Source organism: Oncorhynchus mykiss, chromosome 15, assembly GCF_057628025.1.
Source record: "Oncorhynchus mykiss isolate SJ-2025 chromosome 15, ASM5762802v1, whole genome shotgun sequence".
Taxonomy (NCBI): Eukaryota; Metazoa; Chordata; class Actinopteri; order Salmoniformes; family Salmonidae; genus Oncorhynchus; species Oncorhynchus mykiss.
The window spans coordinates 26548457-26692635 of NC_143036.1; the positions used below are offsets into that span (position 1 = coordinate 26548457).

At 41.3% G+C, this 144179-nt stretch overlaps 1 protein-coding gene across 1 annotated transcript; it reads left to right on the top strand.

Moving 5' to 3' along the window:
• Nucleotides 1–1177: 1177 nt before the first annotated feature.
• LOC110489881 (cadherin-7) lies at nucleotides 1178–116064 on the top strand. The gene is made up of 12 exons (XM_036944147.2): nucleotides 1178–1609; nucleotides 9911–10511; nucleotides 44722–45016; nucleotides 52711–52830; nucleotides 67808–67975; nucleotides 69576–69760; nucleotides 70403–70656; nucleotides 71861–71997; nucleotides 78699–78820; nucleotides 102246–102363; nucleotides 109916–110167; nucleotides 113781–116064. Exons 2-12 carry the CDS (start codon nucleotides 10266–10268, stop codon nucleotides 114293–114295), a joined length of 2412 nt encoding a protein of 803 aa, XP_036800042.2. The 5' UTR covers nucleotides 1178–1609; nucleotides 9911–10265; the 3' UTR covers nucleotides 114296–116064.
• The last annotated feature ends 28115 nt before the right edge of the window (nucleotides 116065–144179 follow it).

Consider the following 144179-nt stretch of genomic DNA (forward strand, 5'->3'; position numbering starts at 1 on the left):
ACACCAAATATCAGTTAGTATACTGTAATGTATAATTACATATTTACTATTTGCAATTGCTGACTTGTTTTTTCCCCATTACAATTCAACAATGAGGTACTCTTTTGCTGCATATTCACTGCAGCATACTGCAAATTGTAGAAATTGTGGTATCAATGGCTCATAAACATTTACAAATGAAATGTATATAGGAAACATCTCAGATTGGTAGCAGGTCTTAAACCTTTAATTGTTGAATATTTAACCATGTCCATTTAATCAGATTTCTCCTGTAATCACGGACAGTTTGGAAGCTTTTGTTTAGGCCTCTAGAAGTACAAGTGATATAAAAATACCTAGTATTCATTAATAATCTGTTATGTACACATGCCTAGCAGCCAATCCCTTGTAAAAACAAACTATTACTGCTTAATAGTCACTTTTACAGTCTTGTACTGTGCTTCATTGCATTTCAATTATTGTAATTTATTGGAAGCTGTCATCAAAATACTGGGGATATCTCAGTAAGGTACTGGCATTATCCAGAGATAGTCAGAGATACAGTATATCATAAGATATCTTGTTGTAATTAGAATTGTTTTGAAGACCAGTGTACAACAACATGTTCAGCAGGCTAATGGGTACAGAAACGTTTTACTTGCTATGGCTGTTTTTTTTAATCAAACTTGGTTGAATGCATCAACTAGTAAGTTGCACCCTCTAAATAACACAAATGTAGGCCTAAATGTAAATATCAAAATTAAAACTTGCAAAGAACACTAAGTAATATGTCACTGGATAATTAAAGTTAAATGCTGCAATTGTAATTGGTACAGTAAATTAGGTTACACTAACTGACTTGGTACTGTATATAAGACTACAGTAACAGTTCGGTACCATGACATGATTACAGTCGCTGTACTGTAAATCATTTTGTTTGGTCTGGTAGTCTTGCCCCAGTTCACGCCTGTCATTGTACCTTGCGCCTGTTTGTGGGAGTACCCCAAACCCTACGCAGCTGGCTGGGGAATCTCCAACTGAGCCAGCTCTGGTGCAGCCAGAGAGAAGGAGAGGACCATCTGAATAATTTTCAGTCAGCGAAGGCACATTCGTCTGTTTGCACGTGTGTGTGTGTGTGTGTGTGTGTGAGAGTGTGTGAGAGAGAGAGAGAGAGAGAGAGAGAGAGAGAGAGAGAGAGAGAGAGAGAGAGAGAGAGAGAGAGAGAGAGAGAGAGGGGGGAGGGAGAGAGAGAGAGGGGGGGGGGAGAGGGAAAGAGAGAGGGGGAGGGAGAGGAGAGGGAAAGAGAGAGATAGGGATGGAGAGGAGAGGGAAAGAGAGAGAGAGGGAGGGAGAGGAGAGGGAAAGAGAGAGAGGGAGGGAGAGGAGCGGGAAAGAGAGAGAGGGAGACGGAGATGGAAAGGGAGGGGATTCGGGGATCGGAGTTCCTGCGCTGCATCTCTTCTACGGTTCACCAATGCGCGTTGTGGTAGAGTTATTCTATTCACCTGTGCACGATCAGGAATACGTTTGTATTACAAACTTTTCATATATTTTTTGTCATCATCACCTCTAGTGGTAGCCAACACGGAAAGAGCTAAACTTTTATAACTTACGACCTAACCAATACGAGGTAAGTTTTATCGAATAATTGAAGTGAGTAAATTCAAACCTATGTTTCGTGCATTTCCACCAGAGTTGTTGCTTGCAGCAGTTGAGAACGATTCCACTGGGACACGAAGTTGGCGTATGGTTAATTCATGACATTAAATTATATTTCGCTAATTCTGTCATCAGTATGCAGTGGACACAGCTTTCCTGCAGCGGCTGTTCATTGATATGTTTGTTGACCAAGGGTTTTGTGGTGAATGGTGCGTCATGGACATTTTAATGCCAAACATTTTTAACATTCGATTGAGATATCTCGCTTCCCCCGTTGCTGTCTCATTTCTCTCAACACAGTTGGAGGTGAGCGCTATAAGTGTCAGACCTATTTATGATATGCTATGGGATGTTCTTAGTCTCTAGCCTTCAGTTTAATGTTGGCTTAATGTAGCTATGAATGATGCGACGCTCCATTTTGGCACCGATTTTGGAACATGCATGCGCGTTGTTGTTTCAAAATAACTTTATTTGTGAAGACTATTGTATGTGCACATTTAGCAGATTCATGTTAGGATTTGTTTTGTGAACGTATGGTCTTTGAATATGAATAGCATGCCAGGAACTACAGTATGTATACCGTGGTCACTTATGGGGTATTTGACGGAATGTACATTATAATAGAAAAGATAATAACAAAGTTCTAACAATTAAAGCTATCAACCTGCTTTTCGTGGCAGTGTCTGGAATGAGAAATAAACACGTGAACATTAAAACTTATCAAGCATGAAATGCATCCTACTAATTCATCAAATGAAAAGTTATGATTGGCATGCAGACCATGATGACAACAACGTATTGGTCGTTTGTCACTGCACAGTCGATACACCGACGTACACCGTATGGTACTTTATAATATGGTAGATGGGATACGCAGAGCAAACTGCATAACGCACGGACGATTCTGCCAGACTTCTCCTAGACCTTGCTAAGGTGGGGACTGATTAGGGTTATTTTTATGGTGTGTGTTCCACATGATATTCATACTTTAGATGTCATATTCATCTATATTCTTTTCAGGTTCTCCACACTGTAATTTAGGAAATTCTCATTCAATACAGGAGCGAATTAATAAGCAATGCTTTCATCATTTGAAAAATGAATTTCAATTATTAATGTTGCTTGAGATTGGATTTGTTTTATTGCTATGAATCAGCCATTTTCTTGCACAACACAAATCAATCAGCTAATTTTAATTGGAGTGATGCAATTAATCAATTTGTTCTCTAATCAAATTGACTTTAGAAAAGTTTGTCTGTTTTTGCAGGTTGATACATTTTGCTATTCAGAAGACTGATTCATTCATTCCAGCCTCTAATTAGGTCTGCCGAGATAGTTTTCACAAAACAAGCCTATGCTTTCTTAGGTTTGTGGCCCCTCCCCATCTCACACAGTAATACTAATTTGGACTCCTTACAGTGTGTCTACCCCACTATGGAGAAGTACTCTTACACTCTCCTTCTGTGATGGTACATATTACAAACCTATAACCCACCCCATTAGATGGATTGCTTTGGCTATACTAAGGCTAAGAGGTGTGGAGCGAAGCAATTGGAGGCTGATGCTTCGTAAAACCCATAGAGATTTGAAAGGCTATCTGCTCTCAGCCACTGGCAGGCTTACATCAATGAAAAGTCCTTACATTTCCTAGAAAAACACTTTTATGTGACCAAGTCACTGAATCACCTACATACAGTATCACGATTGTCCCATATGAGACCTATATTATGGGTATTTTTTAGGTACAGCCTCCTTTACTACTAATGTTGACAACTATCCTGTATTAAATCAAAGATAGTTGGGAACAGATTTTCAATGTTTCAATACCATGGCATAGGGTTTATGAACTGATATACAAAACAACAATTGATGCATCAAATCATTCTTTACAATTTAAGCTATTATATGAAATTCTCGCTACAAAAATAGTGCTCAGTGTTTGGGGTATTGAACAGTCAGACCGGTGCAGACTCTGCCACGAGGAAACAGAATCATTAGAGGATCTCTTATGGTACTGTCCATTAGTGGATTGTTTTTGGAGTCAAGTCCAGGAATGGTTGATATGCTATAATATCAGGGTGTGGTTGGACCAGCAAACAGTATTGCTGGGGGATTTGAAGGACCACGGTCATTCAATAGTAAATATCATTGTACTCTTGGGTTAACATTTTATTTTCCAGGCAATTTCGGCAGAAATGTTGCAGATGGGGAGGTTCAAGTCCTTAGTGAGACACCATGGGAGAATGGAAGGATGTATTGTGAGAGGAAATTGTAGAATGATTATTTACTGGGAAGATGGAAGATCTGTGGCTGTCTGAAGTAAATATATACACAAACGTACAGTATAAATGTTTGAGGTCCTCCAATCAGGGGTGAGGGTGGGGATAGGATTATTGTATGTTTTGCGTTTCGCTATTCATACTGAACCAAAATATAAAAGCAACATGCAACAATTTCAAAGATTTTACTGAGTTACAGGTCATATGAGGAAATCAGTAAATTGAAAAAAATTAATTCAGCCTTAATCTATGCATTTCACATGACTGGGAATACAGATATGCATCTTTTTGTCACAGATACCTTAAATATAATGAGCCTCACAATGGGCCTCAGGATCTTGTCACGGTATTTTTGTGCATTCAAATTGCTATCGATAAAATGCAGTTGTGTTCGTTGTCCGTAGCCGATGCCTGCCCATACCGCAATCCCACCGCCACCATGGGGTATTCTGTTTACAACGATGACATCAGCAAACCGCTCACTCACAAGACGCCAGGCACATGGTCTGCTGTTGCGAGGCCGGTTGGATGTTCTGTCAAATTCTCTAAAACCCCATTGGAGGCAGCTTATGGTAGAGAAATTAACATTGAATTGACAGGAAACAGCTCTGGTGGATATTCTTGCAGTCAACATGCCAATTGCACGCTCCATCAAAACCTTTCACATCTGTGTCATTGTGTTATGTGACAGAACGCTACATTTTAGAGTGGCCTTTTATTGTCCCCAGCGCAAGGTGTACCTGTGTAATGATCATGCTGTTGAATCAGCTTCTTGATATGCCACACCTGTTAGGTGGATGGATTATCTTGGCAGACAAATGCTTACTAATAGGGCTGTAAACAAATTTGTACACTAAATGTAAGAGAAATAAGCTTTACATGTTGTGTTTATATTTGTGTTCAGTGTATGTTTTGGTTTCATGCTGTGAGCAGGGTGTGTGCTGGACCTGGTAGTTATGGGTGAGCTCGCTTCCATAGGGGCTTGGTTCTTCCCGCCCTTGGAAAATCGCTTTGGCCCAGGGCATTGCCAGCGTCTCGGGGCCTGTAATCAAACCCACAAATGCTGATGCTCCAGGTACTCAAATAGTTGAAAGAAAGCCAGTTTTATTGCTTCTTTAATCAGAACACAGTTTTCAGCTGTGCTAACATAATTGCAAAATAGTTTTCTAATGATCAATTAGCCTTATAAAATGATAAACTTGAATTAGCTAACACAACGTGCCAATGGAACACAGGAGTGATGGTTGCTGATAACGGGCCTCTGTACGCCTATGTAGCTATTCCATAAAAAATCTGCCATTTCCAGCTACAATAGTCATTTACAACATTAACAATGTCTACACTGTATTTTTGATAAATGTTATGTTATTTTGATGGACAACATTTTTTGCTTTTCTTTCATAAACAAGGACATTTCTAAGTGACCCCAAACTTTTGAACAGTAGTATATATAGACGCTCCAAATGGTCCTCCACACTGAACCCTTTCTGTGGGTTGTCTCACTTGGTTACACTCTTAGAAAAAAATATTAATATAGGAGGGGTAGGATTCTACCAAGAACCTATAGATGGGTCTGTTATGCAGTGTTTATCACTAGACCCTTACAGTCCATTCTATGATAATTGGTGATTGTGATTTGCCATTGTGTGATCGGAGTGCTGCAGTGCCACTTGTTCCCTCAAAATTCACAGTGACTTGGTTGAATATTGCTCCAAATCAGCTATAGAAAAACAAGCATCTCTACTGTATCAGGATTATAAGATTCTGTTATTCCGTGAATAGGGATTTGTCTCAGTGGTTTCTTTGAACCCCCTCTCTCTGTTTGCATATCAGAAAGCCAGTGCCCATACTAACCTTACTGAGCTTATACGAGCCCATAGCAATCAGACAAGAGGTCCAAGACAGAGTAGTGAAATGCAAGTGTTTACAGATTAGAACTAACACAGACAACTGGCCAGTATTGACTTTTCAGTGTTACATTTCTAGTGTTGATTCACCATGGTGTTTACACTTGCATGTGTTGGTGTTAATGAGCATAGTTATTGTTTTACACTGTGGTGAGTAAAACAGTCCCATCAAAACCACGAGCATCATTATCATGTTTCCCAGAATGCTCTACTGCGGATAGGTTATTTTTCTAAACTAATCCAATCAGTTAGTTCGATTTATTGCAACCTGTTACCGAAATTGTTGTTCCAGATTAAGTGGTTTAGGTAGTCTCCATTTTCAATTTCCATTGTCCTGGCAGTCATTCTGAATGCAGATGAATAAAAATACAAACTGTTGGCAATCCTAAATCTGTCTGGATTCCAATCGGAATTATGCATTCATTTTGCAAGTCAGCATAATGTGACATTCAGGTCGGATGTGGTCTATAAACCAGGAGATTCCTGACACCGCTGTGTTAGGGGACACCAAAATAAGACCTTGTAATATGTAACGTATATTGTCATAGTTTAAAAAAAGTATAACATTTGCCTAAGGACTCGCTTGGTGAAGTACAGTCATGGTTGGTAACTCTATTATGGTCAGTGCAATCCAGATCCATGGGACGTCCCTACTCTTAACCCCAACCCAACCTTGTTACCCTTAAAGTTACCTTAACCATAACCTTAACCATTTTACATTTTAACTTCAATGGGGTAGGGAAGTCCCAAGGATCCCGGATAGCACGGACCACTCTAAAAGTCACAAACATTTTTAAAGGACCCTGGGAAATATGCAAATGAGAATTTACCCCATACACCATTTCATTATATTTCACTCCTTTGTAGATGGAAATTGTGTGATTTTTTTACCCCACAGTAGAGCAAGTGCATTTTATATTTAATTCCAGATCAGAGTGAAATACTAATTAGTTCACTCCAGTGCATAGTGAAATGCCTATTGCTGTACTCCAGTTTATAGTGAAATCCTTAATATTTCACTCCTGTGTATTGTGAATTTCGCACAGCCAGTGTACATTTTCTACTCAGTATAGGGTTACAGAAACACTGTCTAAATGTTAACATTTTAACACTTTTGAAAGTGTTAAATTCACTCTGTTAAGAGCGGATGCATACTGCATACACACAGCAAACGTGTTATAATTAACACTACAGGGAGTAAGTTTAACACTTCCAATTTTGCTGTGTATTTGTTGTGCCCCGGTAGACACTGTGAAATCTACAAGCTATACGAAAGGGTGGAAATTAGTGATTGGTTACTAAGCGCTCTTAATCCCATTGTGAGGCGGGCAAATGGGATTAGAGACCTCAGAGAGAGAGAGAAAGAGAGAGAGAGACCGAGACCCTTGGTACATGATGCAGATGAAAATGTACTTCTCACTGTATCTCCAAAACTCTAATTTCTCCCTTATACTACTGGTATTTTAAACCAGCTGAACACCTTCCAAGTCAGCGATATGTAAGGTGATGCTTTTTGTTATATCCTTTTGTTAAATCCTCAAGTGCAAATGGTGGAAGGACAACTTCATTCTTCAAGCAAAACAAAACAGATATTTCTCCTGTACACTGAAGGTTGTAAACATCTGCTCTTCCTCTCTCCATCCCTCTCTCTCTTGCTCCTTCTGTTTCTTATTGATGCATATAGCATCAGTGAGCTCTTGACTCTCACTACAATTCATTCCCAGTTCCGTTCTGTGGGGCTCTGGGTTAAGCACAATAAGAAGCATTAATTTGTCTGCTCGCCTCAGCCTGACCCTGCACTGGGCAGATCCTCTCCAACACAATGCCACAGTCTCAACCTGCCTGCCTCTGCCTCTACGGCTCTCTTGGTTCTCTCTGCCCTCCAGCCAGATCTGTTCCACTTTCTACCACTACCTGCCATTAAATCGGATGCAGGAACTTTGCATTTACTTTCTCCCTGTGTGTGTGTGTGTGCGTGTGTGTGTGTGTGTGTGTGTGTGTGTGTGTGTGTGTGTGTGTGTGTGTGTGTGTGTGTGTGCGTGTGTGTGTGTATTCCATTCCGTACATCATTAGGCTTTTCACATTCAGGACACAAACAGGTCACCTTGAGATGTTTGTCTGTTGGCGGGTCAAGTGGGACCCAGGGGATCCTGAGTGGCGCAGCAGTCTAAGGCACTGCATCGCAGTGCTAGAGGTGTCACAACAGACCTGGGTTCAATCCCAGGCTGTATCACGACCAGCTGTGACCAGGAGTCCCATAGGGCAGTACACAATTGGCCCAGTGTTGTCTGGGGTAGGCTGTCATTGTAAATAAGAATTTGTACTTAACTTACTTAAAAAAGTGGTTCTTGGGAGTTTCTTAGAAGTGAGCAATGGTTCTATGGAGCACCATTTCTACTCAAAGATTCCTTTCTCTTGGAAAGGGTTCTTTGCAGTCTGAATGGTTGCAAAGAACCTTCTTGCTAGAGGATGTCTCCACTGAAACAAACATTGATGTCGCTAAATAAGAGTTGGCAGCAATTTCATCTAATTAATCTTCTCCTTCTATTCTTTATCTCAGTTTATACCAGGTTTGCGCAGGACTAGCATAACCGTGTGAAGGTGGAAACAGGCTGATTTAAATTCTGTGAAGTATAACTGCTCTTTTTGCCTCCTGAAATAAAGCCGCAGCTATGTAATGAAAACACTTCTGAAGCAGTGCATGATACCATCATTTATCTCTATGTGTTAATTACCAGCACTTGATAATGACTTCGTTAAGGCACGAGTGGAGCGGAGCAAATGACTTCCAACAGGATGTGGTGTTAGCTGTTTTTATTTAGCTCCCGGGGAGGAAGAGGAGAAAACACAATGAGTGCTAGAGACTGTGTGGGAAGAGAGAGGACATTGCATGCCAAGGTAATTATCTCCATTGGCCAAGGCATCTGCCTATAGTCTATAGGAGGAGAGAAAAAGACAGGTCAGAGAGGAAACAGATGTATGCATGGTCAAGAGTCTCGGTTTCTGTTTCTTAAGAGCTTGCTTTCAGTTTCAGTAGTCCTCTTGGGATTTTTGTGAGTTTTCTTCTGGCTGACTTGAATTGGTAAGTCAAGTGATATTTGGTCATGTACCTAGTGAATGGATTGACTTTTGAGTGTTTTCACACTGTCATTACATTATTTGATGGCTAAGCCTGCTCAGCTCTCAACTAGATAACAAGTCACAGCATACTGCTCAGGTAATTTTCCAATGGTGGTGTCGCTGGGATGTGGTGTGATATATGCTTAGACAACAGTCGATCATAATAAGCCTATTTCACTACTTCCACTAGTTCCTAATGGCATGACTGGTCGTTGGTAGTCAATCCCATGCAGCAGCATGATGGTGACTGAGTGACTGAGGCAGAGATCGCGTTGCATGCTCATACGGCGCTCCGTAGTCCTCACACACACAAACTGCTGGGAGTAGAGGTCAGAACACGAACCGGTCCGTCATGTTGCTGACAGCTCAGATTTATTTTTAATCTTGTGGATGAGGGCTTGCCAAACAGATCAGGTGCCTTGTTAGTGTTGTGTGGAGAGCCATAGCGGTATTACTTTGTGCCCTTCTACAAAGAAAATGTGACAAAATAACGACCTTGGAAAAGGTAAATCTGCAGTAATGTGAATTCAGCACGAAAGAAGGCTGAACGACACTTAATTGTTATTCCTACCGCCCACATTTTTTATCCCTGTATGTGGAAATCACTTTTCTTGTGTACATAGATAAGCCAGGTCATTTTGCTCCAATATTCTTGTTAACATTTGACCTCTCTCAATCTGGGTTTAGTTGGGAATGGGATTATACAGTGTAGGTTAGTACGTAGAACTTTATGGGCCCTTGAAGGATACTATGTTAATTGTATTTACCATATTTACTGTCTATTCATTTTTGTTCGATTTCTTTATCAGTGGTTGAAAAATGTAATTATCATTGCATCAGCAAGCACATTACTTAGTGTCTAAAGTGACTGCGGTCACTGAGGCAATTTCGCTGATGGCAGTTTCTCTCTCTCTCTCTCTCTCTCTCTCTCTCTCTCTCTCTCTCCTCATCCCTTTGTTCTGATAGGTGCCAATTACTCCACCCCTGTGGTGAAGAAGCAAGCTTCCCCGTCGCCATTGACCCTCAATCTACCCCCAATGTCAACCCTCTATCTCCAAAGTGGAGGGAATTACCACAGCTTTTGTCTACAATCAAGACCAATGAACAGCAGCACCACTCCAATACCCAGAGCTTGACTTTTTCCTTTTTCTTCAATCCAAGTACTCTCTTCTTCAGGGTTGTATCCACGGTCTTCTTCTTTTTCTTTCTGGCAAAACATTGGGTCAGGAGGACAGTGGGATTAGGCCCTGAGGGTTTTATCATTTCTCTGCTGTGTGATTTTTCTCTCTCCTGGGCTTGTTGCTTGTTGGAGGGGGCCTAAATGAGGTGGTGTGGCTCAGGAAGTGTGTGGAGAGCAGGTGCTCTCCTGGCTCTGCTGCTTCCCCTCTGGGAGCTGGGCTGCTGGGGGTTGATCTCCGCCTCTGGGGCCTCTGGGACACAGAACCAGGCCCAGCACACTGCTGGAGGCCCATGGGAGCTGCTTCGCAGGCACAAACGCAGCTGGGTATGGAACCAATTCTTTGTCCTGGAGGAGTACACAGGTGAAGAACCGCTGTATGTTGGCAAGGTAAGTGTTTGCAGTTCATGTGTATTTATATAGCAGTTTGAATGAGAAACAAACAATATATATTGTTTAACTGTACCATATTTTTAGAGAATAAGAATTTACAAGATTTCATCACTCTGATCACTAGGAAAACATGTATAATACATCAAAATAAGTCACTCTAATTGCTTATATGTTTTGTTAAACACATCCATATCTATTTATAGAATTTGTCATTTTAAGCTCATGTTTCAGTCATGTGTTGCTTGTCTCTCAAGTTTATTGCATTCCACACAGGTTGAAAAAAATAAACATAATTTTTTCAATAATTAGAGTAAGTGATCATTTGAACCATTAATCACACAATGCTGTTTTTTAAACGTTTTAATTATATATTCACTCTCTCTTTTAAACTGTATTAGAGTATCAGCAACTCACAACAGTTGCCAGTAACCACAGCTCATTTCAGCACCACATTTAAGCAGACAGCTCCCTCTCAGTGACGGCCTGAGCTCAAATTGGGCAGATGGGCCTCATTTGCATTTCCTGGATTTCTGTTTTCTTGAGGAATTTCGTGGTCTTATAATCAAATCAGGTTTCAGCTTTCCGCTCATCTGCAGGATAATTGCTCAGGTCTGCATGTGTTTGCAGGCTCTGCACTCACAAACACACTTCCTGACAGTCTCTGAACTAGATAAGTGGTTCCAGCAGCAGGAATTAGGATAGTTGTGACTCTCCCATTATCTCCCATTGAGTGCTGGAGTAATGTTATGGATAGGAAGCCAAATCACAATGTGTATCCTTAGTGTCAGTGAAACCTTTATGTAGTACACTGCATATACTGGCCTCAGTGATTATGTGTATTTACTATGGTTGTGTTATGCATTTTATTGTTCTTTATTTGTAGTCTTTGTTAGTCATTTTATTGTTTTCTTTGCACAATGTTGACCTTTTAAAGTTGGAATGAGAGCGGTGCAGAAGGTCAATCTGGGCCACTGAGTTGAACCTGAGATTTGTGTATGTGAAGTCAAAGTTCCTTCTCTGACTCGTACAACTCCAGTACGATAAAGTTAAGTGGATAAAAGCACCTTTTTCATTGCCCTCCAAGCACTCGGTCAGGCTTGTACACTGTAGAAATAGTAGCATCAAAACACAAATAAATAAACTAAACACACTAAATAATGATTGAGGATAAGGGCCTATGGAGAATATTTTTTTTGTGGAATTACACTTTATGCTTTGTTTAGAAAGATAAGAAACAGGAGGAGACGGAGGAGTCAAAGTGGGACAGGCAGAAGCTGGAATTGAACCCCTGACTTCCGGGGCAGTAAAATGGTACATTTCATTGCAGTCTCATTGGAATATTACCCACTCAACAACACAGCCACACTGTAAACATAAATTCTGGGGTAAATTTAAATTGACAAAAAAAACAAAAAAACATACTTAATAAAAAATGTAACCTTTAATTAACTAGGCAAGTCAGTTAAGGATAAATTATTATTTAGAATGATGGCCTACGCCGGCCAAACCTGGACGACGCTGGGCCAATTGTGCGCCCCCCTATGGGACTCCCAATTACAGCCAACTGTGATACAGCCGGGAATCGAACCAGTGCGCCCCCCTATGGGACTACCAATTACAGCCGACTGTGATACAACCTGGAATCGAACCAGGGTGTATGTAGTGATGCCTCTAGCACTGAGATATAGTGTCTTAGATCACTGCACCACTCAGGAGCCCAACAAACTGTTAATTTCATTCCTTTTCCGGTAATGCTCCCAGTTCCTGGTAAGGTGTTACACACTTAAGTATTGTTACAACACACCATGTAATGTTTCAAATCATCTCAGGATGATGTGTTTCAATACTCCAGCAAGAAGGTTTTGTCTCCTTCGCAATGGTGGCAGTTCAGTTGCCACCAGTTTTGGTTTTACAAAACACTTCATTTTAACACTACAGTGTCAACGGAGACAAGGTCCACAGCTTTTAATAGGAAGCTTTTGTAGGTATTTAAGAAGCATGGGCAATTATTCATCCATTTTAGTCATCTTTCAGGATAGAAGAGGATCTGAGATTTTTGCCTTATGCCTGGTAGCCTCCCAAACCTTAACTTCTCACCCCCTCGCATGGCAGACCAATCAGATCTGTTGATTCCTAGAGGTGATGCATGTTGCCCAGGAGCAAAAGGGACTGTCACGTTAGGTGTCATGACACTGTTTCTGACATGACAGGAAGTTCTAACCTCGTGGCTGAGGTCAGAACTTTGCGTTCATTTGTTTTTTTGTTTTATGGACTTCAAGTGAGAACCTAAGTGAATGTTATCATAAAACATGTATATATTTAATGCAATATCATAGGAATTTCATAAGGCCTTAGTTTGAGTGCCTAGTTTTCCCCTAATATAGGGGCCTGAAACTCATACACGTCACTTTGAACCAAAACCAAGCCCGTCATTATCATATTTCCAAGCATGCTCTACTGCAGGTTGATTTCTATCTTTTTTTAATGTGTTTTTGCTTGTACATTGATTGTTACATCTTATGCTAAACAAGATAAATAACATACATTTTTCTAAACTAATCCAATCTGTTAGTTAGAATTGTTTTTAACCCGTTTCTGAAATGGTTGTTCCAGTTTGAATGGTTTATGTAGTATCCTCACAATGTTCATAACTCTGGCAGGCATTCTGAATTCAAGTTGTAGGTGAAGAAGAGCTTCAACTGTTTGAGAGCCAACTCTGGGTGGATTCCAATAGGATTTACACATCACTTTGCAAGCCAGCAAAATATGACTTGCAGGTAGGGTTGCAAAATTCTGGGAGCTTTCCTGAAATTCCCAGGTTTCCCAGAACTCCCAGGTGGAAGATATCTCGAATCCGGAGTCCTTCAACCAGGATATCTGGGTATTTTGGATAAATTACTGGAATTTTGCATTTACTTGATGTGACCTGTAAATAATCAGTGTGCGATATTGTCATACATTTAATTTTAACATCTTGAGTGTAGGGGGCAGTATTTTGATGTTTGGATGAAAAACGTACCCAAATGAAACTGCCTATTTCTCAGGCCCAGAATCTAGAATATGCATATAATCAGATTAGTCAGATTGGGATAGAAAACACTCTAAAGTTGCCAAAACTGTCAAAATATTGTCTGTGAGTATAACAGAACTGATATTGCAGGCAAAAACCTGAGGAAAATCCAACCCGGAAGTGTTGTTTTTCCTGAAATCTCTCTGTTCCATAGCCTGCCTTCGCTCCATTTAAAGGGATATCAACCAGATTCCTTTTCCTATGGCTTCCCCATGGTGTGAACAGTCTTTAGACATAGTTTGAGGCTTTTATTTTGAAAAATGAGCGAGAAAGATCACATCACGTCATTGTATGGCTGGGGGCCAGCAGCGTTTTGCATGCGCAACAGCTTGGAGCAGACATTTCTCTCTCTCCTATTGAAGAAGCTACAGTCCCGGTTGAAATATTATTGATTATATATTGTAAAAACAACCTGAAGATTGATTATAAAAAACGTTTGACATGTTTCTACAAACATTATGGATACTATTTGGAATTTTTGTCTGCGATGTAGTGACCGCTCGAGCCTGTGGATTTCTGAACATAACGCGCCAACCAAGGTATTTTGGATATAAAATAATCTTTATGGAACAAAAGGAACATTTATTGTGTAACTGGGAGTCCCGTGAGTGCAAACATCCGAAGATCATCAAAGGTAAGCGATTAATTTTATTGCTATTCTGACTTTCGTGACCAATCTACTTGGCTGCTAGCTGTTTGTAATATTTTGTCTACTGAGAGAGATGTCCTTACATAAACGCTTGGTCTGCTTTCGCCGAAAAGCTTTATTGAAATCTGGATTAACAACAAGCTAAACTGTGGTTTGCACTTGTGATTTCATGAAAATTCAATATTTTTAGTAATTTTATTTGAATTTGGCGCTCTGCAATTCAGCGGATGTTGACGAAAATGATCCCACTAACGGGATGGGTGCATCAAGAAGTAACATTCACAAAGAAACTTACTTTTTGAAGTCCTCAGGATTGGAAAGGAATGAATTCAACAACCATGTATCTGTCACAAAAATTATAGTTATGGTTGGTAACTCTAGAATTCACTCAAAAAGCAAGGCACTCTGGGAAATATTTGAATAGGTTTTACACTAAGTAGTGTATTAAGTTAACACTGGTTCCAGTGTGTATATGGTCCCACTCTTTCAGTATTGATTCAGCACTCTGTGTTATTTAATTTAAGACTGGTTCCAGTGTGTATATTGCCCACTCTTTCAGTGTTGATTTAACACTCTCATTTGCTGTGATAGTCCTCCTATTTATGTAATGAAGAAGAACTTACTGTGTCTCCATAATGATATGTATGCTTGCACTCAAAGAAACAAAGTGGCCACTACTAGATGCAACATATTTTGATTGATTGGTGGAATTGCATTTTATAAGTCTTTATGTGAATTGCCAAAATTAATAACAGTGATAATCCCAAAATAATGTAGTGTGATTTCTTGTACATAATCATCTTAATAATCATCATTTTGGACATTTCTGTACATGCAATGCTTGAGTCAGAATATCTCAACACTGGTCGGCTGTTGGTTATTACACAGTATGTCCCTCTTAATAATGATGTATACTGAGTCAATAGTGCCACTGTGCCAGCCATGGATAGCCATAATTTGGCATCTGTGTGCAAACAATCCGACAGACCCCCCTAGTTGGATCTGGTCATTTGTCTAAGCAGAAGCAGGGGGATATATGATATAATGTGGGGGAAATGGGAAGTCATCACTTTGGCCTGGCTGATCCCGCCGCTGCTGCATCTGCAGCCCTGCTTGGCTTTAATGGATTCTGTCAGATTGTGAAATTCAGAACCAAATGTCTCATTATGCCTTGGCACTGTGCCTGGGGTAAGTGCACTGGCCTAGAATCAGCTGCAGTCACAGCAAGCCGGCGAAAACATACATTAAAGACTCAAAACTACACAGCGTTGACTGAAAATTGGTGACGCATATTTAAGCAAGTGGGAATGGCGTTGTCGGAGTAGTGCTTACACTTAACAGATGCTCGGCGGTAAACATGACATAATTGCAGTGATTATGTGCGGTGATTATCGTTTTGTGCACAGGGTGTTCGAGTTACTAAATATTTGCAAGTACCAGTGTGGAGTCTGGGCTGAATTAGTGATCTAAGTAGGCATGCAATTCGGTATCACTTTTATTCCTAATTAGTTGAGTCAACTTTTATCTCTACGCTTTCATTTTGTGTCTTGTCTGTGTTTACCAGAACGTGTACAGAAATCACAGTTTCTGAGCAATTTTACAAACTTCTGAAAAACATTATACTGACTTTGTTGATGAGCTCCTACCATGGTAGTGTCCTCCTTTCCCATAGGTCTGTTCACGTTTCAGTGGCTACAGTGCTTTGCCCATCAACCCTCAGGGCAAGCAGAGCGCCCGTTCACATCAAATGGACCATCGTAGGGCACAACAGACAGGAGGACCCTTGTGCTGTGTCTAGCTTATTTTTAGAGCCTGTTTCCAGAAACTGAAAGCCTGAATAACCATCCAATTAATGGATGGACTTATTTCCCTTTTCTTCCTTTAATGGCTGCTTTCAGGGCAGTATTATGAAGCCTTTTCCCTGCCAAACACACAACTATGGGCCTTTGTCCATGTGAATGGAGAAGCGCAAGGAGAGGCAGGAGATCGGAAAACATCTGTGGATGAGCAGCTGGAAATTTGAGCTAAAGCAGACTTGTACTGAGTTCATGAAGTACAAAGTACACATGCTCTATCAACATGTAGTCTGTAACTTGAAAACAAGTGTATCTGCAACTTGGGTTTTACTGATCACCACCAATTGCGATGCGAGATGTTTTCCCCTCTTTAGTTCTTGGCTGAATCATTCCTACTCTGGTGGCAAATAAACTTCAATAACTAAGCCTATAGCGAAAGCCATTACATTTTTGAAGAAAACACACACACACACACACACACACACACACACACACACACACACACACACACACACACACACACACACACACACACACACACACACACAGGATGATACCCATGCTAGCTCCCTCATTAGCATTCTGTTAGAGGTTCCCTTTCAAATGGATTAGTGTCATAGAGCCCGGCGTCTTATGCCATGCCTCCGCTGAGGGGTCAGTCCCAATCTTATCTAATCACTATCTCCACTCATTTACCACAAACAGGGAGGAAAAGCTGGCTAGTGGAAGGGGCCGCATGCGCTAGCTAAAGAGGAGGGAAGATGAGAGAATTTGAGCTGAATTTGAGCTGGGGGGGGGGGGGGGGTCATCATATCCTAGGAACTACCCCAGGGAGAGGGCATGGGAGTGGGGGAGCTCTTCATGGAGCCTGGGGCATCTGGGAATGTTGTGGTAGTGGGGGTTTGGAAGCAACACTATGCTATGATCCAGGGAATGAAAATAGTTGATGATAGTGGTGTACCTTCTAAAGGACTAGTGGCAGAAAAATAATATTCTGTTAGTACTTTTTTTGATAGTCTTTTTTCCATAATACAGTATAAAATGCAGACACTTTCACTTCACCCTTTATTTGTGACTGATGTGTCAGTGTACACACTATAAGAAACTATTTAACTTCTCTTTGTCTTGAGAGATGGGGCAGAAGACATCGGGGCTTTAGGGGGCTGAGGCAGGTATGTCCCCTGGGGCCTGAGAGTGCAAGGTATAGAGCAGAGGATCACTGTTGACCTATCACCTTGCCATGAGAAGCATCCTTTGGGCTTGATTTTCCCACTTTATGGTACACAGCTGGTAGGGTTGCTAAGAAACAGAGGTAGAGAGAAGAGCTAAATCATTGCTGACTAGTTCCATTCTAGTTTGTTTGATGCCCCCTAGTAAAACTGTATCTTGCTCATATGAAGGGAGCCCAAGAGGGGTGGATGGTGTGTCTTGGGAATTGTTTGTTTATCATAGGTTATATTATGGTTTGAGGTATGGTTAGAGGTAGGGGATTGAGTTGTTGAAATTGTTGAAGTTCTATATTGACTTTTAGGGATCCAAACTAGTAAGACCTTGAATTTTTGATAAGGTGTCCTCAGCCTTGTGTTGAAAGTATTATACACACACACACACACACACACACACACACACACACACACACACACACACACACACACACACTGTGCCTTGTACATGGTCTTGCCTGTTATCTTCCGAAAAATTTACAATGTTGTCTCAGGGGAGACTTTGGATCAATCAACTTATAATTTTTTCCATAGCTGTTGGGCCTCAAGAAAATAAGTTATTTGAATGATTAAAATACACAAAATTGTGACAGGCAGGCTTGATTTGGTCTTATGTAGCAACATTTTAAATTGTGTTTTTTACATTGGATAAAAGTAGGGCTAGGAAGTGGTATATCATACACTGTAGAACAATGAGAAAGTAATTCTGATTTGAAAGTTGATAAACTTGTTACCCCATTTTGAGAAAATGTCCCTTGAATGTTTTAATAACCAATCTCTGTAAGGATTCACATGTGAGGCCATGTGCTAAACAGAGTGAGTTCGGTAGTGTACTAAACAACCAAAGATATCAAGACTAAAGGCTGGTTTATACTAGGTCTATTGACATGTCTGTATACAGTTGTCACAGTGACATCATGAACATTCTATAGTCGTCCGACATTAAACTTGTCGTTGTCATTTAAAAAAAATATAAACACAAAAACAACAAATCAAATCAAATGTATTTATATAGCCCTTCTTACATCAGCTGATATATCAAAGTATTTGTAAATCTAGCAAACCAGGCAACTAAAAGCCACTTTCTAAACAATGTGTTGGTTAGTTTCTAGCTTATTAGGTAGCTAGCTAGCTAACGTTAAGTTAGCTGACTAGCCAGTTCAAATAATGACCATATCATATAGCTGACCTGACATGTAGCTAAAGCTAACCAACTAGTTTCAATGTTAGCTAGCTAGCTAACATTAGGCTATTACTATCAATGGAAATGGCTCTGAGATATGAATAATATTACTACGCAAATCATACATGTAATGTTAGCTAGCGAACCAGCCCGCTAACATTAGCTAGCTAGCTAACTTGCAATGATAATTACTTTCTGACAAAATGAGAAAAGTATGATATTTGAAAATGTAGCTCGCGAGACTCTCTTTACGCGTGTATAAGGATGAACGCTTCTCCCTCCTTGTCATGGATACCTTGGTTGCCCTTAGTTTGAAGATGTAATCTGGAGACAGGTGTTCGATTCTCTCCACATATTTACAATCAAACGCCTGAATTTTCTCCACCTCCTTAGCTATCATACTCTTCTTCCAGTGGTCATTCCACTGAAAGTGGAGAGCATTAGCAACACTTTTGCAGTTATTTGTAATATTGTTAAAAAAAGCTGCATTAGAAAGGATTACCTACACATATTGAGCAGCTCATGTCATAGACAGAAGCATGCTACATGGCAGACCAATCCAAACTCATCTCTCGGGCATGCCCAGCCCATCCATTATCTCAGCCATGGCTAGCGGGAAGGTTCCTCACCTTTTCCGTGGCTAAAACAACTACGCTCGTAATTTTACAATTGTGTTTGTATTTACAAATGGCATACGTTTGTTGTTAAAGCACATGTACGTTCACATGTTCCAGAAGGCATTTCTGCCCCCCCAAAAAAACATTTTAATTTTAAAACAAAACGTTTACGTTCAAATCCCTCTCCTGTGAAGTAGTGACGCTCGACATAAGCCTCGTTTCCTGAAACGAGTCCCAATTACACTATAGCTTGAGATGGACAGGAGTCAATTTGCCCTGTCATTAGCTTTTTCCCTCTAAATAGAATTAGACAATGAATGCGAGGCGTCATTTTTCATGGAATGACTAATCAGATTACGGTATCAACATTAATTTTCAGACAAATGTCTGTTTGTAATTAAACAAGTATAATCTGGGTGTATCAAATACCGGACCAGGAAGCCATGTTGTATAATGAATGCACTTTTAAATAGAAACCATTTTGGAAATTGATCCACATCGTCAGTGAGTCTTTCAGGTATATGCTGGCAGCCTGTTACATAATATATTATCTCTTTAAAATTCACAAGTTGTGAATACTTTGCTATGGTATCGACAGTTCAGTGTTGTCTTGCTTTGATATTGCGTTGATATAAGGTCAGACTATTTCTTTCATTTCACTGTCAATACTGTAGGTGTTATTCTTGCCTCTTCAGCTTGAATTAAGTTGTGTCTTGAAGTGGTTTGTTGGAAAGAGTTTGTGTGAAGTCATCCTATTCTTGGAATGAGGCCCATTCATTTTCAGTGGGGGAGATGAGTCCATTGTCTGGCAGCGGTAAATTGTGCCCTTGGCTGCAGGAAGCTATGCAAAGCAAAGACTTTGGGATGATTCAGAAATGGATTGGGCTATGATCTAAGGTTCCTGTTGAGTTCTGTGTGACTGTTCCTGATATCCCACAGAAGGAATGTTTAAGTCGATAGATTTACTGGGTTTCTTCGGCAGGGGATAAATGCATTCACTTCTGCAGGGAATGTGTGTACACATCAAATGTGTTCCCTCCCAAAGGCCAAGGCTGTCTCATGTTGAGGTTTTAAAGGTATCGTATTGTTTGAAGTGGTACTGCTTGTTTGAGTTGGTTATTATCCCCTTGGATTGTAGTGGTATGGAAGACTATGTAAATGAGAATTAAATTATTATCCCCTATGTTCTCTTTCAGTCACAGGTATCACGTTTCACTCACACATTTATTTTGTAACATTGAGAGTGAGTCACAGAAGTCATATTCACTTTAATGCCTGAGCTATCCACATCCACAGACAATATTACTCAGGTCTTTTGTGTTTGCTGAATGACTCCTTGAGCCCTATTCAATCGAAACAGGTAACTGAGATAAAAAAAAATACCATTCTTCCAACAGCGAGAAGCAAGTTTCAATTTAAATGCATTCTACTTGTTTCTCACTGCCATTCGTCTGTTGAGGACATTATTCCAAACATGCACTCTTGAACCCCAAGAAATATAGTGTTTTTGACATATGCTTGCGTTCAGTATATGGGGATAGATTTCTGCCATGTGTACATTATGTTTTGGCAAGTATCTACCTCCATACAGCTTGATTAAATGAGGACCATTGTTTTCATTATTTCTTATCTTATTATTTTTTTTATGTACATTGTACATTGCTCAGAGTTATTCACATAGTGTTTACTCCCTGGGTTAACCCTATGGGTAATGTATTGGCTTCTCTGTGACACTTCAGTATATCCAGCCACACTGACAAATCAATAAGTTATTTTGTTTTCTATTTCATCAATTAGAAGACAAATTAATCTAATCATATACTGAAGCTAAAATTAGAAGAGACTTTACTCTGGGCAAGAGCATACAATCTAAGAAGGAACTTTTTAGTACCACGGGAGATGCGGCGACATCACAGCCTCATGACCAAAGCCATTCACGCCTAGGCTATGATTTTTACTAAAGGCCACATTCAACAATGTCAGCCACCAAACGTTGGTAAACGGTTTGAGCGCTGATCAAATTTCAGAGTGGGTGATAAACATATTAAAGGGAAATTTCACCCTGGCTCTGCCACGTCATATAGTAAATTCTACATAAAAAAAACGTATTTTTTTTAATCATAAACAATTATCTAAACCACAAGCTAGAAAGCACATTTTCATTTCACTGGTAGAATCAGGATGTTTCGACTCCCTGTGCATTTGTGAACCACAAAGTGAACCACAAAGTCCCGTATTCATAGTGAATGCTGATAGCGGCTGCTAGGTAGAGGTAATGTGCCCACAAACTTCAATAATGGCATTGTTAACTTCGAACGACCAACACAGAGTAATTTCAGGATTTCTCTAGGCAATATTTTTTGTTTGTTTTTCACTGTTTAACATCATGCGCGTGCGATTCAGCCAGTGGTTTGCAGCTATTAAGAATGATGCGGTGACCAAAAATTATCAGAGGGATTTTCAGGCTGAACTGATGAGGAATACATTTCAAAGACAGCTGAGAAGCGATGCGATACCATCGTGTTCGTCTTCCTTCACAACAAAATGGAAGATTATCAATTAGAGGTAACCTAACATTAGCTCCCTTGATAGCCTAGCTGGGTAATTTAGCTAGCTAGCGTTACAGTCCTGTACTGAACTCTGAAAGCCATCAGCTAAATCATATAGCTAGCTATCTTTTGGTATACACACAGTCAATCAATTTCGCCCATGCCAGGGTAGTCACCGCTTGACTGGTCTCTGCCTTTAGCAGAGTTAACATGTTTGTTTGTTTGTTCGTTCTATCTTTGACTGACGTTAGCTAATGTAAGCTAGCTAATGTTACCAAATAAGAGTATCTACATTTGGTAGCCATCTATTCCACCCTTGTCTGGAAAACAATCTGTTAGTAAAAATAGAATTTTCGATATAGCAAACTCACTCTCTGTTTGTGTGTTGGTAGCAATGATGAATGTGTATAAATCGTCTGGTTGGTTAGTTGGTTCTCAGCCCGTCTCAACTGGCTAGCGATCTTGCTTCCAATTTAGACACTAGTTAACAGCAAGCTGACAATATTGAAATGTCCATGTTAGGTATGCTTAACTAGCCCGTCTAATAGAGATCAAAACAATTAATTGAGTGGTTAAATTGTGTATTGTTGTATATTTTGTTGTATGTGGTATAGAATCTGATTCCACCAACATGCGCTCCCAACACATAGCTCTGCACAAGCTGAATGTAAGTTGGCCAAAATATTTCAAGCTGACGGCTAAGATAGCTCAATTTCCATTAAGCATGGTATAAACATGAATTAGACACTGTTTGTATGGTTTGGGTTTGTGTTATGGGGTTACAGGTGGTTTGAGGTAGCCTGAGGACCACAGAGTATCTTCCAGACGATGTCATCAATTTAGCCTACCCCTCTTCTCATTTTACCTTTTCGTTTTGTAAAACTCAGGTTATCTGGAGTGATTCCACAGTGCCTTGCTGAAAAATAGTACAAAGCGGGGGCATTTCGGGTAAACAAGCATAAGGGAGCGGACACACCTTGTGGTTATGGAACACACCAAGATTGTGAGACAGAAACCAGGAAGGGACACTGACAGTAATGATACAACCACCTCATTCTTCTCTGCAGATTTTTAAAACACAATGCTACTATTGGGCTACTATTGACAAGAATGATCTGTCAAAGTCAATGGGTTGGAGGAGGTTTACAGATAGTACATTGAGATGAGAAGTTTTTTTTGGGTTGTACAGGGTTGTGCTTAGACAGTAAATGTATTGTGTATGAGTGCGATTGAGGTGCCTTTTCTCCTCATGGCACCTCATGGTCCCTTCCACCAAAAGAGTAAAATGCTAACACCACAACCATGCCTTTCCAGGAGACATGCAGTACCCGCAAATCTTCTGCACGAGAACTGAACAGTTGGCATATATTGTTGGATTACTTTATGGAGAAAAAAAGTATAACAGAGCATTTTCTAAATTCAAACTGACCCCCTGCAACTGGACATGGACATTTTATGAGACTCCTGTTTCCCCTAATCAAGGACAAAGACAGCATCGCTAAGGTTGGTCGAAAATTCTCTGTGCTACACCAAACAGTTCGATATCCTGTAACTCCCAGTAATGGATACCAAAAATATATGGTTAAATCACATTATCTGGTGTAACAATCTGTAGCTAAGATAACTGGTTATCAGCAGATGATGGGATAGGTGGTCATGATGAAATTGCCATTCCGAAGAAACATGCAGTAAGTATGTAAGTGTTGTCATGATCAAACTGCCATCTGCTTGAAATCCAGCATAATGTATAATCCCTTGAGAGGGATACAGTTCACAGGATACAGTTCTGCTACAATGACACACAGAGGCAAAGGAAGTCTCTTTCTGTACCTAGAATCCAGGTACAGAAAGAAGAAGCCGAGGCACCACATGATATTGTCTGTAAGACGAAAACAAAAATACTGTACAGTTTGAACAACAGTTAAACCGAGACAGCATAACAGCAACATTAGGGCAGACTAGTTGAACATGCATACATATGCACAGGTACAGATATTACATGTAAAACAATATCTAGCCAAATAGAAATAAATATGGCATAACCCTCAGCTTTTGCACACTGACCAGACTGCACAAATGAGCCTAGGTAGGTAGACAGTATCTACCTTCAGCCTAGTCTATCAGGTATGCTTAGGCCCTTTTTTAAATAGTAAAACCAGCTTCAGTTTTAGAGATTTACAACAGTAAATTGTTGTATTATTGTTTCTCCTCACTGTTTTCTAGTAGTCTAAAACTTTGCACATACACTGATGCCATTTAGTGGCCAAAATCTAAATTGCACCTGGGCTGGAATAATACATTATGGCCTTTCTCTTGCATTTCAAAGATGATGGTACAAAAAGATACAAGAGAATGGTTGTTTTTTCTTTGTATTATCTTTTGCCAGATCTATTGTGTTATATTCTACTACATTCCTTTCACATTTCCATAAACTTCAAAGTGTTTCCTGTCAAATGGTACCAACAATATGCATATCCTTGCTTCAGGGCCTGAGCTACAGGCAGTTAGACTTGGGTATGTCATTTTAGGTGAAAATTGAAAAATAAGGGGCTATTCATTAAGAGTTTTAACAAGAGTTCTGTCCGTGGTGCTGAATGAACAGTGTACTTTTCCCTCTGTGTTGTTCATTTCATGTTTAATAATGAAAATACCTACCTAAAGGAGAACATGGATATGGTTTATTTCTGTGCATGTTACAAAGGTAAAATAAGTAGCATATCTGGATGTGATTTACAATAGATATATCTGTCAACACCCATGTATAATCCTGTAATATGATTTTGGCCCACAATGGCAAAAATATATTCTAATGTGGCCCTCCATTGAAAATAATTACCCAGGCCTGCAATAGCCCATAATGACAAAGCAGAAACAGGTTTTTAGAAATTTTTGCAAATTTGTGAAAAAATAAAAACTGAAATATTACATTTACATATATGCCTCGAGTACAGCCTCGAGTATTCTTGGGCTCCCTGGTGGCGCAGTGGTCTAAGGCTCTTTATCTCAGTGCTAGAGGCGTCACTACAGACCCTGGTTTAATTACAGGCTGTATCACAACCGGCCGTGATTGGGAGTCCCATGGGACGGTGCACAATTGGCCCAGTGTCGTCCAGGTTAGGGTTTGGCCGGCGTAGTCCGTCATTGAAAATAATAATTTATTCTTAACTGACTTGCCTAGTTAAATAAAAATTAAATGAATTACGCTACAACCTCGGCAAACTTTTATTGGAGGAGTTTCTCCCATTCTTTTCTGCAGATCCTCTCAAGCTCTGTCAGGTTGGATGGGTAGCATTGCTGCACAGCTAATTTCAGGTCTCTCCGAAAATGTTAGATCGGGTTCAAGTCCGGGCTCTGCCTGGGCCACTCAAGGACATTCAGTGAGGGATGGGGGCCAGAGCACGAAGCACCACCCAACACAAGTTGTAGTCTTTCAAAGGCTGGAAGACGTCCAATCGCTGTTGTCCATCGCTGTCGTCCATCGCTGTCGTCCATTGCTGTCATCCATCGCTGACGTCCATTGCCATTGGACGTCCATCGCTGTCGTCCATCGCTGTCGTCCATCGCTGACTTCCATCGCTGAAAGACGTCCAATGGTACTATCGAAAAAGGACGACCACATCTACATCCCAAAAACATGTACAGTGCGATCAGTATAAGATAGAGTCTTCAGAAAATTCCACAAAGCAGGACTACATGTATTTTTAGATCTCGCTCCCCCCATCAATACAACGTAAGTCATCATAGGGTGTATCATTCAGAGCCCAAAGTCTTGACCTGCCTTCCTCCTGGGCAATTATATGTGAAACACATCTCACTGTCCTAGAAATGCCTCAGACATGATGAAAGCAAGCCCAGATTCCCCCAGGGTGAAAGTCCTCTTTAAGGTTGCCGTTCCTCTAGAATTACCAAATGGGCTGATTTGGAAGGTGTTTCAAACAAACAGAGTGTATCCCTAATGACCCAATATGTTTATTCAGTCGGGCCTAGTTTGTTGTAGTTGAGATTTCTGTCTTGGGTTGTGCGCACATTTCTGCCCAGCAAGTGTGTGATAATGTGTGTACTGCGTAGATCTGACTTCATGATGAATTCCAGTATGATCAATCAATTATTATACTGCTGTGTTGTAGTCTGAACTTTGAGACTCCATGTCAGTGACTGAATGGGTATGTTTTGTCACTACCTACCTCAACTCCTTGTGACTCTGAGGCTGTCTTAATATGGACACCGTACAGAGGGCCTGTTTACCTACCTTGTGATAAGTCACAGTGCTTATTTTCCATCCTTTGACTGGAATGCATCAGGCTTTATGGCAGCTGCAGTCACATCACTGGGGATCCTCTAGTCATAGCCTTCTCAACTAAACAAATAGAGACACTTAGCTCCACACACTTCTGCACTGTTAGCATAGTCTTATTGGTTTCCGTTGTGGTGGGCTCTTGGCGGTGGTGGAGTGTGTGTGGATTTACATGTGGACAGTAGAACTATATCATAATTCAAGACTGTCTGTTGTAAGAGGTTATTTGTCTCTTTCAATCTCTGACTCAGGTTGTGTCCCAAATGGCACCTTATTCCAGGGCTGGCTCTAGGCCCTATGGGGCCCTAAGCGATAGCTGAGTGAGCGTGACAAACAAAATCAATGGAGGTCAGGGCCCCTGGGCACGTGCCTTGCGTGCCTGATTCGGCCATGATTACAATGAGTTTAGATACCTGGCTAGACTAACTTACCAATCTAAAAATGTTTAGCTGGCATGGCTAATTGAGTGACTGACGTAACGAGCGAAAAACTGCTGATGCACAACCAAACATCGAAGTTGCACCCTGTGTATTCTACTATTCTAACTCTCAACAGTAAGTTGAGAACCCAACTGAGTTCCAAAAAATGAAAAAAATTTAATGTTGCAGTTTTAACTTTGACACGTACCAACAAGCGAGTGTGATCATTCTACAGTTGTCCCTGGAGCATACGCTCAAACCAGTGTGATTTGAACGCTTATTAAGAACGTCCGGTTTGGATTGACGCAACAGTCAGCGTTTGAGCTGGCCACACTGTACTTACAAAGTACTTTCAAAGTTATGTCCTGAATGTGACCAGTTTATTTTTGGATGCAATGTTCAGACATTCACAGAAGTAGCGACAGCATAAAACAATCATCCAAACCGGAAAATATAGGCTACATTAGTCCTAGAGCTAACTGAGGAAAGATTGACGTACACATACGGTCATATTTAGCTAACTTTGAAAGAAAACACAATGTGAATTAGCTAATAGCAATTACTATTTACAATTCATCACATCACAGGTGAATTCACCATTGATCGAAATAATTGAGTAAAGCACTTTCTAAAAATCAAAAGTAATCCAATGATGGGTAGATTGTGCGCACCACAATGTTTGTCTTTTCGCGTCAACCAAAGATAAGAAGAGGAGACAAGATGAGATAGGTATGTTTGCACTGTAGCATGCATGTTAAAGGCGTGAGTTGTCTATGATCGTTCACTTCCGGAAGTTTACTCGAAAGATGAGTGAACCATTCCTTCACCTCATTATAACCTATTTGGTCTGACAGATGTTTACGTGACACCCAGAATACATTGTATAATGTCAATAATTTCAGATATGTGTGGCGCCATGTCAACAAACATATCTGGCAAAAAGCTTAGCATTAGCTCATCATGATCAGTACAACCTTCAAGAAAGTATTGAATACACATCACAGGTGTCCATTACAATCTACGCAATAATCAGACTGCATTATTTGTCATTAGTACTTGAAAACATGTGAATAAAACTGTAAATACATTATGCTCCATATATACATACATACATACATACATACATACATACATACATGCATACGTACATACAATTGAAGTCGGAAGTTTACATACACTTAGGTTGGAGTCATTAAAACTCATTTTTCTACCACTCCACAAATGTCTTGTTAACAAACTATAGTTTTGGCAAGTCGGTTAGGATATCTACTTTGTGCATGACACAAATAATTTTTCCAACAATTGTTTACAGACAGATTATTTAACTTGTTATGGCTGCAATCCCGATATCGGGATAAGTGTCATCAACAACCGCTGAATAGCATAGCGTTACATACAATAAATATTACAATAAATATTTATATTCATGAAATCACAAGTGCAATATAGGAAAACTCAGTTTAGCCTTTTGTTAATCAGATTTTTAAATTATGCTTTACAGCGAAAGCAATCCAAGCGTTTGTGTAAGTTTATCGATCGCACGATAAACATTAAGTACACTTAGCATCAGGTAGCTCGGTCACGAAAATCAGAAAAGCAATCAAATTAATTGTTTACCTTTGATGACCTTCGGATGTTTTCACTCACGAGACTCCCAGTTACACAACAAATGTTCCTTTTGTTCCATAAAGATAATTTTTTACATCCAAAATACCTCTGTTTGTTTGTCGCGTTATAATCAGAAATCCACAGGAAAGAGCGGTCACGACAACGCAGACAAATTCCAAATAGTTTCCATAATGTCCACAGAAACATGTCAAACGTTTTTTATAATCAATCCTCAGGTTGTTTTTAAAATATATAATCGATAATATATCAACCGCAAATGTCTTTCACAGTAGGAGAGGTAAAAGCAATACCTATCCAAACTCTGTTGCGCAAGCAAAACTCATGTGACCACTTGACGCGATGTTATCGTTCTGTCTCATTTTTCAAAATAAAAGAAGGAATCTGGTTCATATCCCTTTAAATGGAGCAAAGGGAGGCTTTGGAACATGGAGTTTTCAAAATAGAAGCCACTTCCTGCTTTGATTTTCCTCAGGGTTTCGCCTGCAATATCAGTTCTGTTATACTCACAGACAATATTTTGACAGTTTTGGAAACTTTACAGTGTTTTCTATCCAATACTAATAATACTATGCATATATTAGCAACTGAGACTGAGGAGCGGGCCGTTTACAATGGGCACCTTTTCATCCAAGCTACTCAATACTGCCCTTGCAGCCATAAAAAGTTTACTTGTAATTCACTGTATCACAATTCCAGTGGGTCAGAATGCGTCTTACTTACTTGTGTCATGCACAAAGTCGATGTCCTAACCGACTTGCCAAAACTATAGTTGTTAACAAGAAATTTGTGGAGTGGTTGAAAAACAAGTTTTAATGACTCCAACCTAAGTGTATGTAAACTTCTGACTTCAACTGTAAGTTTTCTGCAGTTTTGTATAACAAATTTCCCTCAATTCTACCCATTTTTGCGATTGGGTGATTAGGACCCTCTGTAATTTGGAGGTCAGGGCCCTGTGTGACTGGTCGGTATTCGGCTATAATTACTACAAGTTTAGCTAGCTGGCTAGACTAATATACCAATTAAAAAAGTGGTAACTGACATGGCTAATTGAGTGATGTCAGTGACTGATATAACAAAATAAAAATTGCAGATGCACAACCAAATTTCGAACTTGCAACTTGTGTATTCTACTATTCTAACTCTCACAACATTAAGTTGAAACCCCAACTGAGTTCCTTTTTGGGATGTGGGGCCCTAAGTGACAGCTTATGTCGCTCATGTCTGCAGCCGGCCCTGCCCTATTCCCTATGTATATTGTTCCTGGTCAAACATAATGCACTATATAGGGAAAAGGGTGCCAGTTAGGATGGTGACCCAGTTTTCTGCTGACCTCTCTCACCAGGACCTCTTTGACAGTCTCCATCCAAGTATATTTAGTGAATACGGCCTAAGTAAGAACTATTGATATCATCTTTGTGGAGTGGCCACATGAAAGTGCTTGAAGTGATAAGCACCCTTAAAACAACAGCTTTTTAATCAAAATAACGTGTGTCAAGCTCTACTATTTAAACACTTTAGTATTCGAGAGGGCTCGAGTGTGTTTGTGACAACAAGTGTAAACAAACTTGAGCAATAATATTTTTACAGTTTAACCCCTAGTAGACCCGTGGGACGTATATTCATATCACATTTATTTATGACAATACAATATTTATTTAAATCACAATGACTTTAGATCAGATTCATCAACAATCAATAATGACAATCAATAATCAACAATCAATAATCAATAATGTACTCACAATATTTAGAGAGCTTGGGGCGGCAGGGTAGCCTAGTGGTTAGAGCATTGGACTAATAACCAGTTCAAACCCCCGACCTGACAAGGTACAAATCTGTTGTTCTTCCCCTGAACAGGCACCTAACCCACTGTTCCTAGGCCATCATTGAAAATAAGAATTTGTTCTTAATTAACTGACTTGCCTAGTTAAATAAAGGTAAAATAATAATACAGTTGATTTGTTCTCTACCTATATAGTACTCTAAGTACCCCAATTCATGTGGTTAAGTTCAAAGGAATACTTGTTTGTGTACCTAGTGCAGTCCCCTCTATATTGCCCGTCCAACAACCTTCAAATACAGAAATTACATTTAATCAAATTGCTCATGTTATTCACTTTGGCATCATCAGACTCTCTTTGGAGTCGCCCTTGACATGTGTTTGTTAATTAAAGACATGCAGGAGTACCTCCCAGGCCTTTTAATCTAGTGCCCCCCCGTTTTGTCAGTCTTGCCACCGTGGCAATTTGTCATCGACTCGATGAAAGTCATCAAGCTGGTAATCAGGACAGCCTTTTCTCTTTTCTCTTTTACCCCCCCCCCCCCCCCCCCCTTAACCCCCACCCAACCCATAGATGCATAGCACACAGAATGGTAGCATGAATAGGCATCCCCCTTTCAAAGAATTATGGGGGAGGGAATCAAAGCTCTTTTCCCCACTAACAGGCTCCTTAGATACAATCTCTGGGTGACCTTTTTTTTCCTCTGGGAAGTAATACAGCCCACCACTGACAACTCACAGCTCACTGACAGTCACTTTGTACTAAAATAAACCCTCCAATGACACCGCAAGGGAGCGGACATGCATTTTCCATGAGTCGGAAATACAATACAAGAAGATAGAATTTGCATTTATGTAATTTCCTTACACTGACTAGCCTCCATGCTAGCCCCAACAGCAGCAGTGTTGTGTCATAGAGTTGAAGTGCATTAGGTAGAACTGAGTTGAGCCTAACAGTGAGCTTGACACATACATCACCAGAAATCCAACCAACCATTCATACTAATGGGATTAACAGCTAGACCTGGTGACATATGGCTAATTCAAAACCCTGGGCTTTGTTTTTATGCAGTAATTTCTGTCGCAAAATATTTGGCTGATTCATATGGTGTTGTTGGCTAATCCTCTGGCCTTTGGGTAAGTGGGCAACTCGTCTCATATACTACCGATGCTTTTAATCATGCTAATGTTAATGGGTTGGTAGAGTAAGATGTCGGCGCTCTAATTAAGGTGGAGAATATTCTAGTTGTTCCCATCCAATTTTCTTCCACTGTGGTAATTGGGATTGCTTTCTGAGGCATTAGGATGACTTGGCGGGCAGGTGCAGATATGAAGTCTCCCTGACATTGAAGAAAGGCAGAATTCCGAAACTCATTTCTGACTTTGATGGAAAGATGATTCGCTCATGTGCGCAGCCAGAGAGCAGTGAGGCTTGCTTTATCCTCGCAGTCTGTCTCTGTGTAATTTTTTAAATTGGGCTGAATCTAAAAAGGGAAACGTTATCTCCTATACACCCTTACAACCAAGCAAGAGACACTCTCCTAGATCCTCTATGAAGCTTTCAATATTTCTCTCTTCACACTAAATCATTTGATTTGAGAGTCAAATCAGTATTTGCCACCGTTCAGTCATGATAGGGGAAACAGACAGATTAGCTGTAAATTAGTTGGAAATTAAACCACCTGCTCATATCCTGTAGTGTTTTGGCGGCAGACATGGGTTTAAATACTGTTTCACATTTTTGGTTCAGTTGCGCCAGGTAAGCTCAATCAAGCCCAGATACAGTATTTGAAATGGTTTCAAATATTATTTGAACCCCCTATTTAGTTAGTGACCGCCTCAAAGAGCTCAAGACAAACGACACGTCTCTGAAACAGCGACCTAATAGCACTTTCCTTCATTTGCTTTATATATCACAGGGCAATGTGTTCCCCATGATAACCTTGATGTTACCACAGTGATGGATATGGCCAGCACCTGGCCGCACCATTCTGGCACATTGTGACATCTCGTATAACCTTACCTGATTGTCTCCTATGACATGTCACTTTATTATGGTATTAAGCTAATTTACCATGAGATTCTATAGGATGATCAGTCAACATTAGAGAGAAAGCCCACGTTGCTCACTGTCACCCAGATATTGATGTGTAAATACCAGGGGGGAACGACTGCCCCCTCTCATCGAATACAGGATGATGGTGTGCAGTGGCTCTTGACCAATTCTGCTATTTTGTGTTTGTTTTTTTACACAGATCTTAAAATATTTTGTACATAATGTCTCCGCCATCATTTCCTATAACTAACTAACCTTGATCTGTACGAAAATGTCCTCTTCATCGAGTCAGCAGCTCTGGAAGTTCTGCTTACTCTGGACTAGGCCCTAATCCCCTGGTTTCAAAAGAGGAAGCGGCGGCAAAATAGAGGCAGGTGAGGCGGCCTCCTGACGAGACTACGTCGATAAGCAAATAGACCGCCATTGCCCTCTGTTCTATTGGCGAACCCGCAATAGCTGGAGAAAAAACTGAATGAGCTATCCTGTCAACGGGACCTGAAAAAAAGTAATATCCTATGTTTCTCAGAGTTGTGGCTGAACGATGACATGGATATACTGTACATCTCGCTGATATTTATATGCATCTTCAAGACAAAGGGGAGGGTTGTGTCTCTTTGTTAACAACAGCTGGTGCGCGATCTCTAATGTTAAGGAATTGTATCAAGTTTTTGCTTGCCTGAGTTAGAATAACTCATGATAAGCTGCAGACAATACTATTTATCACCTACATTTTTCCTAGCTATCTATTTACCTCAGACAATCTGCACCTGCAGGATTGTCTGAGACCAACCACCCAGACAGCTGATGAAACTGTGGGTTTGCACAACCAAAGAATTTCTGCACAAACTGTCAGAAACCATTTCAGGGAAGCTCATCAACTGTAGATGCTCGCTGTCCTTACCAGGGTCTTGACCTGACTGCAGTTTGGCGTCGTAACCGACTTCAGTGGGAAAATGCTCACCTTCGATGGCCACTAGCATGCTGGAGAAGAGTTCTCTTCACGGATTAATCCTGGTTTCAACTATACAGGGTAGATGGCGCCGTGTGGGCTGGCGGTTTGCTGATGTCAAAGTTGAGAACAGAGTGCACCATGGTTGCAGTGGGGTTATGGTATGGGCAGGCATAAGCTACAGACAACGGCAATGGCAATCTGAATGCACAGAGATATAATGACGAGATCCACCGCCATGTTTCAGGATGATAATGCATAGCCCCATGTCGCCATGATCTGTACGCAACTCCTAAAAGCTGAAAATGTCCTCGTTTTTCCATGGCCTGCATACTCACCAGACATGTCGCCCATTGAGCATGTTTGGGATGCTCAATGGGATGCTGTCCTATAGATGTGTAGGACAGCGTGTTCCAGTTCCCGACAATATCCAGTAACTTCACAAAGCCATTAAAGGGAGTTGGACAACGTTCCACAGGCCACAGTCAACAGCCTGTTCAACTCTATGTGAAGGAGATGTGTCACGATACATGAGGAAATTGGTGTTCACACCAGATACTGACTGGTTTTTTGATCCCTGCCCATACCCTTCTTTTAAGGTATTTGTGACCAACGGATGCGTATCTGTGATGTGATATCATGTGATATAATTTAGTCTGACTGATTCCCTTATCTGAACTATAACTCTGTAAAACGTTGAAATTGTTGCATTTTGCGTTTATATTTTTGTTCAGTGTATTATGATCACTCTATGGTAAGGGGAGACTCTCTCGAACACAATGGTGTTCTCCGTTTTGCTCTATGACCTCCCCAAATATGTCAGGAGACTCCTCTGAAGTCGGTACTGTCGATGTGTCAACTTCTGTTTGGTAGCATCTAAACCATTTGGGCTGCAAACATTTGGAAAGTATGAAGGTAGATTTGTGCCTACCCCAAAAAATAGGTAAATATGTGAAAAAAATATACATTTGATTTATATCTCCTTGATTTAGGACAGACACTTCAAAACCTTATGATATTTTTTTTGAATGTCCTTTTTGCCATTTATGAATGAGTTATGGAATGTGTTTCTATGGGCTTAAGTAGTAAAGGCCAAATATATATATATATATATATATATATATATATATTTGTATACCTAAAGGTGTTCTAAATGTTTTATCAAATAGCTAAATGATCCATAGTATGACCATACAATGGATCATCAGTATGATCTAAAAACCTTCTACAGTATGCTCACTTCGAGGCAAGCAACACTGAACCATATATGAGAGCACCCGCTGTTCCAGACTCTGTGTATTCTGTCTTCCAGTAGCCAATGTTAGTAATATCTTTAATTAAACAGGTTAACATTCGCAACAGACAGAATACCAGGATGCTTACTCAGAGCATGCCTTGACCAGTTGGCAAGTGTCTTCTTTGATATTGTCAACCTATCCCTGACCTGGTCTGAAATACAAACTTGTTTCAAGCAAACCACTATAGTCCCCGTGCCCAAGAACTCCAAAATAACCTGCCTAAATGACTATCGCCCTGCAACTGTCACATCTATAACCATGAAATACTTTGAAAGGCTGGTCATGGCTCACATCAACACAGACACCCTGGAACCACTTCAATTCACAAACCGCCCCAACAGAATCACAGATGATGCAATCTCTATTGCACTCCACACTGCCCTCACCCACCTGGACAAGAGGAATACCTATGTAATAATGATGTTCATTGAGTACAGATCAGCATTCAACACCATAGTCCCATCCAAGCTCATCACCAAGCTCGGGACTGAACACCTCCCTCTGCAACTGTATCCTGGATTTCCTGGACTTCTTGATGAGACGCCCCCAAGCCATGAGGGTAGGCAACAACACATCCACCCACACTGACCATCAACACGGAGGCCTCTCAGTGGTGTGTGCTTAGTCCTCGCCTCTACTCCTTGTTCACCCACGACTGAATGACTGCGCATGACACCATCAAGTTTGTTGACGACACAATGGTGGTAGGACTGATCACTGACAACAATGAGACAGCCTATAGGGAAGAGTTCAGAGACCTGGCAGTGTGGTGCCAGTACAACAACCTCAACGTCAGCAAGACAAAGGAGCTGATCGTGGACTACAGGAGACAAAGGGGCGAGCACACCCCCCTCTACATCGTTGGGGCCATAGTGGAGTGGGTCGAGAGCTTTATGTTCCTCTGAGTCCACATCAATAAGGAATTAACATGGTCCACACATGCCCACACAGTTGTGAAGAGGGCATGACAGCTCCTCTTCCCCATAAGGAGGCTGAAAACATTTGACATGGGCCTTCAGATCCTGAAAAGGTTCTACAGCTGCACAATTGAGAGCATCTTGACTGGCTGCATCACTTCTTGATACAGCAATTGCAAGGCACCCGGCCGCCATCAAGGACCTCTACACCAGGCGGTGTCAAAGGAAGGCAAACATTTTTTGTCAAAGACTCCAGTCACCCAAGCCATTGACTGTTCTCTCTGCTACCGCATGGCAAGCTGTACCAGTGCACCAGGTCTGGAACCAACAGGACCCTGAACATCTTCTACCCCCAAGCCATAACACTGCTAAACAAGACTGCTAAATCGCTAATAAAATGGCTACCCAGACTACCTGCGTTGACCTAATTTTTGCACTAACTATCTTGCGCTTGCTCCATGCACACACACTGGACTCTACTCACACACACCTACTTACACTGACACCCCAACACACACATACACACTCACACACACCACATGCTGCTGCTACTGTCTATTATCTATCCTGTTGCCTAGTCACCACTATACCTACAGTATATGTACACTACCGGTCAAATTTTTAGAACACCTACACATTTTGTCTTTATTTTTACAAATGTTTACATTGCAGAATAATAGTGAAGACGTCAAAACTATGAAATAACACATAATCATGTAGTAACCAAAAAAGTGTTAAACAAATCAAAATGTATTTTATATTGAGATTCTTCAAATAGCCACCCTTTGCCTTGATGACAGATTTATACACTCTTGGCATTCTCTCAACCAGCTTCATGAGGTAGTAACCTGTAATGTATTTCAATTAACAGGTGTGCCTTGTTAAAAGTTCATTTGCGGAATTTATTCTCTTCTTAATGCGTTTGAGCATTTCAAGAACTTGAACATTTCATCAAGTGCAGTCGCAAAAACCATCAAGCGCTATGATGAAACTGGCTCTCATGAGGACCGCCACAGGAATGGAAGACCCATACTCTGCTGCAGAGGATAAGTTCATTAGCGTTACCAGCCTCAGAAATAGCAGCCCAAATAGATGCTTCACAGAGTTCAAGTAACAGACAACATCAACTGTTCAGAGGAGACTGTGTGAATCAGGCCTTCATGGTCAAATTGCTGCAAAGAAACCACTACTAAATGACACCAATAAGAAGAAGCAACTTGTGTGCCTTGCTTGGGCCAAGACACGAGCAATGAACATTAGACTGGTCGAAATCTATCCTTTGGTCTGGAGTCCAAATTGGAGATTTTTGGTTCCAACCGCCGTGTCTTTGTGAGACGCGGTGTGGGTGATTTCATGATCTCGGCATGTGTGGTTCCCACCATAAAGCATGGAGGAGGAGGTTTTATGGTGTGGGCGTGCTTTGCTGGTGACACTGTAAGTGATTCATTTAGAATTCAAGGCACACTTAATCAGCATGGCTACCACAGTATTCTTCAGGGATATGCCATCCCATCTGGTTGGCGCTTAGTGGGACTATCATTTGTTTTTCAACAGGACAATTACCCAACACACCTGCATTTTTACCAAGAAGGAGTGATGGAGTGCTGCATCAGATGACCTGGCCTTCTCAATCCCTCGACCTCAACCAACTTGAGATGTTTTTTGATGAGTCGGACCACAGAGTGAAGGAAAAGCAGTCAACAAGTGCTCAGCATATGTGTGAACTCCTTCAAGACGGTTGGAAAAGCATTCCAGGTGATGCTGGTTGAGAGAATGCCAAGAGTGTGCAAAGCTGTCATTTTTGACCGGTAGTGTACATCTACCTCAATTACCTCTTACCCCTGCTCAATGACTCAATACTGGTACTCCCAGTATATACAGTGCCTTCAGAAAGTATTCATACCCATTGACTTATTCCACATTTTGTTTTGTTACAAACTGTATTGAAAATGGATCAAACTTTTTTTATCACCCATCTACACACAATACCTCAAAATGACAAGGTAAAAACATGTTTTTAAAAATGTTAACACATTTACAGAAATACACTATATATACGAAAGTATGTGGAAACCCCTTCTAATTAGTGGATTCCGCTATTTCAACCACATCCGTTGCTGACAGGTGTATACAATTGAGTACACAGCCCTGCAATCTCCATTGACAAACATTAATGGCAGTATAATAGCTTTACTGAAGAACTCAGTGACTTTCAATGTGACACCGTCATAGGATGCCACCTTTTCAACAAGTCAGTTCGTCAAATTTCTGTCCCGTTAGAGCTGCCCCAGTCAACTGCAAGGGATGTTATTGTGAAGTTGAAATGTCTAGGAGCAACAATGGGTCAGCCGCGAAGTGGTAGGCCACACAAGCTCACAGAATGCAACCTCCAAGTGCTGAAGCACTCTGCGAGTAAAAATTGCATTCTCTGGAGTGATGAATCATGCTTCACCATCTGGCAGTCCGACGGACAAATCTGGTGGAGGATGATACCATCCCTAATGGTGGAGAATGATACCATCCCTAATGCATAGTGCCAACTGTAAAGTTTGGTGGTGGAGGAATAATGGTCTGGGGCAGTTTTTCATGGTTCAGGCTCGGCACCTTAGTTCCAGTGAAGGGAAAGCTTAATGCTACAGTATACAATGACATTCCAGATTATTCTGTGCTTCCATCTTTGTGGGAACAATTTTGGGAATTCCCTTTCCTGTTTCAGCATGACAATGCCCCTGTGCACAAAGTGAGGTCCATACAGAACTGGTTTGTTGCGATCGGTGTGGAAGAACTTGACTGGCCAGCACAGAGCCCTGATCTCAACCCCATCAAACACCTTTGGGAGGAATTGGAACGACGACTGCGAGCCAGGCCTAATCAAACAACATCAGTACCTGACCTCACTAATGCACTTGTGGCTGAAGCAAGTCACCACCGCAATGTTCCAACATCTAGTGCAAAGCCTTCCCAGAAGAGTGGAGACTGTTGTAGCAGCAAAGGGGTGACCAACTCCATATTAATGCCTATGATTTTGGAATGAGATGTTCGATGAGCAGGTGTCCATATACTTCTGGTCATGTAGTGTATCTCATTTACAGTTGAAGTCGGAAGTTTACATACACTTAGATTGGAGTTATTAAAACTCGTTTTTCAACCACTCCACAAATGTACAAACAATAGTATGCAAGTATAAACACCATGGGATCGCGCTGCCGTCATACCGCTCAGGAAGGAGACGCCTTCTCTCTCCTAGAGATGAACGTGCTTGGGAGCGAAAAGTGCAAATCAATCCCAGAACAACAGCAAAGGACCTTGTGAAGATGCTGGAGGAAACAGGTACACAAGTATCTATATCCAGAGTAAAACGAGTCCTATATCGACATAACCTGAAAGGCCGCTCAGCAAGGAAGAAGCCACTGCTCCAAAACTGCCATAAAAAAGCCAGACTACGGTTTGCAACTGCATGTGGGGACAAAAATCGTACTTTTTGGAGAAATATCCTCTTTTCTGATGAAACAAAAATAGAACTGTTTGGCCATAATGACCATTGTTATGTTTGGAGAAAAAAGGGGGAGGCTTGCAAGCCGAAGAACACCATCCCAACCATGAATCACGGGGGTGGCAGCATCATGTTGTGGGGGTGGCAGCATCATGTTGTGGGGGTGCTTTGCTGCAGGAAGGACTGGTGCACTTCACAAAATAGATGGCATCATGAGGGAGGAAAATGATGTGGATATATTGAAGCAGCATCTCAAGACATCCGTCAGGAAGTTAAAGCTTGGTCGCAAATAGGTCTTCCAAATGGACAATGACCCCAAGCATACTTCCAAAGTTGTGGAAAAATGGCTTAAGGACAACAAAGTCAAGATATTGGAGTGGCCATCACAAAGCCCTGACCTCAATCCTATAGAACATTTGTGGGCAGACCTGAAAAAGCTCGTGCGAGCAAGGTGCCCTGCAAACCTGACTCAGTTACACCAGCACTGTCAGGAGGAATGGGCCAAAATTCACCCAACTTATTGTGGGAAGCTTGTGGAAGACTACCCGAAACGTTTGACCCAAGTTAAACAATTAATAGGCAATGCTACCAAATACTAATTGAGTGTATGTAACTTCTGACCTGCTGGGAATGTGATGAAATATATAAAAGATTAACTAAATCAATCTCTTTTACTTTTATTCTGACATTTCACATTCTTAAAATAAAGTGACCTAAGGCAGGGAATGTTTACTTTGATTAAATGTCAGGAATGGTGAAACCCTGAGTTTAAATGTATTTGGCTAAGGTGTATGTAAACTTCCGGCTTCAACCGTACATAATTATTCACACCCCTGAGTCAATAGTTTGTAGAAGTACCTTTGGCAGCGACCACAGCTGTCAGTCTTTCTGGGTAATTCTCTAAGAGCTTTCCACACCTGGATTGTGCAACATTTGCCCGTTATTCTTTTCAAAATTCTTCAAGCTTTATCAAGTTGATTGTTGATTATTACTAGACAAACATTTTCAGGTCTTGCCATAGATTTTCAAATAGATTTAAGTCAAACTGTAACCAACCACACAGGAACATTCACTATCTTCTTGGTAAACAACTCCAGTGTAGATTTGGCCTTGTGTTTTATGTTATTGTCTTGTTGAAAGGTAAATTAATCTCCCAGTTTCTGGTGGAAAGCAGACTGTAGCAGGTTTTCCTATGGGCTTTGCCTGTGCTTAGCTCCAGTCCTTAACGATTACAAGCATTCCACCACTATGCTTGAAAATATGGAAAGTGGTACTCAATAATGTGTTCTTTTGTATTTGTCCCAAACATAACACTTTCTATTCAGGACAAAAAGTTAATTGCTTTCCACATTTTTTGCAGAATTACTTTAGTGCCATGTTGAAAACATGAAAACATGTTTATTCTGTACAGGCTTCCTTCTTTTTAATCTTTCAATTAGGTTAGTATTGTGAAGTACCTACAATGTGGTTGATCCATCTTCAGTTTTCTCGTATCACAGCCATTAAACTCTGTAACTGTCTTAATTTCACCGTTGGCCTCATGGTGAATTCCCTGGCTGAATTTCCTTCCTCTCCGGAAACTGAGTTAGGAAGGACCCCTGTCACTTTATTGTGACTGTGTGTATTGATACACCATCCAAAGTGTAATTAATAACAACACCATGCTTGAAGGGATGTCTGCTTTTAAATGTTTTACCCACCTACCAATAGGTGCCCTTCTTTGCGAGGCATTGGAAAACCTCCCTGGTCTTCGATGTTGAATCTGTGTCTGAAATTCACTTCTGCGAGTGAGGGACTTTACAGATAATTGTACGTCTGGGGTACAGAGATGAGGTAGTCATTCACAAATCAATCATGTTAACCAGTATTATTGCACAGATAGTGAGTCCACTAATTATGTGAGTTGTTATGCAAATTTTTACTCCTGAACTTATTTCGGCTTGCCATTGCGAAGGGGTCGAATACTTATTGGCTAAAGACATTTCAGCATATCATTTAAAAAAACGGAATTTCATTTTGACATTATGGGGTATTGTATATAGCCCAGTGACAAAAACATCTACATTTAATTGATTTTAAATGCAGGCTGTAACACAACAAAATGTGGAAAAAGTCAAGGAGTGTGAATACTTTCTGAAGGCACTGTAGCATGGTATGTTTTACTTGTTATTGTAATTCGTTACTGTATATTTATACCTCTTGTCACTTTTAAATTATTTTATTACATTTTTTTTCTTTAACCCTGCATTGTTGGAAAATGACCTATAAGTAGGCATTTCACTGTTAGTCTACACCTGATGTTTACGAAGGATGTGACAGATATAATTTGATTTGATTGATGCCACGGAAGTTCAAGGCCGACCGTTGTACTGCAGGCATTGTTAGCAGAAAACAGGATCCCCATTATAGTGAATGGAAAAATGGCAATCGTCATGGTCAATCTTCGTGTAAACAGAACATATTTGAAGACAATCATGGTACCAATTAATTATTGCTTCTAATACACCAGATATATGCCCTTGAACCAATTATTTAAAAATCGCACCACAGAACAAGTTCTAAGAATAATTGAGTTGCCAATGGCAGCCTACAGTACCCTGGTCTGCCTTCAACTTGAATGACTCAATGAGAGGGGGAAGCACTGAGAGCTTGCAGCGTCACTTCCTGGAGTAGCTCAAACTGCGCATGTTATGTCTCCATGAGACGCCAACTTACCCGACTTCATTTGGCTTCAATGTACTGTTGAGTCTTCACATAGGAATGAATGGTGTCACATAATAGATGGCTTGATCGAAAGCTTTGTCCATTCATACAGTATATACAGTCATTGATAAATACAGTCGCACAAACACCGTGGTACGCTCCATGCTGTTTAGTTACAATTTACACGAGCTTGCCGTTGTTCGAAGATGCTGTAGCAACCTGTTACCCCTGGTAGATTGCTTTCTTTTTCTAGGGTTTTTGGGTGGTTGACAGTTGCTTTTCATATTGTTTTTTTTTAAACATGGTTCAACCTAATCGGAGACACATCGAATAAACAAACAATGCAATGAGTGCCTATAAATGAATTCCAATTACATCTAAGAATTTGGCACTTACAGAGTAAATAGGAAATTATAATGAAACACTAATTCCAGTATCAGCTCCCCTTTTCCCAGAGCTTGTTGGTGCTCCCAGTGCTCCTTCATTACACATACAAGTCTAAGGACCCAGAATGGTACCTAAATGAATGCATCGTCTAGCTTTTACATTACATGTTTCTGGTAATTACCGTCCATATACCAGTTCTTCACTGGCTGTTTCCTTTATGTGTATCTACTTACTGTATATACAGGTACATTGCCTATGAAGCAGATGTTGGCTGTGAAATGATTGTAATGAGATTGTTCATGCAGTAATCATCTGTTTTTCAACATGTATGTGTTTTTCTTTTACAGGTGTACGTGTGGTGCGAGTGTGTGCTTTTATAAGCAGAGGCATGGGAACTACATAGCTACTCCCGAACAAAGGCAAAGGGAACTAGAGAGGATCATGGTCTCTAATGCCCCCCCCCCCCCCTGAGGGGAGGTAGGGCGGTGGGTGAACACACTGAGGCCTTCTCAGAGCAGAGGCAGGGATCACCATGGCTACTCACCAGAACCAGGGGTGAAGTGAATAAATGAAAAGCTCAGCACAGCAAGAGCTGGAGTGTGCATTGATGCTCTCTCGCCTGCATTTTTAGCTCCTTTTGTGGTGCAAAAGGACCTCTCTCCCTTTCCTTTACTCTTCACAGTTTTTCTTCACCTTGAGTATTATGTTTGGTAGTATAACATGTTGTACTTCACAATCAAACCCCTGTTGGGCTTCATATATTCTTTTAGGCATTGTACCGGCAGAAGCATTGCATTGACAAAATAAGCAAAGACCACAGTACTGCACTCAATAACATCTTCCTTGTACTGTACATTCCTACCAATGTAAGAAAACAATGTTGTAAGGACTGTCCCCTGATAATTATACACTTTTGATACATGTCAGTACCTAGTTTGATTTGGTAGCCTACAACTAAGGCAGCATTTTTTTTTTTTTACAGCATATACTTCCTTCTTTACTTCCTCACAACATAACAGTGTTTTACAGTAGCCCACACGCATAAAACACAGCCAGATCAACCAATGTTGTTTCTTTACAGGTTTTATTTTGGTCTATTTGTGAACCATGTTACTGCCCTCGTGGAAACCCCATTAAACTCAACCGTTCAAACCGAGGCGCTCCTTAGCAGCAGCAGTAGCCAATAGGCTGTTTCAGTGTACCAGAGCCAGTGTTGCTTCTGGGTATGGAATATGTATTTGCGCCTGACTCAGAACTGTGTGTACACAGTCCGTTAAATAGAATAAAACTCTCTCTCCTCCTGAGAGAGAGGGGGAAATACAAAGCTTGAAACATGTATCTGGGATTCCATTTATTTATTTATAAAAAAAAAATGTCTTATTTTATTCTTCCAAGGCTTCCAGTCGTCTTTGTCGTTTTCTACAAAGTACGTCAGTCAAACAGGGAGGAAGAAAAGAGACATGGCCAGCGCAATAATAACAGTGCTAACACACTGTGACTGAACAATACAGCAAAGATTAAAACCCCATTAAGCAGCACCAGAACCATTCAAAACCAAACAGCCTCTTAGCGATTGTGATGGAAATGTGCCATACATCGTAATGTGTATAATAACAGGTGAGATATGGCCATGGGGACACAGTTTTTTCTTCAAGTTTGGCCAATTGCAGTCTTTTTAACGCTCCGAGGTAAACAAGTAAACACAAAGCAAACGTGATTGCCCCAGGAGGACTGTCTGCATACAAAGTGGCGATAAGTGTCAGCATTGATTTCACTGGAGTTTTTCTGCTCTGTTCCACTCACCCTATCGTACTCTTGCTGTGTCGCTGCCGGCAGTGTGTTTTTAAGTTACACTGCTGTACTGGGCTGTGGAGCATACTGGGTTCTGTTCATCTCAAGGGAGGTAAAGATAGGATGATATGTACATTTTTGCAAGAGAAGCAACTATGGTGCTCGATTTAAAGTTCTACATAATAACAGTAGAAGCTTGAAATAGCACCTGAAAATGAGCAAAGACAGTTAAAAAACAGGTTCGATTAAAGGAAGGAAGTGGTATTCTACAGGGGTAAACTTTTTAATAGGACCTACTGTGGCATACATATTTTATGTAACATACTCACTTCTGAATAGATTCAAAGTGAAACACTTGAAGCCCATTGCAAAAAAAGCCAAGCGTAAAGCTAACAACCCAGTTTTGAGAGCGACTACATACTGCAGTCAGTTGACCCCTGACCTTCAGTTACATGCTTGGTGGGCTGTCAGCTTTGTCCTCCCTGTCTGTGGTATTTACCGGAACACACTGCCATTGATGGCTTGCTCAAGATTAAATGTTGACTCTCCACTGCAGTTGACAATTTACCTCAAGTTTGCTCCTGACAGCAGGGGATGGTGAATAAACAAACGGCTTCCCTATTGGAGTGTCAAGAGGCGCATGCTGAGGCATGCCCATGCAACCAATACCATCATTATGCCCCAGACATGCCATTCATCAACAGCCTGATGGAATCCATTAATAAAATACATTTGGTGTCCGTCTGAGGCTCTATTGGATATATAAAACATACATTAAGCCTGCAGCGATATCCAGGCAATCATTTGATACACCTATTGACTTGGAAACAAAAATGATACTGCCAGACGCCCGCTGGGATACAACATGGATCTGTAAAACCTTTGTTGCATCCCAAATGACACCCTATTCCCTACATTGTCCACTACTTTTGACCAGAGCCCTATGGGTCCTGGTCAAATGAAGTTGTTGTTGTTGTTTTCTTGAAGTGAAGTGCTTGGGAAATAACCCTGTTTCAAATGTAACTACATTGTAATCCCTGGGAAGGTCTGGGCTTCTTATCCTACAGAATTGTGCTAACACTATGCAACACTCTCCATATTCCCACCAGACTGCTTATTAGAATGCATTTCTATTGCATACAGCCATACTCACAGAGCTTTGAGACTTCTGGTATCCTGTTTTACAAACAATGTGCACTTTGTTCACTTGTTTTTTTTGTTGGTGTGTGTTCATTCAGCACAATGTTTCTGCCCAGGAAAAACGTTGAACCTATTTGAAATGACACAGATGCACATAATGGATCGATCATAATGGTATAGCATTGGATTTGGTTTCATAAGTCACCAATCCTTTTGAACATCTCCTTTCTACTGACTGACATTATCTCTGGTCTCCAATTACAGCTCCACTCGGATGTAGACAAAGGGGATGGCAAAGTGAAGTACGTGCTCTCCGGGGAGGGCTCCACCTCCATCTTCACCATCGACGAGAACACGGGCGACATCCACGCCACTAAGCGTCTGGACCGGGAGGAGCAGGCCTATTACACCCTGCAGGCCCAGGCCGTGGACCGGCTCACTAACATCCCTGTGGAGCCCAGGTCAGAGTTTGTTGTCAAGGTCCAGGACATCAATGACAATGAGCCCAAGTTTCTGGACGGACCCTACATGGCAGGGGTACCAGAGATGTCAGCACTGGGTAAGCCTCTTTCTCAGCCTCTCTCTCTCTTTGTTTGTTTGTCCCCAGTCCTCTGTCCTCGTCTCTGTCTATCTATCTGTCAGTCTGTATGTGATTTTGACATTGATGTCTGTATGTCTGCCTGTAATCTGCCTCTGATTCTCTCTCTCTCTACCTCTTTCTCGCTCTCTCTCTCTATTTCTGTCTCTGTCTCTCTGTCTCTCTGTCTCTCCCTCTATCACATTTACCCACCACTACCCACCACTATCTGAAATATCCTACATTTATCTCTCTCTGTCTCTCATCTCTCTTGCTTCATCTATGTCAATAAACACAGTCTACGCTTTATTATAAACATGGAACTGAATCTGTGGCATTCATTTGTCTGTCAAACTGTGCATGATTGTCATAGCCACAACTGAAGAGGGTCCTTTTCCACACACACAGAGGTTTTCTTTCTAGTGTTTTCATTAACTGTTGCAGTTTCAAAACACTGTGGTTTTAAAAGCTCCAAAATCTAATCTGACCCTTTACAAAGTGATTACTACAACTGGTTAGTTCCTTTAAGTGGCTCCCATTGTTCCACATTGTACATGGTTTAGATGCGGTTTTATACCTAAAATAGTGAACAACCTCATGAGCCCCCCCAAAAAGATCATTGCTAGTTTGAACGATGAAAGCGGTGAAATATCTGCTTATACAAACAGACCCGAAACCCCGATGTTGAGCAATGAATCTAGCGAGTTCAGAGATGGCAGATTATTCAAATCCAACAGGACATGTAACGGAACACCTCGCGAGGTGCTTCGCCACGGAAACAAAAGCTTACCGCACAGTGCCTGGGGACACCGTGAGCCAATCCTGTCGGAATGGGAAATGTGGATTAAGCCTCCATTTAAAATTCATGTGACAATCTGCCAGGGAGAGGAATAAGAGGCTCCACACGCCAAGTGGCAGACAATGTCTCCCAATCTTCAGGGTTAAGTGATATGACAGGCACAAACACACCAACCTCAATATTCTTATCATGTAGACCCAGAGACAGCAGAACATTGCATCTACGTGTTGTATCTTCCTCGGGCTGATAGGCAGAGATGCAAACAAGTGGATACATGGAGAGACTGTTTGGTGTAAAGTCAAAATGGAGCCTATGCTAGGCATTTACTGGCAGTGATAGGAGTATTTTCCAGGCCAGTGCAGTGCTTTGCTCATAACATTTATGTCATAGGCACTGAGATCTTATAAGGATTAAGCAGCCCAGAGTCAACGGGGGGGTAAAGGTGGGGTCTGGCTTAAGGAACTAGAGGATTCCACTACAAGGGCTAGGTGGCTCGTGTCCAACGGGAGATAAGAGAGGTAGAGCAACTGAGCACTTCATCTGCAGTAAAGGAAGCACTCCGAACACCAATAGGCCGGGTCACACTCTCTGGCTTATTTACATCGCCATGGTCTTCATCTGAAGTTGTTAGAACAGCATGTGAATTATACATCCCGCTCTTTGTAAATATCTGCTCAGGGCAATTTATAGTACAGGAGTGGGCCAGGCACCTCTTGTCCTCCATAACTCCTTCATAGATGTGTTTAAATCATTAATGGGCGTAGACCGGCTACCTGTAATGAATTGTTCAATTTAGAGGAAATCATGAATTTAATTAATTAAAGCAATTAGATGGTAGTTGCTTGTCTCATACACATGGTAGCCCTTATGGCCCGGGGATCTAGGAATACTTTGTCTTAATCACGCCTCGGGATGTCAAATGATAGACAAGAGGGGCTTGAAGACATTTGGCTGTGTGACAACCTCTGAGCAGCCAAGGCACAGGTCTCAGGTCTACACGTCAGACAGACATTCCCCGGGAGCTGATGGAGGGCTTAGGGAATGTAATGTCAGGCCAAGGCCACCGCCTCGTAGAAATGTACCACCCACCACTCCTTTATCCACCTGTCATTGTTCTTGTCTAATTCATGGATGGAATAGTCAGTTAATTCTGGAAGAGAAAACGAAAGGGGTGCTTCGGTTTCAGGTGACATGGATAAAAACTCGGAAGACAGTTCATTTCAAATGATTATTTCCCTGTGATTTGAGATTTGGGGAAAGCCAAAGGAAATGTAAAATGGAATTATGGAGCCCATTGATTACAGTACCAGTGTGACTAAGTGAGATTGTAAGGATCAGAGCATTGGCACCCACCTATAGGCATATCCTGGGCACAGCAGGGCCATTACGGGTTTGTCTTTCTTCTGATTTTGTCATTCATTTTCACACGCCAATTACAAATAAAGTTGAACTAGTCTCCGTGCAACAATCCCTGCTTATCTCAAGCGGACGGGAGCAGGTGTGAACGTGCAGGAATATAATCAACTTAATCATGGGCACCAATGTTGAATACTCATCAAGGATCTGCAAAGTTGGTGAGCTTAAACTGCAGGTTTTGAATATTGCTTTTGTAATATCTAATCATCAGTCACACACCCACACTCAAATCTGTTTTGTACTAGAGAGGAACAGAGTTGCTACTAATATTTCTTACCACTCTCACACTTTGCTGATTATGTAACCTTTGTCAGCATGTTGCACTAATGTACAGTACGCTTACCTTTTGAACTTCTTAAGCCTTGCTGGTGAAAGTTTACTCTAATGGTAATTCTTTAGTATATGTTACGTTAAGTAGAAGAGAAGTCAATACTTATCTTCTGTCTCATACACATTTTGTTCAACTAAGTATAAAAAGGTACAAGCCATAACGATGCAAAACATATAGCTTACAGTTTTGGATATTTGGATACTTGGATCATGTTTACTTGGAGATTAGTATTTATGGTGGCAGTTGGATCCAGTCTTGTGTCTGTAAAGCTTTGATGAATACATGTCGGCCATTCAAATTAGACATGCTGCTACATTTATTTTCATTACTGTCAGCTGACAATCGCTCACCCTGAGATGCAGACTTGATTAGGAACCCCTGTTTTGTCCCGAATCACTGGAAAAAAAATGAAAATATGAGAAATTTATCAATCACACAAATGAAGACAGACAAAAAGTGAAGTGACACAGACAGGCACATGACAGCTGCATCGAGGGGAACCGTGTAATAAATTCTGATGTGAGGATGTTTATCCGTTTTGGACAACCACTCTTGAAGGCTGGCTATTCTTATTCGTGACCTTGACTGCTATAAATATTACAGTGTTTCACAACCAATTTCCTCTAGCCTGGGTATCAGTACAGATACACCACAGAAAACACAAAATAGACATCTGAAAGAACCACATCAGAACCATTATTGAGGGATAACCTAAATTAGTTTTAGCTTACTGCAACTGTGTAGTGATAAGAATTGTGAATACCATAGCACAGCTCTCTAACATAGTGGCATTGATTGACCTTGTTTTTAAAAAAATGTTGTAATATAACCTGCCACGACTAAGACGTGATGATATAATCTTGGGAGTCCACATAAAACTGGCTTGATGATAACTTCTCGGTGTCCACCGAGACATTTTTTATTATATTGCTCAAATTCAGGACCAGCGCCTGTTAATTCTGGTTTATGACTGGAAATACGCCGACCTAATCTTCCATTTCCAAAATCACGTCATTCTGTAAGAGTACGTAAAATATGGCTCATGCAAGAAAGTGTTTTTTTTACAAGGGTGTTTGATGCAAAATAAAATATAACCTACTTTGTAAGACAGGCCCATACTGTAACACATAAAGGAAAGTGCCTAAGACACCAGCAGAGATGCATGGCTATTAAAGTGAAATATACAAACATAAAGCAGCCTATTCATCTGACCATGCTCAACAGAAAATGGCACACTTGTGGGAAACATTGTTTTTATTCCAAGGTTACGTCTCCTATGTCAACGGTTGATAATTGCATCTTTGTCAAATCAGAAATGGGCCTCAGCTTCAAGATCACCAATAACGCAAATTCTGAGACTTGATTTTCCTTGATGGACTAGTACATCCTCACACAAAAAAAATGTAAATGTAACATCCCAGCAAATATAACATTCATTTTAGTGTGTATTAGTCTTTTGTGATAAATTCACCCTAGAATGGCACTGGCTCTCCTAGAAGCTCTCTATTGAGGTCCAGTTGTTTTGCATGGCAGATTACTGGCTCAGTACACTTGGTTCTGTATGTTACAGATAAAATGCTGGTCTCCGTCAGGGGCCAGACCATAGTTCACAACTGAACAATAGAGGTAAATTGTCTGATTAGCGGTGATTACTGGACCTTTGTGCATTCGGTCCCTTGACCAAAGCACTCCTTCCAACAAGCTTGTTAATCGATGTTTCTGAAACGTCAAATTTCAATGTTGTTCCAAACGTCAGATTTCAAAACGCTTAAGGTTAAGTTTAGGCATTTTTAAGGTTTGGGATAGGCTTAAAACAAAACATTAAAAAATGACTTTCTATCACTGGATTCAAACATGCCACATGTACCACCAGAGGCAGATGCTTATGCCCATCCCTCATCCCCCATCCCCATCCACCATTCCCCACACCCTAGCTAAAACGAAACCTACTTGAAGGTAACAGCGCTCACCATTGGCCCTAGTGTCCTGTTTCCACGTCGTCTCCCAACGTGCTCAGAGATGGCTAAGGTCCAGCTGTGTAGAGGCAAACTGCTTTAGGAAATATATAATATCAACATGCTAAAAGTGTCATTAACAATCACTTTAAAATCAAAATTAAATTGTGTTAGTTCTAAGAACAGTTATACATTTTTCAACCTCTATTGCAAGTTTCCAAACAACTGGGGGAAATCACAGTACCTAGCATTATTCATAGTCACCGCAGTACATTTTCAGTAATAGCCATGCGTTTTAATTCACGGTAACAGCTCTGCCGTTTCTAACCAATACCGTACACAGGTTTCTACAGACCAAAGTTGCACCTTAATTATAATAAACTAAACGGATTGCAATTAGCAACCATAATATGATGTAGAATGGTAACAGTGTATGGTATCCATAGGTGAGAGTGTTCATTGTGCAGCAGTGTCTGTGTCTTCTAAGCTGACATATGGAATTGTTTTAAGAAGGTCATAACATGGCTCATTTAGCTATTTGATTTTGGATTTTAGGACCCCTTTAGATATACAAAAAACAGTACCTGTCAAAAGTTTGGACACACCTACTAATTCAAGGGTTTTTCTTTAGTTGTACTATTTTCTACATTGTAGAATAATAGTGAAGACATTAAAACTATGAAATAATACATATGGAATCATGTAGTAACTATGGCCGCCACACCGCCGGTCACGAGTCATGAAGGCAGTCAAATTCCACGTTCCACATTAGGCTTCTCCAAGCTCTGATGCTGCTGCTGGTCATTAGTAGCCTACCAAATTTGCTAACTGCCTGGTACTCAGCAGTCTATTTTCCTTCTAATCACTTTGACATCAATGCAAATGTAATCGAAAATTGAATCAAACACTTCATGACAGTCTAGGAGCTCATGATGTGTAACATTTCTATAGGCTATGCAATTGCGGGTGAAAACAGTGTAATGGCCGCTAATGAAAAGAGGAGGATCCCATGAGCTTTATATAGGCTAGGTCTAAAATATTTATTTCTCAACTTTCTTAATATTAAGCATATTGCTTATATTTACAATGGGAGTATAGCCTACCTGGCTGGCATGAAAATAAACCACAGGGAAAAACGTTCTCCATTCGCTATTGAAGTACATACACTACCGGTCTAAAGTTTTAGAACACCTACTCATTCAAGGGATTTTCTTTATTTTTACTATTTTCTACATTGTAGAATAATGGTGAAGACACCAAACTATGAAATAACACATATGGAATCATATAGTAACCAAACAAGTGTTAAACAAATCTAAATATATTTTATATTTGAGATTCTTCAAATAGCCACCCTTTGCCTTGATGACAGCTTTGCACACTCTTGGCATTCTCTCAACCAGCTTCACCTGGAATACTTTTCCAACAGTCTTGAAGGAGTTCCCACATATGCTGAGCACTTGTTGGTGACTTTTCCTTCACTCTGCGGTCCAACTCATCCCAAACCATCTCAGTTGGGTTGAGATCGGGTGATTGTGGAGGTCAGATCATCTGGTGCAGCACCCCATCACCCTCCTTCTTGATCATATAGCCCTTCCACAGCCTGTGTTGGGTTATTGTCCTGTTGAAAAACAAATGATAGTCTCACAGACAGTGTCACCAGCAAAGCACCATCACACCTTCTCTTCCATGTTTCACGGTGGGAACCACACATGCGGAGATCATCCGTTCACCTACTCTGCGTCTCACAAAGGCAAGGTGATTGGAACCAAAAATTGCAAAGTTGGACTCAGACCAAAGGACAGATTTTCACCGGTCTAATGTCCATTGCTCGTGTTTCTTGGCCAAAGCAAGTCTCTTCTTCTTATTGGTGTCCTTTAGTAGTGGTTTCTTTGCAGCAATTTGACCATGAAGGCCTGATTCACACAGTCTCTTCTGAACAGTTGATGTTGAGATGCGTCTGTTACTTGAACTCTGTGAAGAAATAATTTGGGCTGCAAATTCTGAGGCTGGTAACTCCAATAAACATAACCTCTTCAGCAGAGGTAACTCTAGGTCTTCCTTTCCTGTAGCTTTCCTCATAAGAGCCAGTTTCATCATAGCGCTTGATGGTTTTTGCGATTGCACTTGAAGAAACTTTTAAAGTTATGTACATTTTCCGTATTGACTGACCTTCATGTCTTAAAGTAAGGATGGACTGTCATTTCTCTTAGCTTATTTGAACTGTTCTTGCCATAATACGGACTTGGTCTTTTACCAAATAGGGCTGTCTTCTGTATACCACCCTTACCTTGTCACAATACAAATGATTGGCTCAAACGCCAATCAAGAAGGAAATACATTCCACAAATGAACTTTTAACAAGGCACACCTGTTAATTGAAATGCATTTCAGGGGACTACCTCATGAAGCTGGTTGAGAGAATGCCAAGAGTGTGCAAAGCTGTCATCAAAGCAAAGAGTGGCTACTTTGAAGAATCTCAAATAAAAAATATATATGTTTAACACTTTTTTGGTTACTACATGATTCCATATGTGGAATAAGATTTTGAAGGGTCTTTCCTTTATCTTGGAGATATAAGAAAGCTCAGGAAATATATATATATATATATACATTTTTACACATATTTAAAGTATTTTTTTGGGTAGGCACAAAACTTCCTCCATACTTCCAGATTCTTTTTAATCTGGTACTGATTACCTTCAGAGGAGTCCCGTGACACTTGTGGGGGTCGTAGAGCAAAACGGAGAAGACCATCATGTTCGTGAGAGTCCATAGAGAGGGCGAAACCATTCAGACGCGACAGACATTTTTCTTGAGAAGACCGATTTTTTGGATTTCCCATGGTCTGACAAACACCGCTTTAGAGATGTTTGTCAGCTTAAACTGACAGATTTTGATGGGGATTTAAAAAATGTTTTACTTAGACTGATGCACCAGTGATTAAAATGTTATTGTACATCAGGGAAGTAGTAGTAAGTAGTATGTTTACCCTGCACTACAGTACATTCCTGATTGTAGCCTATATAGAATAAGGTGTGATTTATACTGAATATATAACATTAGATATTTGTAAGCTTGTAGAAATGCTGTCACACATGCTGTTGATGTGAGAGCTGTGTATCTACAGATGGCGGATGTTGTCGTAATACCTAATTGGATGCTGTCTGTGCAGGAACAACGGTGGTCCAAGTGGCGGCCACAGATGCAGATGACCCCACATATGGGAACAGTGCCAGGGTGGTCTACGGCATCATCAGCGGACAGCCTTACTTCTCAGTCGACCCAAAAACAGGTAGGCGGGCTGACTGTTGGGAATAAGAGTTGGATCACTAAATGTTATTCATTGAATTGTTGAAGATATTTGTTCAAGATAGCATCAAACTGTAGCGGTTTCCATACTTTGCCAAAGTTACGTAGTTCACATTGTAGCAGATACAACATGAACTAAACTAGCCACCCAACTCTTCATATTTTGGTGCAATTGTAGACAAAGGAAACAGTATGCTATCATACATTTTCTCTAAACACAATAATAGTTTTTTGAGCATTCAACAAATATAAAGCAAAGGATCTGCCAAACAATGTTGGGATGTGAGGTGGTTGTTCTTGCTCATTAGCCACTGCCCCGCTGTGGGGAACGCTGGCCTCATGCAAAGCACTGGGAAGAAAAAAGACAATTGCAGGTAGTTCCATCATGTTTGGCTTAACACCATCTTTTTCTCCCAGTAACACATCCAGGGGATATCTGCTTACATGCTGAGGTTTTATAAGTTTGTCTTTGAGTAAACTCACTGACTTGTTAAAATCAATGGAAACTTTTTCCTATACAATCTTAGACGTAAAGGTGCCTGGAATAAACTTTTGGGTTGCCACGACGGTGGAACCTTTCCAGTTAAAAAAAGTTCCTTGAGGAACCCCTATGTAAAGGTTCAAGCCGGAACCTTTTTAATAACATATTGTAGAGGTGGCAGCCTGTCAGATTGGAGGCATGGCTTTAAGATACTTCTTTTTGACCACCCATTAGCGTAAATATTTATGCATATTCTAATATAATATCAATACTATTAACATTGTTGTCTACATATTGTAATAAAGTGGTAACTTTTCCCACTTTGGTATTTGCATAGGCACTTAAGGAACTCACACACCTGTGTTCAACATTAACATGTAATGTAATGACAATACAACAGATGAACAGGAATGACATTTACTCTAACAGGTGGTCCCCACAAAAACGTATTAAAGCCACGCCCCTGCTTAGCCACACCTCTACTCCAGGCTTCCTCCAGGAACCTGTTAATACATTGAACCATGAAAGGTTCAACCAAGAACTCCTCAACTAAGTGAAGGTGCAAATATGAACCCTTGACTAGCAATGGTTCCTTGAGGAACTCCAGGGGTTCTTTGAGGAACTCCAGGGGTTCCTTGAGGATCTCCAGGGGTTCCTTGAGGATCTTCAGGGTTCCTTGAGTCACAACTAATTTGAAACGTGCACTTTGGATAAAATTAACTTATATGTCTTGAATAACAGAGTCCATGACACTGGGTGGGCAAATAGCAACCAGCCAGTCCTCTGATTCAAAACAATGTTTCAGGAAGTGCTTTCAAACTAGTAGACATTTGCAGCATTGTCAAGTCAAGCCATGCTGTGAAGCCTGGCACATTAGCCTGTGTGGGGAACAAGATTGATAGAGATTTGATTACTTGAATGCGTCCTCACAATGATCTTTAACAAAGTTAACGAAACCACTTCAACTCAGCATTAAGTCTCAAGTCGGAATTCGTGACATCAATACCAATCAGAGCGAGAGCCGACATTTGCTTAAGTAATGTTTAAGCAGCACGTCTGCCCATTACTCCGTCTGCATAGTTATTTCATAAGACTCCTCCAGTTCAAAGAATGGAGCCCACATGCTAATAGCAGCAAACTATAATGCATGTTTCATTAGCTAAGTAGGCTCTTTAAATCTTTAAATGTGATCTTTCATATTGTTTTAAAGAGGTCGTGATTACTGAAGAGGTCACTGAAAAAAAAGTACTATTCAGGAGGTCCAATGGTGCTCTTTAACTTCCTGGAAAGCCAGATGCACTATGTGAAGGTCTTATGAAGAAAAACTTCCAAAATGACTAATTCGAGGCAGAAAGGAGTTGGAGCATTCAACAAAAAAGGTAGAGAATTATTTAAGTTAGCATTAATCCATTGTTAATCCATTTCAACGTCAAGCTGAAGTTTTCCTCAGAGTTGATTTTTGTTGTTGTTCCTTTGTTTGCTGAAGCGCGAAGGCCCACCTGAATGCCAGACAAATCAAATCAAATCAAACTGTATTTGCCACATGCGCCGAATACGCGAATGCGCTGAAATGCTGAATACAACAAGTGTAGACTTTACCGTGAAATGCTGAATACAACAAGTGTAGACTTTACCGTGAAATGTTTACTTACAAACCAACAGTGCAGTTCAAGAAGATATAAATATTTACCAAGTAGGCTAAAATAAAAAGTAATAATAAAATGTAACACAATAAGAATTACAATAACGAGGCTATGTACAGGAGGAACCAGCACCGTCAGTGTACAGGGGTACAGGCTAGTTGAGGTGATCTGTACATGTAGGTGGGGGCGAAGTGACTATGCATAGGTAACAAACAAACAGCGAGTAGCAGCAGTGTACAGGAGGGGCGCAATTTTTATGATTTTTTTTTGTCCGTGGCAATTTTTATGAATTGTTCAGCTGTCTAATGGCTTGGGGGTAGAAGGTGTTGAGGATCCTTTTGGTCCTAGACTTGGCGCTCCGGTACCGCTTGCCGTGTGGTAGCAGAGAAAACAGTCTATAACTTGGGTGATTGGAGTCTCTGACAATTTTATGGGCTTTCCTCTGACACCGCCTATTGTATAGGTCCTGGATGGCAGGAAGTTTGGCCCCAGTGATGTACTGGGCCGTTCGCACTACCCTCTGTAGCACCTTACGGTCAGATGCCGAGAAGTTGCTGTCAGGATGTTCTCGATGGTGCAGCTGTAGAACCTTTTGAGGATCTGGGGACCCATGCCAAATCTTTTCATTCTCCTGAGGGGAAAAGGTTTTGAGATGGACTATGTGTCATGTTTTTTGCATGATTTTGCGGTGAAGTTTTCTGTGAGAGAACTCCACAGGGGCCTTCTCTTTCTTGGAAATATTCATAAACCAAGTTGTTTACCAGGCTGGTCAATACTGTTATCAGTAATTGTAAGAAGTTTTGAAATGGTACATTCTGTATTGCTTGGTGGTGCAGTCTCTTGCAATCAGTGTAGTGATATCACAAATGTCTTTTGAGGGACACCTTAACGTTTGCATATTTTAACCAAATTTGTATGCGCTTTACATTTGCAGACACGACATGGAGGAATACATATGGCAAAGCTGAATCATACAAATTGTGTCTGGCGCAGGGGAAAATAAAAATGGGCTTACATGCCAGGTTAAGAAAGAACATATGGAATAACTGGACATGTTCTTAGTTTGACAAGAATATGAATCCATTTAAATGCAGCTACCTGTGACAAAAAAGGCCAAAGGTGAATACTGTTTCTATGTCTCTGTAAACCACTAATCACACTCATTTGTTGAAAAAAGACTGTGCCTTAGTGAAAGGGTGACTTTGACAAAGTGCTTGAGCTGAAAGGCACTCATTAATCTCTAGCTACACAGCAACACTGCACCACCAGCGATTAAGGGGTTGAGGGGTAGTGGGCAGGGAGGTGGACAACGTCACGTGTGACCTGGACTTGGAGGGTTTGCATCCTGGCTCACTTTTGTCCAGCAAGTCCCTTTACTTGGCATCTTAATCCCAAATTGAATCCTCAAGGTGCCCTTGGGGGAAAAAAGTGGTTAACCCTGAATAGCTCCAATAACTTCCAAGCTGTAAATGTAATGTATAATGTGGGCAAAATACATACTTTGCTGTGGGTGAGGGTGGCTTATTAAACACCCATTTTGTAATGTAGCTCAGGAAATAGCACACTTGAGTTTGAAGGTGAAAATCGAAAGGCGGTGCACTGCAATGCGTTAAGGGTGAGTGTTAATTGATGAAAGACTCAATGAATAAATGTAGCTATGAATGAGTGTCTGGTCTGTCTACTGTTTGTTATGATACTCATTATGCATTTTTGAATGGCATTAGTAGAAATGGACCATGACTAACAACGATTAATAATGCACTCCTCCCTGCACAACACTCACACGCAAGTACACACACACACACACACACACACACACACACACACACACACACACACACACACACACACACACACACACACACATAGTTGCATACACCTTAGAGGCAGAGATGGGCACTCGAGCACATCAGCGATGCCAGCCATGTCTGCTTGCCTCAGACCTCCGTGTCCTCACTACGGGAGAGAGCGGAAAGGCCAGGCGTCTACGCGAGGATTAATTATGTTTAAAGGGGATATTTAAGACGGGCCTGCGTGCATTTCAATTTGACGTAGGCGCTACTTCTGCGATGACAGCGTTTAGAGCTTCACCGTCATCTCTTTCAGCTCCTCCGGTCATGAGGAAGGAGATAATTTCATTAAATGTAAAATGCTCAAATAAAGAAAAAGGCCAAGGCCAGTCTAGCTGCTCTCCACCTGTTCTTTCATCTCATTCTATGTCTGGGCTAGGATACCAGATACTGAGCCTGAGAGATGGTTCCGAAACCCGGTAATCCTGTTCTGATTAAGATATTGGCCTGGCCTTTTGGGAGCTTTCTACTGTGGGTGTTCTCTAATCTGTTCGAATCATGACACCCCCACACACACACGCACACACACACACATACAGAATTGTGCATCACCTCAGGGAGATTGTTGTACTATCCACTCCAGTGACTGGAGGACATTACAGCTCAGCGTAGATATAAATCTGGCCTCCCACCATTCTGCCAGGTAATGTACAATACAACCTGGCTCTATCTTTGGTATAATACTCAGAAAGAGATACCCTTGGCAAAAATCCTTTATCTCACCCCTGCACAGCAAAATTCGATTGGTAAATTGAACACTGTGGGTTTTCAATTGAACACTTTTGAAGTGTGTATATGACAACCAGCAAAAAGTGTTGAATTTACACTTTTCAAAGTGTTGCCCTTTTAACACCGATACTTTCCATCACCAGTGGCATTAAAATGTTACACAAACTCTGTGTTAAAGGTAATGGTGTTCACTGATACCTTGTATTTTTACACTAGGTCAGTGTTAAAGGTGCGCTGGTATGGTGTTCACTGATACCTTCTCCAGTGTTAAAGCAACACTGAGATTGTTCAATTTAACACTGTTCAAATGTCTATGTGGATCCACACTTTCAGTGTCAAATGAACACATTGCTTAGTGTACAGCGTTATTTGCATATTTAAAATCAAAATCAAATCAAGCTTTATTTTTACAGCACATTTCATACATGGAATGCAACACAATGTGCTTCACAGGAAAAACTAAGAAAATTAAGAAAATAAAAACGTAAATATTTACTACACAACAAACATAAGAGGATAAAAAACAAAAGAATAACAATAAAACTGAACGACTAAAAAAGGAGTCTCTTATAAATATGTCCTGAGTTCCCCTCAGGTTCAGTGGCAGGCTATATCAGAGGCATAGTAACAATGGCTGCCTCTCCATACCTCTTGTTTCTAGGCTTTGGGATGGTTAAAAGGCCAGTTCCAGAAGACCTGAGGGACCTACTGGGTACATAACTTAAAAGCATGTCTGACATGTATTGGAGAGCACAATCGTGGATTGATTTAAAAACCAATAGAAGAATCTTAAAATGTATTCTAAAACTCACAGGCAGCCAGTGCAGAGACATTAAAACCGGTGTAATATGTGCTCTCCTTCTGGTCTTGGTCAGTACCCGTGCTGCAGCATTCTGTATGTTTTGCAGTTGACCAGTGGCTTTCTTGGGTAGACGAGACAGGAGAGCATTACAGTAATCAAGCCTACTTATAATAAAAGCATGGATGAGTCTCTCTGTATCAGCCTGAGAGAGAAATGGCCACACCTTGGTAATGTTCCTCAGCTGGTAAAAAGATATATTGGTCACATTCCTAATGTGTGATTCGAAATGGAGTTCAGATTCTAAAATAAAACCTAGGTTTTTTACCTGGTGTTTTATCTTTATTGCCGTGAATTAAAATGTGAGGCCAGATTCTCTTTCTGTGTTTTGGCTCCAACAATAAATACCTCGGTCTTGCCTTGATTTAGCTGGAGGAAGTTGCAAGCCATCCAAGTATTTAAATCAATAATACAATAATACAGTAAACTAATAATTTATCCTTGGAGCTTAAATCCTCTGGTGACACAGAGATGTAAAGATGTGTATTGGCTGCGTAGCAATGAAAATCATTGCTGTGCTTTCCCATAATGCCTTTGGAGTAAATTGTAGAGTCACCACCCATTACCCTATTTGTTAGTGACAGAGACTTGGTTGTTGCATTCATAAATGTTCAGTCCTGTGGCCTTCATAAAGTGAGCTCCTAAGCAAATATGTTATAAAAAAGTATAATATAACACAATATATAAAGCCTTATAATGAGAGCCTAGTTTTAACATAATTCAATGGACTGAAGCGTGTAGTTTACAAGCAAAATCAGTCTTTCAATTTATTTTACATTTAACTAGGCAAGTCAGTTAAGAACAAATTCTTATTTACAATAACAGCCTACCCCGGCCAAACCCGGACGACGCTGGGCCAATTGTGCGCTGCCCTTCAGGACTCCCAATCACAGCTGGATACAGCCTGGATTTGAACCAGTTACGCCTCTTGCACTGAGATGCAGTGCCTTAGACCGCTGCGCTGAGATGCAGTGCCTTAGACTGCTGAACCACTCAGAAGTCCAAGTCACATAATTATTTCAAATTACATTATGCTGGCTTGCAAAGTGATGTGAAAATATGCTGGGAAATATGATATTGAGGGGCTTGGTTTTGGTATAACACTGGTTATTAACGCCAACAATGGGGTTATTTTACACCATTGAGTGTTAATTTAAAACTTACAGAGTTAGTTTAGCACCTGAATCAACACTAGAAATGTTGCACTGAAACACTAGGTAAAACTGGCAACACTAGCTGCCATTCACTCCATTCATAAAGTAACACCACATCAACACCAAAACTGCTTACACCAGGATATGAACACTGGCGATTTTGCTGTGTGAGATGTCTGGAGCATTTGACATGTATGACATTTCTGATATACAGTAGCCCCCCCCCCCCCGAAAAAAAAATGTGTTTTTACAATGTAACAGTAATATTACTGAAGATGAGTCACAGTTATCTACATCTCGTAATGTTACATAATTGTTTAATGTTATACCACACAGACCACCAAGATATGGGAAATGTAGAGTATCACGTATAGTCAATGATGCCCAGGAGACCCCAGCCGATAGCAGTTCAATCTGTGTATCTTTCACAGTTTGAGTGAGATAAATTGTTATTGAAATACGTATCTGTGCTCTGGATTGGAATCTTTCAAAGGATAAGTTGGATGTAGAGAATATTTGTAAGGTGGCTTTTCATGAACAAACTAAAAGGCAACAACCTCTCTAGGAGGTTGTACTATTCCCAGTGTACAGTGCCTTGTGAAAGTATTCGGCCCCCTTGAACTTTGCGACCTTTTGCCACATTTCAGGTTTCAAACATAAAGATATAAAACTGTATTTTTTTGTGAAGAATCAACAACAAGTGGGACACAATCATGAAGTGGAACGACATTCATTGGATATTTAAAACTTTTTTAACAAATCAAAAACTGAAAAATTGGGCGTGCAAAATTATTCAGCCCCTTTACTTTCAGTGCAGCAAACTCTCTCCAGAAGTTCAGTGAGGATCTCTGAATGATCCAATGTTGACCTAAATGACTAATGATGATAAATACAATCCACCTGTGTGTAATCAAGTCTCCGTATAAATGCACCTGCACTGTGATAGTCTCAGAGGTCCGTTAAAAGCGCAGAGAGCATCATGAAGAACAAGGAACACACCGGGCAGGTCCAAGATACTGTTGTGAAGAAGTTTAAAGCCGGATTTGGATACAAAAAGATTTCCCAAGCTTTAAACATCCCAAGAAGCACTGTGCAAGCGATAATATTGAAATGGAAGGAGTATCAGACCACTGCAAATCTACCAAGACCTGGCCGTCCCTCTAAACTTTCAGCTCATACAAGGAGAAGACTGATCAGAGATGCAGCCAAGAGGCCCATGATCACTCTGGATGAACTGCAGAGATCTACAGCTGAGGTGGGAGACTCTGTCCATAGGACAACAATCAGTCATATATTGCACAAATCTGGCCTTTATGGAAGAGTGGCAAGAATAAAGCCATTTCTTAAAGATATCCATAAAAAGTGTTGTTTAAAGTTTGCCACAAGCCACCTGGGAGACACACCAAACATGTGGAAGAAGGTGCTCTGGTCAGATGAAACCAAAATTGAACTTTTTGGCAACAATGCAAAACGTTATGTTTGGCGTAAAAGCAACACAGCTGAACACACCATCCCCACTGTCAAACATGGTGTTGGCAGCATCATGGTTTGGGCCTGCTTTTCTTCAGCAGGGACAGGGAAGATGGTTAAAATTGATGGGAAGATGGATGGAGCCAAATACAGGACCATTCTGGAAGAAAACCTGATGGAGTCTGCAAAAGACCTGAGACTGGGACGGAGATTTGTCTTCCAACAAGACAATGATCCAAAACATAAAGCAAAATCTACAATGGGATGGTTCAAAAATAAACATATCCAGGTGTTAGAATGGCCAAGTCAAAGTCCAGACCTGAATCCAATCGAGAATCTGTGGAAAGAACTGAAAACTGCTGTTCACAAATGCTCTCCATCCAACCTCACTGAGCTCGAGCTGTTTTGCAAGGAGGAATGGGAAAAATTTCAGTCTCTCGATGTGCAAAACTGATAGAGACATACCCCAAGCGACTTACAGCTCTAATCGCAGCAAAAGGTGGCGCTACAAAGTATTAACTTAAGGGGGCTGAATAATTTTGCACGCCCAATTTTTCAGTTTTTGATTTGTTAAAAAAGTTTGAAATATCCAATAAATGTCGTTCCACTTCATGATTGTGTCCCACTTGTTGTTGATTCTTCACAAAAAAATACAGTTTTATATCTTTATGTTTGAAGCCTGAAATGTGGCAAAAGGTCGCAAAGTTCAAGGGGGCCGAATACTTTCGCAAGGCACTGTATATGGTCTTTTCCCCCTCTTGCATCTTACATGGATCAATTGGGTGTAGGTGGACCCCCGGAGGTTGAGGAAATCACAACACTCTTATTTAAGTTTCCATCGCCTTCATCATTACCTTTCATAGCCACACGGATGATAGGCCAGAGGGTTTCCTATCCTAGCAAAGTGCTCCAGTCCCCACACTTTTATTTCCTCCTCCCAAGACGAATGTCAAGGATCCCTGTCTTTTTGCAGGGAGAGTGGCCTACCCCTCTGCCTCCAGCACTGGGGAGAGGGAGACAGCGAGATAAATGTGCGGCGGCTACAATGCGTCTGCTTCGGCAGCACCGGAGGCGGAGGGAGTCACGGTGCGATGCCGATGTGGGGCCATGCCGCGATAGCGACAGAAGGATTTTAATCATCGCCTCTCCCCAGGAATGACACGGGTGCAGCACAACAGAGATATAGAGCGAGGGGGGCTGGCACCCAGCAGACAAACAACAGCCTGGCGACATAGCCGTGCGGATTAGCACTGTCGCTCTGTGAGAAATATGTGTGCTGCTGGCCAGGCGGGCGGCAGGCGTCGGGAGGAGAAAACACATTGCATTTTTTTTTTTTACCCCCACATGCTGGAATAAGGATTCATGGCATCATTAACCACAGCCTATATCTCTTGGGCACCAATGCACAGAGCTGATATTAAATAAGTATATCAATTGTATGTGAAGCCTATCTTTGTTTAGTGAGATTATTCACTTGGTTTACCGCTGGCTACACACACTTAACATATTTTCTTACGGGCTACATTTCAAGTTTTTGGGGTAAGCCATTGTTGTTGTTGTAGTTGTTGTTGTTGTTTGAATGTAGCCATTAGCCAACTTTTTCGAACAGACAACTTCTTCTTTTCCAGAATTCTTTAAGACGGTTTGGTTCTTTCAAGTTAGAACTTTATTGTTTTCTGTCTCTGTGGTGGTAGTGATAGATAGAGTTGAGAGAACAGGGAAAGTTTTGTTTGTTTTGTACCTAGCCTGGTTTGAGGGACCTCTGTTGGATTGAAGGCTTGAAGCAAGCTCTCTGATGCATGTCAGCAAACAGGGTTCACAGGTGTCACAACAGCTGACACTGGGGCACTGTTGATGCTCTTTAATTGGCTACAAGGTTACACAGTGGGGGAAACTAGCAGCAAACCTGATGAATCTATGAATAGATGGATGGATGAATGGATGGAGGAAAGGGGGATACAGCTAGGAACAGGAGCAGATGGATGTATCCAATCCACACATCCACACATACAGTAGCTCCATAGACAGATGCTTTGACAAACATGAAGGCATCAGGCGTTAAAAATAAACCAGCTTCTCGACTGACATGTTCTGACTCCTCATTTTAAACTGGGAACCAAAGCATTGACTAAGAGGCAGCTGTGGTTTTCTCCCAGTAGGAAAACTTCACCCACTATTCATTAGTTTGTGCTACTACTTGACTTTATTGACCATCATTATGTTGTGGCGAGAGCATGGCAGAGGCCTCAGATAAAGAGGTGGACGGCGTCGTAAAATGTTGCTAATTGAGTCACTTACTTCGACTGGGCCAATAACAGACTATCTGATTTGTAAGTATAACAAATGTTCAGGCAGTTGGTCTAAATACCTTGAAACACTGTTTTTCCTCAGCGAACCCAGGCTTAATTTGTGAGATGTATGCATCTCTTTGTCAAGTCTTCAGGCTGCGTTCACTATGTTGCTGTGAGAGTGTGTATGATTGTGGGTGGTCATCAGGTGTAGGGGTGCATACACAGGTACATTCCAAAGACAATAGCAATAATGTCCTATTCTTTACAATATAGTCCAGTGGACCTATCTATGCAATCTCTGGATTTTTAGGAAAACATGTCTTCAAACCAATGCATATGTAATTACTCGACTTAACCTGAATATGGGAGGGAAAGAGAGAGAAAGTTTAGTTTCCCATTGAGTCAACTACAAATGTATTTGCATGATTTAACCAAATCAATGCATGTGAAATGTATGTGAAAAAGGTAATTCAAATAACCAAATTCAACCTAGCTAATTTCCGATTTATACGAAATTGTTTGACTACAGAGGTAGCAAAACTGTACTTCAAATCTATGATACTCCCCCACTTAACATACTGCTTGACTAGTTGGGCCCAAGCTTGCTGTACAACATTAAGACCTATTCAGTCTGTCTACAAACAGGCTCTCAAAGTGCTTGATAGGAAGCCCAATAGCCATCATCACTGTTACATCCTCAGAAAGCATGAGCTCCTGAGTTGGGATAATCTTGTGCAATACACCGACACGTCTTGTATTCAAGATCCTAAATGGCCTGCCCCCCCCCCCCCCCCCCCCCCCAGAAAACCCAAACATATGGCAGCAGATTCACAAGGTCTGCCATGAGAGGTAAATCCGTTTTCTCTGTGAGAGCTTTCCATGTCTGGAATACACTGCCATCAGACACACATAACTGCACCACATATCACACTTTCACAAAATGCTTGAAGACATGGCTAAAGGTCAATCAGATTTGTGAACATGGTCCCTAGCTGTGTGTTGCCGCTTTCCATGTTATCTGTTGTCTGTAGCTTGTGAGGTGTGGAAACACGTTGTTGCTTTTATGAATTTTGTCTTGCTGCTTTTTGTTCTATGTTGCTATGTCTGCATGCTACGTCTTGCTTGTCCTATGTTTCTCTGTTGGTATGCTATGTCTTGCTTGTCCTATGTTGCTCTGTCTGTATGCTATGTCTTGCTTGTCCTATGTTGCTATTGTCTATATTGTAATTGTTTTTAATAACCTGCCCAGGGACTGCGGTTGAAAATTAGCCGGCTGGCTAAAACCGGCACTTTTACGGAAACGTTGATTAATGTGCACTGTCCCTGTAAAAATAAAATAAACTCAAACTCAATGTTTGGATCATACATGGCAAGAATCTGTGCCTAGTTCTTGAATAGTTATGATCAAATTTTGTCCAGAACACACAGATACCGTTTTTTCAACATTGTCATCCTCTGGTCTTCTATTTTATTAAGGTCTCTTAAGGTCAAGTCCCCTGAGATGTGCTTGTGTTAATTAGAAATTTCTCACATATCCCATTGATATCAATGTTTGATTAAGTGGGAGTTTGATTCAGCCCATAACCACTCTGTTTGATTATTTAATATTCACCAAAGTCTAATTAAAAACTCATATTTCGGGAATGAAAACTGAAGAGGGGTTGAAAAGGCTACCCAGTTTTTCTTATTTTTTTGTAAGAGTCACAGTGTATCACACTTACATGACAAATGCAATGTATCTTGACTTAACAGATTGCAATAAACCAAACTTAACTCAGGCTGACTTCATCCCCAAGATTATTTGATTAGTTAATTCTGTATCAAGCTCAAAGAGACTTAGGGGCTATTCTCATTGACAAACATTTAAGGAGACGCAGCGCGACGAGATTTCAATTGACATACAGTGGGGCAAAAAAGTATTTAGTCAGCCACCAATTGTGCAAGTTCTCCCACTTAAAAAGATGAGAGAGGCCTGTAATTTTCATCATAGGTACACTTCAACTATGACAGACAAAATGAGGGAAAAAAAATCCAGAAAATCACATTGTAGGATTTTTTATTAATTTATTTGCAAATTATGGTGGAAAATAAGTATTTGGTCACCTACAAACAAGCAAGATTTCTGGCTCTCACAGACCTGTAACTTCTTCTTTAAGAGGCTCCTCTGTCCTCCACTCATTACCTGTATTAATAGCACCTGTTTGAACTTGTTATCAGTATAAAAGACACCTGTCCACAACCTCAAACAGTCACTCTCCAAACTCCACAATGGCCAAGACCAAAGAGCTGTCAAAGGACACCAGAAACAAAATTTTAGACCTGCACCAGGCTGGGAAGACTGAATCTGCAATAGGTAAGCAGCTTGGTTTGAAGAAATCAACTGTGGGAGCAATTATTAGGAAATGGAAGACACACAAACCACTGATAATCTCCCTCGATCTGGGGCTCCACGCAAGAACTCACCCTGTGGGGTCAAAATGTTCACAAGACTGGTGAGCAAAAATCCCAGAACCACACGGGGGGACCTAGTGAATGACCTTCAGAGAGCTGGGACCAAAGTACCAAAGCCTACCATCAGTAACACACTACGCCGCCAGGGACTCCAATCCTGCAGTGGCAGACGTGTCCACCTGCTTAAGCCAGTACATGTCCAGGCCCGTCTGAAGTTTGCTAGAGAGCATTTGGATGATCCAGAAGAAGATTGGGAGAATGTCATATGGTCAGAAGAAACCAAAATATAACTTTTTGGTAAAAATTCAAATTGTCGTGTTTGGAGGACAAAGAATGCTGAGTTGCATCCAAAGAACACCATACCCACTGTGAAGCATGGTGGTGGAAACATCATGCTTTGGGGCTGTTTTTCTGCAAAGGGACCAGGACGACTGATCCGTGTAAAGGAAAGAATGAATGGGGCCATGTATCGTGAGATTTTGCCCAGCAACAGCCCCAAAACATCACTGCTCTAGAGGAGATCTGCATGGAGGAATGGGCCAAAATACCAGCAACAGTGTGTGAAAACCTTGTGAAGACTTACAGAAAACGTTTGACCTCTGTCAGTGTACCTATGATGAAAATTACAGGCCTCTCTCATCTTTTTAAGTGGGAGAACTTGCATAATTGGTGGCTGACTAAATACTTTTTTGCCCCACTGTATGTACATACACTTTTCAATTTACATTACATACTTGCCGTACTGTACCTTTCGTTGTGGCTGGAAATGTGACATTCTTGCTCTGCAGCTCCAAATTTACTGTAAATATCAGCATCACAGTAGTCAACGACTAGTCAGTAAGCTGGAAAAATTCAAATGAAACCTTTCCACTAAAACATATTATCTAGATGTTAGGTATATGTTCTCGATCATACACGCATTAAGTGTAGCTTGCATGACAAAAACACATCTAGCTAGCTATGCCAGCTTGTAACGCGAGCATTTCAAACATGAAAGTTTACCCCTCTCATAGAAAGTTTACCCCTCTCAAGACGTGAGATATACGTACGTTTACATTACAGTAATATCTCTCGAGAATCGATACCTCTCGAGAATTGATACCTCTAGAGAATCTCTCAAAATTCTCCTTAATTCTCATTAATGAAAAACAACTTAGAGAGAGCAAGCAAGCCTACGTGATCCAAACTGTTTTTCTCGGCTTCCTGAGCTAGCTACTTAATGAGTAATCTTCCATGTTCCGTAGGAATCCCCAATAAGTGCCTTTTAATTTTTTATTCTGAGCTGTAAGTCATTAAGCATGAATGCAACAGTAATTGCCTTATAATGATTAGGACTTTTTGCCATTAAAGATTTGTGGTAATTTTGTGGGATTATTACGATTTTCATCTTTAGAGTCAGGAGATAAAATGCCGATTTCCATTTCATAAGTTGGTGTATTCTTTCAAAAGCAATTACCATCAAGCAACTGTATAGGGCCACAGGCCTTTGCTATAGATAACATTTTTCTCAGCACCTACAGAGAGATAGTGTATAAAGTTGACCATAGAAGTGTTTTCACTTTAGTGTTAGGATTGGACACAAAAGGTTAAGATTGTTTGACACTTTAAGTCCATGTTTCTTCTCACAAAAGGGAACCATCAACAGGTGCAGCAGTGCCAATAACCCAGATAAACAAGTGCGTAACAACTTATTTTCAAGCAAGAGTTAGGCATCTTTGGAGGCATTTGCTTTTTTTCTCTGCTCCTGTCATCCCTCTCTCCCTCTCCTCACCTGTCATCTCTCTCTCTCTCGCTCTCTCTCTCTCTCTCTCTCTCTTATCAAGCTTTCTTTCTCAATTTCTCTCTACTCCGGTTATCCCTCAATCTCCTCTCATGTCCCCCCTCTCTATCCACTCTTGTCATCCCTTGCAATCTATCTATCTCTCTCTCTCTCCTCTCCCATCATCCCCTCTCCCTTTTCACTCTTATCTTCTACTCTTATCATCCCTTTCTCTTCTTTCCTGTCATCCCTTTCTCTCTCTCTCCTCTCCAGGCGTCGTCCGGACGGCACTGCCCAACATGGACCGAGAGGTGAAGGACCAATACATATTGGTCATCCAGGCTAAAGACATGGTGGGCCAGATGGGCGGCCTCTCCGGCACCACCTCTGTCACGGTCACCCTCACTGATGTCAATGACAACCCGCCACGCTTCTCTCGCAGTAAGACATGCCCTCTATCTATTTCCCTCAGACAAAGCCCTAAACCCCTCCATTCACTGTCATTGCAGTCTCACTATGGTGGAGGTTTGACATAAATCTCTGCAATCACTCTCGTTCACAATGGCAGACGCGTACAGTAGGGGAGAAAGCTTTGGGTGAAAATATTTGCTTGATATTGCAGATTCATTCAAGCGTATGCGTGATTTTGCTGTTCGTCGTGGGTTCACTGCCCCTTTCTGACTAATGGTCAAAGGCTTCAAATGCAGTTTGCCCTAGAAGGTATAAACCTTTCTCCCGCTCCCCTCACTCCACATCAGAGTTGAGGGATTTCTGCAAACATGGATACCAGGATCAATCAGACTCCATTTTTTTTGTCATCAGCCTATTTCACGGCGCGCTAATGGGTTCCTGGCCAGGCGTTGGGATTCAAAGGCATGAGGTGCTTCTCATGATAATCTGTGGCCCTGGCAATTGCTTTACCGCTGATAGTCCCACCGACCACCGCTGCCTAGGCTGTTACACTCACTGCTGGACTGCCATGAAGTCAAGTCAATTTGCTGGAACCCGGAGGGGGGGGGGGGGGGGGGCAGGTTCAAGTTTGCACAACAAATCGTCAATGCCGCTTTAACCCAGCGCTGTTTTTCTGCGTGTGCTGGGAAGAAAGATGCTTTGGGACCAGGTTGGGTGTGAAGTCTCTCCCCCCCCCCCCCCCCCCCATCTGTACCCCCCCCCACACCTCCCACCCAAGGTCATGGGTCAGAATCAATAGAGTATGACAGAGCACCACAGCTGATAGTCTAAAAGCACTAGCCCTTGGAGGAGAGAAGAGGAGGGAAGTGAAGGCTGGAGGCATAAGGACAGAGAGGAGGGGCGGTTACCAGGGGGCAAAGAGGGGCATACACAGTACGAAGGGAGGGGAAGAAAGGCATTTTTGGGGTTCTTCCACAGCGAATTAAAAAGCCATTACAAAGATTACACAGCGGCAAACAATGTCAAGCAGATTAGCATTTGGAGCGCGATGTCGGGAACCACTGGGGTGAGAAACACGGAAAGATCTGGTAATGAGCTCCGTCATGGTGATTGGGGAGATTATGATTATTTATATGATTCCCTCCTTTTTTTCTTATGAGTGCTTTATGTCAGGGAGGTGCAGACAAAGACACCGGGAGCACAATGGAAGAGTTTGCTTGTAATAGAATCTTCCAGTGAACATTTCATCCCACCAAAGCATATTCCGCAGGTTCTGCCATTCACTTTGGTCAAGCGATATTCTGTTTCATGTAGAGTGGAGTGGTCAGAATACGTAATACATTTTCACATGAATACAAACAACTCTATTGTTATAAAAATGTTAAGGTTCAATAAAAAATATATTTGCCCTCTCCATCATAAATGTCTTGAATGTAAAACTAGTCATTTAATATTATTGTCACTATTTCCTCATATATTTGGATAAAACTCATCCTGGACCATTACTTTGTAGTGTGACCACTCATTGTGAGAGAGGGAACTGAAAGGCAGCTGTAGTGCACTATGAATCTGAGCGGCTTTGGAGTAAGAAAACCACCTCATCTCTAACTACTACTTCTCTTTCCTCCAGAGAACTATCAGTACATGGTGCTGGAGTCCTTGCCCGTGGCGTCCGTGGTGGCCAGGGTCAAGGCTCTGGACAATGACATAGGCCCCAATGCAGAGATGGAGTATAGGATCATGGAGGACGGACCTGGGGTGTTCAACATCACTACAGACGAGGACACGCAAGAGGGCGTCATCATCCTTCAAAAGGTACACATGCTGTATCCTTATAGGCTGTGGCCCCAAGCCAGCTTTGTCACAGGGTCCAATCTGATCTTTTGTTTGTTTTCGCCGTCACCGATCATAGACGAGTGCCACAGAGTGGAAAGTCATGCAGACAATAAACACAGACAATAAATGTGTCACATCAATGGCCCTCCTATATTATAGGGCTACAACTGTGCGCCCAATAAGCCAAACAGATGACAACATATCTTCTAAACACTATTATTTAGAAATGCCTTTCACTGTGATGTGTTGTGCCTTTTCTCACAATCAATAGTTTGCTTTCACACTACACAGTAAGTCAATATAAAACGTCTGGATGAAAAATATATTTGTGATAGAGAGTCTGATTATGTGCAAGATTGCATAGGGTCGTTGGACTCTAGCGCCAGCATTTCTTCAATCTACTGGTGTAGCGCAAGGCCATGTTGCCATGAGCGATGCACATACAAATATCTTTATGGCTTTGCCCTCACCCTTTACAGCAAATGTGGCCAGTGCAGTGTGCTTAGAATCCAGCCAATTAGGATGGGCTCCACCTTGACCGGAAGGTTACTGTCAATTTATTTTTTAAGAAATGTGAAAATGCTTTTAATTTCAATTTTTGTTACTTTATGTTTGTCTCAGCCTTTAGACTTTGAGACCAAGAACAGCTTTAACCTGCGAATCGAAGCCACCAATCGGAATATCGACCCTGCGTTTGTGCACCTGGGTTCGTTCAGCGACACCACGACGGTCAAGGTGACGGTGGAGGACGTGAACGAGCCGCCTGTGTTCTCCACACAGCTTAGCAAGATGGTGGTCTCCGAGGACGCCAGAGTGGGCATCTCCATCGGGAGGGTCTCCGCTCACGACCCTGAATCCTCCAACAGTGCCATCAGGTAGAACCCAGCTCTCCAGTTATTATATGCCATTACAGGCAGTTCCTCTGTTGTCCCAGCCATTTTCTCAAGTGGCCCCTGTTTCTTAAAATAACTTCGCCCCCATGCAACAGAGTGGCGAATTCAAGCCATATAACCCATTTCTTTCAGCATGTTGCCACAGCAGGTTGACAGGAGGACCAAACACCTTTTGAGCAGTACTGTAAATACATGTTCACGTTCCAGTGCCTCAATATCACCTCACTGACAGAGTTCTAAACTCCCTCTGTGACTGTGCGACATGCACTACAGCCAGATGTCGTGGGTTCGAGGGACTGCAACATTTGTAAAAGTGAAATGCCATCTAAAATGAGCAAAGGGCATTCCCCCAGGAGGGTCAACAGTTTGTACCAGCTCCATTGCATTTATAACAGAACACAGCCACTCAAAAATGCAATCTGCCCCATGTCACTCATGAGACTCCCTCTCATTACGCATTAATTGAAAATAAAAGTGTTGTGTGGTAGTATTCATGCTCGGGGCGTTAGGATTGTTAGTAATCTTAATCAGAAAATCTAATTACACTGCCATTGTGGGTGTAAATTGCCTCTTTTTACTGCTGTGGAGGCTTTCAGCGTCTGCAATAATATGGCCCTACCTCTGTTGAAATTAGAATTATTGTGGAACTAATGCAGCCACAAGAGTCAAATTACATTGAATAATACCCTTTGGATACCAGCTAATTGAAGTTGTCTTTTTTTCCAGAAATATAAGCTGCTGTATAGAAATTGATAGTGTTTGTTCTGTGTTCAGCATTAATGTTTTGCTGTCCAATTTCACATTTCTACCTTAAAATCTTTGATTGACAGCAGTTCTCGTCAAAATCTAAAGGTTGCAGAAACCTCTCATTCATAGTTCAACATCATGATCGTTTAATCTAGCGTTAAAAATTGATGAGAAAATGGCAAAATTGCACTTGTTGACACAGCTCAATAATGTTCTATGCCAATGTACTGAAACCAGAAGCACTTTAAAATGGTTAATTTGACAACTTTGGAAGGTGGAAAGTTCTTATTCCTTCAGAAATGTTTAAAGAGAGAAATTATTACATGTAAAATCCTTAGAAATGTCTTCAAAAGGAAAATACCTCATCATAGCTACGTGTCTGACTGTGTGTCTGTCATTCTGCCTGTCTGCCTGCCTGCCTCTGTCTGTCTGTCTCCAGGTACTCCATAGACAGAAACACAGACCTGGAGCGTTTCTTTAACGTGGATGCTCTGAGTGGGGTCATAAGCACAGCCAAACCCCTGGATCGAGAGGTCAACTCTGTCCACAACCTCACTATCCTTGCCATGGAAAGCCGTAAGTACATGTGCGCGCGCACACACACACACACACACACACACACACACACACACACACACACACACACACACACACACACATCTGCCAGTCTGACTAGTTCGTTTTATGAAGGCCCTGCATAAAGTATTGTTGTCCTTTCTATCTTGTCATGTAGCCAACCCTCCCCCATATTCCACACCCCACAATGCCACTGCTTCGTCATGACTGCATTAACGTGACAAAGCGTGTGGGACGCGGCGGGGTTGTCAGGGGAATCTTAATTCTGACGTAAGGTGGGCGCTTTCGACCTCCGGTTCTCTGTGAGTCGCGGTGTGTGAGTGGCAAGCTGCTAACTAAGGGCAGGCGCAGGTGAATTATGCTCATGTGATGTGGGGGAGAAGAGGAGAGAAAAGAGAGGTGCCGGAGTGCCTTTGAGACGTCCTTCCATGGCTTTAAGGACAAAGAGGCCCTCGCATTCCCCCCCTTACGTGTCTTTTTGTTGAGCAAAACTTTTTGTGGAAGGTACTACGCAGCGCACAGACTCCATCGGGAGCTCAATGTCGTCAAGATACTGTAAGTCAAGTTTCCTGGTAGGCCTATTTGGTGGGGAAACCACCAAATGTGAAGCCAGCTCTTTAGCCTATTGCCTGTTTCTGTTTGAGTCTTTTATTAATGCCCCAGGGCAGTGATTGGGGACCCTGCCCTGTGTAGGGTGCCGTCTTTCGGATGGGACGTTAAACGGGTGTCCTAACTCTCTAAGGTCATTAAAGATCCCATGGCACTTATCGTAAGAGTAGGGGTGTTAACCCCGGTGTCCTGGCTAAATTCCCAGTCTGGCCCTCAAACCATCATGGTCACCTAATAATCCCCAGTTTACAATTGGCTCATTCATCCCCCTTCTCTCCCCTGTAACTTTTCCCCAGGTCGTTGCTGTAAATGAGAACGTGTTCTCAGTCAACTTACCTTGTAAAATAACGGATAAATTAAATTAAATTAAAGAGTGTGAAACAATGTTGTATCTGTTTGCTGCTTTTCATTAATTTATGCATAGTTGTTCTTTATATGGCCTTAAAAAACAGTTTTACTATGTCCAGAATATTATCTATAGGCAATTGCATATTGCATTTTTATCAGTTATAAAAATAGAAAAAAACTGATCTGGTAAAATGTAGACATTTGGACGTTTCAATTTAAAAAAAACTTTTTCACCTGATTATAGAAACTGAAACATTGTGATTTTAGAGACACAAAGTAACAGCCTATGATTAAAGAGTTAGTCTATACTGGGTTCTCACCATCATCATCATTATTCACATCATTCCAGTTCAATCATGTCACAATTATCAGATTTGGTATTGACATGAGTGAGCAGGCTTTCCGAGTGAGTAGACACATGGGCAGGCCTACCAACGGAAAACATCTGAAAACAAAAATTATTATGATATTTGGACCACAGAAATCCCATGTTGATATAAAGTGTCTGCCTTTTTTGCCTACATTTATATAGAACAACATCACAAAGTCTTTTTTATTTTTGTCTCAATATGATGCAGAAAATGTTGGTTATTTCAAATTGACAAATTGAATTGACTGTTTATAGGCTATTATAGTACAGATCTATCCAAGGTTCAACTTTAAGACAAGGGCATCTTGAAAACAATCTGTATTTGTCCATTTCTCCCATAGTCCCTATTTTCAATAAAGCAATTATATACAGTGTATTCATGACAGATTCACAAGACTATAATATTTAAATCATACATGGCCTTTAAGTACATTTAAATCATTTTCACCTCTTTTTTTAATTTTTAATTTTAATTTTACCCCTTTTTCTCCCCAATTTCGTGGTATCCAATAGTAGTTACTATCTTGTCTCATCGCTACAACTCCCGTACGGGCTCGGGAGAGACGAAGGTTGAAAGTCATGCGTCCTCCAATACACAACCCAACCAAGCCGCACTGCTTCTTAACACAGTGCGCATCCAACCCAGAAGCCAGCCGCACCAATGTGTCGGAGGAAACACCGTGCACCTGGCAACCTTGGTTAGCGTGCACTGCGCACGGCCCACCACAGGAGTCGCTGGTGCGCGATGAGACAAGGACATCCCTACTGCCCCTACCTAACCCGGACGACGCTAGGCCAATTGTGCGTCGCCCCACGGACTTCCCGGTTGCGGCCGGTTTGCGACAGAGTCTGGGCGCGAACCCAGAGTCTCTGATGGCACAGCTCCCTCAAAGTCCACAAAATGAAGGTGCTGATAGTGGACTTCAGGAGACAGCAGGAGGAAGCATGCATCCATGCACACCGACGGGACCGCAGTGTAGAAGGTGAAAAGCTTCAAGTTTCTCGGCGTGCACATCACTGACAACCTGAAATGGTCCACAAAGACTATTCAACCTCAGAAGGCTGAAGAAATTCAGCTTGATCCCTAAGACCTCTAAGACCTCCCAAGTGGCGCAGCGGTCTAAGGCACTGCATCTCCATGCTAGATGCGTCACTAGAGACCCTGGTTAGATTCCAGGCTGAATCACAACCGGCCATGATTGGGAGCTCCATAGGACGATCCAGCGTCATCCAAGTTAGTGTTTTCCCGGCAGAGGCCATCATTGTAAATAAGAATGTGTTCTTAACTGGCTTGCCTAGTTAAATCAAGGTTAAATAAATAAAAATAAAAGACCCTCACAATCTTCTACCGTTGCACCATTGAGAGCATCCTACTGGGCTGTATCACCGCCTGGTTCGGGAACTGCACTGGTCGAAACTGCAGGGCTCTCCAGAGGATAGTGTGGTCAGTCCAACGCATCACTGGGGGCACACCGCCTGCCCTGCAGTACATCTACAGCACCCAGTGTCACAGGAAGGACAAGAAGATCATCAAGGACTTCAGCAACCCGAACCACGGCCTGTTCACCCCGCTACCATCTAGAAGGCAGAGACAGTTCAGGTGTATCAAATTTGGGACCGAAAAACAGCTCCAAGCCATCAGACTATTAAATAGTCACCACTAGCTGGCCTCTGCTCAGTACCCTGCCCTCAACTTTAGTCGTTGTTACTAGCCGGCAAACACACTGTACTCAACCCTGCACCTTAGAGAGTCATTGAACACTGGTCACTTTAATAATGTTTACATACTGCTTTACCCACTTCATATGTATTTACTGAATTCTAGTCAAGGCTCATCCTATACTTTATAACTACTGCTGTTCACACGTTGTATATTCATATACTGTCCATAATGTCTATAAACACCATCATGTACAGTTGAAGTCGGAAGTTTACATACACCTTTGCCAAATACATTTAAACTCAGTTTTTCACACCTCCTGACATATAATCCTAGTAAAGATTCCCTGTCTTAGGTCAGTTAGGATCACCACTTTATTTTAAGAATGTGAAATGTCAGAATAATAGGAGCGAGAATGATTTATTTCAGCTTTTATTTCTTTCATCACATTCCCAGTGGGTCAGAAGTTTACATACACTCAAATAATATTTGGTAGCATCGCCTTTAAATTGTTTAACTTGGGTCAAATGTTTCGGGTAGCCTTCCACAAGCTTCCCACAATAAGTTGGGTGAATTTTGGCCCATTCCTCCTGACAGAGCTGGTGTAACTGAGTCAGATTTGTAGGCCTTCTTGCTCACACACACTTTTTCAGTTCTGCCCACAAATGTTCTATAGGATTGAGGTCAGGGCTTTGTGATGGTCCCTCCAATACCTTAACTTTGTTGTCCTTAAGCCATTTTGCCACAACTTTGGAAGTATGCTTGGGGTCAATGTTCATTTGGAAGACCCATTTGTGACCAAGCTTTAACTTCCTTGCTGATGTCTTGAGATGTTGCATCAATATATCCACATAATTATCCTCCCTCATGAAGCCATCAATTTTGTGAAGTGCGCCAGTCGCACCTGCAGCAAAGCACCCCCATAACATGATGCTGCCACCCCGTGCTTTATGGTTGGGATGGTGTTCTTCGGCTTTTTCCTCCAAACATAACAATGGTCATTATGGCCAAACAGTTCTATTTTTGTTTCATCAGACCAAAGGACATTTCTCCAAAAAGTACGATTTTGTCCCGATGTGCAGTTGCAAACCGTTGTCTGGCTTTTTTTATGGCGGTTTTGGAGCAGTGGCTTTTTCCTTGCTGAGCGGCCTTTCAGGTTATGTCAATATAGGACCTGTTTTACTGTGGATATAGATACTTTTGTACCTGTTTCCTCCAGCATCTTCACAAGGACCTTTGCTGTTGTTCTGGGATTGATTTGCAGTTTTCGCACCAAAATATGTTAATCTCTAGGAGACAGAAGGCGTCTCCTTCCTGAGCGGTATGACGGCTGCGTGGTCCCATGGTGTTTATTATACTTGTGTACTATTGTTTGTACAGATGGATGTGGTATCTTCAGGCATTTGGAAATTGCTCCCAAGGATGAACCAATTTTTTTCTGAGGTCTTGGCTGATTTCTTTTGATTTTCCCATGATGTCAAGCAAAGAGGCACTGAGTTTGAAGGTAGACCTTGAAATACATCCACAGGTACACCTCTAATTTACTAAAATAATGTCAATTAGCCTATCAGAAGCTTCTAAAGAAATGCCATCATTTTCTGGAATTTTCCAAGTTGTATAAAGGCACAGTCAACTTAGTGTATGTAAACTTCTGAGCCACTGGAATTGTGATACAGTGAAATAATCTGTCTCTAAACAATTGTCGGAAAAATGACTTGTGTCATGCACGAAGTAGATGTCCTAACCGACATGCCAAAACTATGGTTTGTTCACAAGAAATGTGTGGAGTGGTTGAAAAACAAGTTTTAATGACTCCAACCTAAGTGTATGTAAACTTCTGACTTCAACTGTACATATATAGCACAAGTCAAAAGTTTGGACACTCCTACTCATTCAAGGCTTTTCCTTTATTTGTACTATTTTCTACATTGTAGAATGATACTGAAGACATCACAACTATGAAATAACACATATGGAATCATGTAGTAACCAAAAACGTGAGGATCTGAGGCCCATGCCAAATCTTTTCAGCCTCTTAAGGGGGAAGAGGTGCTGTCTTGCCCTTTTCACAACTGCGTTGGTGTGTGTGGATCATGATAGATCCTTAGTGATGTGGACACAGAAAACTTGAAGCTCTCGACCCGCTCAACTACAGCTCTGTCGATGTGAATGGGTGTGTACCCTCCATTTCCTGTAGTCCACGATTTGCTCCTTTGTCTTGCTGACATTGAGGGAGAGATTGTTCTGACACCCCACTGACAGGTCTCTCTGACCTCCTCCCTATAGGCTGTCTCATCATTGTCGGTGATCAGGCCTACTACCGTCACCAATGATGGTGTTGAAGTCGCTTGCAACCATGCAGTGGTGGGTGAACAGAGAGTACAGGAGGGGAGTAAGCACGCACCCCTGAGGGGCTTTCTTGTTGATGGTCAATTTGGCAGATGTGTTGTTACTTACCCTCATCACCTATGTTGAACGCTGAGCTGTAGTCATTGAACAGCAATCTCACATGGGTGATCCTTTTTTCCAGAGGGGAAAGGGCAGTATGGAGTGCAATAGAGATTGCACCATCAGTGGGTCTGCTGGGGCGATATGCGAATCAGTCTTCTCCTCGATGCACAAATAGTCACGAAACCAAACATGGGAATCACCATCCCTCAAGTAAATACCTTGTTATTCAACCATAAATATAGACCTAAGACGAATGTTCAAATAATACTTCTTCCTCTTGTCTCGATATAGTAACACATAGGGAGTAAACATCTTTAATAATAACTGTACTAAATGTCATAACAGCCCTTCACTGAGGAGTCGTTGGCCTCTGACACAGTCAGACTTCTATTCTCTTCACAGCGGAAAGTGGCAGCTGTAGAATCAGGCATCCAAACAGTCTCTCTCAGAGCCCAGGACGCCTTTTTACACTATTTATAGTAAATGGGCTTTTTGTGACAAAAGTTGGCAGAGGAGCACTTCTTCTAGCTAAGGGATCTTGTTCATTTGAGACGTGGTCGGTCAGCGCTCACATTTCATCCGCACTCTGACTCTGCTCCGAACATGCCAATGACAACAAATCTGTGCCCCGGGGTACCACACGTCCTTTTCACTACTGTCAAATCAGCCGCTCCCGAATGTCAGCCAGCGCGCCATCTCTCCTGTCAGCGTGGCTGCTGACGCCAGGCTAAATCATCGTCCATCCAGGCTCTCAGGAGCCAGCCGTTTATATTCAGTGCCACATTGGTGTCAGAGAGGGGAGCCAGTGGTGGAGCCTGTGGTGCCGGATGCTCTGTACTACAACTACACAGTCACCTGCATCTGAAATGGCATCCTATTCGCTATATACTGCAGTGGTTTCAGCAGAGCTGGGTTCTATATAGTGCACTATATAGGGTATAGGATGACATTTATTTAGCATCCCTAGCCTTTGCCACCACAGCTTTAACTCCACTCCAATCATAATCAGCTGCTTGATCATGTTGGCTGATCCCCATCAGAGCAACTAAGGATGCCAGTTCATAGAGAAAGCCTTGTATAGAACGGGCACTTTTGGCCACAATTTGCTAATTTTGCTCGACCTTTGTGATTCATTAAAAAGACATGTGAAAGCTCGATAGTAGGGAAAGTGGAGGAGAGTGACAAAGTTAAGACAGTGTAAAATATTGAAAGTTATAGCTGGAGTCAACTGTGATATAAACTCTTTTTCTCTCTGTCTTTCAGATGACCCAACCCAGGTTGGAAAAGGTTTTGCTGTCATTACGGTGCTGGACATCAATGACAACCCTCCGGTATTTGCCATTGAGTATGAGACCCTCTTGTGTGAGAATGCCGCTCCTGGACAGGTGAGAAACTGAAGATACTGTACGTTTTCTGATGGGGAAGGAAATGATATACATTGCTTATATACTTTTAAAATGTCAGATATTTAATAATTTAGTGTGTTCCTCACACACTGTTTGATTCCCATTGGTTGGCATCATGCGGCCTTTGGAAACCAATGTTCCCAATAAAACTTGAATCGGTCCCAGACTGTATGGATCATCCCCTTTCAAAGCTTGAGGTAATTTCAGGGAGACACTTTTAGATCAAATTGCAGGTATTGTTGGTGTTTGTATCCTTAATTAGCAATGTTACAGTCATTTCTGCTGCTGCTGCCAGCTGAATTAATGACAGTGTTTGAATTTCCCGTGGCTCTACAATGATATCATAGAGTAACATGATATTTCATGCTGGGGTGGAGTGGGTGTCTGCCCGGGTCTGATTCCTCATTCGGAGTGTGTGTGAGTGTGTGTGTGCGTGCGTGTGCATGTGTGTGTGTATAATTAGAGGATCAGTGTGGCGGGCACTGGAGCGGAAAATGCATCACAACATTATGCAAATGAAACAGGGGAAGGCTGGAATTTAGTTTCAGAAAGGCGTGTCAGGCGCTTTAGCCGTGCAATACATTCTCTCTGTGTTTAGCATTTGGCCTCATTGTCGCCAAATGACTGCTGCAATGGCAATTCGTCTACTCCTGGCATTTGGAAAACACAATCAGAGGGGGGAAAAGGCAAGCATGTAGAACTGAATAAGTACGATTGATCAAAATGATGCATTGATTTGGGAATGGCTATTAGGCCTGTTTAAATATGTTATTTACATTCCCCTTGATCACAGTGGGGTGTACAAGAATAACAAAATGATTTGATTTGGAAAATGAAAGCAGTTTTATGTAGCCTACACATTCGTCTTGTAACCACAGTATGATATAAATCTGTTCTGCCATGGGAGCCAGTTAAACTCTTTGGTTTGGGGAAAATTTGCCTTCAAGTCTGTAGGATTGTTAAAAGGCTATTGGTAGTTTGGTAGTTCCTTTGACGCAAAACTGAATGAACTGCTTAACCAGATCCACAGACTTCTGTTGCCCGTCTCTCCCATCAAGTAGATTGTTTGGTCGATTAAGAGTTTCAATGTGTTGACATTTCTTGTTCTCACATATTTAATGGTCTCACTCCACAAATGAGTGAAATTATAATTTTCGTGATTGAGGTGTTTGAAAATATTACATTATTGTGTTGAGATGTTGGACCATATTGTATAGCATGCCATCTCCTGTCCATGCCCTTTGAATAGCATTATTTTTAGGACACTTTGCTTTTTCTCTTTCAATAAAAAGCTCTCTGCTGCACTTTAAGCTAGCCTATACATCACATGCATTTGTCCTTGTCACACCATGATACATGAGGAAATTGCTTTACCTTTACGTGCCATCACCTTCCTTACCTTGTTCTCATACACTACAGTTGTGTGTCAGAGGCAGCCCAGGGTCTGACTCAGAGTAGGAGTGCTGATCTAGGATCGTGTCTCCCCTGTCTGTGTAATCTTATTCATTACGATATAAAAGGCTAAACTGATCCTAGAGGAGCAGTGCTTGAATTGTTTTCTTTCAAATCCTTGATTGAGCTTGCCTGGCAAAATCAGACTAATTGAATACTCCCAAATCTTCAAACCACCAGTCTCTCTGGCTCTCCAGGCAGGATCAATCAAACACTTAAAATATTTAAAAGTAAAAACTATTTGAACACAGGTCTGGTCAACGCACTGGTCTAATTATTATGTCTTCCCTCATACCTGTAAAAGTGCCAGGCCAATGTGTCATGGTTGACCTGTTTAACCATATGTACCACACATGTTTTCTTTAGACAGAACTCGTTCAACAGCACCACTTTTTTCCCTTTTTTTTGAAGAGAATGGTGCTGGAAGCGATGGCTGCCGTTTTACGTGCTCCTAACCAACTGTGCTATTTTGTTAATTTTTTCAGGTTGTTTGTAACTTGTTTTTTAAAACGTATTTTGTACATAATGTTGCTGCTACCATCACTTATGGTATCACTCACTTCTGGACATAAGAACAGCGATAATTCACCTCGAACTGGATGGAGATTTTTTCTTTAATGAGTCTGACATGATGGATATACTGCTTTCTTGGAAAAGGGCCCAAATCCCCGTAATATGCACGAAGAAAAGAAGGAGAAAAAGGGGGCGGAGGTCGGCTGTCTTCTGAGAATTGATAGGCGAGTGAGTAAACCCCCTCTACCATCAGTCCTATTAGCCAACGTGCAATCATTGGATAATAAACTGGATGAGCTCCAATCAAGGATATCCTACCAACGGGACATTAAAAACTGCAATATCTTATGTTTCACTGAGTTGTGGCTAAACAACGACATGGATAACATACAGCAGGCAGGGTTTTTGGCGCATCTTCAAGATAGAACAGCTGCCTCCGGTCATACAAGGGATGGCGGTCTGAGTCTATTTATAAATAACAGCTGGTGCACAAAATCTAATATTAAGGAAGTCTCTATATTTTGCTCGCCTGAGGTAGCGTATCTCATGATAAGCTGTAGACCACACTATTTACCAATAAAGTTTTCATTTATAATTTTTGTAACTGTCTATTTATCACCACAAACCGATGCTGGCACTTAGACAGCACTCATCAAGCTGTATCGGGTCATAAGCAAACAGGAAAATCCAGAGGCGGCGCTGCTAGTGGCCGGGGACTTTCATGCAGGGAACTTTAATCCATTTACCTAATTTCTACCAGCATGTTATATGTGCAACCAGAGGAGAAAAAAAACACTAGACCGCCTTTACTCCACACACAGAGACATGTACAAAGCTCTCCCTCGCACTCCATTTGGCAAATCTGACCATAACTCTATCCTCCTGATTCCTGCTTACAAGCAAAAACTAAAGCAGAAAGTACCAGTGACTTGCTCAATACGGAAGTGGTCAGAGGACGCAGATGCTAAGCTACAGGACTGTTTTGCTAGCACCTATTTGAGAATGCTATTAATTGACTACAGCTTGGCATTCAAGACCATAGTGCCCTCATAGCTCATCACTAAGGGAAGGACCCTGGGACTAAACACCTCCGACTGCAACTGGATCCTGGACTTCCTGACTGGCTGCCCCCAGGAGGTAAGGGTAGGTAACAACACATCTGCCACACTGATCCTCAGCACAGGGGCCCCTCGGGAGTGTATGCTCAGTCCCCTCCTGTACTCTACATGGCCAAGCACGACTCCAACACCATCACTAAGTTTGCCGATGACACAACTGATCACCAACAACAGTGAGACAGCCTATGGGGAAGAGGTCAGAGACCTGGCAGTGTGGTGGCAGGATAACAATTTCTCCTTCAATGTGATCAAGACAAAGGAGATGATTGTGGACTACAGAATATGATTGTGGACTGAGCACACACCCATTCTCATGGATTGGGATGTGTGGAGCAGGTTGAGTGTCCACATCACCAACAAACTATCATGGTCCAAACAAACCAAGACAGTCGTGAAGAGGGCATGACAATGACTATTCCCCCTCAGGAGACTGAAAAGATTTGACATGGATCCTCAGATCCTCAAAAAGTTATCCAGCTGCATCATCGAGAGCATCCTGACTGGTGGCATCACTGCCTGGTATGGCAACTGCTCGGCCTACGACCACAAGGCACTACAGAAGGTAGTGCGTACAGCCCAGTACATCATTGGGGCCAATCTTCCTGCCATCCATGACCTCTATACCAGTCGGTGTCAGATGAAGGCACTAAAGATTGCCAAGGACTGCAGCCACCTTAGTCATAGACTGTTCACTCTAAGGTCTACCTGCACCTGTTGTATTCGGTGCATGTGACAAATCAAATTTGATTTGATTTTTGAGTTTCTACACTGATGAGGTTAAAAAGAACCCAGCGCTGGTTAAATAGTGGACAGGACACACACATTGGGTTTCACCTAGCCTCGTCACAAGGCTTCTCTAAAACGGGAAACCTGGGGAAGTTCCATAGCAGAAATTAGCTAAAGAGGGGTCGGAAACCTGGTGTAAATCAGTGACGCCTAGCAACACGACAAATCTTGCTTGTAGGAGCATCTGTCAACAAAACAAGCATGAGTGACAAAACATTTTAGAATGTTTGCAGCATGCTGGTTTTCCCAGCATTTCTCTTTTATTTCGAGGTGAGCTAAAGTTCCAGGAAGAGGGTAGAAATGATCTACAATGCTGGCCAAATCAATATTTTTAATTCAGATGTTTCTAATGTGATAATTGTCTGTAAAGGCTAGCATGAGGGGAAAGAAGTAACTAGCCACAATGAGGTTTGTTTTTTAGAAAAGTCAGCTAACCTTGTCAGCTAATTACTGTAGGTATGACTAACTAGCTAGCTACTCGCTAGTTAAATATCTCTCAAGATTATAAAGCCAACAAAATGTTAAGAAAAAATGCATATTTAGTGACCTAAAAGCTGTGTTAGCTTATCCAAGGTCAGTGATACATACAGCAACCATGCACTGTCTATGGGACCAACTGCAATCATGTTGCAAGCAACATTGATAAAATGAATGAAATAAAAATAAAATGAACCTCATACAATGTTACCTGCAATGCTCATCTTCCGTAACCTAATAGTCATCTCCTTATTTTCATACAGTACTGAACCCCCTCCCCTCTTTATTGCAGGATTGTGATGGATGATTAATCTACATTGACACTAGTTCATTTTAAATAATAGTTTACCAATTAAAATAAGTATAAAAACTTCACTTCAAAGAATCAACAATTCATCACTTCAAAATGTAAAAATAGCTAATATGGAAAGATTCGACATCTTAATCTAAACAACAGTAGATAATTGAGTAGTAACAAGTAGGCTAATATTACTGAAGCATGATTTCAGGTGAGAAGAAAGAAACGACATACCAGTGGTGGCGAACATTGCTCCACTGATCCCTGATCTACTGGGTGAGCAGACTTATTTTATTCCAGCTCAGCAATAGCACACTTGATTATCAACTCATTAGATTTGCTAAGTTGAGTCAGGAGTGTTATTTCTGGGCTGAAACAGAACCCTGCACACCCAGCAAAACTCCAGTAGGGTTGGCCTGCTCCAATTGTAGTAGGTTTATACATTGTGTGTGATCTTTAACTGTATTTTTGTATACTTTTGATAACATAAGTAGGTCATGACATACTGTATAACCCATGGCATATAGGATATACCCTTAGTCTCTTGGGACATGCAAACAGGCTTTCACAGCTTAACATATCTGAGGACAAAAAAAACTTTACAAACAAACAGGCTTCATTATACTCAAATTTGACAGCACTGAAAAATATGTTGCTATTATCTCTCTGTCCTCAAACTCCTCCCCTCTAGGGACTTGAACTGGATAATCTTTTAATAATGTCCTCCCACGAAATGACCTGCCCTATCCAGTATCCAGTAGCCTACACTGTCCATTTACTGACAGCTGGAACTGAAATGTCAACCTATTCAAGGGCTGTTATCTACAAATGTATTTGGAGACTGAGTTTTAATTTACAATGATTTGATTAAGATAGCTGGCTAATAGAAAGTTAGCTAGCTGATGACATTTAATTGACTTTGCTAAACAGTATGTAAAGTTAGCTAGCTAGCAGCTCTGTTTGCCTACAAAGTGGCCTACTGTAGCCAGCTAGCTAGCTAATAATACTGTTACGCTCGTCGTCGGATGATAAATGACCGGACCAAGGTGCAGCGTAGTAGGCGTACATTCTCTCTTTATTTGAAAACGTAACACCGGGAAAACACAATGAACACAAACCGAATGTAAAGCTAGTCGTGCATAAAGCAACAAACAAAGACAGGATCCCACAAAATCCAAAATAGACAGAAAAGCTGCCTCCGATTGGGAATCAAACACACCAACATAGAAACAGAAAACCTAGAATGCCAACCCTAATCACACCCTGACCTAACCAAATAGAGAAATAAAAAGAATCTCTAAGGTCAGGGCGTGACAAATACATTGTTTTTTACCATTAAAAAAAGTATTTACTTAAATGAATAAGTTCTCACACTGCCTGTTTTTGGGGTCCTTACAGAAACAAAGTAATGGGCATTTTTCATGATATTTTCGGTGGTAGCAAAGCGCAGCCAGCAGCCATGTGGACGAATAGAGACACGTAATAAAGTCTGTCAACAGAGCAGTTAAGAACATGTTGACTTTACCAGCGTAATCCACTTCCAATTTCAATAAATATAAATCACAGACTGATGGCTACACTTGATTACTTGAAAACTAGCACTTGAAACTAGCATAGGCAACAACTACCCGGATTGACAACTGTGTCACACATAACACCCTTCTACGGCTGTGTTGGGGGATGGTTCTTGAAATGTAACATACTGTAGTATAGTATTCTACAATATATTAAAACATGTTATAGTAAGCACAACAGGATCGAGGGATACTACAGTGTGTAGTATAATATTCTCTGGTATAAGTTTACTACATAATTCTATTGTAAGTACTGTAGTATTCTGTAGTAAAATGTAGTATTTTTTCATGTGGGTATGCCCCTACTAAGCCACGCCTCCAGTCTTACCATCTGACCTGGTGGACCCTAGCTCAATAACTCAGCATCAACAACAAAACTTAAAGAAAACAATGGGTTGTTTGTGACCCAACTGGCTAGGTCAAAATGTGTGTTATGTCCAATATTTACCAAAATTGGGTTGTTTTTAACCCATCATTTTCTAGAATGCACTGCCTGTGGCATTATGCAAATATAAAAAAATATATAGATATAATAAAAAGATATATAAAAAGAAGGGGGAAAAGTTTACATTTGAGCTGGATAAAAACCCTATTTGAATAACAAGGAGCCATCAAGCTGTCTGTTTAATATCAGGATGGGTGGACATGTTAGCCTTGCAGCTGTACAATGCAAAGCAGAGCCTCCCTATCTTTTTAATTAACATGTATCTCTCTATACGTCCACCCTCGGGAATGGAACAGCAGAGAGCACACAAACAAACTCCTATAGACTCTATCTGCACATGGGCAGCCGCCTTCCCACTTCCCAACAAGCTTAGTTAAAACCTACAGCTGCCCACTGGAGAACTTCTCCCCCATTGGCCTGTAAGATTAAAACATAATGTTTGCCGTTCGGCTCAGGCTGTGTGGCTCTGTAGCACAGATTAGCCGGGAGCGCGGTGGTTGGAATAACCTGCCATCATTCAGGCCTAATTAGGGGCCGTCTCGTGGCACTGGCTCTCTCCAGAGACGCTACTTGTTACGGATCATCGGTGTGTCTGTCTTCTGCCATAATATTAATTTATATTACAACGGAGAGGAGGGGGGGGAAGAGGGAGAGAGCAGAGGTCACACGCTTACAATCATTTCCATCAGTGTAGCTATTACATAAATGAGTGGGCTTTCTTGGCATTCTGCTGCCCCAATCTGCCACCCTGTGCCCCACCCCACCCCTCTCACCCAACACACAGCCCCCGATAGACCTTGTCCCATAAAGTGCCCCCTTACTCTGTTTTGTTTGTTTTCGTTTTCCATTGGGCTCCTCTATTGATTGAAGAAGGAAAACTAACAGAAGTTAATCATAGCTACCAAAGTGAGGTTGATATATTTTCTTCATTATTTAAATCTGTTGTAAATATTTGTTCTATTAAAATAATGTGTTTTCACGTATTGTACTTCTTCTTCCTGTTCTAATTAAGATTCATTATAGGTGTTTCTTGAAGATGATAGTCAGAAACAAAACATTTGATTGAAGGGGGAGTTGGAAAAACAACGTCATGGCACATGTGTCAGGAGAGAGAAAAAGAGGAACAGTTCAGTTGAATCTGTAAAAAGGGTGTAACACGATTCAAAATAGTGTATATGGTGACCCTCAACAGCATCTTAGCTCAGGTATTCAGTGTTCTCAGATAGACAGGTAGCTTCAGGTACACAGAGTCTCTCTCTTTTTTAAAACACCTTCCTATAACCTCTCACAGAGACCCGGGTCTCTTTTTCAAATGATCCCCGCAATATACAGTACCAGTCAACAGCTTGGACACACCTACTCATTCAAGGGCTTTTCTTTATTTTAACTATTTGCTACATTGTAAAATAATAGTGAAGTCATCAGAACTATGAAAAAACGGTAACCAAAAAAGTGTTCAAAAATGCAAATATATTTTATATTTAATATTCTTCAAAGTAACCACCCTTTGCCTTGATGACAGTCTTCCTTTCCTGTGCCGGTCCTCATGAGAGCCAGTTTCATCATAGCGCTTGATGGCTGTTGCGACTCCACTTGAAACAAATTCAAAGTTCTTGAAATGTTTCGGATTGACTCACCTTCATGTCTTAAAGTAATAATGGACTGTCGTTTCTCTTTGCTTATTTGAGCTGTTCTGGCCATAATATGGACTTGGTATTTTACCAAAAATGTCTATATTCTGTATACCACCCCTACCCTGTCACAACACAACTGATTGGCTCAAACACATTAAGAAGGAAATCAATTCGACGAATGAACTTTTAACAAGGCACACCTGTTAATTGAAATGCATTCCAGGTGACTACCTCATGAAGCTGGTTGAGAGAATGCCAAGAGTGTACCAAGCTGTCATCAAGGCAAAGGGTGGCTACTTTGTTTCAATTAATTTGTTTAACACTTTTTTGGTTACTACATGATTCCATATGTGTTTTTTCATCGTTTTGATGTCTTCACTATTATTCTACAATGTAGAAAATAGTCAAAAAATTCAGAAAAAGCCTTGAATGAGTAGGTGCATTCAAACGTTTCACTGGTTCTGTACATAAATACACATTTTTAGCAGGTCACAAATTAAGATCTTATAATAGTGGACTAAATGTTTAGACTTCAGCCTGTGGACAGAACACACGTTGGGTTATTTGTTGCCCACCAGTTGGGTCTCTTAAAGGCTCTGCATGGTCAATCTGTAGTCAGCAGTGGCATTAAAGCATTTACTGCGATAAGGTCTCCACAGAAGTCAGAGCATTTATACTTCTAGCGCTTTGTGGAGCAGAGCTGTTGTGAAAGAAGTTGTCAAGGAAGTGAGTTTGTGTTTATACAGTACCTCCTGACCCACCTACCGTCAACCAATCATGTCAATGCGGAGCTATACGGAGCTATACGGATCCCTCTGGTTTTGTTTAAAAATTTGGGAGGTGCACAATGATTGCGTCACACCCTCAATGCGGGGTCTCCAACCAAAATTACGGCTCAAGCATATTTCGGCTTTTAGTTGGTTCATTGAACTATGATCCATCGGGTCAGATCAGAAGACTGGAGGACATGGCTTAGTAGGGGTGTGGATTTTCGATTGTTCTGTTTGGCCACCCATGAGAGTAAGTGTCATTCCGGTTCATCTGTTCTGTTGTGTTGTCAACACGTGTTAAGGTTGAGCACTGAGACTACATTACTTTATTGGGGTTTACACAAGTGATAACTATCCCAAAATTGGGAGACGTATTTGCACTTAAGGAACTCATACTCTTGTGTAAACCTCATTAAAGCTAAAAAAAAGTTTCAGTGCTCAAATTTAACAAATTTAACGACTGGAAAGACGTACTCTCATGGGTTGCCAAAAATAACTATCTAAAAGCAACGCCACTACTAAGCCACGCCTCCAGTCTTCTCAAAAGAAAACTAAAAAGAAAACTATGGGTTGTTTGTGACCCAACTGGCTGGGTTCAAATAACATGTGTTCTGTCCAATATTTACCCAAATTGGGTTGTTTTTAACCCAGCATTTTTTTGTGTATCCACATAAAACAAATACCATAGTATACTATGGTATAAATACTATAGTATTCACCGTAGTGTTTTTGCAGACTAAAATCTGCAAAAACACTATGGTGAATACTGTAGTATTTACTATAGTGTTCTACAGTATATTACAACATGTTATAGTAAGTACTACACGATCAAGGGATACTACAGTGTGTAGTATAATGTTCTATAGTATACTAAAGTTTACTACATAATTCTATAGTAAGTACTGTGGGTACACTGGAGTTCAATCCATATCTGCTTAGTCTATGTCTTTTGGCTGGACGAGACTATTTTGACACACAACAGTCCTGAGTTGAGCTAGCTGACTTATATAAATGAACAGAGATTGAAACAATGGTATTTGTTGACCATTGTGAGTATTGATTACAATCAAACTCCAGAGTATGTCTGAATTAGGGCCTCAGTGGGGGTATTAGCGGTGGGTGGATGTTTAGGAAGCGTGGTGGGCGTGAGGTCTTGTCGATTTGGGGGAAATTATGTTATGTTTGATGCTGGCGCTCCGATGCGTGTGTCGAAATCGCTAAGCAGTTGACTTCGAAGCAGCGTGCCTATGCTTGTATCACTTTATCAGAAGAACATGATCACCGACGTCCAAAGATTTGTTTCATCGAAAAACCACCTGATTGGTTTGATAGAAGACAAAAAAGGCTTTTCAACACAATTGGCAAAAAACAAGAACTCTATGCTACAAGAGGCTTCAATCCCCGTCACTAATTCGGGGCAAGCTGTATGTGCCGTGTGTCACTGATGTGGGTGTTGTTTTCGGTGTTGATGCCGCGGTGGGGGCAGGAGTGAAACTGCGAGAAGCAAGGGGTGTGAAAACCATGGACCCTGCCCCCTCCCAGTGTCAACACCACCCCATGATGACATCCAGCCATTTACCCACCCCCCCCATCTCCCGTAGCCATGGTAACAGTCCGTGTATATTTGAACTCTGGATTCAACTTTCAATACCACCCGTTATCTTGTGTGGAAAAAGATCCTCATCATCTGTACATGGACAGCCTGACTGATGTAAATGATAAACTTGGGCCAATCAAATTAATGAGCCGGATTGTCTGTCGATGCTGACGTGTTGAGTGCTGCAAACGTGTAATTTCACCTATGCATGATGAAACCTTTGACAGTGTTTGTTATGCCCGCTCTAGAGACAAGTGATGATAATTCAATCACGACTAGAGTTAGGTGTCAAGTTGCTGTACGGCCGTTATAAAGAGAGGCAGCAATCACGGTTGTTGTCGCAGTCAAAAAACAAATGGTAAGATATAAAATCGAGATCTCGTTCTCCAGCCCTGTCTAAACCCAGACACTTTGAAAGTGATCATTTGTAAGGTTTTCTTTTGCCTTATCTTGATTTAGCTCAGACAAGTTAGGAGGCCATCTAACTTTATAGAGGGGCAATTTATCTGTAATTTATCTCTAATCAGGTTGTGGAGCAGTAGGATCGGGCAAGGACGGAGGTGTGTGTGTGCACGTTACTTTGAATGAGCAAACATTCCCTACCTTCCTCTGTGTTTATCCGGTGCCGACGTAAAGGCACAAATCAAGACATGGTGGCCGTTTTATGTCTATTTGATCTGAGACCCAGCCGTGTGTAAACTCAAAATCCCTCTACTTCTGTGATTTATTTGACTCCTCAGTCTTGCCTCTGACAGGCACCGTTCAACTGTTAATGTCTCTCTGTGTGAATTTATGTCTACATCCGTGTCTTTTCCCTTCCGTCTCCTACTCGAACCATTAGAGGATTGGCCGCCGAAGAGCTTACGAAATGGTTTGCATCACCGCCTTGCTAATGAAAGGCATTATACGTGTACCTTCCCTCTCACTGCAAGTCATGAATTAAATTGATACCTTCCTCAAGATGAGTTTATTGCAGTATTCAAAGAACATCAAATAGGTCCCATATCCTTCATTATTAGGGGTTAAGGCAAGCCACATATGTAGAGGGATGTCTGTATTTGTATTGAAATGTGTATTTCACTGCACATGCATGTTATATGAAATAATAAATATATATTGCACCATGTGAAGAAATGTCATGTTGCGCAGATATGCATACAGTGCTTCCATGTTCAGGCTATAATGTCATGTATTGTAGCAGTAGCTCACTGTATCTACCATGATACACACGTCTAAACCAATGAGCGAATTTGAGATTTCTGCCAATAGATCACTTTTTTTTTTGTCTAATTTTAATCTCAGCACCAGGGAGTAGTGCACATGCAATATTCATGAAATCACATATGATGATAAAATCTCCCTGGGTCTGTCTGTCCTAATTGGCAGGGTGTCTTTCTCCACCTCCTCTAGTTTCTAATACCTGACAGCTTGTAGCTACAAGCATTTAATCAAAGATGACAACTGATAATCCATGTCTCAGCCATGGGGATCGTTGGCTGCCTTTGTGTTACGTTGTATTTCTGTCTGAGGTTACTTTAAATGTATTCCTCAATATGGTGGGTAGTAAGTGATAATTTAGCATGAAGTGTTTTTAACATTTTACCGAAGTGGGCTAAATCAGGGTCACACAGAGTGTTTTTGGTAGTCTTAAACTATAGGCTTAAAGAAAACGACACCTGTACCATGTCAAATATTGAGTTTAAATGTGTACCATTTTGAGTTTGCATCCCGATATTACACTTCATATACAGTGCCTTGCGAAAGTATTCGGCCCCCTTGAACTTTGCAACCTTTTGCCACATTTCAGGCTTCAAACATAAAGATATAAAACTGTATTTTTTTGTGAAGAATCAACAACAAGTGGGACACAATCATGAAGTGGAACGACATTTATTGGATATTTCAAACTTTTTTAACAAATCAAAAACTGAAAAATTGGACGTGCAAAATTATTCAGCCCTCTTAAGTTAATACTTTGTAGCGCCACCTTTTGCTGCGATTACAGCTGTAAGTCGCTTGGGGTATGTCTATCAGTTTTGCACATCGAGAGACTGACATTTTTTCCCATTCCTCCTTGCAAAACAGCTCGAGCTCAGTGAGGTTGGATGGAGAGCATTTGTGAACAGCAGTTTTCAGTTCTTTCCACAGATTCTCGATTGGATTCAGGTCTGGACTTTGACTTGGCCATTCTAACACCTGGATATGTTTATTTTTGAACCATTCCATTGTAGATTTTGCTTTATGTTTTGGATCATTGTCTTGTTGGAAGACAAATCTCCGTCCCAGTCTCAGGTCTTTTGCAGACTCCATCAGGTTTTCTTCCAGAATGGTCCTGTATTAGGCTCCATCAATCTTCCCATCAATTTTAACCATCTTCCCTGTCCCTGCTGAAGAAAAGCAGGCCCAAACCATGATGCTGCCACCACCGTGTTTGACAGTGGGGATGGTGTGTTCAGCTGTGTTGCTTTTACGCCAAACATAACGTTTTGCATTGTTGCCAAAAAGTTCAATTTTGGTTTCATCTGACCAGAGCACCTTCTTCCACATGTTTGGTGTGTCTCCCAGGTGGCTTGTGGCAAACTTTAAACAACACTTTTTATGGATATCTTTAAGAAATGGCTTTCTTCTTGCCACTCTTCCATAAAGGCCAGATTTGTGCAATATACGACTGATTGTTGTCCTATGGACAGAGTCTCCCACCTCAGCTGTAGATCTCTGCAGTTCATCCAGAGTGATCATGGGCCTCTTGGCTGCATCTCTGATCAGTCTTCTCCTTGTATGAGCTGAAAGTTTAGAGGGACGGCCAGGTCTTGGTAGATTTGCAGTGGTCTGATACTCCTTCCATTTCAATATTATCGCTTGCACAGTGCTCCTTGGGATGTTTAAAGCTTGGGAAATCTTTTTGTATCCAAATCCGGCTTTAAACTTCTTCACAACAGTATCTCGGACCTGCCTGGTGTGTTCCTTGTTCTTCATGATGCTCTCTGCGCTTTTGACGGACCTCTGAGACTATCACAGTGCAGGTGCATTTATACGGAGACTTGATTACACACAGGTGGATTGTATTTATCATCATTAGTCATTTAGGTCAACATTGGATCATTCAGAGATCCTCACTGAACTTCTGGAGAGAGTTTGCTGCACTGAAAGTAAAGGGGCTGAATAATTTTGCACGCCCAATTTTTCAGTTTTTGATTGGTTAAAAAAGTTTAAAATATCCAATGTCGTTCCACTTCATGATTGTGTCCCACTTGTTGTTGATTCTTCACAAAAAAATACAGTTTTATATCTTTATGTTTGAAGCCTGAAATGTGGAAAAAGGTCGCAAAGTTCAAGGGGGCCGAATACTTTCGCAAGGCACTGTATGTTATTGTGTGTGTGTGTGTGTGTGTGTGTGTGTGTGTGTGTGTGCCAATGTTTGTGTTGCTTGACATTCCCCGCTGTTCTATAAGGTGTTTTTTATCTGTTTTTTTATCTAATTTTACTGCTTGCTTCAGTTACTTGATGTGGAATAGAGTTCCATGTAGTCATGGCTCTTTGTAGTACTGTGTGCCTCCCATAGTCTGTTCTGGCCTTGGGGACTGTGAAGAGACCTCTTGTGGCATGTCTTGTGGGGTATGCATGGGTGTCCGAGCTGTGTGCCAGTAGCTTGTCGAGACAGTTTGATGCATTCAACATGTCAATACCTCTCATAAATGAAAGTAGTGAGGAAGTCAATCTCTCCTCCACTTTCAGCCAGGAGAGATTGCCTTGCATATTAATAAAATGATCTCTCTGTATACATCGAAGGGCCAGCCGTCCCGCGCTGTTCTGAGCCAATTGCAATTGCAAGTCCTTTTTGTGGCACCTGACCACACGACTGAACAGTAGACAAGATGCGACAAAACTAGGGCCTGTAGGACCTGTCTTGTTGATAGTGTTGTTAAGAAGGCAGAGCATCGCTTTATTATAGACAGACTTCTTCCCATCTTAGCTACTACTGCATCAATATGTTATGACCATGACAGTTTACAATCTAGTGTTGCTCCAAGCAGTTTAGTCATCTCAACTTTCTCAATTTCCACATTATTTATTTAGTACAATATTTAGTTGAGGTTTAGGGTTTAGTGAGTGTTTTGTTCCAAATACAATGCTTTTAGTTTTGGAAATAATTAGGGCTAACTTATTCCTTGACACCCGCTCTGAAACTAACTGCAGCACTTTGTTGAGTGTTGCAGTCATTTCAGTCGCTGTAGTAACAGATATGTATGTATAGGCGTTGAGTCATCCACGTACATAGAAACTCTGGCTTTACTCAAAGTCATGGGGCCTAATCAGCTACCCTGGGGAATTCCTAATTCTAACTGGATTATATTTGATAGGCTTCCATTAAAGAACACCCTCTGTGTTCTGTTAAACAAGTAACTCTTTTTTTACCCCTTTTTTCTGCCCAATTTCATGGTGTCCAATTGTTGTAATAGCTACTATCTTGTCTCATCGCTACAACTCCCGTACGGGCTCGGGAGAGACGAAGGTTGAAAGTCATGCGTCCTCTGATACACAACTCAACCTAGCCGCACTGCTTCTTAACACACCGTGCATCCAACCCGGAAGCCAGCTGCACCAATGTGTCAGAGGAAACACTGTGCAACCTTGGTTAGCGTGCACTGCGCCCAGCCCGCCACAGGAGTCGCTGGTGCACGATGAGACAAGGACACAGCTGGTGCTGCAGTACAGCGCCCTTAACCACTGCGCCACCCGGGAGGCCTAACAAGTAACTCTTTATCCACATTATAGCAGGTGGTGTAAAGCCATAACAGATACTTTTTTTCCAGCAGCGGACTATGATCAATAATGTCAAAAGCTGCACTGGAGTCTAACAAGATAGCCCCCAAAATAATTTTATCATAAATTTCTCTCAGCCAATCATCAGTCATTTGTGTATGTGCTGTGCTTGTTGAGTGTCAATTTGTTTACTGTAAATTAGTATTGTATCTGGTCAGAGGTTTACTAAGGGTTGGTAACAGGCTGGTTGGTCGGCTATTTGAGAAGGTAAAGGGGGCTTAGGAGTGGCAAAATCGTCTGCTATTATCCTCAGTAATTTTCCATCTAGATTGTCAGACCCCGGTGTCTTGTCATTGTTGATAGACAACAATATTTTTTTTCACCTCTTCCGTATATTATATTTGTCTGCATAGGTTCTAAGCATACCTGTTCAAATGTAATTTTAATGAGGGTGTCATTCTGACTGTTGTAAATCACACATCTCAATATACTGCACTACATTCAAATTACAACACACAACACATATGAGGGCACAGAGGTCCGGACCTCTGTAATTTTTTTGCATTCAAAAAAATCTACAAAAACTCAGGAACTCAACTAACTGTTGAGTTAGAATAGTAGAATACATAAGGTGTATTTTCAAAACTTGGTTGTGCATCAGCAGTTTTCCTCTTGTCATGTGTCTCACTGACAGTCACTCACTTAGCAGTCAATTAACATTTTAGATTGGTAAATGAATCTACTTAGTCTAGCCAGCTATCTAAACTTTTAGTAATCATGGCTGAATTACCGACCAGACACGCAGGGCAAGTGCTCAGGGGCCCTGTCCTCTGAGCACTTCCCATTGATTTAGTTAATCACAATTTTTTTTTTTCAAATAAAGTATTTTTTATTATTTTTTAAAATACAATTACACATACCCATTCCCTTTTTAAAAAGGTTTTGTATCAGTGTTATGTGGAAACAAGTAAGTGTTTGTGTATTCACAAAAATAACAAACAAATCATAAGCGACCAACTGTACAAAAACAAATAGAAAATGAACAAAAGAGAGAATTACAGACTAGGACAAAGACAGTTTTAGTCCTGTTAATTACCCCCCAATGTTCTTTTTATCAAGATTTTTTTTTAATAAAGGTTTTTTTTAAAGATAATTGCTTAGCTCTTAATGCCAAGTAGTAGATCTTGTCCAATAGACAAATTAATTTAACCGAAAGGTTAGAGTTGATTTCAGGTTAATTGCTATACATTTTCTTGTTAGTCACTCTCACTCAGATATCATATTAACATGGCATAAGTCATGGCAAATTGTGTAGAAATGCAGAAAATGTGCTTTTAAAACGGCAAAAAATCTCTCCCCATCCCATGGCATAATGTGTAGAATTTCAGGAAAGTAGCTATAAAACACAGTACATGGGATTCTAACACATATCATAAATACAGGCACATTTCATGGCATCATAATTAATAAAAACAACATGATATTATCCTAAGGTGCCAGATTACATTTAAACTAGTGATGCACCGATATGACATTTTTGGCCGATACCGATAACCAATATAGAAATTTTTTGCGGCCTTTTAAGCATTCTAGTACAGTTAAATAGTTAACACACACATGGATGCAGCGGTCTAAGGCACGGCATCTCAGTGCAAGAGGCACATCCGGCTGTGATTGGGAGCTCCATACAGTGGTGCAGAATTGGCCCAGCGTCATCCAGGTTTGGCCGGGGTAGGCCGTCATTGTAAATAAGAATTTGTTCTTAACTTACTTGCCTAGTTAGCTAAACGTTACACACATACACACACCACACTGATCAAAAAGTTATTTTGTTGGCATTTACATATGTCCCCATTATCAGTCAAATATAATCAAAACCTATTTTTTTCACTTACTTTCTGTGCTGTTTCGTTGATTATTTGTTCAGTCGTTTTATTCTCAAACAGGATTTCTATGGAATGCCGTTTGAGTCTTTGCTATGGAACGCCGTTTAGATCTTTGCTATGGAACACCGTTTGGGTCTTTGGGTGTCAAAAAAGAAAACAAGGAACAGTAGATATATGACTGCACGTCACATAATAATTTAACGCGTTCATACATTTTTTATGTAGTTATTCCACATTGATTACACTATCACTTGCATTACATGTCACAACGATTCATCAATACGTATGCTATGATGCTGGTAAAGCTGTCTCGCACACCTACAGTGCTGGTCGTTTGTTTGAATGCAAACAATGTCCTTCCACAAAAACATAGCAAAACAACGTAATCTGTTTCAGTAGCTATAGTTAGCTAGCTAACTATATAGCTAGGTGTTATCATCTAAAATTACCCTCAAATTTATTAGACAGTTTTTATTTGATTCATGGTGGTCGGACTCATCTATGTGAAGCTAGCCACAATAAGGATTAGCCACAATAGTGGATTTCGGGGTTAGCCTTCAAAATTAAAGTACCGCATAATTATACTATTTGTATTCATTTGCATCAATGTCAATTATAAACTTTTATTTTGAAGGCAAACCGCAAATTCCACTATTGTGCCTAATCCTTATTGTGGCTGGCTTCACAACACATAACCATGCTTCTACACTTGCATTGCTTGCTGTTTGGGGTTTTAGGCTGGGTTTCTGTACAGCACTTTGTGACATCAGCTGATGTAAGGGCTTTATAAATACATTTGATTGATTTGATTGATAACCAAGCCCAGTCGAGCCTCACTAGCCAGATGAAGCTAGTTGGCTGCTCATAACATTAGCTTTGGGCAACAGGGTTAAGTAGCTGGCTAGCTATTTATTTTCGTGTACTGAAGTTCAATTTCAATAGGCGAACAACAAATGGCAACCTAGCTAATACTTACTCACATGGATTGCTAAGAATAATGAAATTGACTGCAGTTTCAACTGGTCATTGTTTTCAGGCTGGTTGTATTGGTGCTAGCTAGGTACCAAGCTAAAGCTAGCAACCCCAGAAGTTGCGGTTGAACAAATGACATTTTCTTACTCTTTCAATTGACTGCTCGATCCACACAGCAGACATTGTGGGCTAGGTTTTGAATGCTTTGTTGCACATGTAGTGCAACATTTTACATGGCGTCATTACGGCATGTACCTAGGTGATATAAGTATGTATGTCAGCTTTGATATCTTTTTTGCACATCGGCGTTAAACTAGACATTGGTCGATACCGATGTTGGCATTTTTAGCTAATATCGACCTATTCCGATATGTTCACCGATATATTGTGCATCCAGTATTGTTCTGCATATCTAAGCATAACTCTTGAGCTGTCTGTTTCCTCCTGATGGGTGGTACTTTTTTCAAAGAAACAAAATATGCTTCTCTGCATCTCTGCTAAAATATGGGTAAAAGACTGAAAGGAATGTATCTTATTCAGTACATTTAGTAATTGCTTGCAGTAATTAATTGCAGGCATAACAGCTAAGATAGTTAGACAAGCTACTCTAACTTGATTGATAGACTGAAATGGCTTGGTAAACTCTCAGACAAAAGGGCTCCAAAAAGGTTCTCTGCGGAGAGATAGGATTCTACCAAGAACTGTTTTGATCAGAAGAACCCTTTTCGGAAAACAAGGGTTATTTGTAAGGTGAGGGGTTCTACCTAGAACCTATATATTCCTAAGAAACGTTTTTGGAAGAAATTTGGAAGAAATTTCATTTTTGGAAGAAAAGTATTTGATGATTCTTTGGAAGGCAATAAGAATTATTTGGTATCCAAGAAGGGTTCTACATAGAACCGTATATAACATTTCCCAGCGTGCTCTATTTCAGGGAGATTTTCAAAAGTGTTTGTTTTACTGTAATAATTAAAACTATGTTTTTGCATGTACATTACTTAGTTGATTAATTTCATGCTACACAAAGATAAATAACATACAGTTTTCTAAACAAATTATATATGTTAATAATTAGATTTATTGTACCGATTACTAAGATGGTTTTTCCAGTTTAGATGATTGAGGTAGTCTCTGTATTCAGTCTTCCTTACCATGGAAGTCATTCTGAATGCAGGTTGTAGGTGATAAAAAAATATTGTAACTCTGGTTGGACTCTAATAGGAATTACACATCAATTTGCAAGCAAGCATAATTTGACTTGCAGGCCTGATGTAGCCTGTAAACCAGGTGATTTCTAACACCACTGTGTTAGGGCATAATTAAGCTCTCAAATGAAGGCCTTATGGTATACGTAATTGTCATTGTCATTTAATTTTAAAGGTTGATAAGACTGATTGAGCTGTTCATAGAGGGTTCTTGGAAGAACCCTCCAAAGATAAAAGGGTTATTGGTAGAACTCTTCACAGATCATTCTAGGAAGAACATTTATATAGAGGGTTCTAGGTAGTACCATATACAGGGGGTTCTTTGAAGAACCCTACATAAAGGGTTCTAGATGGAACCCTTTGCAAAGGTTTCTGGCCAGCACCAAAAAGGGTCCCCTATGGGGAAAAACCAAAGAACCCTGTATGGTTCAACTTAGCACCGTTTTCTAAGAGTATTAGCTAGTTATGAGGTTGGTGTTGGAACATTGCCGCGGGGGCCTTGCTTCCATGTAGGCCAGTCAAGTTCTTCCACACTGATCTCGACAAACAATTTCTGAACTAACTTGTTAGAAAGGTGGCATCCTCTTACGGTGCCACATTGAAAGTCACTGAGCTCTTCAGTCAGGTCATTCTACTGCCAATGTTTGTCAATGGAGATTGCATGGCTATGTGCTCAGCAATGGGTGTGGCTGAAATAGCCGAATCCACTAATTAGAAGGTAGTGTAGCATAATAAAATAAATTTACAAAACATACTTCCTGCCATTCCTGCTTATTACCGGCAGCTAAAATCAAATCAAATGCTGTCTGTCACTACACTCTCTCTCCTCCTCCACTGATGATACAGTCTGCATGCACTAGACTAGAGCATCTAGTGTCTTGCCTAGTATTCCTTTGCTCTGTGGTGCACCTTTGAAGGAACCACTTACTAGCGAGAATAAGGGTGGGGGGGGGGGGGGGGTACTCCTTGCCTGGTCCAGTCAGTGTGCCCTCTCCGCAAAATAGAGCTGACAGATCTTTTATAAATAATGAGCAAATAAAATGTTATTTGTCACATGCTTTGTAAACAATAGGTGTGGAATAACGGTGAAATGCTTCGATTCTTCTCAGCAATGCAGAGAGAAAGATAATAGAGAAATAATAGAAAAGTAAAACACGTAATAATAAAAGTAATAATAGATACACAATGAGTAACTGTAACAGTAGCAGCAGTGTGTGTGATGGGTCAAAAAAACAGTTTGTGGGAAAAGTGTCTATGCAGATAGTCCGAGTAGCTATTTGATGAACTATTTACCTAACTACTGTATTTAGCAGACTTAAGGCTTGGGGATAGAAACTGTTCAGGGTCCTGTTGGTTCCAGACTTGATGTATAGGTACCGCTTGCCATGTGGTAGCAGAGAGAACAGCCTATGACTTGGGTGGCTGGAGTCTTTGACAATTTTTAGGGCCTTCCTCTGACACTGCCTGGTATAGATGGCAGGGACCTCGGTCCCAGTGATGTACTGGGCCGTCCTCACTACCCTCTGTAGCGCCTTGCAGTCGGATGTCAAGCAGTTGCCTTAACAAGCGGTGATGCAGCCAGTCAAGATGCTCTCAATGGTGCAGCTGTATAACCTTTTGAAGATCTGAGGACCCATGCTAAATCTTTTCATTTTCCATTTTCATGGCCTCTTTACAACTGTGTTGGTGTGTTTGAACCATGACAGATCCTTAGTGCTGTGGATACCGAGGAACTTGAAGCTCTCGACCCGCTTCACTACAGCCCCGTCGATGTGAATAGGGGCATGCTTGGCCCTCTATTACTTGTAGTTCACGATCAGCTCCTTTGTCTTTCTGACGTTGAGGTTGTTGTCCTGGCACCACACTGTCAGGTCTCGGACCTCCTCCCTACAGGTTGCCTACCATTGTTGTCTCATCAGCAATATTAATGATAGTGTTGGAGTTGTGCATGGCCAGGCAGTTGTGGGTGAACAGGGAGTACAGTAGGGTACTAAGCACGCACCTCTGAGGGGCTCCCGTGTTAAGGATCAGCGTGGCAGATGTGTTGCTGCACCCGGAGTGGCCAGTCAGGAAATCCAGGATAAAGTTGCAGAGGGAGGTGTTCATTCCCAGGGTCCTTAGCTTCATGATAAGCTTGTTGAACTCTAAGCTTTAGTGAATGAACATCATTCTCACATAGTTATTCCTTTTGTCCCGGTGTTGAAATGGTAGCGTGGAGTGCAATAGAGATTGCGTCGTCTGTGGCTCTTTTGGGGCAATATGTGAATTGGAGTGGGTCCAGGGTGTCTGGGATGATGGTGTTAATGAGAGCCATGACCAGCCTTTCAAAGCACTTCATGGCTACAGATGTGATAGTCATTCAGACAGTTTACCTTTGTATTCTTGGGCACAGGGACTTTGGTGGTCTGCTTGAAACATGTAGGCATTACAGACTCGGTCAGGGATAGGCTGAACATGTCAGTGAAGACAAGATGATAAACGTTGGCTTAAAAATTAAGTTTAGTAATTAATGTAACGTGTGAAGAAAAAAAACAGTACAAATCTGAGGGGGCATGAAGCCTCAGACTATATTGGGAATAGGGTGCCGTTTGGATGTATCCTAGCTCTCACAGAGCAGTTGGATCTCCTACTGCAACTGGACATGGGGATGTGTCCACTTAGAGAAGCACCACACATAGACTGCTACATAATGCTGGTGTTGACACAAGTCTATGTCGAGTTTGTTAAGCTAAATGTTTGTTTATTGTACTTAGATATAAGCACAGCCACTTGAAGCAGGGGTGCTGCAACACCCCCTGAAAAATCAAAATAAACAAATAAAATAAAAACATTTCTTTAAAAATAATAATAATTCACAAAAGTAGTGCACTGGGCCTTTACTAGTCCTCTATTAGCGGAAAAATATAGCCGTCTGCACCCCCACGCCAATTCTTCACATGACTATGGATATAAGCAGACATTTTACATGTTAAATGTTGGTTTATGAGGAAATATGCTAGTGGATATAGGTTTAAGTGGCATTGTGTTTTTCTTTATTGACATAATTCAGTATCTGGTACAACAGATAATAACACATTTTTCCTCCATCCTCTTTAGCTAAAGCTGTTTTTATTCACAATGAAAAAGAGGAGGGTAAAACGTTTAATTTTTGTGTAATGAGTTTGTTTTCCGCCAAAATGTATTTTCTTCCAAAAATGTAACATATATATCAAACATCCAGCCCGTAAGGATGTCCAATCTGGCACGCAGGTGTTTTGAGTAAAACAGTTGAATAATATAATAATATATATTATATTATTCAGCTGTTTTACTCAAAACACCTGCGTACCAGATTGGTCCTCCTCACGGGCTGAATGTTTGATACGCCTGGCATTGCCTTGCTAAGTTGTCCCTACATTGTAACCTAAGAAGAAAACAGACTATGTTTAGCTGAGAAAATCGATTCCTGAGCTTTTTTCTCATCCCTAAAAAGCTGCATTAGGCTCCTCTTGCCAAATAAGCACTTACTGCAAGTGATAAGTGATGTAAAACCATAGCCAACATGATAAAATAAACATTTCATAAATCAAAATCAAGTTTATTTGTACCAATTGACTCACTCTATTGCCTTGGCCTTGTGTTAAAAGAAATGTATGCTAGTTTGTAAATTAATCAAAACATATGAAGGCATAGCAGTTCACCATGTTCAACCAGCACTGTTAATTCTTACAGATATTCCTGAATAAAACAAAGAAACTGTGGCTATGGACTAATGACCCATTAGCCCAAACCAATTAATACTTTTCATTAATCAATCAATCAACCAATCAGCTTCACAATTTGGGGTTGTCGTTAGGGGTCCAACCAATCAGACTGGTTGTGTGTTCCATGTGTTCCGAGCACCATACAATCAGAGTGGTTATGTGTTGCACAGGTCATCCAGACTATCAGCGCTGTGGACAAGGATGAGCCTCCCAGTGGTCATCGCTTTTACTTTGCCCTGCCTCCATCTGTGGCCGGCAACTCCAACTTCACTCTCCGAGACAACAAAGGTAGGTGTTTTCTCCTCGTCAAAGTACATCAATTAACAGTCCATTACTGACAACAGAGAAGAATGTGAGGAAAACGTTAACTCAAAAGGGATTCGAGTTTGTAAGGACTACAAATCCAGGGTCAACTATGGTCATAACAGAACTGCAAGTATGGATTGAGAAGTCTTTCTTGTCCATGTTTGATTTTTCAAACATGAGATATTTCAAGACCTTTTTGATTGATAGTAGTTGCTGAAACAAACTTTCTGAGAACGATTCTGATGGCTTATTCATGTTTGTTTCACCTTTAAATCAATTTTATGGATAGGAATATCCACGAATGTTAATTGCAGGTTTAGATGTGTGGAGGCAAAAACAGGTTTTGAAAGGTAATGACTAAATTTGAAAGTATAATTTAATCTCTAATGGTATCATGCCCATTTGCACAAAATATTTTCCTGCTCTGTAAATATTGTCTGGTCTTCTATTCCTCACTTGTTATGATTCATATGTCACTGCTGGTCAAGTAAATTTGGAAATCAAACCAACAATGTAATTTCTCAACGGGTGGCATAGAAGAGAATGGAATATCTCTGATATCTTACATTATATGAATTATTGGCTCCATTTGTTGATTTTCTTGTATTCTCTTTGTTGTTGAAAAGAGAACATAATGGCACGTACAACAAACTCCAAAGCTAGTCGCTGGTGCTGTACCATATGTATTCCTGCAAATGACCAATAGACTATGTGATCTGTGAGATACAGCATTTTATATATACTGAACAGAAAATATAAACACAACATGCAACAATTTCAAAGATTTTACTAAGTTACCGTTCACAGGAGGAAATCAGTCAATTGGAATAAATAAATTAGGCCCTAATCTATGGATGTCATATGACTGAGCAGGGGCGCAGCCATGGGTGGATCTGGGAGGGCATAGGCCCACCCACTCTGTAGCCAGGTCCCACGATCCTGCAAGTTAAGAAGCTGGATGTGGTGGTTCTGGGCTGGCATGGTTAAATGTGGTCTGCGGTTGTGAGGCCGGCTGGACATAGGGCTGTTACGGTGAATGTATTACTGCCACACCGGTTGTCATGAGTCATGACAGCAGTCAAATTCCACGTGAGTGTTTAGTCAAGGTAGTTGATGCTGCTGATGGTCATTAGTAGCCTACCAAACATGATAACTGCCTGGTACTCAGCACTCTATTGTCCATCTAATCTCTCTGACATCAATGTAAATGTAATCAATCACTTCATGAGAGTCCATGAGCTCAAGTTGTGCAACATTTCTATAGGCTAACAATTGCATGAGGAAACAGAGTGGTGGCCTCTATTAAAAAGAGGAGGATCCCATCAGCTTTCTATAGACTACTACCTACCAGTGGTGGGCCGTTAGGGCCAGCAAGGCCTTCTCTGCTGGCCTAAACATCATCAGAATAAATAAAAAAATTAAATATATTTTCCCACAAATATGTATTCAATTATTCCCCAGAGTAAGAGTTACACTCTTCATTTCATAGCTTTCCTCTTGGTTGCACTGCTTCCAGCCCCAGGTTGAGATTTGGAGGGCTGTTCTTTATGTTAGATCTTTTATCCAATCATATTCAGCCATCATGTGTTGCCAGGGGTCTAAAATCTGCCCCCAGGCCTTCAGAATCAACAGTGCGGGCGCTTGTAGCTTAAAGTGAATGGAAATGAAAATTTGGTGTCAACCAATCAGCTTTAGAGTTGGCTATTGTACGCCTGCTGGCTGGCTCCAGTGTTACACAGGAGCCAGCTAGCAGGTGTAGTGCGTCTTTTGATTGGATTACCAATATTGAGAGGCAGGTCCTATATGGGCAGGTCTCAGAACTAGGAAACTGATAAACAAATTAATTTGCGTACTACTAAGCTATTTTTTCAACCCACAATGGCGGAAGGAGAAGATATCGATTTGGTCGAGGATATAATTATAACGCCATTCTCAAGACAAACTTTTCAAGAAAAGTTAGATATTGTCAGGAGAGGTCGACGCCGACGCTACAAAGCCTGTCACAGGCGGGAAAGGGGTTCGTTCGCCACTTTCAAAGTTCCAACTATGAGCGCTATCAATGGCTCACAGGCTCCGAGAAGCACTGCAAACTGTACTGCTGGGAATGCCTATTATTTGCAAGTGATCGATTTGGTGTTTGGAGCCACACTGGCTTTGCAAACCTGAGTTGTCTAACCAAGGCAGCAACGAGACACCAAAGTACGGCTGGGCAATTACAAGCAATGGTGCTTTTGAAAACTTTTGGGGACACCCGAGTAGATCTACAGCTCAACGAACAAGCGCGCAGGGCAACGAAGCTGCACAATGAAAAGGTATTGTACTCTTCCCCTGCAATTCTCTGAAAATGAAATGTCAATTTCAAGATGACGCAACGCCTGGTTGTACTGCGTTTCTGTCTAAATGTATAGTGTCTAGAGCCATGGCATCATAATGATGATAATAAGAGGTGGATTAATTCGGGTGGGACTGTGTAGGACTTCACTGAAGGCCCAGGACCCAGGCCCACGGCACGCCACTGCTACCTACTATATTTATTTTTCATCTTTCCTAATATTAAGCACATTGCTTCTCTTTACAACAGGAGTATAGTCTACCTGTCTGGCATGAAAATGAATCACCTGTTTCGAGACAGGTGCACAGTAATGGTCCATTCTAAATCAAAACAAATTTCAAACATATATTATTTAGTCTATGTAATGACAAGATTAAATCAAGAATCGTGTGATAGGTGACAATATTAGCCTATCACTTGTGAATGATGTATTATCACTTGTGAATGATGTATTATCACTTGTGAATGATGTATTATCACTTGTGAATGATGTATTATCACTTGTGAATGATGTATTATCACTTGTGAATGATGTATTATCACTTGTGAATGATGTATTATCACTTGTGAATGATGTATTATCACTTGTGAATGATGTATTATCACTTGTGGGTGATGTATTATCACTTGTGAATGATGTATTATCACTTGTGAATGATGTATTATCACTTGTGAATGACGTATTATCACTTGTGAATGATGTATTATCACTTGTGAGTGATGTATTATCACTTGTGAGTGATGTATTATCACTTGTGAATGATGTATTATCACTTGTGAATGATGTATTATCACTTGTGAATGATGTATTATCACTTGTGAGTGATGTATTATCACTTGTGAGTGATGTATTATCACTTGTGAATGATGTATTATCACTTGTGAATGATATTTTATCACTTGTGAATGATATATTATAACTTGTGTACGATTCCCAGCTGTTACACATGCTTTTTTTGGGTGACTTTTTCAAATCATAGTCACACACCTCATATAGCCTAGCCCATAGGCCTATATGTTTTGATAAGGTTTGTACCACAACTAAAGTAGCCAAAAAACTTCTTAAAATTACGCACATTAATCCACTTTACAACTGGTGTAGAGCCTACATGGCATACATACACAGCGAATGAGTTTCAAGTTTGGGGAAGATCATTTTCACCATAAAAATACACATTTATAATAAAACCATTACATGCATAATCGCATTTGTTGTCACTTTTGAGAATGGGGTTTTCCTGCTAATCAAACATTTGTGCGTATAGCCTACTGTCGTGTGTGTGCATTGCTGCCTTTACAATGTGAAGAAACAGCGTAATAGTTTATCAACATTTTAGGCGAAACGTTCTCATCTGTAGCGTCATGCTCATTGCTTAAAACAGGTTTTTTGATGCAAGTGGTTGTATTAATTTGGGATCTATCGCATCCCATAACTATCCCTGACTATGTTTATAATATTTATGTCTAGCACAGAATAGAATAGGTCAACTTTTGTGCTATGGGGGATAGTAGATTGACATAGGCTAGTGTTTTAGCTGTTCGTCAGGCCTACTCATCTTGTTGGCTGACGAAAAGTAAATGTGGACAGTTTTTTTCCAATATCTTCAATATGTGCAGTTGCGAGGAGTGCATTTGAGTCTCCGATGTGTCTGTCTTCAGTTGTAGCCTGTGCAAAAGACCGATCACATGACAGAGAGCCATGTTAGTTAGAGGTGCTTCAGCAGGCAGCTGGGAGAAGGGAATAATAATCATTATATTCAGCCAAAGGGCACAACGACCACTGGCCGCAAAAGGCATGGATTTTTTTAGGGGTCATTACGGCCACACAAATGAGATGCATTCGGGAAATTCGAGGCATTATCAAGTGCTTGTCAAGTTGTAAATGAGAGACTGACGAAGTACATAAAAAAAATAAACAAAGCTCATGCCTTTCATGCAACTTTTTTCAAATCCTAATTCCAGTCGCATCATGCAGCCTTAGAATGTATTAAAAAATCTAAACATATAGCCCAATATCTGTATCACAACTATGTAGTCAGCTATGTTCAATTGTATTCTTCAAACTATAAAATAATGCCACGGAATTCGAAGCAAATCTTGTCTGCTAAATCAACTAGTGTAGCCCACAGCAACATGGCATAGACAGATCAGGGCCTAACATAAGGACAACTCAGACTATGCTATCCTGTTCTTCTGAAATAGACTACATTAGACTACATAGACTACATACTTCATATCAATGTTTCTTTAGACCAGATCAAATCATGGATTTATTGTGAAGGTGAATGCTATATTACATGGATTTATTAGACTTTTCAAATGTAGATGTTCCAAAGGTCTTCATTAGTTTCTTGTAGGCTATGCGTGCAAGCCAGGAGACGCTAAATGTGTTTATCTTAATTAATGGTTAATTACCATGAGACCGGCAGTTATTTGCTTGACAATCACCTGCTGACAAAATGTTATGACTGCCAAATTCTCTAAAACGTCATTGGAGGTGGCTAATGTTAGTGAACTGTACATTCAATTCTCTGGAAACAGCTCTGTTGGACATTCCTGCAGTCAGCAAGCCAATTCCTCACTCCCTCAACTTGAGACATCTGTGGCATTGTGTTGTGTGACAAAACTGCACATTTTAGTGGCCTTTTATTGTCCCCAGCACACGGTGCACCTGTGTAAAGATCATGCTGTTTAATCAGCTTCTTGATATGCTACAGCTGTCAGGTGGATGGATTATCTTGGCAAGGGAGAAATGCTCCCTAACAGGGATGTTGTAACGCTTGTCGTTGGTGGAAGAAGGTGAGGACCAATGCGCAGCATGGTAAATGTTCATATTCTTTAATGAAACAACTGGTCAGAACGTGACAGTACCCCCCCCCCCCCCCCCCCCCCCCAAAGGTGCGGACTCCGGACGCAAAACCTGAACCTATAGGGGAGGGTCTGGGTGGGCGTCTGTCCGCGGTGGCGGCTCTGGCGCGGGACGTGGACCCCACTCCACCATAGTCTTTGCCCGCTTCTTTCCCCGCCTCAGTGGCGCCTTTAGAGCGTCGACCCTCGCTGCCGACCTCAGCCTGGGGACCCTAGCAGCGGGCCCCGAATGGACGGGATATTCCGGCAGCACCGGACAGGCGGGAGACTCCGGCAGCGCCGGAGTGAAGGGCGGCTCTGGCAGTGACGGGCGGCTCTGGCAGCTCAGGACAGACGGGCGGCTCTGGCAGCTCAGGACAGACGGGCGGCTCTGGCAGCTCAGGACAGACGGGAAACTCTGGCAGCTCAGGACAGACTGGAGACTCTGGCAGCTCAGGACAGACGGGAGACTCTGGCAGCTCAGGACAGACGGGAGACTCTGGCAGCTCAGGACAGACTGGAGACTCTGGCAGCTCAGGACAGACGGGAGACTCTGGCAGCTCAGGACAGACGGGAGACTCTGGCAGCTCAGGACAGACGGGACACACTGGCAGCTCAGGACAGGAGGGATCACCTGGAGGAAGGAGACGGAGAGACAGCCTGGTGCGTGGGGCTGCCACCGGAGGCCTGGTGCATGATAGGAGGCACCGGATAGACCGGACCGTGGAGGCGCACTGGAGGTCTCATGCACCAAGCCTGCACAACCCTACCTGGCTGGATACTACCCGTCGCCAGGCCAGTGCGGCGAGGTGGAGACCGCACTGGGCTGTGCTGGCGAACCGGGGACACCGTGCATAGGGCTGGTGCCATGTAACCCAACACAAGGAGACGTACTGGAGATGCGCTGAGCCGGCTTCATGGCACCTGGCTCGATGCCCACTCTAGCCCGGTCGATGTGAGGCGCTGCGATGTAACGCACCGGGCTATGCCTGAGCACCGGGGACACAGTGCGCCTCACGGCATAACACGGTGCCTGCCCGGTCCACCTTTCTCCATGGTAAGCACGGGGAGTTGGCTCAGGTCTCCTACCTGACTTAGCCACACTCCCCGTGTGCCCCCCCCAAGACATTTTTGGGGCTGCCTCTCGTCCCAACCTCGCTGCCATGCCGGCTCCTCATACCACCGGCGCTCAGCTTTCGCTGCCTCCAGCTCTGCCTTGGGGCGGCGATATTCCCCAGCCTGTGCCCAGAGTCCTTCTCCATCCAGAATCTCCTCCCATGTCCATGAGTCAAGAGATTTCTGCTGCTGCCCGATACCACGCTGCTTGGTCCTTTTTTAGTAGGTGATTCTGTAACGCTCGTCGTGGGTGGAAGAAGGTGAGGACCAATGCGCAGCGTGGTAAGTGTTCATATTCTTTAATGAAACAACTGAACACTGAAAATAGAATAAAAAACGACAAACGAACAGTCCTGTACGGTGAAGAAAAACACAGAACAGAAAATAATCACCCACAAAACACAGGTGGGAAAAGGCTACCTAAGTATGATTCTCAATCGGAGACAACGAACGACACCTGCCTCTGATTGAGAACCATACCAGGCCAAACACAAAACCACAACATAGAAAAAAGAACATAGACTACCCACCCAACTCACGCCCGGACCATACTAAAACAAAGAACTAAGGTCAGAACTTGACAGATGTAAACAAATTTGCTCACAAAATCTGAGAGAAATAAGCTTTTTGTGCGTATGGAAACTTTCTGATATATTTTATTTAACCTCATGAAACATGGGACCAACACTTTACATGTTGCGTTCATATTTTTGTTCAGTATATGCTAACAGCAGTATATACTGATTGTTATAAACTGGGTGGTTCGAGCCCTTAAATGCTGATTGGCTCACAGCCGTGGTATATCAGACCGTATATCGGGTATAACAAAACATGTATTTTTACTGCTGTAATTACTTTGGTAACCAGTTTATAATAGCAATAAGGCACCTCGGGTGTTTGTGGTATATGGCCAATATATCACGGCTAGGTGCTGTATCCAGGCACTCCGCTTTGCGTCATGAATAAGAACAGCTCTTAGCCATGGTATATTGGCCATATACCACCCCCCCCCGTGCCTTATTGCTTAATTATACCACAGTTATAGTATTTATTTATGTGTTTACTATCCACTGTGTTTACTGTCCACTGATTTTATTGTGTTCACTGTGTTTACACAGTGCTGTCCTAATATAGACAATGTACTGTTTCAGCTTGTATCAGGACTGTGCAGGGTTTGATCTCTAAATACTCTTCCCCTTCTTCCTGACTGATCTGGTTCTTTATTTTCCTCCCTTCCAGACAACACGGCGTCCATCGTAACGAAACGTGGAGGATTCCGAAGACGGGAGCAGGTGCTGTACCGACTGCCCGTGTTGATCGTAGACAGTGGAAGCCCCGCGCTCAGTAGCACCAACACCCTATCAGTGAGCGTGTGTGACTGTGACTCGGACGGTGTAGCCCAATCATGTGGGGCGGTGGCGTACACACTTCCTGCTGGCCTCAGTACAGGGGCCCTTGTCGCCATTCTGGGCTGCATCATTACACTCCTGGGTAAGAACAATCGTGATGTCAACTACCGGAGACAGTGTGCATGTTTGAGATACACAGATTCTTCACAGGTCTACATAGGTCAACAGATCTTCATCATGCCTGGAGCAATGTTTAACCTATCAATTTGCTATGCAAACCTGCACATAATTCACATTCTTATGTTGTCTTCAGTTCTTTATTTTTTTTATTTTTATGTAAGAGCTTACTAATGTGATGTGTGTGGGTATGGTAATGTCTTTGTGGGTATAGGGGCAGGGTATGGGTATAGGATTCTACATTTTGGGCCGGTTTTGACTGTACCTGGGTTTATGACGTGTGTGTCTCTCATGATGCTAACACTAGTCCCATTTGCTATGAGCTTTTGTTATTAATGATTCCACTTAGATTGAATCAACTAAGCAGCAAATTATTGCCCGTGAAATCCAGAGACAAGGTCTTTATACCACAGCACAGTCAGAAGAATAGTTTAATGCACTGGTGAACTTTCTTGAACACTGAGATGGAGTCTAAATAGGATATACAATAACAAACATTTTGTTTTTTTGATAGGGCCAGCCAAAACTCACTTTCGTTTATATTTTCAAAAATGTGCTTAATTTCTATTGCTAAGGAGAATACTTTTTGTAATGAATGAGATATTGAATGAGGAACACGGTAAAGATGTAGTGGCTGGGCTCTGAACCCAGCATTGCTAATGTGTGCGTGTTTGTTTGTGTCTGTGTCTGTGTGCGTACACTGTCCGTGGGCACACGTGTCCTTGTCTGCCTCCATCGGTCTGTGCTGCTTAACTTTGTCTCCTTTTCCCCCTTTCTCTCTATCATCCCATTCCCCTTCTCCCTGTTTGACCCTCCCTGCCACCCCCTCTTGCATTAACACCCTGTGCACAACCCTTCCCGTCCTGGCTCCCAAATCTTGCGTGCCTCCATCAAGGCCTATTTCAATCTGCGCTCCTGTAATTGGGGATGTGATTGCGTGTGATTGCATTGTTTTGGTTGAGAGGAGAGCTCAGAAAAAGACCAGAGGTGCTGCTGCCGTCGTCCTCAGGTGCTGTCAGTCCAGGTGTCCTCCAGCCGTAGTAGAATAGAACAGACCTCACAATCTCTCGCTCTCTCGCTCTCGCTCTTCTCTCTCTCATCAAAGAAAAGCAGGGCCTCCATCCCCACACCAACAACTTCTATTCATCTTTCATCACTGAGTAGAGTAGCTATAATGACGGGTGGCTAAGATGGCAGGTGAAAATTGAACAGCAACTCCTTGAGATGTACCAACCTGTTTTCTTTGTTGATTGATAAGAGCCCACTTCACAATGTCCATGAGTTTCAACCACTCACCAGCTCACTTACCTATCATATAGTTGTGTGACTATTGTGTGTGTGTGTGTGTGTGTGTGTGTGTGCGCGTGCGTGCGTACATGGTTGGCTATGTAGTCTTTCTATCAAACTGGACGGTCATTAGTTTTAGGTCCACATGACATTAAGTAACACATCTACTGTTTTCATTTAGAAGACATGTCCTCTGTCTTCCACTAAATTGTACACCCTCAAAATATAATATTTTTTCAGAGATTTTTAGCTGTCATCTAAATCCTCTTTGGAGATGAATATCCCCATGGTCATAGTGACATTGAAACTGCAAAAGAAAGTTGGCAAGTCATTATTTGAAACGATTTAGCACCTTTTTATTTTTTGAGGTCCGGTCAGGTGATGCGTCAGACACGACCAATTAGGGCTTTTAAGTAGCACCCCCTCAGCGCCAGACGTCTGTTGCCATGACTATTGTCACTCAAACCAAATGATTTTCTCACTACCCTGGCCACTCTAATTCTGAATTTGCCTGACTATGAAAAAGTGGAGGACCACAGTCCCAACTACTCGTATATGACTTATTGAGTGATTAGTGATGCTTAACACAACTACTGGGAAAGCAAGAGATAATTATGCTTATATAATAGTACATAGCAGTAGACCGTAGTGCATTCTCCCCCTACACAAGTAGTTTGTTTATCTGTGATCTAAATTCGTTGAGTAGAGGCAATACACCGAATGTATCATTTTATTGACAAACATTATTGTCTCCATGAGACATATTGTCCTCATAATGATGTGTCCATTAGTCCTTTTGCCATCAGAATGTAGTTGTCTTTTACAATTATGCAGCAATATGGGAGGTGTGTGTTTTGTGAGTGACACAGCCAGTGAATAATCAGCCTGAGGTTTAGACAGAGCTAAGCAAGCAGAGTGGCGATGATGAGGAGGGGTCTTTTTGCTTCAGTTCATTATAATGATGTACACTAGCAAGGCAGCACAGAAAACTCTGCTTGCACAGTATTGATTGTGCTTGATGGATCTTTTAAACAATTCAATTACAGCAAATCCAGGATAACATCAAATAGATTTTTTTTGTTTTTTTTGTTTGTTTACCATCTGCATCTATGCAGTGTTGATCCACTCTAAAGAGGGTATTTATTCATATGAAGGCTGGCTGAATGATGTCTAGTGTGGTGGTCATTGTATTGAAGCCGCTTGATGACTGTCACAGTGGGTTCTTTTGTATGCTTGGCCATCTTCCTGCAGCCACTCGTAAGGCATGATTGGCTCCTGGCCAACACCCAGTATGTGATGATGAGGCACAGCATAGCGCCTTCTAGGTATTCAACCCTAAAAAGCTTTGCTGGAAAGCAATGAAGATATTCTCTTTCATTGTGCCACCATATCATGATTCATCTGGAAAAGCATTACCGAACTGAATGGAATCTGGAGAGCTCTTAAGCTCCTATACAATCAGAGGTGAACCAATGTACTATTCTCCTCATTGATTCCAAGGGATGTGTCATCTTTCAAAATAGCATTTCACTAAAGCTATACAATTACACACATAGAAAATTATATCAACATTCCAAATAATGGCAGCAGTGGTAGTAGCAGTAGTGAGGGAAACAGACCAGTGGTATTGACAGATTAAACCATGGATGAGTAGTACCACGGGTGGAGTAGTAACACACTGTAGCTATTAGAGCCATGCATTCAGAAGCCAGTCACCAAACAGCAGTCAAAAGGCTCTCCATTCATCAGTGTCTCCCCGAGCGTTTTATGTAACACCCCCATCCCTTCCAGCTTCTCCATTTGCTCTCTTATTACGAGGTGTGAAGCGGTGTTTGCCTTCGTTTTCCCAGGCCCTTCTCTCTAGCCCGCGGAAGCCAGACGCAGCAAAGGGAAGAAATATGGTCCCACAATGCGATATTTCACTGGCACCAGTGCGACGTTGATGGATGAAGGATCATTAGACATTTGCCAGTTTGCTTCGGTGTGGAGAGTTATTTTCAGCAATAATATATGGGACCAGGGATTGGAGAGGGGTGCCTAGAAGTTCAGAAATTCCGGTTTCAGGAAGTTTTCTGTCCGTTTGGAAGTGGTGCACAAAATGGAGGATGGAGGAGAGAAATGTATTGATGCAAAGACACTGTTTCAAATGTTTTATTTTCACATTCATCAAATATGGGCTATTATTTTCCGTAGATTTATCATCCAAATGTACTGTGCCTTTATATTGAATAAGTATCCTAATGCTGATGGTTAATAAACATGGACTCAGACTCTTCTCTTTCCTTGTTCAGTGATGGTGCTGCTGATTGTGTCGATGCGTCGGAGGAAGAAGGAGCCCTTGATCCTGGAGGAGGAGAGGGACGTGAGGGAGAACATCGTCCGCTACGACGATGAAGGTGGAGGAGAGGAGGACACCGAGGCCTTCGACATGGTGGCCCTCCGCAACCTCAATGTCATCAGAGACCCCAAGGTCCGGCGAGACGTCACCCCTGACACCCCCACCTTCTTCCCCTACCCGAGATCCTCCTCCTCGCTTCCCGTCTACAAGACCCTGCCGGACAACGTGGTGTTCCGAGAGTTCATTTGGGACCGGCTGAAGGACGCAGATGTTGATCCATCAGCTCCGCCGTATGACTCTTTGCAGACGTACGCCTTTGAGGGGAATGGTTCGGTAGCTGAGTCGTTAAGCTCCCTGGAGTCACTAAGTACAGACTCAGAGCAGAACTACGACTATCTCAGCAACTGGGGGCCGCGCTTCAAAAAGCTAGCCGACCTCTACGGCGACGGCAAAAGCGTGTTCTCATAGCCAACATTTTCCCGAACTTATACAAAAATCAACAATGGTAATGTATTGTAATAAAAAAATATATAATTAACAACTAGTCTGCCAAAGTGCAGGGTGCAAGAGTCTGAGAACAAAAGTAAGAAACAAAAAAAATCTTGACTTAAAAGGTTTGGTTTGTTTACTTGCCTTGGATTTTGGATTTTCAAAAAGGGTGACTTGGCAAGTTTTGACATGTAACTTCAAAAGTGACTTGACTGAAAAGGAAACCTTGTGAGCAAAGACATTAAAAGGTTTCAAAGTTGGGCTGGGGTCCAGCAATCGACTGTGTACGTGGTAGGCTACAGTATATTTATGTGGAGGCACCTGTTCTCTCATTCCTGTGATGGGCACAGACCCAGCAGTCTTGTTTTGATGCATTCCCTTGCTCTTTTTGTTAAAAAAAAAAACACTTTCTCCTAAAGTGCTTGGTCCCCGGCGGCTAATCAGTAGAGTAGTCACTCAACTATTCATTTGAAAGTCGTCAAGAGTGTCAATGTTTTGTTTTTGTTTGGTGTTTTTCAGATTACGAAGGAAAAACTCTTCGTCACAGACTCGCGGAGAAAAAACAAACAAAGAGAAATCAGTCAGTCATATCTTTCAGTGCTATTTGTGACAAGTAGTCAAGTGTACAGATCGGTTGAAGAGGAACCACTGCTGTTAAATTCTTGAGAGTTTTGAAATCTGACCTCGTGTCTACAAGAAATTGTATGTACTGTGGTCTGAGAAAAATAATGCAACTGATCTGTGTGTATCCTTCGATAGGTGCAGGAAAGTGTTTACTTTCTCCTCTTAACCTAGCATTTTACAGATGTTACTATGTGGTGTTTGCCTTTGAGTCTATTTTCCTTAGGCCTGACTCTTTCTATTTGCCAAGTCCAATTTTATGTAATACTGATGTAATAACAATGATGTAACATTATGGTTGAGATGGAAAATCCATATCCGGATTGAACCTTCAAATAAAGTATTTTTCATTATTTGCAAAGGAATTTGGAATTCACGGGCCAACATTTACTCTTGCCCAAGGAATTCCGTTGACGTTGTGTTGGACCGTGGAAGATATTTGCAACTTAGGCTTGAATAAAGTGAAGGCTTGTTTGAATGGATTGTTGTGCTGGGCTGAGATGGGTCACGTACATAGCTGCAGGAAGATGTTTAGGGGTGCTGCGATGTATTTATTTTTCGCCGGAGGGGGGGGGGGGGCATAATTGTTTTGTGCACGCTATAGACGGCTATATCAGTCCACTAATACAGGACTAGTAAAGACCCAGTGCATTCATTACTTTTGTGAGAGACTTTAAAACATATATATTTGTATTAATATATTATTTTTAGTCCAATGTTTTTTTTTTGTTTGTTTTTTTTAAATGCTGCAGCACCCTCAGCATCCTACTTCCAGCGGCTATGGTTACATAACAACAACAACAGCAACAACAACAAGTATTTCCTGTTGCTCACAGTAACTGCAGTAAATCAGCTTGTCCCAAAAATATTCTGCAGAATGAAATCATGTCCGCCCATGGTGCACATTTTGTTCATTGATTATGAAGGACACACAGTATGGCGAGAATACGGGAGGCAAAGGGAGCATTTTATTTCAAACAAAATGCCTTTTGAACTGTTCCCATTGGAAGTCAACATGTTCATCAAAAAAGTATTCTTATTTATTTTGAAGAAGCAGAATTATATGATGTTGGCAGATGTTTTTATCCTTTTTGCTGACAATAAAAAGGACATTCTGTTCCTCAAAAGACTGAGGGGACTTCTTTCAGTTCTTTTGAACATTAAAACATCTAGGATATGTCAGTGTTTAATTACATTATCAAGGTGTACCACATGCTTTGAGAGAAATAAATGATGGGTTGTTTGAGGAGATGGAGATGCAGAGCTGCCTTTTTGCCTGGCATGAATATCAGCAGGCATAACACACACACACACACACACACACGCACACACACACACACGCACATTTGCTTTGCCTTTGCACAACTCTGGGATCCAGATGGGAGGGGGGCAGGGGGGGGGAGGGTACAGAGGGAGGAGGAGAGAGAGTTTTCTATTTGTTTCACGTCTCCTCTCGATGAGGCTTTGTACTTGAAAGGCCCGTTGGAGACAAAGCTGCAGACTTGACGCTCTGTAGAGCCGTGTGTGATGAATGGCTTGCACACTGTCGACCCTCTTAAAGAGCCTTTTGCAAATTAGCCAGGCGCTCCTCCTGTGGTGGGATCAGCCTCTTATCAGTGTGTGCAAATAGTTCTGGTCAGATCATGTGAACAGTCGCCTTCACACACATTTTTGCACTCCCTATGGTGTGTGTGCTTGTGTCTGTGTGTTGAGCGAGAAAGAGAGAGAGAGACACCAGGGGGTTGTATATTGCTCAGTCATTAGTTATGAAGGCATTACCTATAGTGCTTACCACGATTTCCCTTTAAAGTGATTATTATTTATCAAACCATAAAGATATAGATTTGGCCTAATCAGCAATGCAAATGCTTTCTTACCGTATAAGGAGGAATTCATCCAATTTACTTGCAGTGAAGATGATGGAGATTTCACGGGATTTTCTGATCGTAAACTACTGAATATGAGATGTCATATCTGGTTGATTGATTGGTTGAATGTTATCTTCAACTCCAGTGTCAACCTTACCTCTGGAACCTTCACTTTAATCAACCAAATATGGAACAGAGAGCTTTATAAACCAGCTCTACAGTGAGAAATAGCTGCACTCAATTTCCCAGTGCCCCAAACACATCTATTTACAATGAATAGTCCATCAGACCAGAACCCTAATATATAGTCTTAGGGCTCTATTCAATGCGTATTGCAGAAGTTCAGCTCTATAGCGCGACTGACAATTAAAGGCAATGTCCCTGTGGTCGCGGAGACTGCATTTACGGAAAACGCTGTATGTGTGGGCTCAATCTGACATGTCCTTTATATTTCTAGCACACAATCTATAATGCTTCAGCCCTTAATAAGATGTTGTTGTTGTTTTTAATCATTGTCATTACCGAATTCCGGTAATTGAAGATGATTTGACACAGGAAGAATTTTGCGTATGGATAGCTCACTGCATGGTTTCCTCTGTATTGATAAAGTTTTGTGATGCAATATGGAGAAGAGGTAGCTTCTCGGGCTCTTTCTCGACAGTTCGCCGAGGTGCCTGAATACAATTGACAGTACCGTAATTCACTGTGATGCAACAGAATGCAATGAGGTTGTTATGCATCTTCACTTGGGCCGGTAAATATGCTCCCTCTCCTTACAGGTATTGATATAGTTTCTGAAGCTTTGAAGAAAAGCAAAGGGAGAACATCTGAGGAATATGAACCATGGGCCATGAAAAGTAAAGATAAGCATGTTCATTTTGGTCCTGCTACTTACAATACGTAGTCGTATTGGCCACTCAAGAGTTGTAATGCGAAGAGCCAACGATTGGTTAACTTTTTTCACAATCTAATGAATTTAGAAAGTTTAGAAAGATTTGTCAAAGACTGTTTTAGTTATAAGCAGTCAAATCTGCCCTTGAATCCCAGTTAAATTAGTTATATAAATGTTAAATGAAATATATTAATAAATGTGTTGTTCGGCAACATACCAATTGACAGACAACAAATCCTTTCAGAAATGTCTAATACACATCAAAGTGCTACTCCATCATATTCTTGTTGACCTAAACATTATATTTTGATTTTTATTACTAGATGCTTGAACTCATTGACTGAGGCAGACTCGTAGTCTATTCCAAACACTCACCACATACCACACACCACAGACACACAGTACCATCCTGACACCTAGCCCGTTTGCATGTGGAAACAGGGATGATTAATTGTCATGTCGCATACATTCATAATCAGGCCGAGTGTCTTTCGTCTTCCTCAAACTCCCCTCTCATAGTCTCACAATGAAAAATGAATTCTATTTGAGTGTCATACTGTACTGTAGATCAGTCATTTGGTGATCCATCTGCACCCAGTACATTTCTCATAATTCTACCATTGCAATAAAATCTTACTCTTGGACATACATACTTACTAATGACACTAGTATTCTTATGTTTTTTGACAGAGATGGTATTGACTTTCTACAGTAGTTTCAAATAGCAGCCTTTAATATGGTGTTGATGGTTGATAATGACCAGACTGCACCTGTCAATCAAAATCAGGAAAGAGTGTCTCCAGAGACCAGAGCCTGGGGGCACTGAAGAGCATTCAGGAACATGATGGTATCAGGGGCTCAATCTGTACCACGGCAGATTACACCCTGCTGGCCCCTGAGGCTTGGTGGTTTGGGGGGGGGGGGGGGGTATTTTCAGGCCCTTGACGTTCCACGTTATCATAACCCTTTATCACCAACAAATTGCTCTGATGAGGAGTGGGCAATATTTAGAGACAAGGGAGCGTAGAGGGACATCTTCTTCCTCAGACGATTTCCATTGGAACACTGCTCAATTGGAACACTGATAATGGAGTCTGACCTATTGGCTGCCTGCAGTTACAATCATTTTCTGTAATAGTAAACAGGTTTCTCAATGTAACATTCACTGTCAATTTGTTTTGCTGTTTCTGGCTGACTCTAGAACTCTTTTTTGCTGTTTCTGGCTGTTTCTGGCTGACTCTAGAACCACGGTAAGATGGTTTGGCAGAAGGAAGGAAGGAGTTGGATATTCCTTGGTTTCACTCTTGGTATGTTTTAATTTATTCATGTGCTGGAATGAAAATCAGAAAACAAACATACAATCAACAACATGCCATAATGCATAAATTAAATTATCATAAAGATATTTTCACATGATTCAATAATGGCAAATACAAAAATCAGAATTAATCTACGGAATTTCAACATGACTCAATTTAGCTTAAAGGGGCAGTGCAGTTAAAAACTTCAATTTCCTGTTTGTTTTATGACATCTCTACACCATGAGGTCGAAAATTATGATAATGCCCTTTTGGTGTAAGAGCTCTTTGAAAAATTTTATTGGATTGCATCCTATTGAAGTGGGATGGATCTTTTGGCCCACATCATGACATCACAATGTGATCTGATTATATACTAGACCAATGACTGTTCATCTGGGAAAGGGGGTGGGCTATAGACTATCCTATCAGCCAATCAGGGCTGTGCATGTAAATATATTCCAATTTGTTTCCTAATGCCCACATGATCAGACGGAGCATTTCAAAGGCCAAAGGAGGCTCAGGGAAATAAATCATAAAAAATATATTTTGGGGAGTTAAAAAGACTTCAGGGGGGCTTTAAGTAATTTTATAACTCAGACCAGCAATATCTAGCACTAATTAACATCATTCGTCAAATATTATTACAACCAAATTTACCGCCAAAAGAATAAAGGGAATTGCACTCCGGGAGCCACATATAAGTTTACAAACAATCATGAGATAACTCAAAACAATCGCCTGCATTAGGGAAAACAGTTAAATAAAAATAAACACCTATTTACTAACATTTGCTTCTTTGACACACACAAATCAAAGAAAATGGTGAACTGTTGCTGGAAAAGTTGGCATGTGAGAAGTTGAAGCGTTTTTAGGGTCATGTCTAGAAGGGATAGAGCTTTATTTTGCATTTTAGCTAACCCTCACCCCTTTCCTAACATTAACCTAATTATCCTAACCTGCTACGTTAATTCCAGATACCTGCTGCGAAAGTTCTCCAAACCTGTTATGAAAGGTCAAATCTGACAAAAACTGTATACCATCTAGTCAAACCCAGTTTTGAATGTCAAAAAAAGTTGTCTATTAAATTGACAAGAAATTTGAGAGACTGTTCTAACAATGGAAATACATGTCCTCAAGATGGAAGGCAGGCAGGAGGATGTGAGACCAATTGGGACCATTATAGCCAATGAAGGGCACATACACATGTGAACAACATGCCATTAAGATAGATAGAGGACGCATCTGTGCCATTATCAAGTCCGAGAAAGAATGGGCACTACCATTGAGTCTATCTCCATTTTAAAGTAATCCATTTTCTTCTTCTTCATTGGCTGATTGATCCCAAATCATAGGAAGAAGCAATATGCCCGGGATAGCATATGGACTGCCTTTTGCAGCCTGTTGTTAATCATATTGTGATTGTCCAGTATATATTATGGATTGGTTTATATATTAAGAGTATGTGAGACAAGGGAGATGTACCTGTCCATAGTTGTTTATTAGGAAAGGGAATTGTACTAATTATCTCTTGTTTTGAAAAAAACAACAATTTTGTCTGTCATGTCTGTTGTCACTACCATTGCCACCTAATTTTGCTGCATTCCCCCTTCCCTCTTCAAAAGGACCACAATGGAAATAAGTTTTTATGCTTTATTGTGTTATCCTGATGGTTTTCTTAAATTGTATGTGGAGGCGTTACTGGCTAGAGCGCCCTTATGCGTTATATATGTTTTTAATTGTCTAATAAATTCAATCAATCAATCAACCAATCAATCAATGTAAACCAGTGAATATTGATTTCCAAGTTTACCCAGCTGTCACGTCCTGACCTTAGTTCCTTTTTATGTCTCTATTTTAGTTTGGTCAGGGCGTGAGTTGGGGTGGGCATTCTATGTTTTTGTTCTATGTTTTGTATTTCTGGTTTTGGCCTGGTATGGTTCCCAATCAGAGGCAGCTGTCAATCGTTGTCTCTGATTGAGAACCATACTTAGGCAGCCTGTTTTCCCACTATGTTTAGTGGGTAGTTGTTTTCTGTCTTTGTACTAGTTACCAAAAAGGAACTGTTTCTGTTGTTATTTTTGTTGACTTTGTATTGTGTTGTTCAGTTTAATAAAATGACGAACACTTACCACGCTGCATATTGGTCCGATCCTTCCTACTCCTCGTCAGAAGAGGAGGAAAACCGTTACACCAGCGTGAAACAAAAGTTCATAACTGAAGTCTTCTATTTTTTTCCCTTTTTCACAGACAAAACTTCCCACCTAGACCTCTGGCCATCCATCCCAGGGTGCTCTGTGTTAGCAGGGAGACAGCCTCTGCCTCGACTGTGACTTTTCTCCCCTCGCTGCTGGTCCTTTGAACAAGAGAAAATGGGGGAAACTAGGATCAAAGGGCCTTGCAGCACTATGTTTTATTCTCTGTTTCTCTCAATGCCTCTCACAGTGCCCGGGCATTCAGCGAGAATAATGTCAAGCCTGAGGGCTGTGTACGGTTCCACCCAAATTAGACTGATCCCAGACCTGCACAATATAAATAATTATCTTGTGAGGCGTGAGTGCAACAGCTTACTCCTTGGGCGCGCCGGGTATTAGAGGATTCCAAAAGTAGACCAAAGACGTAGAAGAAAGTAGAAATCATTTGAAATGATTCTACAAGAATTTAAATAGAATAAGAAACTTCAAAAGAATTCAATTTTGACCCATTATCGAAACATGAATTTCCATGTAACATGAGGCCTTGTAGCACGTGAGGATATAATGACATCACAGAGTTGTGTTGAGAGGGTACTAAAGACGGGAGCAGGCCAGCAGGAGAAATTAGAAGCCTTTTATTAGTTAAAGGGTAATTCCACCACTGTTCAACCTCAAATCCACTCTCTCCAGCACCATCCCAGTGTGTATATATGTGAAAACGGAGCATTTCTATTATCTGTGGTTGAAAAGATGAGAACAAAGTTTTTTTTTTAAAGAAGTAAAAGTAAAAAACAGGGATTTTGATCCAGACTTAATGGCCATGTACCCTTATAATCTCTACCCGGCACAGCCGGAAGAAGAGGGCACCTCTCAGAGCCAGGTTCCTCTCTAGGTTTCTTCCTAGGTCCCTGCCTTTCTAGAGACCTTTTCCTAGCCACCATACTTCTACATCTGTATTGCTAGCTCTTTGGAGTCTTTGGGGTTTTCGGCTGGGTTTCCGTATACGCACTTTGTGACAACTGCTGATGTATAAAGAGCTTGATTGATGGATTTTCAAAACCTGCAACAAGTTTTTAACCAGAGGGAGGGTATTTTCTTGCTCCCCATGTCACCATGAATCTCAAAGTGCTTGAAAATCATTGTTTTTAAAATTGGTTTAACTTTTGATGTCATCATTGACGATGTCATTCTGCGACAGAAAGGTAAACATAATTTCCAATTGAGCCAACGTATGCAGCTTTTCCCGTGAATGCATTCTCCACTAAAGCGGGGTCATTGCCTTTCATTTTCAATCACACTGTAAAGCTGAACTTCCGCGATGCATATTGAATAGAGTCCTTTATATTTTTTACTACAAAACATAGAAACATGCCCTTTTCACATATGTGACCGACCGCCTTGATTCAGTCTTATGTAGCAAAATTTGAAATTGTGTTTAGTACATTGGATAAAAGTAGAGATCGACAGCTAGAAAATGGTATATAATACACTGCAGTTGGGGAACAATGGCAAAGTAATTCTGCTTGGAAAGATGATAAACTTGTAACCCCACTTTTGAGAAAATGGCCTTGAATATTCTGGTACACCTACTGGAGAGCTCTTCTTTGTCTACAGCCATTCAGCATCGTTCACACCCTCTTAAGCCTTAGCCCCACGCATCTCTTTAAGGATTCACATGTGAGGTCATACTATACTACATTAAATCTACATTTATTTGTCAAATGCACAGGATACAGAAGGTGTAAACGGTACTTGTACAGTGAAGTGGTTACTTGCATAGTAGCAATATCAAAAACAGAGTGTCCAGATAAAAATATTGTATAAATATTTTATCACTTATTAGATGACGCTTACCCGACACACTCATCTAAATTGATCTAAACTCTGGTTGAAAGTGTGTAGAAAGTAGCCCATCACTTTTTCCAACTGATCTGTCGATAGGGCCTGTTAAATTCAGGGCATCAATGTTGTTGAGAAAAGTAGCAAAACTTTTGTAGTTGTCGATGGCTAACGTAATATCTTTCAAAAACGGTGTGGTAGAAACGACAGTCAACACATACTGAACAGCTCACGTTATAGACAGTGGCAAAATTAACTAGGATTGTAATTTAACAATTTATTCATATTTACAGATGGCATACAAGCTTGTTATTAAGGTACATGAAAGTTCATATGTTCCAGAAGGCATTCCTGACAAAAAAAAAACACATTTTGATACAAAAATAAATATTCCTGCATACTGAATCCAAGTGTTTGACATGGAGGAGGGGACCAGTAGCTTTAGCCTTGTTCAGATTGGCAGTTTATAGTGACTCAAACCCTATTTATTTGCATATCTGATTTGAATTGGTTCTTTTTCCTGCAGTCTGAACAGCCAAAAAGTGCATAGAATCAGCTTGGTATGTGGTTTGAAGTCAGATACAAATCTGATTCCTGGTCATGTGACTTGTGTCTGAACATTCAAATCTGATTTATTTTCCCTCAAGCAGTTTTTTGACTGTTATTCTGCATATCTTGTTGCTTGCTAGCTACTCTGTTGACAGGACTCGTTTTTAAAATTGGATAATGTTATCCTTTGAGGCTTTACCCTATGATTTTGAACATTCAAAGCAACTGGGAATCATCCATGGCAGGCATTGTTGTAACCTTAGCTTGCTACATAACTTCTGAGTGATAGGAAGCACAAGCACCACCACCAATCAGCCTGGACTCTAGAGCAGTGGAATCGCGTTCTCTGGAGTAATGAATCACACTTCACCATCTCAAATCAAATCAAATTGTATTTGTCACATGTGCCGAATACAACAGGTACATTATAGTGAAATGCTTACTTATAAGCTCTTAACCAACAATGCTTTAAGAAGTTTTAAGAGAAAAAATTTAAATAAGTGTTAACTAAAAAATACATAAGTAAAAATAGAAAATAGAAAATGAAAGGAACAAATAATTAAACTGCAGCAGCTTCTTAACAGTAGAAGCTGTTAAGAAGCCTTTTTGAACTAGATTTGGTGCTCTGCTACCGCTTGACGTGCAGTAGCGGAAAGAACAGTCTATGACTAGGGTGTCTGGAGTCTTTGACAATGTTTAGGGCCTTCCTCTGACACCCCCTGGTATAGAGAGAGGTCCTGGATGGAAGGAAGCTTGGCCCCAGTGATGTACTGGTCCGTACACACTACCCTTTGTAGTGCCTTGCGGTTGGAGGCCGAGCAGTTGCCATTCCAGGCAGTGATGCAACCATGCTCTCGATGGTGCAGCTGTAGAATCTTTTGAGGATCTGAGGATCCATGCCAAATCTTTTCAGTCTCCTGAGGGGGAACAGGCTTTGTCGTGCCCTCTTCACGACTGTCGTGGTGTGTTTGGACCATGATAGTTTGTTGGTGATGTGGACACCAGGAACTTGAAGTTCTCAACCTGCTCCACTGCAGCCCCATCGATGAGAATGGGGGAGTGCTTGGTCCTCCTATTCCTGTAGTTCACAATCATCTCCTTTGTCTTGATCACGTTGAGGGAGAGGTTGTTGTCCTGGCACCACACAGCCAGGTCTCTGACCTCCTCCCTATAGGCTGTCTCATCATTGTCGGTGATCAGGTCTACCACTGTTGTGTCTTCTGCAAACTTGATGATGGTGTTGGAGTCATGCCTGGCTATGCAGTCATGAGTGAACAGGGAGTTAAATAGGGGACTGGGCACGCACCGTTGAGGGGCCCCCGAGTTGAGGATCAATGCGGCGGATGTGTTGTTCCCTACCCTTATCACCTGGGGGCGGCCCGTCAGGAAGTCCAGGATCCAGTTGCAGAGGAAGGTGTTTGGACCCAGGATCCTTAGCTTAGTGATGAGCTTTGAGGGCACTATGGTGTTTAACACTGAGCTGTCGTCAATTAATAGCATTCTCACATAGGTGTTCCTTTTGTCCAGGTGGGAAAGGTCAATGTTGAGTGCAATAGAGATTGCATCATCTGTGGATCTGTTGAGGCAGGATGCAAATTAAAGTGGGTCTAGTTTACAAATAAGTTTACAAATAACGCAAAAAAACATACACAATAGCACAATTGGTTATGGAATCCTAAAACGGCAGCCATCTCCTTTGGCTCAATTATCATGCCATCTGGCAGTCCGACGGAAGAATCTGGGTTTGGCGGATGGCAAGAGAATGCTACCTGCCCCAATGCTGTTTGGTGGAGGAGGTATAATGGTTTGTGTCTGTTTTTCATGGTTCGGTCTAGGCTTCTTAGTTACAGTGATGGGAAATCTTAACTCTACAGCATTCAATGACATTCTAGATGATTCCATACCTCCAACTTTGTGGCAACAGTTTGGGGAAGGCCCTTTCCTGTTTAAGCATTACAATGCCCCCGTGCACAAAGCGAGGTCCATGCAGAAATGGTTTGTCGAGATTGGTGTGGAAGAACTTGATTGGCCTGCACAAGGCCTTGACCTCAAGCCCATTGAAACATCTTTGGGATGAATTGGAACGCCGACTGAGAGCCAGGCCTAATCTCCCAACAGCAGTGCCGACCTCACTAATGCTCTTGCGGCTGAGTGTAAGTCCCCACAGCAATGTTCCAACATCTAGTGGAAAGCCTTCCCAGAAGAGTGGAGGCTGTAACAGAAGCAAAGCAAGGACCAACTCCACAAAAATGCCCATGATTTTTGAATGAGATGTTCGACGAGCAGGTGTCCACATACCTTTGGTCATGTAGTGTATTTTGATTCTCTTGTGCAGTGGTGGAATAAGTACTCAATTGTCATACTTGAGTAAAAGTAAAGATACCTTAACAGAAAATGATTCAGGTAAAAGTGAAAGTCACACAGTAAAATACTACTTGAGTAAAAGTCTAAAAGTGCTTGGTTTGAAATATACTTAAGTATTAAAAGTACATGTAATTGCTAAAAAGTAAAAGTATTAACATTTCAATTCCTTATTTTAAGCATATCAGGTGGCACAATAAAAAATATATATTTTAATGATGGATCGCCAGGGCCAGACTAACACTCAAAGCATTTGTGTTTAGTGAGTCTACCAGATCAGAGGCAGTTGGGTACAGATACCCCAAAAAACTGTACTTTTTAGTTAAGTACTTTACACTACTGCTCTTGTGTAAGCCTTATTAAAGCTACAAAAGTGTCAGTACTTAACCCAAACATACGTGTATGTTCTTCTTCTTTGGTATTATGGTGGTCAGCAAACAAATGTTATAGGTGCTTGCGGCCACCTACTATATGGACTGTGTATCAGCCTACTATTCTGTAATATGAATTCGTCAAACTTTGTGAAAACAATTGCCCTACTAACTAAACCTGCACCCATTAAAACCTCACCACTATTCCACTACTCTGGCCCTTTCTGATCCTACCTCATGCCTGCAGCCTGGGAGGACGGGACAGTATCGCTAAAACGTCTTGTAACTCTCCTGCAGTAAAATCTCGTACACCCAAGTACTTCTCTGCAGCTGCCACCACCACATCTATCCTCTATCCTCTACGTTCCATTCCTGTGGTACAACCATGGCCATGAATGCCCCTCCCCAAAAAATGTACTGAAGCACGTTATTTCCTATCACTCTCTATTGGCCTTGGCCTACTCACAGGGATCCTCTTAGGATCCCTCACCCCTGACCCACATTCTTCATCTACCTTCTTCACTGCTTCAGCATATGGCACCTTCTTCACTACTCCGATCCTAGCAGCAACCTCAACGTGCCCTTCTCTCACTGGACACCTCTGAACTCCAGCACCATGGGTACCCCTACAGTTTACACACAACTTGTTCCACTGATACTACACATTCCTTTGTCATGTCCTCCTGCACACTTGTCACGTGTAGGAATCTACCTCCCACACACTGCTGCCACATGACCATTAACTTGACACCTAAAATGCCATAATGGATTAGGGACAAAAGCTCTCACGGGATAACTGACACATCTTAACTTTACTTTATCGGGTAACTCAGTAGTACACACAGTGTCTTCTTTGTTTCATCACGCTCTCCACCGGGTCTGCGTTGCACCAAACGACGAAGACCCATCTTCAACTTGAGTTGAACCTCTTCAACACTTAACACCACTCCAGTTATTCCCTGCTTTCAACTACACCCTGCTCTGGAGAGAAAAGCAAGTCACAGTTTTTGAACCCAAATCAAGTGGTGTGGAGCGCACGTTCCCTCTGGATGGCAGAAATAGCAAAAATCAACACGATTCCACTTCGAGTCACTTTCACCTACCCAACATTCCCCAACCTCTTCTCCACCCAACCTGACACCACATATGGATCTGCCAGGAGGCAAGGATCCATTCTCTCCAAAACTCTTACTCCCACCGGGCCAGAATCCTCTTTGTCATCATCAGGATGAGACTCAAACGTGGCGGTCATCACAGCATGATTCACCATTCCATATTTACTCAAATCATGTTCCACTTTTCTCCTTTTTTCCTGTCTACCTTCTCCTTCATCAGCCCTTCCTTCATTCCGTATTTACTTATAATACATTTCACGTCAGTAAATGTTTTCCTGTCCACTATCTTGCCCCACACCAGCAGCCTTGCCAGTAGGCTGACCAAAACTTGAAATGTCCCTGAACGAATACAAACTCCACTCGCCCCGTAGCTGGTTCCAGAACGGCCCTTTAACGTGCCTCAACACTGGCACTAACCAGAATTACATTTACTATCATGGGTGGCCAAAAATAACTATCTGAAAGCTATAGATCTACTAAGCCATGCCTCCAGTCTTCTGATCTGACCTGGTGGATCATAGCTCAATAACCCAGCATCAACAACCCAACTTAAAAGTCATGAACAGTCAAATGTGATGACCAAAGTTTGAAATATGACTGTTGCTTCTACGTTGAAAAAGTTTGATCATAAAGTTACTGATCCCCTCCCCCATGTCAAACACTTGGATTCAGGAGGCGGGAATATTAGGGGGAAAGGGTGACATCACTCTAACTCTCATTTTAATGCACCAATGGTAACATGATATTGTCTTATCTAATTTAAATAAGTACCACCTATTATTAACCAACATCGGACAAGGCGTGTTTGCAGAGGGGCGTGGTTTATATAGATAGATAGCATCTCTACTGGTGCCAAAATTTGACTTTAAGGTGTCGGCAAATATAATTAAATGTTTACACTATTCATCGATGGCAAAGATATGGATATGTCTGTTTTTCATGGTTCGGGCTAGGCTCCTTAGTTACAGTGAAGGGAAATCTTAACTCTACAGCATTCAATGACATTCTAGATGATTCCATACCTCCAACTTTGTGGCAACAGTTTGGGGAAGGCCCTTTCCTGTTTAAGCATTACAATGCCCCCGTGCACAAAGCGAGGTCCATGCAGAAATGGTTTGTCGAGATTGGTGTGGAAGAACTTGATTGGCCTGCACAAGGCCTTGACCTTTCATCTGTGTTTGGTGTTAGCTAGTTACTGGCTAGCTACCGTAGGTTTTCAGCCAACATGGAACAAAAAGGTGTGGATGGGTCGCTCAAAACTCTGATGCAGTTGTCATATCAACACATCCGTCAGTGCTGCTGTGAACCGTATCACAACAGACATGCTGAAAGGGAGATGTATATGAAAAAGTGTGTTTTGTGCATCACCGACTTTGCATGAGTTGATTTTACTGCAACACTGCTCACTGCATCCAAATTTCTCTTGACATAGGCGTTTCAAAGAGCTGTCAGTCAAGGCAAGCAAATGAATATAAGCTCTCCGCCAACTCAGCCTGTCTTCTCAAACGTCTTGGTAGTTAGCCATGAGAGAAAAAGTCATTTTCCAACATTTTGAGCATTTCTATCCCCCCAAAAAATTTCAGGTGATATTTCAGTCATTCAAAAGGCTATTTTACATTGTAATCAGAATGACGGTTCGGGGCCTTTAAAGAAAACAATGGGTTGTTTGTGACCCAACTTGTGTTCTGTCCAATATTTACCTACATTTGATTATGTTGTGTGCGTGCGGGTAGCAAACAAACATGTAATAATTAATGTTGACTCCAAAACTACCACCCTTAGGGCAGGAATATCAAATGAAGCATAAACTCCAACTGTTTCATTGTCATAATTCAAAAATAAATGGAAAGCCAGAAGTTTTCAGGAATGTTGATCGGAATTTCTCCATTTATCTGATTCGACACCACTCACATACAACGCATTTTTCCACAGAGAGTAGATTACTTTATTTTTACTTTATGATACTTAGTAGAAATGCAGGGATAATAGCTAGTAGGAGAATAAGCTAGTACACTATACAAGCACCATGTCTTGAGAAAAAGAGCATGTCCTTTTTTTTTTTTTTTTGCATTCGCATGGCAACTACACCAGTGAGGAATAGGAGTAATGAGAAGACAATAAGTGGGAACACTTCTAGATAGGCAAAAACATGTCAAAGCAACATCAGTATTAATGAGCCATAATCATATGTTTATCATCATTAGCCAAGCCTGGGATGGGATGTGTGGGTGGCATGTTTGCTTATCATGTTGACATGGAAAACAGTTACACGCAACATGGAACCTCCATTCAATCAACGTGATCTATTTTAGAATGCTGCCTGCCATGGAGAGGGACTGTAGGACTCATTGATCCACCAAAGACTTGGAGAACCGATTTGGTGGACCAAGGCTAATGAAGCACACATCCAAAGGTGGGAGATTCAAGTTGAAATGTCTTGTCTATTTGTGCTGTCTGTTAGTACACAAAAACGGCACACTGATAACAATGGCTCGCTATCATAAGCAGGCCAGACATCTCCAGCTAGCTTATGTATGGGAGTCCTTTCCACCATTCTATTACACACAGCATTTCTGTTTTGAACTAAACGTTTCTCATCTATGTATGGTTTACGCCATCTACAAAGCAGGGACTGAACACGTTAATTTTTTTATGATACAGTACAGTAGTTGTAGAGAACATTTTATGCTGCGATATGAGCCACACGGAGTGTCAGAATGAGTGAGTATGTAACAGTACTTTCCCACTCAAAACTTGAACTAGCACTTATCAATTAACACTTTCTGTACTTTTGGACCTGATTTTAGAGACTGGTCCTTCCAATGTTTCATAATCTATTTAGTTATTTATTGAATGTATTTCTGAAATAGATAACAGTGTCTCATTCCTCAGGAAAAACAGCCCAGTCACTCCATCATTTATCGGTTAACCAGTGGCTTAATTTAGTTATTTCAAAGTGGTGCCACATCAAGAGTGTACTGTATTTCTATAATAAAACAGTTGGGAACAATGAAAAGGAGGAAGGAGGAATTATCCTGGTACTATTTAATTGAGTTTGACCAGGTGCCCAGCTCTATGTCAGCCTAATCTCCCTGCAGTGGTGCTGTCTCGCTCTCTCCCTGGGAGACAGCGGAGGCCGATAAACTTTGCAGCTCCCTCGTACCTGCACAATGCACCCTCTGCATTATTCATGGGTAGGGTCTAGAGCATCTTCAAATGGCCTGTCATTTCCTTTTACCTTCCATCACAATGGCCATATGCCACAGACACTAGACAGGACTGGGGGTAGGCATTCTGAGGGTGAGCCTGAATTTCCTTTACAGACGCTAACATGGAAACATATACATGTTTTAGCATGTAGGACTCTTGGGAACTCAAAACCTGCCATGGCAGATTTCAATCTTTTGCTGTTTCGCTATCTCCTCCCACGGTTGACACCTCCACACAGCAAAATCAATGGTGTACATTTAGATCTGAAAGTGTAAAATGAACACTATTTTCAGTAAACATATGAGTCCCACTGTACTGGTGTTAAAATACCACCTTTGAAAGTGTTAAATAATTAACTCTGTTGCAGTGTTCAACATTTTACTCTTAAAGTGTTCAAAGGAACAAAATTGTGGTGTTTGCGTAGCTCTACTGTAGAGTAATATGCAACAACTACAGGGTAAAACATAATACTTGGTTTAAAGTAAACTTGTCTCACTTTTCTAAGTGCTGAGACTGCTTCTCAGTGTAAGACGTTTTTTGAGTGTTTTAACACTGCTTAGTTTAAAGCCATATTCAAATATTTCCCAGAGTGCCTTTTGAGAAAAATTGTGGAGTTACCACCCGTGACTGTATATTTTTGTGATAAAGACATGGTTGTTGCATTCATCGATTTTTGGTCCTATTGACATCGCCAAGTGACATCCTAAGCAAATATATAATCATACACATCGCTTTGAACCAAAACCATTCCTATTATTATCATATTTCCCAGCATGCTATTGTTTCAATATCTGTTTGTGTATGAGATTGATACATTTTATGCCACACAGAGAAAAATAACTGATTTTTCTGAACTAATCCAATCAGTTATGTAGTGTCCTGACAATATTCCTACCCCAGGCAGTCATTCTGAATGCAGGTTGCAGGTGAATCAAAATTCCAACTGTTGGATCTGGCTGAATTTCAATAGAAATTACACATCACTTTGCAAGCTGGCGTAATGTGACTTGTAGGTAGTGTTGCAGAATTTGGGTAATTTTCCCAGATTTTACAGGAAGCTTGGTTGGAGCTTTCCTGGAAACAGAAACAGAAAATCTGACATACTTCATCTAAGATTTGGGGAAAATCTTGGAATTTGACAACCCTACTTCCAGGCCTGTTGCCTGAGGTATGAACTGGGGCACAATTATGCACTCTTAACTAAAGGTACAGCGGATGGCATTACAGTAAGAGTTTGTACCCCTTTAGGAACAAATCTATACCTTTTCATCTGAGTGTGTAATACAATAGCCTGAAACATCTGGAGTGCATGTTACATTATGCTGGCTTGCAAGGTGAAGTTTAATTCCTTTCTGAATCCAACTTTCAGATTTTTTTTATGGACCGCACATGTATTCAGAATGACTGCCATGGGTGGAAGACTAAGCTGTGTGACTACTTAAATTATTTTCTTATTCTTTGGGTATAACGATGTGCGCTGAGAGTCAGAAAGCAAGTTCAAGGAGTGAGTGTTTTAATAAAATAAACGGAATACAAAATAAGAACCTCGAACACCGCACAGACATGAAACAGCAACAATGACGCCTGGGGAAGGAACCACAGGGAGTGACATATACAGTGCCTTGCGAAAGTATTCGGCCCCCTTGAACTTTGCGACCTTTTGCCACATTTCAGGCTTCAAACATAAAGATATAAAACTGTATTTTTTGTGAAGAATCAACAACAAGTGGGACACAATCATGAAGTGGAAATACATTAATTGGATATTTCAAACTTTTTTAACAAATCAAAAACTGAAAAATTGGGCGTGCAAAATTATTCAGCCCCTTTACTTTCAGTGCAGCAAACTCTCTCCAGAAGTTCAGTGAGGATCTCTGAATGATCCAATGTTGACCTAAATGACTAATGATGATAAATACAATCCACCTGTGTGTAATCAAGTCTCCGTATGAATGCACCTGCACTGTGATAGTCTCAGAGGTCCGTCAAAAGCGCAGAGAGCATCATGAAGAACAAGGAACACACCAGGCAGGTCCGAGATACTGTTGTGAAGAAGTTTAAAGCCGGATTTGGATACAAAAAGATTTCCCAAGCTTTAAACATCCCAAGGAGCACTGTGCAAGCGATAATATTGAAATGGAAGGAGTATCAGACCACTGCAAATCTACCAAGACCTGGCCGTCCCTCTAAACTTTCAGCTCATACAAGGAGAAGACTGATCAGAGATGCAGCCAAGAGGCCCATGATCACTCTGGATGAACTGCAGAGATCTACAGCTGAGGTGGGAGACTCTGTCCATAGGACAACAATCAGTCGTATATTGCACAAATCTGGCCTTTATGGAAGAGTGGCAAGAAGAAAGCCATTTTTTAAAGATATCCATAAAAAGTGTTGTTTAAAGTTTGCCACAAGCCACCTGGGAGACACACCAAACATGTGGAAGAAGGTGCTCTGGTCAGATGAAACCAAAATTGAACTTTTTGGCAACAATGCAAAATGTTATGTTTGGCGTAAAAGCAACACAGCTGAACACACCATCCCCACTGTCAAACACGGTGGTGGCAGCATCATGGTTTGGGCCTGCTTTTCTTCAGCAGGGACAGGGAAGATGGTTAAAATTGATGGGAAGATGGATGGAGCCAAATACAGGACCATTCTGGAAGAAAACCTGATGGAGTCTGCAAAAGACCTGAGACTGGGACGGAGATTTGTCTTCCAACAAGACAATGATCCAAAACATAAAGCAAAATCTACAATGGAATGGTTCAAAAATAAACATATCCAGGTGTTAGAATGGCCAAGTCAAAGTCCAGACCTGAATCCAATCGAGAATCTGTGGAAAGAACTGAAAACTGCTGTTCACAAATGCTCTCCATCCAACCTCACTGAGCTCGAGCTGTTTTGCAAGGAGGAATGGGAAAAAATGTCAGTCTCTCGATGTGCAAAACTGATAGACATACCCCAAGCGACTTACAGCTGTAATCGCAGCAAAAGGTGGCGCTACAAAGTATTAACTTAAGAGGGCTGAATAATTTTGCACGCCCAATTTTTCAGTTTTTGATTTGTTAAAAAAGTTTGAAATATCCAATAAATGTCATTCCACTTCATGATTGTGTCCCACTTGTTGTTGATTCTTCACAAAAAAATACAGTTTTATATCTTTATGTTTGAAGCCTGAAATGTGGCAAAAGGTTGCAAAGTTAAAGGGGGCCGAATACTTTCGCAAGGCACTGTATATGGCAGGTAATCAAGGAAGTGATGGAGTCCAGGTGAGTCTGACAATAAGCAGGTGCGCGTAACAATAGTGACAGGTGTGCGCCATAAACGAGCAGCCTGGTGACCTAGAGGCCGGAGAGGGACCACACATGACAGTAGCCCCTCCCTGACCTGCAGCTCCAGCCACATGACACCGACCAAAATGACGATCCCGGGGAACAGCAGCTGACGGTCACCTCTGCAGAGGCGCAGGAAACCCGTCAATCCGGCTGAGACGCAGGAGCATGGCAACCTAGAGCGCCGAAGAGAAAGCATAACTGACGGTACCCCCTCCCCGCCGTGTTCGGCTCCAGCCGCAGGACGCCAACCCAAGGAACGATCCTGTGGATCAGGAGCGGACCGGTCACCCCAGCTGATGCGCGGGAAACTGACAGACCGGCTGAGGCAAGGGAGCCTGGCGATCTGGTTGAGGCATGTGATTCTGACGTGCCAGTGGAAGCAGGGGAGCCTGGTGAGCCGGCAAAGGCATGAAAGCCAAAGGCATGAAAGCCTACCAGCTGAGGCAGGGGAGCCTGTCGATCCGGCTGAGGCATGAGAGCCTATAGTGGCTCCCTACCCAGCTTTATTCCCACCTAGCCAAAAAAACACACTCCCGGATGCTTCCCTTAGGTGAGGCTTCATTCTATAATGATGTGCGCTGAGAGTCAGGAAGCAAGTGAGTGTTTTAATAAAATATACAGAACATAATACAAAACAAGAACCTTAACAACGCATAGACAAGAAACAGAAACAATGACGCCTGGGGAAGGAACTAAAGGGAGTGCCATATATAGGGCAACTAATCAAGGAAGTGATGGAGTCCAGGTGAGTCTGACGACGCACAGGTGTGCGTAATGATGGTGACAGGTGTGAACCATAACGAGCAGCCTGGTGACCTAGAGGCTGGAGGAAACTTGACATTGGGTGGTGTTAGCGTATTGGAATCCATCTTTTAGGTGCCTACACTACATCCTACTGTACTGTGAGGCCAGTCACGGCTTATAAATTCCTGGTAATACAAAATTGGGAAAAAGGGAAATTACCCTGCCAGCTATTAACCATCACTAAAAAACCCACCACCCCATTTCACTATTTAACCTGATCTGATCATACTCCAGTCCAACAGTCTGGGAGGATGGAACACTACCACTCATCACACCCTGCAACTCTTCTTCAGTAAAATCTCACACTCCCAAGTACTTCCCCGCAGCTGCCACCACAACCTATATTTTCTGCAGTACAGTTGACAACCTTGGCTATGAATGCTAAGTAACACACCTTAGAGGAAAAACAAAAATAAATGGAGGAACTTATTCAAGAATGATCCATTGTAATATGTTATACAAATAAAGTTGAACTGGATGGAAAATGGGGAAAAATGCATGACATTATTTTCAATCTTCAGCTTAGAAATGTTCCCAACATTTTTTTACTGAAACTTGTTACAAATGACGGAGTCACTCATGATTCACCAAACGGTGTTTTGAAAGAGGAAAATAAGTACTTTAAGAATATGTTTTTGTTTCAGTCTCCTCCATCTCCACTAACCGAAGTTAATTGTATAGATTTCTTTCCTATTAGTTTTTCTCAATTGCTAAAACACAATTTCTGAAACCTTGCTCCATTTCCTGAAAACATTAAACACAGAACCTCATCTTCAAGCACTATTTATATAACCTCTGACTCCTCTCGCAAAATGAAACATTTGCCTCAAAACAGTTTTACCTGTGTTCAAAATCAAACACTGCTCTCCAATCATGAACAAGGTGATCAAAATGATATACACTCTCATGCAGTCACTAAACAATACACCGAAAAATTTAAAACACATTGTTCAAAACATACAATTCTCAGGGAGAAGTACATTTTTAATCTAAAAGAATATTCATATTTTTCCGTCATTGTCTTTTGATGAACGAAAACGTGTTCTATCAAAGTAGCTCAAAATTGATCAGAAATTACGAACCTGCTTTGCTCTTTGCAATTTTGTTTTTTGTTCTTCCTCCTCCTTGTACCCCTATTTTTACAGTACTGTACCCTGCATCTCAAACTTGTCCTTTGTCTCTGTGATACTGTAATTCTTGTTCTTTGTTGATATGAACCTGCAACCAGTCAAAATCTATTGAGCAGTCAGTACTGTTAATTAATGGAAAGCACAATGTTCAGGGCCATACAATTTGTCCATTGTACAGTATGCAGCCTACAATGCACTGTACTACAGTATCCATTCTCAGACTTTCTCCTTCCCACCTTCAACAACCTGTTTGCTCTCTGAACTGGCTTATATTGTTTGTGTCTCATCATTTGAAACAGGTTAAATCAATTTTGAGTGGTTGTGTTCAATCAATGACATATGTTCTCTATTTGTATTTGATTGTTGTCACTTGTGTTTACCAGTATGGATGACATGTGCATTAGAGTGCAGAATATGTTTTGAGAATGAGAATGTGTTTAGAGTTTTGCTGAAAAGTCTAAGTGAGATCTGCAAATTGTGTTTTACCATGTGAAATGGTTTAAGGTATTGACAACAGACTGCATAATTAGCTAAATGAGTCCAGGCAACTGAGAACTTTGTTCAGCCAATGGGTTTTAGTGTTTTAGCAATTGAGAAAAACTGTAACAGCTGCTCAATAGATTTTGACTGGTTGCAGGTTCATATCAACAAAGAACAAGAATTACAGTATCACAGAGACAAAGGACAAGTTTGAGATGCAGGGTACAGTACTGTAAAAATAGGGGTACAAGGAGGAGGAAGAACAAAAAACAAAATTGCAAAGAGCAAAGCAGGTTCGTAATTTCTGATCAATTTTGAGCTACTTTGATAGAACACGTTTTCGTTCATCAAAAGACAACGACGGAAAAATATGAATATTTTTTAGATAAAAAATGTAATTCTCCCTGAGAATTGTATGTTTTGAACAATGTGTTTTCTATTTTCGGTGTATTGTTTACTGACTGCTATATAATTTTGATCACTTTGTTTATGATTTGAGAGCAGTGTTTGATTTTGAACACAGGTTAAACTGTTTTGAGGCGAATGTTTCATTTTGCAAGAGGAGTCAGAGGTTATGTAAATAGTGCTCGAAGATTAGGTTTTGTGTTTAATGTTTTCAGGAAATGGAGCAAGGTTTCAGAAATTGTGTTTTAGCAATTGAGAAAAACTGCAACTAAGTTGACTGTGCTTTTAAACAGCTTGGAAAATTCCAGAAAATTATGTCATGGCTTTAGAAGCTTCTGATAGGCTAATTGATCTAATTCGAGTCAATTGGAGGTGTACCTGTGGATATATTTCAAGGCTTACCATCAAACTCAGTGCCTCTTTGCTTGACATCATGGGAAAATCCAAAGAAATCAGCCATGATCTCAGAAGAAAAATTGCAGACCTCCACAAGTCTGGTTCATCCTTGGGAGCAATTTCCAAACGCCTGAAGGTACCACGTTCATCTGTACGAACAATAGTATGCAAGTATAAACACCATGGGACCACACAGCCCTCATACCACTCAAGAAGGAGACGTGTTCTGTCTCCTAGAGGTGAACGTATTTTGGTGCGAGATGTGCAAATCAATCCCAGAACAACAGCAAAGGACCTTGTGAAGATGCTGGAGGAAACAGGTACAAAAGTCCACAGTAAAACGAGTCCTATATTGACGTAACCTGAAAGGCCGCTCAGCAACAAAGAAGCCACTGCTCCAAAACCGCCATAAAAAAGTCAGACTATGGTTTGCAACTGCACATGGGGTCAAAGATCGTACTTTTTCGAGAAATGTCCTCTGGTCTGATGAAACAAAAATAGAACTGTTTGGCCATAATGACCATCGTTATGTTTGGAGGAAAAAGGGGGAGGCTTGCAAGTCGAAGAACACCATCCCAACCGTGAAGCACGGGGGTGGCAGCATCATGTTGTGGGGGTGCTTTGCTGCAGGAGGGACTGGTGCACTTCACAAAATAGATGGCATCATGAGGTAGGAAATTATGTGGATATATTGAAGCAACATCTCAAGACATCAGTCAGGAATTTGAAGCTTGGTCGCAAATGGTTCTTCCAAATGGACAATGACCCCAAGCAAAGTTGTGGCAAAATGGCTTAAGGACAACAAAGTCAAGGTATTGGAGTGGCCATCACAAAGCCCTGACCTCAATCCTATAGAACATTTGTGGGCAGAACTGAAAAAGTGTGTGCGAGCAAGGAGGCCTAGAATCCTGACTCAATTACACAAGCTGTCAGGAGGAATGGGCCAAAATTCACCCAACTCATTGTGGGAAGCTTGTGGAAGGCTACCCGAAACGTTTGACCCAAGTTAAACCATTTAAAGGCAATGCTACCAAATACTATTGAGTGTATGTAAACTTCTGACCCACTGGGAATGTGATGAAATAAATAAAAGCTGAAATAAATCGATCTCTTTACTATTATTCTGACATTTCACATTCTTCAAATAAAGTGGTGATCCTAACAGGGAATTTTTACTAGGATTAAATGACAGGAATTGTGAAAAACTGACTTAAAATGTATTTGGCTGAGGTGTATGTAAACTTCCGACTTCAACTGTATGTATGTGTACACATATATATATACACCCATACATACATACATACGTATATACGTATATGTGTGTGTGTGTGTGTGTGTGTGTGTGTGTGTGTGTGTGTGTGTGTGTGTGTGTAAATATATATTTTATTTATGTATTTTTATTTATTTATTTCACCTTTATTTAACCAGGTAGGCAAGTTGAGAACAAGTTCTCATTTACAATTGCGACCTGGCCAAGATAAAGCAAAGCAGTTCGACACATACAACGACACAGAGTTACACATGGAGTAAACCAAACATACAGTCAATTATACAGTATAATCAAGTCTATATCCGATGTGAGCAAATGAGGTGAGATAAGGGAGGTAAAGGCAAAAAAAGGCCATGGTGGCAAAGTAAATACAATATAGCAAGTAAAACACTGGAATGGTATATTTGCAGTGGAAGAATGTGCAAAGTAGAAATAAAAGTAATGGGGTGCAAAGGAGCAAAATAAATAAATAAAATAAATACAGTAGGGAAAGAGGTAGTTTTTGGGCTAAATTATAGGTGGGCTATGTACAGGTGCAGTAATCTGTGAGCTGCTCTGACAGTTGGTGCTTAAAGCTAGTGAGGGAGCGCAAGAGCGACATCATTGATGTATACAGAGAAGAGAGTCTGTCCAAGAATTGAACCCTGTGGCACCCCCATAGAGACTGCCAGAGGTCCGGACAGCAGACCCTCCAATTTGACACACTGAACTCTATCAGAGAAGTAGTTGGTGAACCAGGCGAGGCAATCATTTGAGAAACCAAGGCTGTCGAGTCTGCCGATGAGGATGTGGTAATTGACAGAGTCGAAAGCCTTGGCCAGATCAATGAATACGGCTACACAGTAATGTTTCTTATCGATGGCGGTTAAGATATTGTTTAGGACCTTGAGTGTGGCTGAGGTGCACCCATGACCAGCTCTGAAACCAGATTGCATAGCAGAGAAGGTATGGTGAGATTCGAAATGGTCGGTAATCTGTTTGTTGACTTGGCTTTCGAAGACCTTAGAAATGCAGGGTAGGATAGATATAGGTCTGTAGCAGTTTGGGTCAAGAGTGTCCCCCCCCTTTGAAGAGGGGGATGACTGCAGCTGCTTTCCAATCTTTGGGAATCTCAGACAACACGAAAGAGAGGTTGAACAGGCTAGTAATAGGGGTGGCAACAATTTTGGCAGATAATTTTAGAAAGAAAGGGTCCAGATTGTCTAGCCCGGCTGATTTGTAGGGGTCCAGATTTTGCAGCTCTTTCAGAACATCAGCTGACCTGATTTGGGAGAAGGAGAAATGGGGAAGGCTTGGGCGAGTTGCTGTGGGGGGTGCAGTGCTGTTGACCGGGGTAGGAGTAGCCAGGTGGAAAGCATGGCCAGCCGTAGAAAAATGCTTATTGAAATTCTCAATTATAGTGGATTTATCAGTGGTGACAGTGTTTCCTATCTTCAATGCAGTGGGCAGTTGGGAGGAGGTGTTCTTATTCTCCATGGACTTTACAGTGTCCCAGAACTTTTTTGAGTTAGTGTTGCAGGAAGCACATTTCTGCTTGAAAAAGCTAGCCTTGGCTTTTCTAACTGCCTGTGTATAATGGTTTCTAGCTTCCCTGAACAGCTGCATATCACGGGGGCTGTTCAATGCTAATGCAGAACGCCATAGGATGTGTTTGTGTTGGTTAAGGGCAGTCAGGTCTGGGGAGAACCAAGGGCTATATCTGTTCCTGGTTCTAAATTTCTTGAATGGGGCATGCTTATTTAAGATGGTTAGGAAGGCATTTAAAAAAAATAACCAGGCATCCTCTACTGACGGGATGAGATCAATATCCTTCCAGGATACCCCGGCCAGGTCGATTAGAAAGGCCTGCTCGCTGAAGTGTTTCAGGGATATATATATTTACCCCAAAAATACATGGGGGATTGGAAATGATGCAGACAATTACATTGATGGAAGCCACAATCTATCTGCAATATTAAAGCTGATTCCCCCTACCCCCCCCCCAAAAAAATCTATAAATAAACAAATAAACAAAATAAACCCACCTGACTGAAGCACATATTTTTCCCATCCATCTCCATTGGTCTCTGCCTACTCACAGGTTCCCTCACCCTGTACCCATCTTCCACTTGCTACACTGCTTCAGCATACAACGCTTTCTGTACTACTCTGACCCTGGTAACCTCAACCTGCATTTCTCTCACTGGATACCTCCAATCTCCAGCCCAATGGGCACCCCCACACAAAACACAGAACATTCTCCATTGATCCTGCACACTTCTAGGAATCTCCCTCCTACACACTACTGCAATATGACCATAAGCTTGGCACCTTGAACACCATAGTATTTTTACCTAAAGCATCTAAACTGGAACAACCATTTCAGTAATGTGTGCAAGTCCAAGTAACATATTGGATTAGTTTAGTGCATGCTGGGAAATATGATAATTATGGGTGTGGTTTTGGTTCAAAGTGATGTGTATGAGTTTCAGGCCCCTGTATTAAGGTAAAACTAGAGCCTCAAATAAGGCCTTATGAAATACGGATATTATTGTGTTAAACCTCTCAGTGTTCATTTGTTTGTTTTTTAAAGTGGAGAATTTGCTGTGTACATCTTAATTTATAGCAATTAATCCAAGGACAGGTACTGAATACGGTGTGTTAAAAAAAAATCTATGTCGACCTAACAACCATTAGAGCATGAAAACATAAAGATTTCAATGTAGAATAGGTGTACAACATGTACAACATCAGCTGTTATATAAAAGGAAAATACAGTGCAGTGAATGAGAAGTTTCATTAGTTAACCCTTGAGGTAAAGTACACTCATATGATGTTTTGTGGTGCTTCCCACTGGGCACACTCTGGTTGAATAAACATTGTTTCCACTTCATTTCAATGAAATTACATTGAACCAACGTGGAATAGACATTGAATTGTCTGTGCCCATTGGGTATTTTCATTTGCAGCTCCTTGACATCTTGTCAGCTACCTTTGGGACTTACCTTCCAGGATGGCGTCCCTCGCGTTATTTGTATTTACTAAGTTTATTTGCATGACGAACCCCCAAAAGGTATTTCCCTTAGAGGTAATTGGGATTGCTGTCATTGTGCCTCCCTAATGTCTCAAAGTCAACATTAACATATCATTAGCTCTTTCTGGGACCGTTCACTCAGAAAATTACTGGCCTCCAAAGACCTTCAGCTGCATCAACATGAACATAACGTTGAGATGATGACGTCAGCTTCTTGGAAAGTAGCCTAACTCTTTGAGCTTATTTAGAATCCCTACAATGGGTAGATTGACTTTTAAATGCACTGTAACAAGGAATTTTCACAAAATATTATTTTATATTATATGACTAATAGGACACCACAAAATAATAAGGGTTCTTTGGGAAGGGTGATGGTTCTACAAGGAATTAAACTGACCCAAATAACCCTTTGAGACTTTCAATGGTTCTTTGAGGTTTAAAAAAACATTCTTTCCTCTTTTAGTGATAATTCAAATGTAGGGGATGTGGCTCATTAGAATATTTTGGGGCATGGTTTGTTCACAGCAAATTTTGTTCAGAGTGAGAATGTCATTCCAGTTTATCTAATCTGTTGTGTTATGTTTAGCATGTTATACGGTGCATCTGGAAAGTATTCAGACACTTTCACCTTTTCCATATTTTGTTACGTTACAGCCTTGTTTTAAAATTGATATAATTCCTTTTTCCCCTTCATCAATCTACACACAATACCCCATAATGACAAAGCGAAAACAGGTTTTTAGAACATTTTGCAAATCTATAAAAAATAAATAAAACAGAAACACATTATTTACATAAGTATTCAGACCCTTTGCTATGAGACTCGAAATTGAGCTCAAGTGCATCCTGTTTCCATTGATCATCCTTGAGATGTTTCTACAACTTGATTTTTAGCAAAAACAAAGCCATGAGGTCAAAGGAACTGTCAGTGAATGCCGAGACAGGACTGTGTCGAGGCACAGATCTGGGGAAGGGTACCAAAACATTTCTGCAGCATTGAAGGTCCCCAAGAACACAGTGGCCTCCATCATTCTTAAATGTCAGAAGATTGGAAGCACCAAGACTCATCCTAGAGCTGGACGCCTGGCCAAACTGAGCAAAATGGGGGAGAAGGCCCTTGGTCAGGGAGGCGACCAAGAACCCGATGGTCACTCTGACAGAGCTCCGGAGTTCCTCTGTGGAGATGGGAGAACCTTCCAGAAGGACAACCATCTCTGCAGCACTCCACCAATCATGCCTTTATGGTAGAGTGGCCAGATGGGAGCCACTCCTCAGTAAAATGCACATGACAGCCCCCTTAGAGTTTGCCAAAAGGCACCTAAAGGACTCTTAGACACAAAATCACAAAATCTCTAGTGGGGCCTGTAACTTAACAAAATGTGGAAAAAAAATGCAGAAATGTGGAAAAAGAGAAGGGGTCTGAATACTTTCTGAATGTGAAAGACTAATGTATATCCTTGTGCCTCTTGAGAATGTTGACTAAGTCAGTAGTTCTCAATTCTCTCTTAAGGGACCCACAGCCATTCCAGAACTAGCACACCTGATTCAACTTGTTAATTAACACCATAATAAAACCTGTGGATTTCTTACAATATAATTTGGCTATAAAACCAGAACAAAACCTCTGGTTCTACAAAGAACCTTTGAGATTGGTTCTATGAAGAGCATTTCTCATTTTCCATAAAGGTGATGTATATAGCCCCAAAAAGGGTTGTAACCATAGCACAACCCTTTTTTGGTGCAGTATAGAACCGGTTTTTAATGGTTCTATACAGAACCTTGGGAAAGAGTTATTTATAGCACCATACAGGTTCCATTTAGAACCAGACGGGCATGGTTCTTTATAGAATCTTCAAGAAAAGGTTTGATATAGCACCAAAAACGGTTCTGCTATTGTTACAAGCCAGATAACCCTTATTTGGCAATATATAGAACCCTTTGTTTTTAGTGTGTATACGTTATTTTTACTTACATAGATCAAAAGTTAATGTCTTATCTGCTTTATGTAAACATCTTCCAACAAAATGAAATAAAAACAACTCCACTTGCTGTGAATGTGCATAACGTGGTAATAACATATTAACAGTATGTTTTAACTAAGATAGGATGCAGGGATTGCACTGTTGAATTGTTGTTGTTGTTGTTGTTTCCTGTCATTCCCTGAATACAGCTCATAATAAGACAGTGTGACTCTTGTTTAAAGGCCACTGTATGCCTGCCAGATGGAGGAATACAAGATACTTTCAAATTACATTCTGGACCATATAAAAGAAAACCATGATGTACAAGTAAACACATTTTGTGCTTTGCTCAAGCAATAGATTTATCAATTTTGTCTGAATATGCTGTGCAGATGAGAGACAAAACCTAATACTTAGAACTTTTCAATCATTAAAATGGTTTGATAAATGTTGATTCATGTCCCACGCTACGGTGACATTGCTGGCCTACTTACAGTACATGTTACCTCGCCGTTGAAAAAACCTTGACATAACTATACTTTTAATAAAACGATGAAAAGCTACCACGGACTAAGGTACTATGCTTTATTCAGGAGTAAAAAAGGGCCCCTTAGATATATATCCCTTTGAGAGATACAGTGTGGATAGTATGCCTGATCTCTCTGCAGCTGCATTTGAAAGTCGACGGACTAGGAAACGTATCTATTTCCCCACATCCTGCAGGACATGGATCTGCATTTCCTCTGCACT

Bases quoted from the DNA above. Each gene is read 5' to 3' on its own strand.
- LOC110489881 (XM_036944147.2), top strand. From the start codon at position 10,266: ATGAGGTGGTGTGGCTCAGGAAGTGTGTGGAGAGCAGGTGCTCTCCTG. The intron at 52,831-67,807 runs GTAGGCGGGCTG...TCTCCTCTCCAG, and splicing joins CTCAGTCGACCCAAAAACAG to GCGTCGTCCGGACGGCACTG. The intron at 70,657-71,860 runs GTAGAACCCAGC...GTCTGTCTCCAG, and splicing joins TCCTCCAACAGTGCCATCAG to GTACTCCATAGACAGAAACA.